Source organism: Talpa europaea (assembly GCF_964194135.1).
Source record: "Talpa europaea genome assembly, chromosome: 6".
In the NCBI taxonomy this organism is placed as follows: Eukaryota; Metazoa; Chordata; class Mammalia; order Eulipotyphla; family Talpidae; genus Talpa; species Talpa europaea.
In genome coordinates this window covers 69,151,430-69,295,608 of record NC_140072.1, presented here as the reverse complement: position 1 = coordinate 69,295,608, position 144,179 = coordinate 69,151,430, and positions in this window count along the sequence as shown.

The following is a 144,179-nucleotide window of genomic DNA, read 5'->3' as shown; positions in this document are numbered from 1 at the left end:
GTTTTCCCAAGCTCCTAAGAGTTAAAGTGTCTCAGTTACAAAGCCTGGAAGTGGTTAAATAGAAATGCAAATGTAGGCACTTTGTCTTACTTGATAGTACTTTAGTCAACACATCTGTACTGACACAATGACTTTGTTTTAGATACAAGAAGCCTGGAGCTCAGTGAATTATAGCCTTTGCAATTTGTTTTGATGTGCCACATGAGAACAAGATTTTAAAAAACTTGTTCCTTGGTTGTTCAGTACCCCAGGCTGTTGTCTTTCTTTTACAATCACCATCCTGTGATAACATATTTCTCTTCTTGGACACATCTGAACAGTACATTTACTTGGCACTTCCTAAAAATCAATGTCTTAACCTCCATGTGGTCCCTTCAGTGTGAGACCAGAGATCAAGCATTTGATGAGATTTTCAAAATACTTTAGAATCCTATATATTTCTTCTTCAGGGGCTATCCTTTTATGTCTGTAGTTAGTCTTTGTCATGGATTGCTAAAAGCCAGGATCCCCTTTGAGTAGTAATGAGTGTTGGCGTCTGAAGCTTTCCTCAAACACTCTGACCCCAGAAGTTTGGTCAGGTTCCTGGTAGAAGTTACACATTCTCATTTCTCCCTTTCCTCTCCACTGCTCTGATTGGGTTCTGTACCCTGAATGAGCCTAACTCATGGCTAATCTTCAACATTGTTCTGCAATGTGGGTTCCCAGATTCATCCATTGTGCTATCAAGGGGGAGCTACAGAATTTCATACAATCACAGGCTTGGAAGGGAGCCCACTGGTCATTGAATGCTTGAGTCACCCCCTACAAAATCACTGCCAAATAATTATCTAGCCTGACGGGAAACTCATTGCCTCCCAAGGCAGTTCATTCTAATTTGGACGGTTCTGACTGGTAGGAAACCTTTTTCATACCTTCAGTGTTGTTTCATCGAAGTATGTTTCCCATATTGAGCAAAACAGAATTCCTATTAATTAGACTCCCCCAGAGTCTTTCCAGAGTTGACTTTGGGAAGAAAATTTATTTGTATTTACAGAACTTGGTGGATACTTCCTTGTGAAATTCAGAATGCAGCCTTACATCATCAACAGACCTATCGTGGGCATTTAATATAAAACATTTGTTGAACTAAACTGAATTATTCTCTGAAAAAAAAAAAGCAGCAGTGGCTATAGTACTAATAACATGTGTCATTCTTTGGCAGCTACTGCCTTGGCTTCTTTGTTATTTTATATGCACAAATCTTGCCTATACAGATAGTTGTTAAACCCCTTGGGGTGTGGACCTGTGTAGTATATTAAGTCTATAATAAGCCTTACACATGACTTTGTATTTACAGGATCAGCTAGAGTTTTGCAAGACACAGAAACCTTGAATTGCTCCTCCTGTCACTGAATTGCTTTTCTTTTTTGCCCAGAGGATTAGTGGTAGTGTTGGTGTTGGTGTCAGTGGTATGATGGTGGAATGTGTGTGTGTGTGTGTGTATGTGTTGGCATAAGCCCAGGGCAAACTCTTCTTGATGATTTCAATTTTCAACAGAAACAAGTTTTCCCAGGTCGGCCTACAAAAATCTATTTCTTTCTGTCTACAGCAGTGCTGCAACACTGGCAGGACTACCTTAGGTGTTAAATTGATGCTTGGGTGTTGATCTGGCAGGCTGCCAAGCACTTACCAGAAACACCCTTCTCCATTCATCTGCCTAATGTACACTTCCTCATTCTTCAGACCTCAGCAGGAGTCTCTCTTTAAAACCTCCTGATCTGCCCAGGCAAAGGAATCACCACTGTTTCCTTACTCTACTGTGGATCATTATCTATCTTTACACAGCCTGTTTTATATATATTATATAAGTTGCTTTGCCACCATTTTCTTTGTTGTTTCATAACCACTGGAGGAAAGGAGCTGAATCTCAGTTCTTTGTTTCCCTTGGGCCAAGATTAGTGACTAGTACAAAGTAGGGAGATAACGCAATGAATACTTTTTTAAGGAATGAAAATGGATGAGTTGTTTGGGATGGCTCAGGAAATGCATTCTCAAGTGCTAGAAAACCTATTTACAAACAAACTTTTCAAACATAACATTTTTTTGAAGTTGAGTATTGCTTGCACTGTTTTGTATGCTAACAGAACTCATGACTAAACAGCATCTTTTCATTTAATTACAATAAGGATCCCATGGTCTGGGTTAAACCATGAGTTGGAACTGGAACAAAGTAAGCAAGGCCTTTAGGATACAAACCCACTTTAGATGTTCTGAGCAAGCAGAGTGGCAAGTGGAACATGGGATTCACTGGACATGGCAACTGAGAACAGATCAGGCAAGCAGTTGGTTTTACAAAGTCTAATAGAATAAGTGAGAAGCCCCAAAGATGGTTGAATATAGTGGTAGGAATTGAGAAAAAGTTGCTCCTCAGAGGCGTAGACTACTGATTGGTAAGCCAGCATCAGGGAATCTATCATAAGGTAAGAGGTGTCTGTGTAAAGGATAATACTGTCAAGGGCCTGGCAGAGCTCCAAACATAGGGGACACTGGCATAAAGACATTTATCATTTATTCATTCAGCAAATATTTACTGAATATTGTTATAGACAGAATACTTGTATCCCCCCAAATTCATATGTTGAAACTTAACTCACCCCTCTCCTTCTCCCCCTGGCCGAGGTAGTATTTGGAAGTGGAGTCTTCGGGGAAGTACTTAGGTCATGAATGGGATTATTATCCTTACACAAGAGACTATGTGAGGACACAATCACCTATAAACTAGGAAGTAGGTTCTCAACCAGATACTAAATCTGCCAGCAATTTGATTGTACTTTGCAGCTTTCAGAACTATGAGAAGTAAACTTCTGTTGCGTATTAGTCCCCCCCAATAAAAGTATTTTGTTATAGCATCCTGATGGACTGAGACAAATACCTCTGTGAGAATGCTTCCAGGAGGAAGTGAAAACAAGGAAGACACTTAGTTATCAGCTTTGGGACAGCTGATCATGGCTGAACTAACTGCTGGACATTATATGAACTTCAGTTATGGGGCAAGAACTCCTTTAAATGCCTTCTCTTTCCAATTGGGATTTGTCTTAGAGACAGGATGGGGCAGAGCTTCCAGGGTGAAATAAATTCAGCTGTGGTGGGAATACCATGGGGGGCCCAAAAAACTGATAGAACTGCATTGGACTCACACTGGTGGCATTACATAGCACAAAACAAGAAACACTGTCTTTAATGAAATTTGAAAAATACTCCATACTTATAAAAACACTCACCTTTTACTCTTTCTTGGAAGTCCAAAATCGTTTAATATAGACAAGGATGGTGTTATACCCACTCTTTTTATTTTTTTAAGTAAATTAAGACTTTCACAGTAAGTAGGTAATCTTACTCTTGATAAGCTAGTGGCAGTGGGAGAACTAGAACTGTAAGCTCCTTGCTCTCCTTGCTGCTAAGTCACTGCTTTTTCTTCTAGGTCACTGTTTTGCTCTTTGGATACTATGACAACTCTTGTTCACTAAGAATTCAGTCCAGGTTTGATTGATTCCTGGGAAATAGGAACCAGCTGGGTCTGAACAGTCAAAAGGAAGCTCTCAGCAATAATCATGAGTACAAGTATTATTTAAAATATTTGTTTTAGGAAATATTTACCTCTCTGATTGAGTGGCTTATTATCTATTTTAAGGAGGTCTCCTTGGATGTACTTAAGTAGCAATAGAGTAACAGAGATTTTAAAATATGAGTTCTAGTAAAAATGCTCCAGGGCCTCCCCTGGTGGCGCAGGGGTTGAGCGCTGGGCTGGTTCGTTCCCTGGCCGCCCGTGAGGGTCCCACCAAAAAAAAAAAAAAGCTCCAATTTTTGTGATTGGACCCTGTTGCTGAATTGAGTTCCTACAATTTGTTCAACACTATTTGGACTTTGAGAATGTGGCAAAAACCAAAACAAAGAAAATTTCCTTTGTCATAGGGCTTTTGCTCTAGTTGGGGGAGTATTTTGGAAGAGACTAACAGAAACCGAGTAAAATATAAAGTATGAGGTGATTGATAAGTGCTATTGAGAAAAATGCAGTGGGGGGTAGTGACAGGGTAAGTGGGGGTGAAGAGGAGTTGCAAGTTTAAAAGGATTATTGGGGGAAGACTTCGTGAAAAACTCAAAGAAAATATATTTCTATGCAATCTTCAAAAACTACAAAAAAATTAGTAAATATCCAAACTATCAATGGCAATAAGTTAGTACACACACACACCACACCTGATATTTACTTTTTAAATTAACTCCCAATTCTATTCACCTAGAAGAAAATGAAAGAAATTTTATGTTTTTATAGAACTGAGGATATGGAATTTAGGTATCATTAATCTTTGTTTTTCTGTTTGCAGACCTCCCACTATTTAACTCAGTGATAACATTCCATAATAAATTTTGACTTGAAAGATTTCAGGATATCACAAAAATGGGAATGACGAAGAAGGCTATGAGATGAGGCAAATATTTGGCAAATCCTATGAAGCACTTAGAACAAAGTTTATTAAATGTGGCGGAATCAGATGATCATTACTGTTTTTATTTTTATATGGGGTCAAACATAATTAAAACATTTTCTGTGGGTTTCCAAATTAGCTTAATGATTTATTGGTCTCCAAAGATATTTGTAGATGGTTATCTTGGCATAGAGTTCTAAAAGAGGCCTTTAGATCTGGAACAAAGTTGGAAAATAATTTGTTTGAAAACAAAACAAAAAATGTCCCAAGAAACACCAAGAAAGAATGTTTGTGACATATTGAGGATTCAGATGAAAGGTGTTATCAGTGATTCTGTGGCAGACTTAGTCCTGAAATGCCCAGCTTAACAGTTTAGAATTGCAAAGATCAAGGAGGAAATGTTGTAGCTGCCCTCTTGTGGCCAAACCAGAGTTTTGGCCTTTCTGTTGCAACACTAGCAGTAGACAGTAACACACAGACACACACACAACACCACCACCACTACCCCTCTCCCCCAACCCGGCTATTCATGAAATAATGTAAGAGTAATAAAACATTTCAAGTATTGAGATGGGCTCAAAAGATCATCACCCAAACAAGATCCTGCAGGTCATTCAACACAAACTTTTTAGTTAAGGAAAACCTCTGGTTATTGGTAGATTACCAATAAAATTAGATTTTTGGGAGGATTTTCAAGATGAAATCTTCAAGCCTACAAATACTTTATGAGGGGGTTGAAGCAGTGGGAGTTAAGTGTAGAGATAGGTAGAGGAAGTAACAGAAAGGGCTCTGGCACCACCACTCGGCTAGATAATCAAGGCCATGTCACTAAATCTGAGAGCTTCAACTTCAGTTTCCTCATATATGAAATGGCAGAGTTTATTTTATTTATTTATTTTTTTAAAGATTTATTTATTCATTTATACAAGAACCGGGGTTCAGGCCAGATGTGCAGGAGGGTGAGAAGGTTCACCAGAGACAGAGCTGGGAGCAGAACAGGCAGACTGACGAAATACACTGCTGAGGGGAGCAGCGGGCGAGGCAGGAGAGGTCTGCCGTGCCATGTGGGACCCTCGCTGGCGGCCGGGGATCCAACCAGTGCTGCAGAGGCCGTGGGCAGCTTTGCAGCCCAATGCTCAACTGCTGCGCCACCAGGGAGGCCCATAACTTAAATTTTTTTTTGATTCAATTTTATGTGACTTTCCCATCTAGTCCATATTTCCCATTTCCCATCTTGTCCATATTTAGGAATTTTAAAATTTTTTTACATAATTTTTCATTTTTGCAAAATGTTATAATAAAGGGAAAATCAAAATCAACAAGCAACTATAAGCCAGAAACACACTAGGTGGGGAGGAGAGGAGTGATTAGGGTCAAAATAAGGGGGGTGGGAATTTATGGGGAATATAACTAAGGTGATCCATTTTTTTTAGCATAAAAAATCCTAGTAGGTGCTATGTCTTTTGGAAAATGTCTTTTCTGTGTTATGTTTTCGCATTCATACCTTGCTATAAAATGGTTAATTCAAAAATACTGTTTTAAGTAACTTATACTTATTAATTTTTTTATTTTATTAGGCTAATATTTTCATTGTTTTGTTTTCTCCTTACGTACCTGTGCATGCTCTGATGTCTAAAATAGAAAAAAAAATCATAAATTTTGAAATACTAATTGTTCTGGTTGTAGAAATCTTAAGCTATCCATTACTATAATGAAAGTTGACTTATGTTATTAGTTATATGGTTATACACATCTGCACCATGTGGGACCCTCCTCTGGTGGCCGGGGAGCAGCCAGGAATCGAATCAGTGCTGCAGAGGCTGCGGGCAGCTTCACAACCCAGCACTCAACCGCTGCGCCATCTGGGAGGCCATATTCCTGTATTTCTTATAAATAAGTTAGATGAGGGTTTTGATTAAACTCTTATTTGATTACTTTTTTAAATGGATAGCTTAAATCTTAAGCTATCCATTACTATAATGAAAGTTGACTTATGTTATTAGTTATATGGTTATACACATGTGTGCTATGATCAGGTTCTAGGAATTTGATATAAATGATTATTCTTGATTTAAAAAGTTCTGGGAGGACTTCTTGATGACATAGTTTTTTCTGTTGCCTTGGTATTTTCGGAATATCTTACACATCATCTACTATATGTGTCGCTCTTGTAGATTAGAGTTTGGTTAAATAGAACATTTGAACTCTATTCAACTTGGCAGTATGAAGAGCCCGGAGTCCAATGATTTGTCGTTAGGGCAGTATTTGGGGAATAACAAAATATTTCAGAATCATTAAGGGTATTACAAGAGGGAATTTGGGAGTGGCTGAAATGCTTTTGTGTACTTCTAAGAAGGCAAAATGGGAGAGATTAGAGAAGGAAAATGATTTCAAATTTTCACATAGAGATTCATAAATACAACAAGCATTGCTGCAGGTTCATAATAAAAATAAAATAATAATAAACTGGTAAATAGATTATGCTCTTTCTGATCTCAGTTTAATAAAACTAAGTAAACAAAATGAGAAGGCAAAACAAACAAAAAAAGATTCACATGTTACAAATGCAGGGCCATTTATGAGTATATTAGTGCTCTTTCCTGGCCAAATATAACTATCTATCTCTCTATCTATCTATCTATCTATCAGCTCCCTACTTACCTACTATACAGGTGTGCATTATCATTTTGGTAAAAATGATAATACCGTAGATGACTTCTTTAAACTTGATTTTCTAGTAGATAAACAGATAAAGTTTGCGTGAAGTTGTGGATCTCTGTAATCTTGGATAACTTTTTAGCTTCAGTTTCTTTGCTTATAAATTGAGCTGACTCCTTTTCTTTCATTGGTTTATAAAAGAGGGGTGGATGCCTTTTCCTCCCCTACACTTTGCAGTTTCTAGGAGAATTCTGCTAATATATGAGTTTGTTCTTCAAGGTCATGCCAATCAGTGAGGCATAGAGAACTAAAAGATGAAAAAAAGATCATTTAGATGGTTTTGCACATGAAAATTTAAACTATGTTTTCTATTTCTGTCAAATAGAGAAGAATGTTTTTAATGTTGAAGGCAAATGGGTCTTAGCCTAATGGTCTATAAAGTAACCTGCATTTTTGGCTTTGTGTTTAGGTTGTGGGTTGTGTGGAGAGGAACAGCAGGGACTTACAATTCTGCACATGTGACTCGAAGGCTTAAACAAGCATGCAAGTGGTTGTGAGTTGAACCTGATCACTTATTTATTTTTATTTTTTTAATTTTATATTTTTTACAGCATTTTTCATTTTTGCACAATGTATGCATTTTCATCTTGGTTATAGTCCCCATACAATTCCCACCACCCCTTGCTTTGATACCAATCCCTCCTTCCCTTCCTACAGTGCTTTCCTGCATTTATATGCTCTTTTATGCCCTTCATTTCAAACACTGTGCACATTATTAAGCATAGGTTTTTTGTGTCTATGGATAAGACTATATTCAGAACATTGCCTATTTCTTTATCAATGTGTGTGCAAGTCAGACATGAAGCAGGCCCTTCTTAATGCAACTGTAAATACTGGCAACTCTGAGAGATAGGAGAACATGTGCTCAGTCCAGCGAGTAGCTGCCAGTCAGCAGTTTGTTGCCATACCAGGATATGGGCTGCATATTGCCAAATTAACAACATTTTTTGGAGATAAGTCAAAAATATAGGCTTTACTGTGAATTTTCTTGATTTTCAAATCATAGTACAAACACAACAGAACCCAACATCTGAGGACTTCCCATTTGGATACTTCAATTCCATCTGGCTTAGCTCTCCTCCCATGACCTGCACCTTTATAGTCTGGCATTAAGAACTAGATAACTCATATATTAGCAATGTACCTTGGTAAATTCCTTGCCATCTCTGTGCCTTAATTCCTTATCTATGAAATGGAGATGATAATAGTAGCTCTCATGTGATAGGGTTTTAGGATGACAGAGAAGGAAAATAAACCTTCCTATGCACCAGGAATTATACCAGGTGCTTTGTATGACATTTTCTCATTAAATTCTCAGGCCAAACTCTTGAAGTTTCATTTCCACTTTACACTAGTAAGAACTGATTCACTGAGATTCAGTAACTTGTCAAGGCAGAGTTGGGATTTTGATTTAAGTGAATCTGTTTTCAAGACCCCATCCTCTTACTAGAAAATTTATAACCCCTGACCAATGGAAATTTGTGAATTTGATGCCTGAAAAGACCCCTTCAAAAGCGATTTAAGAGGCACTGCCTTCTAAGTGAATCAATTTGGGTCTAGATTAATTAGGGAGAATTTTGTTATTCATAAACCTACTGCTCCCTCCCACTACCCACCCCCAGGCAAGCATGAGCTCCTTGAGGGCAGGGACTGTTTTTTTTGATCTATTTAAAGCTCCCAGAATATTCAGTGAACTCAAATGCTTACAAAGAAATGAAGGAAGGACACAAAATAACAGGCTCTCAATCTACACAGTTCTGAAGAGTCAAAACACAACATGTGATGACAAGTCTAGCCCGGCAGGGTTTAACAGGCCCTCACTACTGCAATAAAATCTTCCCATATGTTATAAAACCTTAGCTTCCTTTCCTAACAGTGTTCCTTAGGGGGGTCAATGAATAGAATCAGAGTGGATGAGAGAAGTGGAGGCAGGTGTGAGGGGAAGGAAGGAATAAGAGAGAAAAGAATGAAAGTGGGAAATCTGTCTGTGGAGATAAAGAGGGGGTGGAGGTAAAAGGCAAAAGCCATTGAGCAAACTTCCTGACAACTGCACAAAATGAACTTCCCAAATCAGGACAGAAAAATCACACACCACAATTTCTTTGAAAAGCTCTTTCACCTCAACATGCTGTACTGAAAACAGCTTTTGTTTTTGGTAGATGGAATGAAAGAGAATAAAAAGTTTACTTAAAAGGGTATCTGTCATTATAAATCACATGAAGTCTTTCCCAATTAGGACTTAAGTCACATCCATCTACAACTCTGAAGCAGAAAAATACAATACTCTTTCTGCTGACTGGTGATATATTTATAAAGGATTTTAATTCCTCTTCTATATGAGAAGCTTGACTACCCATAGATCTTGCTAATCCTTGCGTCACATGTGTTAGTGAAATGACCAAAACCACAAACTACATGATTAATAGGTCTGTTTTTAAGAATCAAGTGGAAAACAAATAGGCAAATAAAACTATAGCTCCCACTCTGTCCTTGTATCACTTCGATCTCTGCCTCCCACGAGGTGGAGGGCTCTGTCAGGTCTGCTGTGTCATCACTGCTGCTGTTCTGTCCCAGTAGAGCGCCAATGCTATGAGTCTGAGACTGTGCTGCCCCGCCCAGGGCTCAGGCTGGCTCGCAGATGGACCGTTGGGACTAATCCAGATGCCGAGCAACGCTGAGCCCATCCATTCAGAGCTAAGGTCTGAGTCCAGCCGAGTGAATGTTTATTGATTTTGAATAGGCTTAGCTTAGTGTCCAGAAGTAGTTCTGGCCAAGTTACTTCACATCAGTGAGTCTTAGTGTATTTCCTCTGTGAAATGGGAATAACCCTGGAACCTACACCATGTTTGTGATGATTGTGTTTTACTGCATGTAGAATATTTAGCGTAGTAACCAGCACCTGTTCATTAATATTGTTAATAACGATAAAATATTTTAGATGTGTGAGCAAGTGATCATATTTGCCTGGGAAATAACCTCTTTTCAAGTGTTTTGGCTTTGTTAAAAGGACTTTAGTTGGAAACTAAGTACCTTTATTTACCCCAGAAAATTAGCCATTTCTTTTATAGACAGACTTCTATTCTTCTCTGTGAATTATCTAAACTTCCAAAATGAAATGTGGTATACTATGTTTTTTTTTTTTCCTCAAAGGGGAACATGGTGTATCTTAAATGTAGATAAAAATAAATCAAAAGTGTGTATGTGTGTGTGTGTGTGAAATTGGAGTTGTTTAAAGAAGTAACTTTGTTCTATGCTTACAGTTTCCTTAGACTAGGTTATTTCTCATTTTCACTAAATAGGGTGCAAAATTGTCAAATGCAAATGAAAATTTCACAAAGCTTGAATTTCTTGGTTTTATCACAAGGTGTTTTTTGATAGGTGGAAAGTACCATTTTCAAGTCTCAGGGACTGTCCTTTGGACATTTCTCTGTAGCACATTATTGTAGGTAGGCGAACTGATCAGGATTACAGAGGAGAAGCAGAATTCAAAATTGTGCTCTCTCTTATCACACTTCCTTCAAAATAGATTCCACCCCCAGGGCTGCCCCTTGGTAAAGTTGGGTTGGGGCACGATAGTGCAGCGATAGTGACAGGGCCACAAGATTTGGAAGCAGTCTGTATTTGAATCATGGATATATCGCTTATTCAGGTTTGAATATATAAATGGCTTCAATAAATTTATAGAATAAATCATTCTTAAATTTAGCACAGATCATAATCACCTCCTAGACATGTTAAAACACGCCTGGGGGATACAACTTTAGAATTTCTGATTCAGTAAGTCTGCTGTTTGGCCCAAAAATCTACATTTCTTTGAACGTTAACAAGTTTCCAAATTTACATGGTGACAATGCTGTTTATACTTTAGAACAACTAGCATACATTATATGCAATAAAATAGGTTCAGATGGTAAGTTGTGAACAGCTACTGAATATGAGGCTAGAATTTTCACATCTACAAGTGGGGAAAATACTGACTTGAAAGATTTTCTGTGAATATTAGAAATATTGTGTAGATGAATCTGGCACATACCAGGCAGTCAATAAATGGGAGCTATTATTCTCTAGTATAAGACAACCCTGAAATCAGGTTTAAGTTCTAAGGTTTGCTGAATGAATGACACATTGTAAACTCTATAATCTCTTAAAACATTTATTTCTAAAGTAGATGCTTGTAGGGTAAAGAAAATGTCAGGCTTTTCTGCCCTCCCGCCATCAGGATAGATGATGGATCCTTGAGGTCCTGAATGCATGCCTGATGGTGGGCACCTGGAGTAGGGTGTGGGCATAGGTAGATGGGATTCACCTGGGCTAAGACTGTGCTTTTAAGGGCAGCGTCACGGGGATGACAGCAGAAGCCAAGAAGCCGAGAAGCAGCAGAACAAACAGAAGAACAGAGAAGTGGAGAGAAGGCCAGAGAGCCCAGATAGAGTGAGGATTTGCTGGGGGCTGGGAGGCCTGCAGCCTCCCGGCCCCCCAGCACCTCTGCCTGCCATATGCCTGGTAAACCCCAATAAAAAGCTTCAAAACCACTGAGGACTCTGACTCCTCCTTTACCTGGTCTGCATGGGATCAAAGAAAACCTTCACTGTGCCCATTCCTGTCCTTACAATGCTATAGATTGAATTGTGTCCCTCAAATTCCTATATTAAATACCTCCCCTTTTCCCACCCCGGTCTGTGATAGTATTTGGAGATGGAGCTTTTGGGAGGTAGTTAGGTTGAAGGGTGGTACAGGGTAAGCGAAAAAGTATCAGGCTTTTCTGCCCTCCCGCTATTAGATTAAATGCATGCCTGATGGCAGGCACCTGGAGTAGGGCGTGGGCATGCTTAGGTGTGTACACCTGGGTTTATAAGGGTGGCATCACAGGGATGCCAGCAGAGCAAAGGAGACCGGAAGAGAACCAGCAGAGAAGCAGAGGCCACGAGAGAACGCCATAGAGCCCAGGAAAAGTGAAGACTTGCCAGGCGCTGGGAGGCCTGCCAGCCTCCCCGCACCCCTCCCCCCATCCTGCCGTGTACCTGGTGTAGGGTAAGGAAAAAGTATCAGGCTTTTCTGCCCTCCCGTCATTAGGATAGATGAGGGAACCCTCCTGGCCCCCCAGCACCCCTGCTTGTTTTTGAGTAAGGGTGAGGATCTGAGACCAGACAGCCTACCGTCTCCCCCTCATGCCCCACCCCACTTTCTCCACCATGTGAGGACATGGCAAGAAGGTGGTCATTGGCAAGTTAAAACGAAAACCCTTATCAGCTGGCACCTTGATCTCATTCTTCTCCAGAAATATGACAAATAAATTTCTGTTGTTTAAGCCCCCAGCCTCTGTATTTTGTTATTGTAGGGTAAGGTAAAAGTATCAGCGAAAAGCCTGATACATTTTTGCTTACCCTGTACCACCCTTCAATCTCCCTCCCTCCCAAAAGCTCCATCTCTAACTCCTCCTTTACCTGGTCTGCTGGATCAGAAAACCTGCACTGTGTCCATTCCTGCGTCTACACTGGTAATCCCAATAAAAGCGTGCAAAAGTCACCCAGGACTGAGGCCTCCCTGGTGGTGCAAGGGATTAAGCACCGCATTGTAAAGCAATCCACAGCCTCTGCAGCATGAGTTCGAGCCCCGGCCGGCCAGGGAGAAACCCACATGGGGCAGCAGACCTCTCCTGTCTTGCCCGCTGCTCCCCTCAGCAGTGTATTTCAGTCTGCCTGTTCTGTTTCTCCACTCTGTCTCTGGTGGATCCTCTCACCCCCCACATCTCTGGCCTGTACTCCAGCTCTTGTGTGCATAAATAAATAAATCTTTAAAAAAAAAAAAGTCACCATGACTCCAGGACTCCTCTTTCACCTGTCTGCTCCAATCATAAAAGATCCTGCCCTGTGTTCTTCCTGCCTCTATAGGGGGGGACTAGTTTCACTATGGGACTAGTGTCCTTATTAGAGACCAGACAGCCTATCGTCTCCCCCTCATGCCCCACCCCACTTTCTCCACCATGTGAGGACATGGCAAGAAGGTGGTCATTGGCGAGTTAAAACGAAAACCCTTATCACCTGGCACCTTGATCTCATTCTTTTCCAGAAATATGAGAAATAAATTTCTGTTGTTTAAGCCACCCAGCCTACGTATTTTGTTATTGTAGGGTAAGGTAAAAGTATCAGGCTTTTCTGCCCTCCCGCCATTAGGATAGATGAGGGAACCCTGTGGTCCTGAATGCATGCCTGATGGCGGGCCCCTGAAGTGGGCCCCTGAAGCCCTCACCTGGGCTGAGAGACTGAGTTTATAAGGGCGGCATCACGGGGACGCCAGCAGAAGCCAAGAACGAATGGAAACCGAGAGAAGAAGAGAAGCAGAGAAAACGCCAGAGAGCCCAGAGAGAGTGAGGATTTGCTGGGGGCTGGGAGGACTGTTAGCCTCCGGCCCCCAAGTACCCCTGCCTGCGATATGCCTGGTAAAGCTAAATAAAAGACCTGCAAAAGCCACTGAGGACTCTGACTCCTCCTTTACCCGGTCTGCTGGATCAGAAAACCTGCTCTGTGGTCTTCCTGCCGTACAGTTATGCCAGTCTGAACTAATACACGGGAGAGAATCCCTACCCCTGAAATCAAGGCTCTAATAAGATACTGTGTGCATGGCACTCAGAACAGTGCTGGTTACCGATAGTAAGAGGCAGCTAATGAGAGTGTTATTATTTAAGAGACAGGCAACACTATGCCATTTCTTCCACATTTGCTGAAGCGTTTTCACTCATGTTAACAATGCTAAGAACTCACCAAGTCTGATTGTAAATTGATGGCAGGCATGTGGATGAGATGATAAGAATAAGATGATAAGTAATGGCTTTCAGTTTTGTTGCTACAGGTTAATTTCTGTTTCAGCATCTCATCGTTGGATCAGTACAATCACATACAAACTAAAGATCCCATCAGTCCATCAGTCCCCTTTCTGGGTTTATCCTGTGTAACAGTCACTATAGGGTAAATGGTTTTCAGGCTTTTCTGCCCTCCTGCCATTAGGCTTGCCAGTGCCTGAGAGGGTACCTGTATCTGTTACATTGCTATAAGTTATGTTGTTTACTTCTGTGGGCCGTGGCCATAGTAGTGAGATATTCCCCAAGAGAGAGGCAGAACAGGAGAGAGAGAAGGAGAGAAAGAAACCCAGAGTGAAGACTTCCTGGGGGCTTGGAGGCCTCTGGCCTCCTGGCCCCCTCCCTCTGCCCCCTGCACCCCTGCCTGCCATGTACCTGGTTGCTACACTATATGTAAAAGCTCAGTAGAAGCCTGAGAAAGCCACGGAGGGCTCCAGGACGCTCCTTTACCTGCCCGTTCCAATCATAGAAAACCTGCTCTGTGGCCATCCTGCCATTACAGTGACATCTCATGTGGCTCGTTTCCTGGTGATATCTATTTTGCTCAGAGCGCACTGGTGAGTTGTCTTCTGAGTGGTATCTTGCTCATGTGTTTCCCATTAAAGTAGCAACTGAAGAGTGGCAATTGTGAGTGTATTCTGGCTGGTGCTTATGTTCCATTTTCTTCTGTAATTAGTCTGGGTTGGACCTTTTCAGAGGGCAGGAGGGGTAGGTTTATTTATGAATTTAAAATTGAACTTGATGCACATGCCCCTGGGTTAAAATGCTCAAACTTCGCTATGATGAAAACTTTTGTGTGCTTCTGCCTCTCATTACAGCTTCCTTTTTTATAAATAGATCCCTCAGGCTTTATGTTTCTATATTATCAAGCATCTCATTTTGTTTTTAAAATCATGTTAAAATATTAAAGATTTCATTGAACTTTTGAAAGTAAAAAAAATTGAAAAGTTTCCAATTATTTTAGGGATTATTTTATTATGGGTGAATAGCATTATTGGAATTATTTTAATATGAGTGAACACACTGTTGGTGAACAGTTTTTATTTTTTTTATTTATGAGAAAGATATTATGTACAGCCACTCTGGAAAAAACTTTGGCAATTTCTGATAAAGTTAAACATACATGTACCATGTGACCCATTAATACCATTTCCAGGTATTTGCCCAAGAGAAATGAAGACTCAAACTCACAATAAAATGTGTGCGCAAATGTTTGCAGCAACTCTTCTCATAATTGATCCAAAATGGAAATAACTCAAGCATCCTTCAGTGGGTGAGAGCATAAACTATGATCTGTCCCGACAATGGAATACTACCCAGTTGAAAGGAACAAACTATTAAGACATGCAATGATTTAGATTAATCTCAAAGGAATTTTGCTGTGTGAAAAGTTACATGGCAAAGATTCTGTAACATTCTTGAAAAGATAAAACCACAGTAATAGAGCAGCCTAGAGGCTTGCTTGCCTGTGCTGAAAGGTAGGTGGGGGATTATAAAGAGCCAAAGAATTTTCAGGGCAATAGAATTATTTTGTATCCTGATTGCAGTGATGGTTGTATGTAGTGAAAGACATAAAACCATCGCAGAAGAAAGTCAATTTTACCATGTGTAGGGTAAATGGTTTTCCAGGCTTTTCTGCCCTCCCCCCATTAGGATTGCCTTGCTTGTTGGGGCACCCACAGCTATTATATTGTTGCAAACTGTCTTATTTACTTCTGTGGGCCATGGGAGGAGTTTTGAAATAGTCATGGAGAGAAGCAGAAGCAGGAGAGAGAAGGGGAAAAAGAATGAGAAGCCCAGAGTGAAGACTTGCTGGGGGCCGGGAGGCCTCCTGCCGCCCCCCCCCCCCCCCCCCCCCCCGGCAGCCCTGCCTGCCATGTACCTTTTTGTCACACTACATGTAAAGCTCAATAAAAGCCTGAGAAAGCCACCGAGGGCTCCAAGACTCTCCTTTACCCGGTCTGCCGGATCATAGACATCCTGCTCGGTCCCATCCTGCCCCTACAATTGGTGTAAGTCGGCAGGATGATCAGATGCAGATGGGTATGGAGTCCTCCAAAGATCTCCAGGAGGGACTGAGGAGTAGCAGACTGTGTTTGCCTGGGACAATGCTGGACAGGCCATGGCAGCACACGTGGTGACCAGAGTCCAGGAGCTGTGGAAAGAGCTGAAGATGCTACAGGAGCACAGGAGGTGGACAAGGTCCTGGAGCTGTGGGAGGAGACCTCAAGTGGAGGAGGAAATGGCCGGAGAGGTGGGAGGAGACCTCAAGTGGAGGAGGAAATGGCCGGAGAGGACTAGCCCATGATCCCTGAGGCAGCAGGGATCTCCCTGGGGGAAGAAAGGACTATAATTCGGTGCTCGCCCAGTGCTGATGCAGGAAAAGACTGATGGAATGTTATGTTTCGAGGACCCTGGGGGAGGATGGTATTGTTTGTACACCCCAGGAGATGGGAATCTGGAGGTGGCCAGTGGGCCTCGGTGTCAAAAAGCAGCCTGTGTACTGCCCAGCAGCTAGGCAGAGGAAAAAAAACCCACTTAGAAAGGCAAAGCTGGTGCTGAGATTGGGAAGCCCTGAACGGCTGTCAAGCAGCATAAGTATGCTAAAGAAGGCCAGTGAGTCTTTTAAAATCACCTGTGGGTGATCCCCTGCTTACGGTTGAGTAAGGGTGAAGAGCTGAGGATCCCGTCCTTGGGGGACGGGTGGGGAACATGGCTTGGGGTGGAGCCCACAGCCAAAGGGGACCCAAGAGAGGCCGCATGTGGAGCTTGTATCCATGGATCCCTGACTCGTGCTTGTGCAATGGGTTGGCCTAAGTGCAGGGGTCTGCGTGTCTCATTGGTGGCTATGAAGGCCGAGTGTTGGAGCGACCGCAGATAGAAACCCTGAGGATTGGGCCATTACCCCTAAAGAGTACAGAATCTCCAATCCAAGAGTAAGTGCATCCTGGGGGTGGATGCGGTGTGAGGCTTGTGGCCGAGACCATAGCCAGAGAAGGCCAGGAAGCCTGAATCCTCCTGGTGTGTGACAGCAGATGCCTGAGTGGTTCCCCCTTTGCATGAACAGTGCCTTTGGCAGCAGAAGTGGTGGTTCATCTGCTGGTGCCAATAATTGTCTTTTGCCACTAGGTTGGTGCCCTGCCTGGAATTTATGTTATATTGTATTGTTTCATGGTTATGTTTTCTATTTTCTTTTGTGGACTATGGCTCAGTGTTTATGTTTGTTAAGGGAAAATTGTACATAGGTGTATATAGATTGTATGGCAGAAAACCCTGAGGGGGTGGATTGTAGGATAAATGGTTTTTCAGCCTTTCCTGCCCTCTGACCATTAGGATTGCCCTGACTGATGGGGCACCTGCAGTTGTTACATTGTTGCAAACTGCCTTATTTACTTCTGTGGGCCATGGGAGGAGTGTTGAGATATTCACAGAGAGAAGCAGGAGAAAGGCAGGAGACAGAAGGGGAGAAAGAAGGCTGGGGAAGCCCAGAGTGAAGACTTGCTGGGGGCTTGGAAGCCTTCTGGCCTCCTGGCCCCCGAGCACCCTTGCCTGCTGTGTACCTGTTTGTCACACTACTTGTAAAGGTCAATAAAAGCCTGAGAAAGGCACCAAGGGCTCCAGGACTCCTTTACCCGTTCTGCTCAGATCCTAAAACCCGCCCTGTGACCATCCTGCCACTATACCATGTTAATTAATAAGAGTGGTGGTGAGGACTGGGAGACATTATATCACCTTCAGGAATATTAATGATTGTTCCAGTGTGGTATGCAGTGAGGATTTTAAATGTGTGTTGAGTTGAATCTATTATGGAATTTCAGTACAGGTAGGAAATATCAGGAAGTTTTTTTTATTGTTGTGCATAATAAAGGGGAGGAGGAAGATGGGTTCATATTTACTCTCAGTTTCACATAAAACCACCACCAAAAATCATAGAACAATATGAGTCAATAATATTCATAAGTTGCTTTTTGAAATCTCTAATTGTGTTTTCAAAAATGAATTGCATCTGGATTCTGTGTCTGAGATGCCAGAGATGGGAACTAGTTGGGTCAAGAGTGGGAGTTCACTTTCCTTTACACTGCACATCAGTTCATATTCTACCATCTGAAACTAATCTGTAATGTGTAATTTATTCCATAAAGCTGCTAGAATAAACAATGCATGCACAGTTCCTTAGATGTGTATTCAGCAGGAACTTGCTTGCCTGTGTGTGATTTTTCAGCTCTCAGAACTTTTAAAAGTACTGTCTAGTACTTGGGTTGTCACGTGAATTCTTGGAGGGCCTATTACTTATAAACTAGGGTGCTCGTGTGTGTGGTTTGTTATCTGTGAGTGATAAGATATGGGTCATGGTCCTATTCCCAAATTGTTTCTAGGTCCAGTTCAGTGAATAAATAACAGGGAGTAGATATGCCCACTCTGTGGCAAGATTTGGACTTTTGGGTCAAATGTATGAGAACTTACAGAATTTGTGATTTGTCATTGGAAACCTTGAAAATGAGAAGTACCTCCATATGGGAGCATTTTGATGGTGGTAGTTCGCTCTGGTTATCGCTTGATTTCACTTCTCAGATGTGTATGCTAAGGCATTTGAGAAAGTCCCCCAAGCCCTTCCATCTCCCATCCTTACTGTGAGGAGCTTTGCTGGGTCATGGCATGGCACACAGGTAGAGGACATAGTCCTTCTCAAGACTTAGCAACTTTTTTTTTTTTTAAAGATTTATTTATTTATTTATTTATTTATTTATACAAGCACTGGGTACAGTCAGAAGTACGGGAGGGTGAGAGAATTCGCCAGAGCCAGAGCAGGGAGCAGAGCAGGCAGAAGGACCGAAGTACACTGCTGAGGGGAGCAGCGGGCGGCAGGAGAGGTCTGCGCGCCATGTGGGACCCTCCTCCGGTGGCCGGGGAGGAGCCGGGGATCGAACCAGCAGCCTCACAACCCAGCGCTCAATCGCTGCGCCACCGGGGAGGCCCTAGACTTAGCAACTTTTTTTCAGAGTCCTTACAGTGCAAACCTTAATCAAACTACACATTCCAAACTGCATTTTGTCTCTTTAAAGAGGCACTATTTAGGGCCAGTACTGTCCACTTTTACTGCTCTTTCTCTCAAAAATCCATATTTTTATCTTGCCATCATAATTAAATCAAAGTACTAGGTTTAAAGATTTTCCTTCGAATTCATATATCATCATTATCACTTTAAGACAGAGAGTAAAAAATCATTACACAATATTTTAGGATGTTCTTGTTAGTTCTAGACATAAACTTTTGAGTTCCTTTATATAGTGGAAGGAATCTTTCTTTTTTTTTAAATAATAAATTTTATTTTTATATTCCCCATACAATGGCAACCCCCCATTCTGACCCCAATCCCTCCCCTCCCGCCCCCCACCCCCCAAAAAGTGTCTCTGGTTCATAGTTTTTGGTTGATGTTGATTTTCACTTTCTTGTAGTTATTCATTTTCCTGGTCCCTTATTTAAGTTTTCTAGATTCCTGCTATGAGTGAGACCATCCAGTATTTTTCTTTTCCTTTCTGGCTTATTTCGCTGAGCATGATCCCTTCCAGTGCCATCCATGTTGCTGCAAATTGCATGTGTTTATCTTTTTTGAATGCTGAGTAATATTCCATGGTATATATGTACCACATCTTCTTGATCCAGTCATCTATTTTTGGGCATTTGGGCTGTTTCCAAAGCTTAGCTATTGTAAATAGTGCTGCTATAAACATAGGGGTGCAGGTGCTCTTTGGAATTGATGTTTCTGTGTCCTTTGGGTAAATACCTAGGAGTGGAATTGCTGGATCATATGGAAGCTCTATGTTTAGTAGGTCCAGAAATCTCCACACAGCTCTCCATAGTGGTTGGACCAGTTTGCACTCCCACCAACAGTGCAGAAGAGTTCCTTTTTCTCCACACCCTCGCCAACATTTGTTGTTGCTAGTTTTTTTAATATGTGCCATTCTCACTGGTGTAAAATGGTATCTCATGGTAATTTTGATTTGCATTTCCCTGATTACAAGTGATGTTGAACATTTTTTCATATGCCTGTTGGCCATTTGCATTTCCTCTTCAGAGAAGTTTCTTTTTAGCTCTTCTGCCCATTTTTTGACTGGATTATTTTCTTTGTTGTTGTTGAGTCTCATCAGCTCTTTGCAGATTTTTGTGATCAGTCCTTTATCATTAGTGTTGTGTGCAAAAATGTTCTCCCAGTTGGTGGGGTTTCTCTTTGTTTTTGTTATTGTCTCTTTTGCTGTGCAGAAGCTCTTTAATTTGATGTAGTCCCAGCTGTTGATCTTTGCCTTCACTATCACTGCTTTGGGTGATGTGTCTGTAAAGATGTCTTTGATGTGAATATCACGTAGTGTTTCGCCTATATTTCCTTCTATGTATTTTATGGTTTCAGGTATTATGTCTAGTTCTTTAATCCATTTTGAGTTGATTTTTGTGTATGGTGTGAGGTAGTGGTCAAGCTTCATTTTTTTGCATGTAGCAACCCAGTTTTCCCAGCACCATTTATTGAACAAACTTTCTTTGCTCCAATGCATAGTCTTTGCTCCTTTGTCAAATTTAGTTGACCATAAATCTGTGGGTTTATTTCTGGATTTTCTATTCGATTCCATTGGTCTGTATGTCTGTTCTTGTTCCAATACCATGCAGTTTTGATGATTATGGCTTTGTAGTATAGTTTGAAGTCTGGGAGTGTGATGCCTCCATTCCCTTCTTTTTTTTTCAGGAGAGCTTTGGCTATTTGGGGTTTTTGGTGATTCCATATGACTTTCATCAATAATTGTTCTATTTCTTTGAAGAATGACATTGAAATTTTTATTGGAATGGCATTGAATCTGTATATTGCTTTTGGTAGGATGGCCATTGTAATAATGTTTATTCTTCCAATCCATGAGCAGGGGATGTCTTTCCATTTCTTTGTGTCTTCTTCTATTTCTTTCAACAGTGTTTTATAGTTTTCTTTGTATAGGTCCTTTACCTCTTTTGTTAGATTTATTCCCAAATATTTGATTTTTTTTTTGTTTTGATAATAAAAGGGATGGTTTTTTTTATTTCTTCTTCTTCAGATTTATTGTTTGTTTATAGGAAGGCTACTGACTTTTGCATGTTGATTTTGTATCTTAGTGGAAGGAGTCTTTCTCCAGGAATTTTTTGGCCCATTATTGAACTTTAACCCCTGGTTACCTGTGCTTTATGCCCTTGGAGTTCTTATGTTGTTCAATGGTATTTTGGGAAGTCTTACATTATTCAAAAGTATTTTGGGGGCACCTTCTAAACTGGGTATTGCTTTAGGTACTGAAGAAACATGACAAAGTTGCAGGCTTTATGGAGTGGGGAGAAAGTTGAATAAACAAGGAAATAAATAATTTCAGAGCATACAAAATGCTATGAAAAAAATAAAACATGCAATATAAATTGTGACTGTAGAGAGAATACATGACTTTAGGCAACTGGTGGTCACAGAAGACCTATATATAGGAAGTCACATTTGAACTGAAGCCAGAAAAAATTTCAGCCAGGTAAAGACTGAGGAAAGGACATTTAAGAACAGACTGTTCGTCCAACAGAAACTATGCACTTCTTGTTTGAGTTGAGGGCTAGAGGTAGGAATTGTCTCACTTTTTACATAGTAACTACTTCAGAAATTGCTTTTTGGGTTTGGAAGTCCTACTGTCCAAGAGAAAACAACTTCTACCAGGGATTTATGTTATATTTCTGTGAAATTAGATTGCTGCAGTTCTTGCTTTTGTAGCTGGTCACCAAATTGTCAGCTATCCAGTTGACAATCAATGACATCAGTCCTGTGTTTCACCTAATCCATATCCCTTACTCTCTGCCAGAACCTTGGCTGGTCAGTAATTTTTACCTATTGGTGTGAATCAAATATGTATATGTCATCGCATATATATTATGTATATATATCATATACACATATATACATATATTTCATATATATGATATATCATATATATCATATATTACAGGCTTTAGTGATCTTGTCTTTAGTGGATCATCACAATTTCCACTGACCAATGTTTCTGAACTTAGGAGTACTAGTCTGTGCGCCAGTGAATCCCCTGGGTTCTAGATATAGTCTTCCTTGCCCCTACTGTGTAGCAGCAACCCAATTTCCCCTTGATAATTGAGGTCAGTCATCGTGTCTAGTACAGGAAAGCGCCTTTGGCTTAGTATACTGAGTCCCAAGGAGTCTCAGTGCTTAATTTAATGGAACTATGTTTAGATGTTGTTTCCCCTCCCACCCCCTTTTTATTTTTTTGCTACCACATTTGAAGAGCACTGATGGTGACTAACTTTTGAAATTGGGGTGTGACTGAATTGACATCATACCCACTGTCAATACAATGATTATAGGAATTTCTGTTTTGGATATGTTGGGTATGGACATCCAGATAAAAACAGAGAGGATGTTGAGGAACAAAAACAATGAATTGCACTGGACATTTTTCATTTGCTCCTCCATTTCTAGTTTCCATGCTGTTCTATATACCAGTAGACTCACTTCTAAGGTTGTATGACCTGGGCTCTTTTGACTTTTGGCTTCCAGATGAGTTTGACTAATGTGATACATTGGATGAAATTCCAGGAGAAGAAGAGAAAAGATGTCAGAGTATTTTTTCAGCACCTCCCACCCTATGAGGTTATGATTTGACAATGATTCTCTCACCTCCTCTCAGTGACCCCTTTTTAGGGCTCCAGTTGTGATGACCATTCTTTATTTTTACTCTCTCGAGTCTGTGAGTGGCATTGGTTTTCTGTTACTCCTATAGTTAAAGGTCTGTCACTTCATCAGTCTCTTGTTTTTGATCCCTTAGCCCTGGTATACACCTAATTGAAGTCTCTTTAATCATACTTTAGAGTGTCTATCAGGTCCTTGCTGGAACATTGATTAATAGAGGGAGGAAACTGTATAGTATAAAATAGGAAGGGTAGATAGTCATTAAAACATGAAATGTCATATAGGCAGCAATAACCAACTTTTATGCATTGCAAATTTAATAGAAAGTTGCAGATTTCCAGTAGGGGGATGTCATGGCTCCTCCATCCCTTGTTTAAAGATTACTCTATTTGGGGAGAGAATGTGTTGAAAAAAATAATACAGTAACAATGTAATAAACCTACCCAGCATGACATGTACAACCAAAAATGCACTAATCCCTTCCCCAGAAGTAGATCCTTGAGTGATACTGTTTCCTCAATTTGATTTCCCCTTACTCAAACACTGTCATGTAAAATTAATGTGATATAGTTAATACATCTTATGTTACATATTTGATATATATACTTTTGACTTTGTCATATATCACAATTTCCACACATGATTCTAAATATATATGTATATGTATGTATATATTATATTTATATTCATAATAATTACAGTGCCCATTTCTGTCACTTGTCATGTGGTCATAACTGGCAATTGTAATTACCTTCTTCCACTACCTGTTCTGTGTTTTCTTTAACTTCAATAAGAACCTCAGCTGCTCATGGTTCTTTTATTTAAGTTGTATGTTTTATTGTGGTAACATTGGTACACAGCACCACTTACACTTCAGGGATAGAGGTTTATACTCCTTCAGATATACGTTACCACACCAAACAACAAACACCCACAGTCCTCTTCTCATATTTCCTTCGGTCCCCTCCATACTTTGCTCCCACATCCTATACACCCTTCTGGAAGCCTCAGTTCTGCAATCAAATTTTAGAGTTTGTTTTGGTTTGGTTTTGTCTGTTTCTTTGTTTCGTTTCCCTAAGTTCCAGATATTAGTGAAATTATCTGATATTTCTCTTTCCCCTTCTGCCTTATTTCACTTAACATAATCCCTCTAGTTTAATCCATGTTGTCATAAATGGCAAAATTTCATCTTTTTTCCCTCTTGAGTAGTATTCCATTGTGTATACCATATCTTCTCAATCTACTGATTTGTCATTGGGCTTTTAGGTTATTTCCATAACTTTGCTATTATAAATAGAGCTGCAGTGAACATAGGCGTACATATATCTCTTCAAATTAGTGTCTCTGCATTCTGCAGATAGATACCTAGGAGTGGGATTGCAGAATCATATGGTAGATATATTTTTTTATTTAATTTTATGTATTTTTTACATCATTTTTCATTTTTGCATAATGTATGCATTTTCATCTTGGTTATAGTCCCCATACAATTGCTCCCCCCTTATTTTGATCCTAATCCCTCCTTCTGCCGCACCCCCCCCCCCAGTGTGTCTCTGGTTTATAGTTGCTTGTTGATTTTGATTTTTACTTTACTATAATTAGTCTTTTTCCTGGCTCCTTATTTAGGTTTTCTAAATTCCTGCTATGAGTGAGACCATCCAGTATTTTTCTTTTTTTTTACTGGCTTATTTCACTGAGCATGATCCCTTCCAGCTCCATCCATGTTGCTGCAAATTGCATGATTTTCTCTTTTTTGATTGCTTTAATGTTCAAGCCCCTTCTAACTCCTGACTTTGCAACAATTAATGCCGAATCTCTAGTGTGTCCATATCAATAAATTTATTCTTTCATCCATTATCCCTCACTTTTACTATCAATTTCCACACACATTCCCGGGTCGTCTAGCTGTATAAGCTAGAAAATGCAAGTTTTTTTTTTTTTTTTTTTGCGTTTGTGTTCCTTCTCATGGATCATACTTCATTCTTTTCCTCTAAGGGTATGGTGGTATTTGTGTCTATAACTAGACACAAAGACAAAGCAGGTGGTGGGAGCAGGTCCTGAGGAGACTCAGCATTTTCTTGAATAGAAACTGCTTCAGTGGAGGTCATTACCATTTCCTCAGGCAATGCAGGTTAATTCCTGAGAAGGGGCACGGACCTGGAGAGTGGTGATGGGCATGGAGGTGGGGGCAGGGAGCCCACGTCCACTGGCAAAGAAGACTCCTCAGAATTTAGGGACTTAATGACTGTTTCCAGCTTCATTAGGGTTTTCCCATATGTTCCATTTTCAATTTTTAGGATTCTATTTCAATCAGTCCAATCTAGGAATAGGATATATTGGTCAGAAACTCAGGGAATAATGAAACTTAAAGGGATGAATTGTGATTCATTAACGTATATATAATATTTAGAGATAAGGGCCTCAATACCAAAGCCCCCCAACCCTTTCAGGAGAAACAGTAGAGGAAAAAAAGGCCTGAGGCCCTAATCAGGAAGGTTTGTAAACTTTCATATTCAGTTATACACTGCATATGTATATTGCTCTGGAAAGAATTAAAATGATACTTTCCAGGCCAAGCAAGTCATTTATTCAAACAATTACTAAGAGCCTGCCATGTGCCAGGAGATCTTCTAGGTGCTAGTGATATCCCAGTAACTACTACACAGTTTCAGTCTCAAGGTACTGCAGTCTGGTAGGAAGACAAACAGAAAAGCAAACAAAACCAAGTATAAAACCCAATGTCAAGGGTCTCCCCTGGTGGTGCAGCGGTTGAGCGCTGGGCTGCAAGGCGCCTGCAGCCTCTGCAGTGCCGGTTCATTCCAGGCCACCTGCGAGGGTCCCACAAATACAAAAACAAAAAACAGAAGTGTCAAATGCTGATAGGTACTATGGAGAAAAATAAAGTTGGGTGGGAGAGAAAGTAATGGGCTGGAACGACTTATTTTAAGTAAGGTAGGTATTTGGGAAGGTGAAAGGCTTTACTAAGGAGGATAGGCCTGAATGAGCTAACCGTGAATCTGGAGAACTAGTTATGTACTTGAGTGAAGGGGGAGCCAGGTGCTAGGTTCTGTAGGATTGGGGCAGGAAGCACAGCAGAGGAGGAGAAAGTGGAGAAATGAGGAAGAGGCAAAGAGGAGGGAAAAGGGAAAGGAGGGGGTATCCAGTCACCGCCAGGCCAGGCAGACCCCTGGTGCTGGGAAGCGGCCTTCTGACTCGCCATGCCATGTTAAAATAGGGATCTTTGCCTTTGCGTCCTGCACCACTGAGACTGCTTGGAACTGGGAAAGGGCTGCACCCACAGCCAGAGATGAGCTAAAAAGCCTCCACACGCCAGGCCCTGTGCCCAGAGGGGCATCCTGCCACCACTGGGGCAGACCGTGGGTGCAGGGAAGTGCCTTCTGACTCGCCATTTTAGAATAGGGATCTTTGCCTCCAAACCCACTGAGACTGTGAGGAATTGGGAAAAGGCTGCCTCCACAGCCAGAGGCAAGATGAAAGCCCTCACAAGCCAGGCCCAGCCTGGCAGGGAGTTGGAGCCCAGAGGGGGATCCAGCAGGCAATCCAGCCACCCCATCTCAAGGGCAGTCTGTGAGACCTCAAGACACGCCTTTGGAATTAAACAAATATAGAAGGAGGAGATATTCTATGACAGCGATCATTAACATATTCATAGTACCACTGCCCTACTGGACTTCTGGCATAACAGTATTTGACTCGATTGGACCATGAGTTTCCAACATCCCAGAAAGAGAACACCAAAAATATGCCGGCCAGTACCAGCGACACAGTGTCCCAACACATAAGACAAATTAGAAAACATCAGCAGGGACAAGAAAAACTACAAGCAACCAAGCAAGTCCTCAGGGAAAAGATACACCATAAAAAGAAAATCACCTACCAGAATGTAACAACAGTGACTTGGAAGAACTACTTTTTTTTTTAGGGTGTCATAAGGTGTTTTTGTTCTATTTTTTAATTTAAATTTTATTTTTATTTTCTCCATACAATTTCAACCCCCTTATTTTGACCCCAATCCCTCCTTTCCCTGCCCCCCACCCCCCATAGAGTGTCTCTGGTTCATAGTTGTTTGTTGATTTTGATATTTTCTTTCTTATACTTTTTCCTGGTCCCTTATTTAAATTTTCTAGATTCCTCCTATGAGTGACACCATTTGGTATTTTTCTTTCTCTTTCTGGCTTATTTCGCTGAGCATGATTCCTTTCCGCTCCATCCATGTTGCTGCAAATTGCATGTGTTTATCTTTTTTGAATGCTGAGTAATAGTCCATGGTGTATATGTACCACATTTTCTTGATCCAGTCATCTATTTTTGGGCATTTGGGCTGTTTCCAAAGCTTAGTTATTGTAAATAGTGCTGCTATAAACATAGGGGTGCAGGTGCCCTTTGGAATTGATGTTTCTGTGTCCTTTGGGATCATATGGAAGCTCTATGTTTAGTAGGACTTCTGAGCCTACCGGAAAGAGAATTTAAAATTGCCATATTTAAAACTGACAGAAGTCATAAAGGAAAACAATAGTAAGGGAAAAATAATCAATGATCAGAAGAATGAAATTGAGTCCCTAAAGAGGGAAGTGAAAGAAATGCAGAAGATCAAGGATTAATGGAGGAGCTAAAGAACTATGGGTAAAGCAATGAAAACAGCATAGGTAAAATGGAAGAACAAATAAGTACTCTCAAAGACACAGAAATAAAAAGAACCAAAACAGAAAAGGAAAGAGAAGTACGAAGGAAAAAGAATGAAGAAAGACTTCGGGAACTATCTGACTCCATGAGGAAAGGAAATATAAGAGTTATTGGAATCAAGGAGTCCTAAAGCCAGAACCAACAAAGGGACAAATAAAAATGAAACAAGACAAAAAAATTTAAAAATTAAATAAATAAAACCAGAGAAAAGACAAACAATGACAAACACAGATGCTAACATATCAATATTAACTCTAAACAGACTAAACTCTTCAATAAAAAGACACAGAGTCGCAGGCTGGATTAAGAAACAAAACCCAACCTTTTGCTGTCTCCAGGAAACTTGTTTAACTACAGATTGAAAGTAAAAGGATGGAAAACAGTCCTACAAGCAAATGGACCAAAAGTGAAGGGAGGAACATCTATACTTATATCAGATTAAATAGATTTCAAACTCAAAAAGGTAACAGGAGACCCAGACGGTCACTACATTATGATCAAGGGGACAATACTTCAAGAAGAAATAACACTCATTAACATATATTCACCAAACGAAGGAGCACCAAAATATATCAGACAACTATATCGTCTCTGAAAAAAGGCATCAAAGAAAACACATGTAGTAGGAGACTTCAGCACACCACTATCAACAATGGATAGCTCAACGAGACAAAATATAAGTAAGGACATTAAAGCTCTAAATAAGGATCTAGATCTCATGGACTTAACAGACATCTATAGAACACTAAACCCAAAAAAATCTGAGTACACATTTTTGTCAAGCGCACACAGATCATTCTCCAGGATTGATCACATACTGGGACACAGGACTAACATCAACAGATACACCAAGACTGAGATCATACCAACCATCTTCTCACCTTGAAGGCATCAAACTAGAAATAAATCATAAAAAGAAGGCAAGGAATGCTCTCACCTCATGGAGATTGAAACCCACGCTACTGGAAGACCACTGGATTGATGAGGAGCTCAAAGAAGAAATTAAAAAATACTTTGAATTGAATGACAAGGAGGACAGAAACTCAAAGAAACAACCTAATTTCGCATCTCAAAGAACTAGAAAAAGAACAACAAAAAACCCTAACACCCAAACCATTAGAAGGAAATAATAAAAATCAAAGCAGAAATAAATGAAATAGAAACTAAAAAAAAAAAAAAATCCGAAAGATCAACAAAACCAAAAGTTGGTTCTTTGAAAAAATAAATAGACAGACCCCTAGCCAGGCTCACAAAGGAAAAATGGAAGAAAGCACAAATAAATAGGATCACAAATGAAAGAGAAGAAATCACAACAGACACAGCAGAAATCAAAAGAATAATCAGAAATTACTATGAACAGTTATATGCAAACACGTTCAACAATCTAGAAGAGATGGACAAATTCCTACAACTTTACAATCACCCAAAGCTAGATGAAGAAGAAATAAAACACCTAAACAGACCAATTGCAAGCAGTAAAATTGATGTGGTAATCAAAACCCTCCTCAAAAAACAAAAGCCCAGAACCAGATGGATTTACAAATGAATTCTACCAAACATTCAGAAATAAACCAGTACCTATCCTTCATAAGCTCTTTCAAAAAATTGAGAAGGCAGGGATAATGCCAAACATGTTCCATGAAGCCAACATTATGCTAATAACAAAACCGAACAAGGACAAGTTAGGCACAAGTGTATTGTAGGCATAAAAGTGCAACTAGATTAGCTTCTCTGGTTTCCGTGATAAATTTTCCAGATTGGTAGACTAATGATAGGTGTTTTAGTATCTTGAGACCACCTCTCAAAAATATTTTTTTCAAAGTTTAATTAAATGTGTCTATTTTATTGTATAACTATAAACACATTACAAAGAGTCCCACTTGAGGCGTTCTCGGATGCTTGTTTAGATGCTGAAGGCAATGCATTAGGAACTGATGGTGGCTGACTCTTATCCAATCAGTTCCTGATGCAGTATCTGCGACATCAAAAACTCAGTAATAATTATATGCAACATAATTTATTTCTGAATGTTACTTTTTCCCTTCTCCCCCTACATATGAAATTTGCAATTAAGTAATTCTTTTTAAATATGTGACATGATAAATCAATCTGAAGTCATACTAATGAATAATTTCCCCACTTTACCAAGAAAGATACTATAAGTAAAATGTAAGACTAAATTATCTCATGGCAAGCTAGTGTGGATATGTAATTTTAAGAGAGGATATTTTAAAAGCAGTTTTCCTTAAGCCACTCATTTCTATTTTTTAATAATAATTTTAAACCTACTAAAATCCTAAGGTGAATATGAAAATGACGCAATCCAATGATCATTTAATTTCACAACCAATGATTAGGATAAACTACATTAATGTTCAAGATAAGTTTACCTTGAACACAAAATAAATTGGTTAGAACTGAACATAGTAGGCACATGACAGCAAGAAGCATACAATGGCCAAACATGTAATGCCTCATACCTTACTGATTTCTTACCTTATCGATCATTTTTCAGGTCAGCTTTTGATGATTTAATTAGAAAATCCTAATTAATCTTCTAGAATTCCCACAAATGTAGAAAAACAAAAGCTTCTAGTATTACATAGCAAAACTATCCTCTGTCCAATAGACTTCTGGCTCACATGGGCTATTTTGTACATAAAGTGTAGGAAAGAATTGCAATTGGGATTTGGAAGTAGACTACACATGGAGCCAAGAGGTGGGAGGGAATCACAAAATGGAGATCAAGAGTCCACTGGCTTTTGTCTCACTGTCGTTTATCTGGATCCCAAATAGGCCTGAGAATTAATATTTCACCATATTATCATTTTACAGTGGTGAATTTTGGGTTTTTTTTTTTTTTGCAGATGGTAAAAGTATTCCAGGGTTATAAATTCCAGCTCCTTGTTTCTCTTTCTAGAGTTTTTATTTTTGAGCAAATAGGGTATCTCAGTGGTTTAATAGAGACAGCCTCAAGGTTTGCAGACCTTTCTTAGAATATTTAGTATAGTCAAAGGACTTATAAGCAGAATTATATTAGAGGCCATAAACACCTCCCAGTTGGAAAAGGAACCTCAGGAGAAGGACTACAAAAATCAGTACCATCATGTACCCCTATAGTTCTCATGGTCTGTTAAGTGTAGTGTCTGGTTCTTGCCAATAGAGCTAACAGTTCTAGCAGTGACTGGGAAATTAGTTGATATGGTATCATTTTTGTGAGTTAGGAGGAATATAAGAAAAATGGACCGATTGAAGCACCTATAGAAGTCCAAGTCCTAGTAACTACTGGAATTGAGGAATGTTTCTTGTTAGACCTATTACAATGAACTTTTTAGGAGATTTGTAACATTCTATTCATTGCTTTCAGCCCCAGAAAAATCATAGGATAGACATTCTACAGTTTTATTAATTACTTAAGTTTGGAAATATAGCTGGTATGCTTGTAGACCACACAAAATGGTTGTAGAGGAAAACAACTCAGAGATAGGACACCATACATAACAGAAGAATCCTAAAATCCAGGTATTGGTTTTGAGCAATATTTGGAGCATTATATACCTGAGGGAATGTCCCAGTATTTGAGGTGTCTCTGATAAAATTAAAAAGCATAGAGTCACCTTTTCCAGAGTATCCCAAAGGTTTTATATTTTTGTTGCAGAGAGATCTTTCTGGTATGTGTATTCCAGGTGATAAGACTGTCAGCCAGCCAGCAGACAGCCTTATCTGATAGTAAAGTTGATCAAACCCTGCTCCCAAGATTTTCACCTTACTGTTCCTATAACTCCTATTCATTCTTCAAACCTTTGGTTTAGATGAGGTCTCCCCATCATTTGCTCAGAGCAGTTAACCATCTGTAATTACAATGGAGATAATTGACATGATTGGCTTAACAACAACTCCTCCACTGCATGGAGGGCAGGGATGACTTGTTCACTGCTATATTCCCATGAATAGAGTGTGGTACCTCTTTGGTATTAAATGCTTGTTGAATGGAAAAATGGAAAGCAGTTTTATTTTATAGGAAGCAGAACTTGAAGCTAAGATTTCTTCTTAGTCAAGCTTGTTGGTTGAGCTTGGTACCTTATCCATTCTTTATCTCTGCTAACCATCACATTCATTACAAGTAGAGTGTGGGGCATGAGTGCAGCAGGTTTTGAGAATATAAATTAAATAATGCCATAACCTCCAAAGGAGAGTGTTGTTATTTATAAGTTTGGGCTTCAAGGAAGAATAGGTTTAATAGACCCAAATTGGGTACCTGCCGGGGTTACTGATCTTGGCAGGCCCTAGCTGAGAGGGAACTGAGTCTGTTACTCGGAAAGGTTTCTTTAATCCTTTTCTGTGTTAATGGAAGACATCTCTGCCTACATAACATGGGTTGCTTTAGAGTTCAGGGAGATATTGTGGAGAGCACTGAAAACATAAGCCAATTTTGGTTTATAGCTGTTAGATTTTGAATTTTTTTTGAGGGGGGTGGTTGCCAAAAGAAGACAAAGATGCCACTTTATGGGCATTCAACAACTGTACATTCTGCAGTAGTACAGTATGGGGAGGGTAACTGAAAGTTCTACGCTGGATGTCTGCAGAAGTAGACACTGCAAGCCTGGAACAACTTTACAACTTTTATGGGGCTGCTGCTGCGATGTCTCTGACTGCCTTGACTCTGTTATGGACTTCATAGGCCTTCTCTATGATAGATGAAATTTTTGCTGGTGTCACTTAAGCCTACCCACATTCCTTACTACATTCATTCAACTGCAGAAGAAAAGAAAGTCTTTTGAAGGCAGGAGAGTGGCTAGCTAGATGGCCTTTCTCATTAGTGGAGTAATACCTGCTCTCAAGCTGGGACTCCTCATGGCACAGACTTCCCTCTCCAACCAGGTGGCTAGTTCAGCCTCCTAAGTTAGTTGAGCTACTTGTGCTAGCTGTCACACAGGTTTGTATTTATGACGAATATGGCAAACAGGGCTTGATTTTTAGGGCAGGACGGAAATGTTGATTTTTTAGCATTGAGAAGGCTTAGTCAAGAGTAAGTAAGCTCAGTAGGAGGCCTTTGCTCAGTTAGAAAACTGACAGGTAGTATGAAAAATCAGGAAATCAGTGGAGAAATTATCTGACCTCTGGACTTCTGTCACATTGGTAGGGAACTGGGCTAGATGGTGGCGGGACACCAGGGAGTTGGAAGTCTGTGCCTGAGGAAGAGACCAGGGAGGCTCTGAAAGGGTTGGGCACCAGTTTGATGTGCTGTGAATGGCAAGACACCTGGCTGGAACATAATCAGAGGTAATCTTGGGACGCTCTTTGCATTGGGACTTTAAATAGCTAAGGGATGTGGGAGGCACATGGTCACTGTGGATCCTAAGGGGAAAGTCAAAGACCTGACCTCTAGATCAGGTCTGACATGAGCAGAGCCCATGTGAGCTGGGATATGTGGTCAAACAGGCACTCACACTCTGCAGAATAGAGAATACAGTCATCTGTATTGAGCAGAGACAGAATGCAGCTTTGCAGTGATGCTTAGGACCACAGTTTCAGCACACATCTAAGGTGTGGGCCTGCAAACTGCCAATAAGCTCTACATGTTTGCTCTGGGGAGAGGCTGGATGCTCCAGCTTCTCCTTTGATTTACATAATCTTCATGGTATAAGCAGAGAGGTAGTAACAAGTGCCATAATATAGGTACTGGTGATTGAGGTGAGAGCTTATTTCCCAGGAGTCCTCGTAAGGTCTCAGAGAGTGAGCAAGAGTTTCACTGCAAGCAGGCTGGAAACCCTGTAATAGGCCATTTTCAGTTAGGACTGGTATAAACATATCCCAGCCAGCAACAATATTTTGAATGTCTTACTGACAGAGATGCCAAATCTCCCCTTTATATTTTTTGCTAACTATTGCAACTAATAGGATGCAATTCTAGAATTTTTAAGTTAACACAAGAGTCTATGTGGCTGAAAAGATAGGTGATTTTTCTCCTCTTAAAATAGCAAGACAGCTAATTAGCTGCTAACAGGAGTTGAGACTCCTGATTCCTGGGCTAGTTTCCTTTTTGTTTTTACATGCTAGTTTTGTTAGGAACCTGTCTATCCTGTGGTCTAATTTCTAAAGTTTAATCACAAGGAAGTTATTTAGAGCGCACAATAAGTACTTTTCTCTAGAGAGAGTTATAAATGATTAGGTTCTGAGACAGTCCTATCTGATCTATCTGTAAACAATTCATGCCACTTCTCTAATTAAAACTCTCCAATTGCTTCTCAAGTCATTCACATAAAAACCCCCAAATCCTTATCACGCCCATCCAGCTACGCCTAGTTCCTGCTGGTTCTCATTTCCCACCATTCCATCCACAGTCTTTTTTTTTGGGCTCAAACACCGTGCTTCTCACCACCGACATCAGAATATACTGGCTAGTTCTTACATGGTGATGCTCAGGGTCCACTGCCAGACATTCTGGTTTAATTCTTCTGTGGTAGAGCCCTTGGCACTGGCACTTCTAAAGCTCACCAGGTGCTGTATGTGTAGACAGTACTTCAAACATTTATAGACAGCAACAATATACTTACTGCATGTACAAGCATGGCGACACAGTTCCTGACACAGTATATGCTCAATTTTTAAAAATTATTCCTTACCCAGTTTAATTACATTTCTTTTTCTTTTGAGAAAATAATTTCTATCCTTTTTGAAAAACTGTCACCAATAATTAAAATTAGGAATTTTTTAATGCTTGAAGAAATGGTTATTTCAACTATCTAGAATATATAGATGGCATTTGGAGAGTTTCAGGAGCTTAGAAGGTCCCTAATGAGCTCTGAGGATTTATATGAAACCTCCTTACCTGAGGTGAGTTATTTTCTGGATTACAGTGCAGAATTTGTCCTGTGAGCCTGGGAGTAATTAGTCCTCACTCCAACATCCTACTACTCAACATCAATATCTGGCAAAAAAAAAAAAAAATCTAATAGGTCATACTACACTATGCCTCAGTGACAGAAATTAATTTAATCAGGCAGGCAACAAGGCTTATTCACTTCCAGAGGATATTCAAGGAGCTAAATGCCATTCAAGACCTTTGAAATAACATCTTTTTGTTGTGAAAGTTAATTTCACATCGAATTAAAAATTTGCTCTAATTTCATTTTGTGTTGCTCAGTGAAGGAGGAAGAGCTGGCCTTGACTTTTTACCCTGAGGAATTAATTTGTTCTTATTATTTCTGCAGTGGTTTTCTGCCTTGTTTCCAGAGGTCACCAAAGATTGGAATTAGGTACAGCTCAAAAGTCTTGCGGCAACCTTAGCCCAAGCCACAGTTGATTCTAAATATCAATACTGATCAGGAGAGTTGAATGCAAAAGATTCACAGGAGGAATGAGGAAGGGTCATTCAACGTGGTAATCTGGGCAGGTGAAGTTTGAAGAGGGCCTGGAGATGATCCTCTTTTGGACTGCTTGGAATTTAACAAAGTAGCACCCACCAAAAAAAAAGAGTGGGAGGACTTTTCAGAAGGAAAATGTTTTGGTTATGCTTCTAATGCCCCATCTCCCTTGGCTGGACTTTTTTAAAAACAAGTGGAAGGAGCAATATAAATAGCACATGAATTCAATAAAGGCAAATTATTCCCCAAGGCTGGTTGCCTTTCCAGTACAACAGGATTTGAGAAAAAGACTAGGAAGATTAACAGAGGTTGAGCACAAAACAGTAATCATAGCTTTTTTGTTTTCTTGGTCATGTAATAGAATTTGGTACTCTAATTGGTTGCCATCCAAGTCTTTTGATCCATAAGGGCAAAGAAATTGCTCTGTTTAGCATAATCCCAGAGACCACTGTGGGGAATTGTATGAACAGCTCACAGTTGCCAGCTGAGATTAAGCCAACTCATAGCTCAGACCTGCAAGAAGAATCCAGGTCAGACCTGCAAGAAGAATCATGTGAACAGAGGCACACAGTTGCCCTGGATAGAAGCATGGCTTTATTAAATGAGTACATCAGCTGAAGGCCTGCCATTGAAGTATCATCTTTCCCTGCTTTTTTCTTGATGAAACATTATTAAGCTACTCCTGCTGAATTGAAATCTTACTTCCTAAATTTCTTGCACTTGCAGCATTGCATGTAATATAACAAAAGTGTAATCTTTGCATTTACAAAAGATTTGTTCTATTTAATTACATGATAACAAACATAACCAAGTGTGTATATAGGTGTATATTAACCATATATATTCATCTTTTTTTTTTAAAGATTTATTTTTTACACAAGAGCTAGGGTACAGGTCAGAGTAAGGTGAGAGGATTCACGAGAGACAGAGCGGGAAGCAGAACAGGCAAACAGACTGAAAGCACTGCTGAGGGGAGCAGCGGGCGAGGCAGGAGAGGTCTGCGGCGCCATGTGGGACTCTCCCTGGCCAGCCGGGAATTGAACCCGTGCTGCAGAGGCTGCGGACAGCTTCACAGCACTGCGCTCAACCCGCTGCACCACTAGGGAGGCCCTATTAACCATATATTAACCAAAAACCACAAGTAAACAGATTTTACAAAGAATTTAGGAATACCAAAGTCCAATACTCCAAAATAATTTCTTGGGCAAGAAAAGCAATCACAAAAGTGAAAAAAGTAATGAGCATATACTCACCCAAGAGGCAGGTATGACAGTGAAGGGCCATATCTCTACCCGTTTTAGATGGTAGTTTCCATGTTCTTCCCTTTTGTCCATGTACCCTGGACTTGGGCCATGGTCCTCAGCCCGTTTAGCCCATTCAGTCCTAATCAGTGATAAGAATAGTAATCAAGAAAGGAGGGAGGAGAAGGAGATGGCCTGGAGAGGTTTTCCATCATTTGCTGTGAGGATTCTCAGCTTCAGTGAGCCTTTTTTTTTTTTTTTTTAAAGGTTTATTTATTTATACAAGCACTGGGTATAGTCAGAAGCACGGGAGGGTGAGAGAATTCACCAGAGCCAGAGCGGGGAACAGAACAGGCAGACTGATGAAGAAATACACTGTTGAGGGGAACAGTGGGCGTGGCAGAGAGGTCTGTCACACCTTGTGGGACCCTCTCATCTGATGACTCCTCCTCTGAATCCGGTTTGGAGAAATCAGATGCGGAAGAGACGCGGCCACCGCCCAAATTAGAGCCTGGGCAGCCGCCACCATCTTATGTTCCCCCTCCGCATCAGCCGCCATTTGCCAAACCTAGCGCACCCTATGAGGAGCGGCCCTTTGGAGAGATGGAGCATGAGGGGCGGGATGCCGTCGGCATCCCGGAGCTTTTGAAAGCCATTAAAGACTTATTCACACCCCCTTCTCATTATTACCCCGTACATGAGGTAGATGTCCAAGGCATTCGCACACGAGTGCCTCAGCCCACCGATTTTAAGGACACAAAAACCTTAAAGGAAAGTGTCTCTCAATATGGCTTGCAGAGTCCTTTCACTCAGTCCCTGCTAGACTCTTTCACTGATAAGAACCCGACACCTGATGATTGGAAAAACTTATGCCAAGCAGTCATGCCCCCTGGAGACTATCTTATTTGGAAGGGACTTTTTTTTGAGAACTGCGAGCACACCGCTCGTCAGAATGCAGCGGCGGGATTTCCCGTCCGCAACAAAGACATGCTAGCCGGGGAGGGGCAACATACAGGGAATGACCACCAGAAAGATTATGACCCCGCTGTTTTCACTCAGGTCGCGGTAGCGGCAAAGGTGGCTTGGGGAGCCATAGGGGATTGGGGAGGAGCAGATGTAAACTTGACGCATATAGTCCAGGGAGCCTCTGAGCTACCATAGCCAGGCAACCCGTTCAATATCGGGGCTGCCCTATAACAGAGCCATTTGCAGACTTCGTGGCTCGGCTAATGACGGCAGCAGGCCGTATTTTAGGTAACACAGAGGCATCCATTCCCTTAGTTAAACAGCTAGCATTTGAAAATGCAAATAAATGGTGCCAAGATGCAATTAGACCCTGGAAAAGTAGAGCCAACATTGAGGATTATATATGATTGTGCAAGGACATCAGCGGAGCGTCAATCACGGGCAGTGTGATTGCGCCAGCCCTGAGGCTCCTCCTTCCCCCAGACCAAAAATAACAAAAATCGTGCCTGCTTCACCGAGGGAAGGCAGGTCATTTTAAGGCACAATGCCCTGCCCTGGGGCGGGCTACGATCCCTCCACCCAGTGTCCAGGGATCACGGAAGCTACCGCCCGGTCCTTGCCCAAAATGCAGGAAGGGTTCCCATTAGGCAAATGAATGTTGCTCTAAGTTTGACAGCGAAGGCCGCCCCCTTCAAGAGGGAAACAAACGCTGGGGGCCGAAGCCCCAGACTCCCCAGCTGTACGGGGCAATACAGACCATGGCAGACATACAGAGCTCCCAGCCAGATTATTCTCTGACCTGCCTGGCGCCACAAAAGGCAGCGGAGGGTATGACCTCTCTGTAACCATGTACTCAGTACTGACACCTACCATGGGAGTACAGCTACTCCCAACAGGCGTGTATGGTCCCTTACCAGAGAACACCCTTGGTTTGATAATTGGTCGCTCCTCTAGTGCCTTGAAAGGCCTCTCAATTATTCCAGGCCTAATTGATCAGGATTACACAGGTGAAATCAGAGTCATGGCCCAAGCCCTCCGTGGCGTGGTTGCCATCCAAGAGGGGGACCGTATCGCACAAATCATCCCCCTACCATTGTTGCCTTCATCAGGGAAGTGCCTCCGACAGGTTAGGGGCTCCTCTAGCTTTGGGTCTTCGGGGGACAGTGTCATTAATCTGGCGTTGTCCCTAGAGGATCGACCATCCATGGCACTAAAAATTCAGGGACAAGACTTCATCGGCCTCATGGATAACGGGTGCAGATACCTCGATCATAGCATCTAAGCATTGGCCATCATCATGGCCTCTTTAGGAGGTCCACACCACCCCTCAGGGCCTGGGGTCCACAAAAAATCCTCAACGCAGCTCGGCAGTTCTGTCCTGGACACATGAAGAGGGCCACCCTGGACAGTTTCAACCTTATGTTCTCCCAAATATCCCCATGAACTTGTGGGGAAGGGATGTCCTCAGTGCTATGGGGGTGCTATTGGTGGCGGGGCCTCAGGTTACCCAGATGATGATTAATAGTGGATACACCCCAGGGAAAGGTTTGGGGAAGTCAGAACAGGGCCCTACCTCTTTCGACCTCTGTTAGGGCGAACGGGGACCGTCGAGGCCTAGGGATGGTCGCTCAGACACCTTTTTCTTAGTGGCCACTGAAACGCCGCCTATACGGACCCCTTTATCCATTAGAGGGAAAATGGACCGACCAGTCTGGGTCCCTCAGTGGTCACTTACAGATGAGAAATTGGAGGCGGCTCATTCACTGGTACATGAACAATTAGCAGCAGGGCATTTAATCCCCTCTACTTCCCCTTGGAACACCCCTATTTTTGTCATCAAAAAAAAAAAATCAAGGAAATGGCGCCTATTACAAGATCTTAGAGCAGTGAATGAGGCCATGGAATTGATGGGCCCAGTCCAACCGGGGGTCCCGGACTCCTCTGGTATCCCCAGGAAATATCACTTAGCTGTCTTGGATCTCAAAGACTTCTTTTTCACTATCCCTTTGCATTTATCAGACTCAGACAAATTTGCTTTCACGCTCCCAGGTAGGAATTTGGAGGCTCCCAGCCAACGATATCAATGGGTATGCCTCCCTCAAGGCATGGCAAACAGCCCTACTATCTGCCAGTTATATGTCAGTGATGCCTTACTTCCCATCAGGCAGTCTTTCCCGGAAGTGCGTATAGACCATTACACGGATGACATACTTCTCGCTGCACCCTCCAGTCACATGTTACATGAGGTCCTCGTCCTCAAAACCTACCTTGTTGCAGCAGGCCTGGAGATATCCCCGGAAAAACTGCAGATGTTCCCACCTTTCCAATATCTCAGACATCTTTTTGAGGGCGCTATGTACAGACCACAAAAACTCCGGCTGGTGTGTGATGGCCTGCGCACTCTTCATGATTTTCAAGCATTATGTGGTGGTCTCGCTTGGCTCCGACCTTCTTTAGGTGTCACCACGGGGGAACTGCAACCTCTATTTGACATACTCAAGGGGAATTCAAATCCGACCTCCCCGGGATCTTACGCCCGCAATCCGTGCCGCTCTGCAAACCGTAGACAAGGCTTTGTAAGCAGTCACCCTCCAGCGTATTGAGCTTACAAAGCCTTATGACCTACTTGTTTTTGCCGGTCACCTTACTCCCACAGGCCTGTTCTGGCAAGATGGGCCTTTGCGTTGGTTTCATCTTCCTGTTTTGCCCAAACGTGTTTTGACGCCGTATTTTACGCGATTCATCAGCTCATTATGGTAGCTTTAGATCTCAGCGCCTCAATCTATGGCACCCTGCCAGACAAGATTGTTATCCCTTACACCAAATGGCAATTAGAATGGCTCATCCGCCATGACACTGATTGGACTATCCTTCACTGCACATTCTCAGGATCCTTTGACAGTCATTACCCTCGTCATCCCCTTATTCCATTCTTTCAAGCTCATCTCGTCTGCTTCCCGAAGGGTATTTCCACCACTCCTATTGCGGAGGCATGCACAGTCTTTACAGATGGTTCGTCCACAGGGATGGCAGCCATGTTCTCAAGGACTTATCGCACCCAAATCCTGACACCACATAAATTTGCGCAGCTGGTAGAGGCCGTGGCCATTATCCACGCGCTGCGGCATTTTTCAGACACGCCTATGAACCTTTATACTGACAGTCAATATTTGGCTGTGTCAGTCCCGCTGTTAGAGACTGTGGTATGCATTTCCTCACAGAGCTCCATTCAATCTCTACTCCACGAAATTCAGCTTCTCATACAGGAGAGAGCTCACCCCCTTTTCATTGGGCACATTCGTAGCCATTTGACCATCCCTGGTCCGCTCACTGAAGGTAACCGTATTGCGGACTCTCTCACTCATTTCCACTGCCCTGCATTGCAGAGCGCGCTTGAAGAGCACAACCGCATGCATACCAATGCCCGCTTACTGGCCGTTCATTACGGTCTTACCAGGGCACAGGCACGGGATATCGTCCATGCCTGTGAGCAGTGTGCTCCTTATACTCCTGCCCCCCAGAGTCAACGAGGGGCAAACCCTTGTGGGCTCTTGCCAAACGATCTGTGGCAGGTGGATGTAACACACTTTTCTGCTTTCGGCCATTTGGCTTTCATCCATGTATCTGTTGACACCTTCTCCGGGTTCATTTTTGCCACACTCCATGCTGGCGAGGCGACCAAGGATGTTATATCTCGCTTGCTCGCTGCCTTTGCAGCCCTCGGCCACCCTGGGGCTCTGAAGACCGACAGTGGCCCTGGTTATACCAGCAAGGCTTTTGCTACCTTTTGCAGTCAGCATGCTATACAACATCGCACTGGCATTCCTTACAATCCCCAGGGTCAGGCTATCGTGGAGCACATGCACGCCACCCTAAAGTCCATGCTTGAAAAACAAAAGGGGGAGTACCGATCCCCCAAGGACACATTAACCTTCGTGTTATTTACCTTAAATTTTTTAATGCTGGACTCTTCTTCCCGCTCGGCGGCAGATCGTCATTGGACACCGGATGGCCGGCCTCCCTTACGTACCGCCAGGTAGAAAGACTCGTCCTCAGGGGATTGGCAACTGCCCGCACCAGTGTTAACCCAAACACCAGGCAGTGTTTGTCTTTTCCCTAGGTCGGCTGACCGTCCCATCTGGGTACCGTCGTGTTTGGTCCGGTTTCTCTCCACCCCCCTTTCCCCCCCGCCCGCCCACCGGTGAATCATGAAGATGCAGCCTGTGCACCCGCAGATCCTGATGTTGCTCTTGATGACCCTGACCGTGACGGTGTCGGGGGAGATCCGCTGGGCGGTGACACACCATCCGCCATTCCTGCTTCTTGTCCATCGATATAGTGGCGTGTTTCCCCAGATTTATGTCACAAACCTGTCCACCGGCCTTCCCTCTGTTCCTTTTGACTCCTCGGCTGCAAATGTCACCGGGGTTTGGAACTTCACGAATGTCCTCTGCTTCCAGATGATGCTGCCTCAGGTGAACTGGACTGCAGACATGCTGATACTAATTCATCACCCTCTGTGAAAGAAGAGCTGAATTGTTCCGATGTTCTGTGTCAGCTTCAATCATGCTGGAATGTGTCGTGAGGACAACTGGTGGTGATCATGAGGATCCCTGGCACATTGCTACTTCCAGTCAGCGTCAGCAACCCAGCCACAGTGGTCATCATCCGTAACAAAAGGGATGTTGGCGTTACAGCGGCAGCGGTCGCTGTTGCTGCCGTCGCTGCGGTGGCAGCAGCGGGAGCGGCTTTGGCCATCTCAAATTCTGTGGCCACTGCAAATGCCATCAATACCTTGTCATCAGAGGTCGCTGCTGCATTAACTACCCAAAACGCACTCAACAATCATATTCATGTAGGGATGCTAAACCTGAATCAGCAGATAGCCTTGCTTCAAGAAGAAATTGATATGTTTATGTTGACCTCTCATATTGCATGCATGCCTACCTACCAATACTCTTGTGTTACGCTGGTTGTTTTGCATAATCATTCAGCAGTTGTACAAAGCCTTAATGCTGCCCTGCGTGGCCCCTGGAGCCAGCAATTTCTTAACGATACCTTGCAATTGGCAAAACAGGTTGTCACGATCCACTCCACCAGGGCTGAAGTAATGCAGCCTGGAACCTTCACGTCTTGGCTCTCGAAAGCCCTGTCTTTTGCTAAGGTTTGGAGTGGTCTCGGCCTTTTGGCATCCGTGCTGTTTGGCAGCCTGGTCATAGCGCAATGCCTTCTTGTCAGCTATGTGCATCGCCACCGCATCCTGTGCCTTGCCTTAGGGCAGACGCAACGGGCCCCTGGACAGCAGGAGCCTATATGGATAAACATAGCTCTCCGCGCCCTGTGAGCCAATGACGGGTAAGAAGGCGTTGCGGGCATACCAGCCTAAGACAGCACCGCTGTGCAGACACAGCGGTTGTGATGACGGGTAAGGATGATACTGTGAAGGCCCAACCTAAGACAGGCCAGGTTCGCACATAAATAAAGAAGGGGGAGATGTCCGGGGCCGTGGCAGGCTATTGCGTAGCTTGAAATGCATATAGTTAACAGGCAGCCAGTAAAAGATGCACACAAGACACTAGGGCCAATCAGAGAAAGCCACACAGTCCAAGCATGAGGAACAGGCAAAGCGCAGGCGCAGCATAAGGTACTTAAGGGTAGGTGGAGAGGAAATAAAGTTCCTTTTTTGCAGCTTCTCATCAAGTGTGTCAGCGTCTCATCTCATCCCCAGCCCCTCTTCCGTGCCTCTCGAATCCCGCGGGTCGGGACATATGGGGAATATAACCAAAATGAAAATGCATACATTGTGCAAAAATGAAAAATGATGTAAGAATTATATAAAATAAAATATTAATTAAAAGAAAAGATATCCAAATTAACACTAATTTTTTTTATGTTTGTGTTTTCTGTGTTACTTTTCTCCTTTCTAGAAGTTTTTTAGATATACTTTAGATATACTTAGACATACTTACTTGAGTTACTGATTTATTATTGATGGACCAGAGTCTACTAGTAGATTGTCCCTATGTCTTCACTGAGGGGCTTCTAAGTTTACATGATGTTTATGGTTTCTCAGAACCCCATAGTATCTATAGTTGATATAAATTACATTTACAATTCACTTTTCTCTTTTTAATGGACATTAGCATTTTATCATTTGAGTCTTTTTTTTTTATAATAAATTTTATTGTTATATTCCCCATACAATTGCAGCCCCCCCATTCTGACCCCAATCCCTCCCCTCCCGCCGCCGCCCCCCTAAAAGTGTCTCTGGTTCATAGTTTTTTGTTGATTTTGATTTTCACTTTCTTATAGTTATTCATTTTCCTGGTCCCTTATTTAAGTTTTCTAGATTCCTGCTATGAGTGAGACCATCCGGTATTTTTCTTTTTCTTTTGTTTAGAAGTCTATTCCTTCCTTAGGCCTTAGGTCTAGGTGCTTACACAGCTCAGGTCTTTGAATACAAGCTTTGAATATTTAATGGTGATGGTGTAATACTAATTTTGTCACATTTGGGTACCTTTCATATCCCACCTTTTGGAAATTAACTCAAAAAAGGCAGAAAATCTGTAAAAACCAATGAAAAAGATGCTAGTGAGGAGAGGACCTATAGGAACCCATGCATGGGACACTTTCCTATTCCCCAGTATCCTAGCTGTTGTGGTGACTCCCTGAAGGATCCCCAAACAAAGGTTTTTTCTTTGATTTCCAGTGGGAGTCAGTGTCCAAGCAATACTTTTTTTTTTCAGATCGCTTCCTTTACTTGTTCTTTCTGGGATTGGGACTCTAAACCCTAAGGTTTTAAAGATAGTAATATTTATTACTTTTGTAATCTTGTAGGTATTTGTTATTTTTGTATCTTTGTAAGTATTTAGAAAATGTTTGGCTTCAAGTTAGTTTTAATAAAATAGATGACTGGAATTACAAATGAGCATTTGGGCTGGAATTTTGTTAAATACCAGTTTGAAGTTGAATTTTGGTAAAGCTGCCCTGAATACATCTATCTTTGTCAGTGCATTTATTTGTTTATTAAGTGCATACTTTCTAGATTTTTGTGGGAAGAGGTCGGACAAAGGATCATGAGGATTAGAAGTGATTAAGAATAGAGAAAAGGATTCATAGAGAATGGCATTTAGTGAGAAGGATTTAAGAGAATGAGTTTGTCACACTGTGCATACGTGTGTGCAGTCCAAGGCCAGAGCCAGAACTGCCACTGAGCTGTGAGTGTCCTGTTGGCATGTTTTCCATATTCTGAATGGTGGAGACACTGTGGAAAGTAGTCACTATTAATGACAAAACTGAAGTGTAATTGATATAAAGGATAGTTCCCATTAAAAAGGGGCGGGGGCTTGATCCTTCTCCAGTTCAGGTTTCTACAAAATCATTAAAAAAAGCCAGTTCTATACTTCAAGAGACACAGTGCATCCCTCACAACTGGAATCAAGCAGATAAATAAATAACCTCTTCAAGGAAAGTCATTAGCAAGTTGGATAATGATATTAACAAAAGTAACTGCAGAGAAGTACTGATTAGAACAGTTGGGGTTGCCTATGTGTATCTGTGAAACTGGAGACCCTGCTCAGGCCTCTGGTGCTTGGCCCCAGAGCACCGCTTAAGGGCAGTACAAGCAGCAGCAGGTGGTGAGCATTTTACTGCCACCACTTGTGGCCCCATTAGGGCTCAGGCTGCTGGCAGAGAGCAGCAGTGATGGCACAGCAATGCTTCTCCTAGCATGTGAGCCAAGGGCATATAGTCTTTGGGGTCCCACAGTGCTAGCATAACACCGTGGCTCTCTCCAGCTGCAGGCAGTGGAAAGGTCCATGGATTTGATTCCTGGATTGTGGAATGGGCTGATCAGTTGCAAGGCATGAGCTGACTGGTAAATGTTCTAATCAGCCATAGGATTAAATCTGTCCAATCAGACTGGTAGGTGGGGGACCTGGAAGGATGTGGTAGAGCAGGAAGAAGTCAGCTTAGGCCTTGCTTGGACAGCTGCACTCCTGCACTTTCAGAGGCTTGCCTTGGATGGGACTCACTTGGGCTTGCTCTGTCTTTCTCACAGGTGCTGGACTCGCTTGCTTGGACTGGACACTTGCTTTCTCAGACTGAATGCTCTCAGATATCCAGCAGCTGACCTCCGAAGGAAGAAAGCTAAAAAGATTTGCTGAGAAGCCAAAGAGCTTCGCAGAGGCTGGGCTGGCTGCACCTGCCTCTGGCCTGCCTCTGACATTGCCAGAAAGGAGCATAAGGCCTCGGGCCTGGTGCCTCAAAGAGCTGTTTGTGGTTGGTGTGAGCCAACAACTTACAAAGAGCTGTAATGCTAGTGACTGGCACTACTGGTCAGTGCTGCCCAACACTGTTGATGGGTGACTGGCACTCTGACCAGGTCACCTCTTGAGAGCTGTTGATCATTCGGCAGCATCTCCAAGTGTTTCAGCCTCTGTTGCTGCCTGGTCCAAAGCCTGGTGCCATCCATCCTGACCTTCAAACTGCGGCTGCTGTGGTGTCATCTAAGCGGCCCTGCCTGGCCTGTGAGTACCTCCAGCTGCGGTGAGTTGGACTCTGGCCCACTGCCTGCAGGATATCTAGAGCTCCTCGCCCTCATTACATGGCAGTGCCATCTTGGACGATTGGCCTTTTTTATTTTTAGGCCTTTTGGACACTGGACATTATCTAGGATGAGATAATCAGTCACTTGTGGCCTTGAGAACTCCTTGTTTCCCCTGTTAAATAAACCCCGTTGTTGCTGTCTCTTGTGCCTGAGTGGTCTGCAATTCTGCTGGCAGGTGAAGAGCCCACAGTGATCTACCCCCTACTGGGCACTGTCCGTTGGACAACTATAGTTGTTTCACCTGGATTTTGGCCCTCAGACTTGGTTTATATCAGCTTCCCTTTCTTAAAAAAGAATATTTTAATGGTCCTTTTTCTGGCAAGCAGAGACATAGCAATAGTTAGCTTCAGTGGTAGGAGGTACTGATCGTGACTCAATGGGATTGTACTTGTAGTGGCTGAATCAGTTTAAACCCCACTTTCTGTAGTGTACAACTGCAGGAAATTTTTAGGAGACTATTTGGTATCTAATATCTCTGAAGATTCTTGCAACAGAGAATAACCTTCAGTTTGTAAGTTTGTCATTGTTTTCTAAGAGGATGCTAAGTTTGGGATGATGGAGGAGATGCTAAAGGCAACAAACACAAAAGAGCAAATGATTAAGGACTGGAAGCCTTAAGGGCAAAGCTTTAAGTCTCAATGGCAAAATATTGGACAAAGTTGCGAGGACTGACTTACCTGCTGCCAGCAGCTTGGAGGCAGGGTCCATTTTGAGATTTATTCTGTAATTTCACAATTTCCAGTGGCTTCTTATTGGGGGGATTGAGTGCCATGTAAGACTTGCAGGATTCACATCCTGCAAGAAGGTGGTTATTTCAGAAGAAATTGCATCTCCATATGTTACTGGCAAAAGGTTTAAAATTGTCACCAGGTCAGAATCTCTCACCAGTTTATGGGTCTGGCCAACAGCCACCACAAATAAGAACAAAGTGGGCTTTGGTGCAACAAAAAACAAAGGAAATATTCTGACAGGGTAGGGGGGGGAGGGAGAACAAACAGAGGTGGGGAGAAAAGGTCCAGTTACTGACTGAGAGAGCAAGGTGAATGTAGGGTAAGTGAAAACTATGAGGATTTTCCGCCCCCTTCTCTAAGCATTGATAGACCCCTGCGGGTCCTACACATGTGCCTGATGGCGGACAGCTGGAGTAGAGTGTGAGCCTGCATAGTTGGGTGCACCTGGGCTGAGACTGGGCTTATAATGGCGCCATCACAGGGACGCCAGCAGAATGAGAAGCAGCAGCAGAGAAGAGCCCCTGAGGGAATGCCAGAGAGCCCAGAAAAAGTGAAGACTCACTGGGGGCTGGGAGGCCTGCCACCCTCCTGGCTCCCTGCCTGCCATGTACCTGGTAGCCACACTACAAATTGTGTAAAGGCTCAATGAAAGCCACTGAAGGCTCCAGGACTTTCCTTTACCCGTCTGCCCAGATCATAGAGATCCTGCTTTGTGCCTTCCTGCCTCTACAGTGGAGTTGTAGCCATAAGAGCTGGAAGGTTGCAGCAAGGTCTGCCATGTCTGAAGCAGGGACCTGCAACACCCTCGGGCAGTCTTACCAGTACCCGCCACTGTGAGGGTGGCATGGTGTAGCAGAGGTCTGTACCTTTCATACCATGCTGTGAACTGCGTATTTCCACATGGGGGAGAGGTAGTAGAAAGCAGTGCTAATTCCACCCAGTTTGGCTACCTTGAGCACCCCAGGGTACAGGGCTACTCCAACACACAGTTTAACTGATTAGAGGCCCAGTAACATGGCTTAAACCCTAAAAATAGCTCAGTTGTTTTCATTTTAAAGTGAAATCCCAATTTCTATTATATAAGACTTCTAGGGGTTTAAATAAAACTATGTAAAGTGCCTAACAATGTCCGATACAGAACACTCAATAAAGGTAGTTGGTATTTCATCACCTCAACATTACAATAATTTACATAAGAATTTGTTTACCTTATTGCCATGAAAAACACCTTGGCCACCGGGTGAGGGTCCCACATAGCGTCCAGACCTCTCCTGCCATCTGCTGCTCCCCTCAGCAGTGTACTTCGGTCCTTCTGCCTGCTCTGCTCTCTGCTCTGACTCTGGTGAATTCTCTCACCCTCCCGCGCTTCTGACTATACCCAATGCTTGTATAAATAAATAAGTCTTAAAAAGAAAAACCTTAAAAAAAAGAAAAACAACTAATTGACCTAATATTATCGACTAATAACAATAACAAAAACTGATTTAATGAGCGATTACCATATGCCTAGACTTTCTGTAGATTATTTCATTTGATTTTGACAACATGCCTGTGTAAGGGCAGGAATGGGCACAGAGCAGGATCTCTGACCCGAGCAGACGGGGTAAGGAGGAGAGCGTCCTGGAGCCCTTGGTGGCTTTTCAGGCTTTTATTGGGATTTACCAGGTACACAGCAGGCAGGGGTGCTGGCAGGGGTACACAGCAAGTCTTCAGTCTTTTTGGGCTCTCCGGCCTTCTCTCTGCTTCTTCTCTTTCTGCTCTTCTCATTGTTCTCTGCTCTCTCTCTTGTGGTTCTGCTTCTCCGCTTCTCTTGGTGTCCACATGACACCGCCCTTATAAGCACATATGAGCTCCGGTGAATCCCATCTACTCATGCCCACACCCTACTCCAGGTGCCCGCCATCAGGCATGCACTCGGGACCACAGTGCATCTATCCTAATGGCGGGAGGGCAGAAAAGCCTGATACTTTTTACCCTACAGCCTGTCAGGAAGGTTCTTCGAGAAATCAAGCTGAAAATGGGAGTATGTCCAGAAGTACTTTTCCATGGATCTGCAAAGCACTGAGGGTCCTATTTCTGGAAATACTAGTTCCAGAGGGGTAGTGGGAAGAGAGAGGTGGGCAGAGGCAGTCATTTTCTTATTAAACAAGGAGTCTTCTTAAAGAGGAGCCTGAGAAATCACCTAGTCACCACTTGTGAAAGGACACCTGGAGCTTTGTGGCCACATGTAGGGTAAGTGATTTTCAGGCTTTTCTGCCCTCTCGCCATTGATGATGGATCCCTTCGGTCCTGAATGCACGCCTGATGGCAGGCACCTGGAGTGGAGTGTGGGCATACATAGGTGGGTACGCCTGGGCTGAGAGACTGGGCTCATAAGAGCAACAGGAAGAGAACTAGAATGAAAAAGAAGCAGGAGAAAGAATGAGACCACGGGAGAATGCCGCAGAGTCCAGGAAGAGTGAAGACTTGCCGGGGGCCGGGATGCCTGCCAGCCTCCCCTGCCACCAACAGCACCCCTGCCTACTGTGTACCTGGTTGTAGGGTAAGGAAAAACGTCAGGTTTTTCTGCCCTCCCGCCATCAGGATAGATGATGGATCCTTGCGGTCCTGAATGCATGCCTGAAGGCGGGCACCTGGAGTAGGGTGTGGGCATAGGTAGATGGGATTCACCTGGGCTGAGACTGGGCTTTTAAGGGTGGCGTCACGGGGACACCGGTAGAAGCAGAGATGCAGAGAAGAGAAGCAGTAGCAGTAGAAACAGAAGCCGAGAGAAGGCCGGAGAGCCCAGAGTGAAGACCTGCTGGGGGCTGGGAGGCCTGCCATCCTCCCAGCCCCCCAACACCCCTGCCTGCCGTGTACCTGGTAATCTAAATAAAAAACCTGCAAAAGCCACTGAGGACTCCAATTCCCCCTTTACCCGGTCTGCTGGATATTAGAAAACCTGCACTGTGTCCATTCCTGCCCCTACACTGGTAAAATCCCAATAAAAGCCTGAAAAGCCACTGAGGGCTCCAGGACTCCTCCTTTACTCCGTCTGCTTGAGTCATAAAGATCCTGTTCTGGCTTGTCCTGCCGCTACAGCCAGTTACTATGTCATGCTAGTCTTCTCTCCTGTATACTGGAGGTGTACATGTTATTAGTAAACATATTTTTGGTTTTTTTCTCATCAGAAAAAGAAAGTCTAAAAGAGGTTTAGCTGATGAGAGGGAGCCCCAGAAATAATCTCTTGGGATGGAGGTTTAGAGTTAGAAGTTCCTAGGACAAAAAGTGAAGGATATAGGAAAGGGAAAATACTTCCTGTGAAATCAGCTATTCTGATTGTAATCTTAAGTATTTAGGGAAGGAAATTCAGGGCTATTCATAAATACTTTTAAATTATTTTAAAATACACAAAAAATGCACAAATCTTAAGTGTAGAACTTGATGAATTATCATAAAATGAACACACCCATGTAACCACCACCCAGGTCAAGAAAGAGAGTATTACCATCCTTATAAACATTTACTACTCAAAGCTTTCACATGCTTAGTTTCTTAAATGATTTTGTGTTCTCTCAACATAGATATTTAAAGTGAAACATGGTCATTTAGGATGTTTTATAATTAAGAGGGAAATGAGGACTTATTTAAAAACAAGTTAAGGAAAACATTTAAAATCCATAAAGTCCCAGAGAAGTGAGATACTAAAATCTGAATAAAGTATAATTAAATATTGACATACAAAATTTCATGTACCTCCCAAGTCCCACAAAGCATTGAACATTAAGGTTTAGAGGGAAATCTTCACTAAAAAAAGGAATATCTTCCTTGCCAAAAGCCTTCAAGTAGAGAATGCAGCCTTCAAGAACTATACATCTGGCACTATTTCAAGCACACGGTGTGTACAGCAAATATTTGTCAATAATAAAGGTGATATGTTACCTTTTCTATGTAATATGTAGTGATCTCTGGTCTTCCTAAAGCAAAAACCTATACAAAGAAAGATGACTTTTTAGTTTCTCTGAAGTTTCTGGTAAGAGCCTCAGGGGAGAGAATATTCTATGTGAATTAGTGATGATGTGTTTTATACACCAGCTGAAATGATTTCACCCTTCACCTCCTCCACCCTTCCCTGCAACCAAACACAGCTGTGAGTTTTGCAGATGTGAAGGAGAGGATAAAAAAGGGAAGGAAAATAAGAGGCAAGATGATGAGGAACAGAAGCATGGGAGGGGAAAACAAACGCTGAGTTACAACCATGCAAGAAAGATCCTTTGAACTTTCCTTTGCTTAAAGGAATTAATATTACAATTTAGCATAGCAATTACCCACACTTTTTATTAATCCAATTTTATTATGTGTAACTTTTATTTTGTAACTTTTATTTTGCATGCAAGGATGTTCTCCACAGCAGCCCCTTGGAGGGGGAGAGAAGGGTGATCATTAAAACAGAAAATAAGAAAGCCATTTGTCAAACAGAAAGTTCATCTATTTTTCACGTATAATATCCTTAATGTTGAAAATTTACAGAAGACAGAGTTGACAGATGATGTGTAAATTTGATATTAAGTAATGAATTTCATAAGTTACCTAGTGCTAATGCAACCCTGGTCTATGAAACCTTGAAATGACCCTGCTCTGCTACAAATACATTATGATTTGTTTTCTCTAGATTTCTAAGTTGTCAGCAGACTTTGGGAAAGGATGAAGCACCTGTTTCATAATGATGTGTGAATCTGACCCTTTTGTCACATCCTCAGCAATAAAAAAGCATGAGTTTAGCATTTACCGATTGCAGAATTCATATGAACTTTTCTACTTGATGCTCATTCATCAAACTTAGCAACTCTGATCTTGAGTTATTGACTTATATGATAAATTGAATAGTTCTTTAGAGCAAATTTACTAAAAGTATATAAATTGCTCAAATGAATTCTTTAGGAATAAATGTCATATGGTGCAAAGAAAACTGAGATCTAGTTTCAAATTACCCACTAACCATTTGTATGATCTGGGGCACTTGATCTCTGACCCTTAAATTTGGGTGGAGGTGAAGTTGATGGGTTTTGTCATCAAATAGATCTGGTTCAACGCCCTTATTAAACTTCTAGGAGCTTCAGTTTTTCTCATCTGCTTGATGATGCCACTAATAGTTACACATCATACATAGTTCACAGAAGATTGATATAAGGATTAAGTGGGGCACAACATGTAAAATGTCCAGCACACAGTTAGTGCTTGATAAGTAGAGTTGGGGTATGTAGCCATTATTTCCTTTCCAGCTCTGAAATCTTAAGATTCTGTGAGTGATGGAGCTTCTGAAGCATTTGGCAGTACTGTGTCCAGTTAGGAATTTCAGGTTCCTGAGGCATGGCACATAGTAACCAAGCTTGACTTCCACGCAGGCCTTTGGACATTGATGTAGTTCAGTTACAAGTTTATTGAAAACCCTGACATCCCTGAAAAGGAAGGGAAGGAAATTTGCTACCCAACAGGAAGGGAAGACCTGGCACCATCTTTCAAGAGTTGTTTGCTTGCCCTAAGATCAGTGACCTTGAGGTCATCAGAATGGGATAAATGAACATGGCTGGGCCCTGGAAGGAGGATGATCAAAGATAGAAAGCCAGTGTCCATGACGGCCGTCAATGATGGGGACAAATGAGCATACTTATAAGCATTCTCTCTCTTGCAGTTTCCACAGCATGGATGTGGTGTTTTTTTTTATTTTAAGATTTATTTATTTATTTATGTATACAAGAACTGGGGTGCAGGCCAGAGGTGCGGAGGGGTGAGAAGATTCACCAGAGACAAAGTGGGGAACAGAACAGGCAGATTGACTGAAGTACACTGCTGAGGGGAGCAGTGAGTGAGTCAGGAGAGGTCTGCTGCGCTATGTGGGTAGCTCCCTGGCTGGGGATCAAACCGGTATTGCAGAGGCTGTGGATTGCTTCATAGGTTGCATCTTAACCCCTTGTGTCCCCAAGGAAGCCCTTGATGTGGTTTATGATGAGGGCATATAGCAATAGGAGACCAAGCCATCCCCAAAGCTTACCCAATTCACCTGAGTCTAATAACATCCTACATCTTTCCATTCCTTTACCATTGGCAAGTATTTTCACCGTGAGAAGTAAATAGGATGGAGGATTTGAAGATGAGGATATTGAGACTCAGAGAGGCTTAAGTGGGATATCAAAAATTCAAACCGAGGCTTCTTGACCTGTGCTTGTTCCTATTGCGTCTCTGATGTGGAGCTGTACAGATTCAGATAGATTGTCTCCTTCCCATTTATGCCTTTTTTGATCTGTTTCTTTGCTCATAAAATGAGACTGTACAATAACTTTCTCACCAAGTTTGTGTGAGGACCGAATCACATAAGGTATAGAGTGCTTCTAGCAGCTATAGGTAGCTATAATTTTCTATAGCTATGTAATTACCTATAATTTGCTATAGGTAGCTATAATTTGTTGCTAGCGGGTAGTCATAGCTGCCCTACTTCCTGGAGGCTGCTAAATTCCTAGCATCAAATTTTATTGTTTCCTCCAATTAAACTCATGTTTTGAAAGATTTTGTATATCAAATTGAGTTTGCTGGTTAATAATTTTTTCTTTTGTTATTAATAAAGGCATTTTAGACTGCCAATTGGGGTGTCAGGTCAGGAATTACATCAATACTGAATTTATTTAATTGCAACAAAAGCAAAGAAAATTGATATTTAGAGAGCCGCCTTTTCCTCATCTAAATAAATACTTCCGTCATATCATTTGAAGGATTTAAAACATCTTGTTAATCTCCAGCTCTGTATTTGCAGATTCTGAACATAGCTGTGCTCTCACTTTTCAATGAATAAGCCAAACCTTATTATTATAATCTGAGTGAGTTGACATTTTGTGTGTGATCTAATTGAATTTTTGAATGTTACCATTTTTTCCATCACATCATGGGAAATTGGTGTGGTCCAGAAATAATAAAAATGAATTCATTAGGAATGAAAGAGGATGATATTTTTAACATGCTATCAGAAGTTATTAACAGGCATAGCAATGTTTCATATACTACATTCTGATACTACATATTTTGCTTATTGTCTTTAAAAGCCAAGTTCAATTATAATTTTTAATAATTGGGTTTTTTTTTAAATATCATTCAGCCTTGTAATTTTTAAAATATCAGTGAGGAAAGAAAAATTAATTTTTAGTATACAGAAACTAGATCTTTTTTAGACAAATTTAACTATTAAGAGGGAAAATTTTAAAGTATATCAAAAAAGACAAATTGATATAAACTCATCTCATAATTTGAAGCGCTATGTTACATAGAGAAAAAGTCTTGAGTCCTTCAAATATTATTGGGACGGGCAAAAATAATTTCATTGTGAGAACATTCTCCTTCTCTGTGTGCAGTCTAAGTGCATATTTTGTGCTCTTAGGAATAACTTTCCAAAGCTGTGTGAAAGAATGTAGCAATAAAATCTAATAAGAATTATGGCTCATGACTTGAATGATGTCAGTACCCTTTTAATCCTCCCAAACATGAAAACGTTTTCTCCTTCTAAATAAGATCTCTTAACTCTTTTTTTCTAAGGAAATAAGTGGAAGTCTGCAATTCCATTGGCAAAGTACCAATTAAAGGAAAACATTTCATTATTACTAATGCATATGCTTATTATTAAGATAATCACTTTAGAAAAGAATTATTTTCTAGACAATAATGTATTTACAAATACATTATTTTGTTTGCTTTTCCTCCATATACTATCACCAGAAGGTCTCTGAATTTAGTGTTCCAGCAATAATCTTTTATTTTCTTTAAGTGATTCTCAAACTTGAGTGTGAACCAGTCCCCCTGGAAGGTGTATTAAAACACAGATTACTGGAGCTCATTCTCAGAGTTTCTGATTCAGGAAATGTGAGTGGGCGTGAGAATTGTCATTTCTAATAGGTTCCCTGGTGACGCTGATGCTAGTCCGGGATCATTCTCATTCTCAGGTAATTAAACTATTTCAATCATCTTATCTTACAATTAAGTTTGTCAGGATTTAAATATTGTGAGGCATGTCTGTCCCCTTGGAAGAAGTCAAAGCTGAATAAGTGAACTGTTTGGTTATTTGATCAGTCTAGATTTATTTCAAGTCAAAGAACTACATATGGAAAGGCAAGGCTGATGACAGTTTGATGTGTGAGGATGTCAGACTGTAGAATCTCTACGGGTAAGTGTGTGATTTCTTTAGTGACATCACATTTGCCTGCAGAGATTTTCCAGTCTGCCACTTGAAAGTTGTATGGAAAAAAGTTGTCTTCTTAATACAGTGATCTTTCCAGGACAGTTAGATTTTAAAACTGTACAAATCCAAGGCTAAAATTGACTGGGGAAAAAGGAGATATAGTTGGGCTCAGATAGGAGAGTAAGTGAGAAAGAATTCAATCTAATTTTCTCACAAGCCTCCATGGAGAATGAAGGAAAATGGGGAAAGCAAAGTTTCCCCCAAACCACAACCAATTTCATGTGTAAGTATTGTAGCCTTATTGAAAGCCTTATGGTCATTCCAAGTAAAAATCCTAGATTTTCAAGCAGTTATTATTTTTTTGTTTTGTTTTGTTTTTTTAAAAGATTTATTTATTTATTTACACAAGCACTGGGTACAGTCAGAAGGGCGGGAAGGTGAGAAAATTCACCAGAGCCAGAGCGGGGAGCAGAGCAGGCAGAAGGACCCAAGTACACTGCTGAGGGGAGCAGCGGGCGGCAGGAGAGGTCTGCGCGCCATGTGGGACCCTCCTCCGGTGGCCCGGGAGCAGCCAGGGATCCAGCTGGGGATTGAACCGGCGCTGCAGAGGCTGCGGGGCAGCTTCGCACGCAACCCAGCGCTCAACTGCTACGCCACCGGGGAGGCCCTTTCAAGCAATTTTATCTAAAGATCAGACATTGCAATTAGGCTTCACAATGTCTTTCTTAATTTATATTTATGGCTAACTAATCAAAGAGAGATGAGTAGAATGAGGAGGTATACTTCTTACTTTTGCTTTTCCCATCTCCCTTCTGCCTAGAGGCTTCCTTATGATACCTAACATCATTGCTGCTAACTTTTGAAAGTGCTGAAACAATGTATAATAAGCAATATTTACTGAAGAAGCTCAAGAATAATTTGTGAATATTGTGATATCATCAATTCTACAATGTTGGTTTTTTTTTTTTATTTGCCAGACATTTTTTTCCCCATTGTAAACTATAAATTTATTTCAACATGTGATTACTGCAGAGACTTGGTGTATTTTGTTCCTACAGTATTCTAGCACAGAGAATAGATCCTAGCACATAATAGGTACCCAGTAAACATTTATTTACTGAATGGTCATTAGCCTCCTTAGGATTTTTTTTTTTTTTGTTCAAATGCTTGTTTACCCTTAGGAAGGCAACATACATATACCAAGTCACATATTTTATTGATATTAATGTGAGTATATTTAATTTCAGACAAGGTAAAAACAACATGTTTAAATGTGAAAAAAATCATAGCAATAAAGAATATTACTATAATAAAATACATTATAATGGAACTTTTAAGACTAATTTCATTCTAGTCCAACAATGTTATATTATGCCTTTTTGGCATGAAGTTTTATTTCAGATGATGAGGTTTTTAGTTGTGGATTATGTCCAAATTTATGTAATAATGAATCACAAAATTAATTTGATTGTGTTTACACTGCACAACAATGTCTTGATTATCTGTTAATCTGCCATATACACATTGTTTGACCTCAAGATGACTTTAAAAGCATCATCTCAATTGAATTCTGACTTTTCCAGATAAACCATAAATACAAACTTAACATTAAATCTCTCATTAGTGTGAAGAGAACATAACAGGTGGTCCCGATCTGATGTGAGTGGAGCTAAATCATGTGTTGAAATAATCAGAGCTAAGAAAGATAGAAAACATCTGGGTTTCAAAGGAGACAATTTCCATCCTTTTTACTGCATTTTAAATAGAGAGCTACATCACTCTGGATTATGTAGAATAGTAGGGGCTAGTGATAAGAACTCCATGATCCTCATTTTGTTCATTTAAGCTCGGAGGGTGGTACTGGTATTCTTTGGCTATGGAAAAAAGATAATGCTTCTTATACCATTTTTCATTTTTTTTCTTTTCTAACCTTGTTCTTTTGTTTTATATGTACTTCTTTGTGCCTGGTTAATAGTATTACTTGTTCTTTTTTTTTTTTTTAAAGATTTATTTATTTATACAAGAACCGGGGTACAGGCCAGATGCACGGGAGGCTGAAAGGATTCACCAGAGACAGAGCGGGAAACAGAACAGGCAGACTGAAGAAATACACTGCTGAGGGGAGCAGCAGGCTAGACAGGAGAGGTTTGCTTTGCCATGTGGGATTCTCGCCCGCTGGCCGGGATAGAAACCGCGCTGCAGAGGCTGTGGACAATTTCACAGTGTGGCGCTTAACCCACTGCGCCACCAGGGAGGTCCGTATTACTTGTTCTTTTGGAGAAAAGTTGAACTTGTGAATAATGGAGTTAGAGTTGCCATATCTCTAACTGTTGATATCTTCTTTGTTTCTTTGCTCCATGGGAAGGCATAGATGGAACAAAGATTTGAAACAACATCATCACTTTGGCTATCTATCTAGCCTCTTTAGAGACAACCAGCCTGTAATACAGGGTTCCTGTTGTTTAAGCACTTACAAAGAAAGAGTTCCTTTTATAAATACAGATATTGGATGTATAAACATTAATTTACAGAAACATAGTAGTACAGATGAATTTATAGACTATGCCTAGCAGAGATTAAAAGTCTGAAAAAAATGAATAGAATAGTACAATTATATTCTGAAAGATCAAGAGGTCCAGATCTACGCAATGGTTGTCAATCCTGATTACATCCAGAATCATCTTGAAATTTATGGAACAGTCAATTTCCCAAGTCTCAATCTGGACCTCCTGAACTTCCAAGATGTGTATTTGAAAAGTCTCTGTTTTTTTAAATTAATAAACTTTATTCTTTAGAAAACTTTAGATTCACAGCAAAATTGAGTTCCCATATACTCCCTATTCCCTCATATCCACATCTTTCCCCGCCATGGATATCATGCACCACACTGATGTATTTATTATATTTGTTATAATCAATGAAACTACATTGATACATCATTATTATTGAAAGCCCATAGTTTCTTTTTTGTTTTTAAGGATTTTATTTATTTTTGCATAGAAGAACTGAGGTGCAGGCAAGAGGTATGGGGTTGTGGGGGTCAGAGGATTCACCAGAGACAGAGTGGGGAGCAGAACAGGTGGATATACTGAAAAACACTGCTAAGGGGAGCAGCAGGTGAGACAGGAGAGGTCTGCTGTGCCATGTGGGTTAGCTCCCTGGCCAGGGATGTAACTCAGGCTATAGCAGTGACAGTGCTGAGACTTAACCCGTAGGCTACCAGGAAGGCCCTCAAAGTTCATAGTTTAAATTAGGGCCGTTCTCGGTGTTCTGTGAGTTTTGACAAATTATAATGACATATATCCACCATTGTAGTTTATACAGAATAGTCTGTCCTAAAATTTTTCTGTGCTCCACTTATTCATCTCTCTTTCTCCCCCACCCCTCATCTTTTTACTGTCTGTATAGCTTTGTCATTTCCACACAATCATAAGGTTGTAATCACACGGTGTGTAGCCCCTTCAAATTGACTTCTTTCACTTACTAATATGCTTTTACATTTCTTCCATGTCTTTTCATGGTTTGGTAGTTCATTTCCTTTTTGGTGTTGAATACCCCCCCACTGGATGTACCACACACAGTCTATTTACTCACTGAAGGTCATTATGGTTACTTCCGATTTTGGTATTTTAGAATAAAGTTATTATAAACATCCATGTTTAGGATTTAGGTAAAGGAAATTTTCAAGTCATTTGGGTAAGTAAGGAGTACAATTCTGGTCATATATTTAGTTTTTTAAGAAGAAACCTTGAAATAGTCTTCTTATCAAGAGTTGATTGTCAAGTGTTTTGGATTCTGACCATTTTAATAGGTATGTAGTGGTCTCTAGTGATTTTAATCTGCATGTTCCTAATGACATCTGCTGCTAAACATCTTTTCATGTGCTACTTGTGATCTGTAGATCTTCTTTCATGGATTGTGCCTTTTGGATTTGGATTTTAATAGGTCTATGACCCATGTTAAGTTCATTTTTGTGAGGGTTATTAGGTCTGTTTCTTGTTGCATTTGCATGTCCAGTTCCATCATCATTTATGGAAAAGACTATTTTTGCTCCATTGTGTTATCTTTGTTCCTTTGTCAAAGATCAGTTGATAATGTTTATATAAGTCTGTTTATGCACTCTCTATTATATTTTTCTATTTTTCTCACCAATACCATACACTCTTGACTATTATATATTTTTTTTTTTTATCTTTTTTTTTTTTTTTTTTAATAGAGGCATGCTTTATTTATTTGTTTGCTGGTTTGTTTGTTTGTTTTGTTTACACATGCACTGGGTACAGTCAGAAGCGCAGGAGGGTGAGAGAATTCACCAGAGCCAGAGCGGGGAGCAGAGCAGGCAGAAGGACCGAAGGACACTGCTGAGGGGAGCAGCGGGCGGCAGGAGAGGTCTGCGCACCATGTGGGACCCTCCTCTGGTGGCCGGGGAGCAGCCGGGGATCGAACCGGCGCTGCAGAGGCCGCGGGCAGCTTCGCAACCCAGCGCTCAACCGCTGCGCCACCGGGGAGGCCCATTGACTATTATATTTTTATGGTAAATCTTGAATTGGGTAGTGTCAGTTTTCTGTCTTTGTTCTCCTTCAATATTGAATTGACTATTTTGGGTCTTTTATTCTACATATAAACTTTAGACTCTATTTATTAATATCCACAAAATAACATTCTGGGATTTTTATTGGGGTTATATTAAATCTATAGGTAACGTTGAGAAAAACTGACATCTTGACAATGTTGAGTATTTCTACCCATGAACATGGAATCTCTCTCCATTTAATTGTCTTTGAAAATTTTCTCTAGAATTTTGTCATTTTCCTTATAGTTCTGGTACATCTTTGGGTAAATTTATACCTAAATATTTCACATTTTGAGGGATGTGTTTTTAATTTCAAAATCCACTTTTTTATGACTGATATTTAGGAAAGTGATTAACTTTTGCATATTAGCTTTGTAACCTTCAAATTTGCTTTAATTATTTGCTAGTTCCAGGTGTTATTTTTATCAGTTCTTTCAGGTTTTATATAGAGTGATAATCATATGTTTAAATAAAGACAGTTTTATTTCTTCCATCCCAACTGTATAACTTTACTTCCTCTTCTTGTTTTATTTCTTTAGCTAGACCTTTCAGTGAAATGTTAAAAAGAGTGCTGAGAGGATACCTCCTTTCCTTTTTTATGGTCTTAATAAGAAACTTTTCTCTCTCACCATTAAGTATCATACTAGTGCTAGATATTTTGTAGATTTTTTAGTAGAGTTGAGGAAGTTTGTTCTACTAGTGGGCTGTGAGATTTTATAATGAATAGGTACAGATTTTGTCAAATGCTTTTCTGCTTCAATTGATTATGATCATATGATATTTTCTTTAGTCTGTTGATATTATAGATTACTATTTGATTTTCCAACTGTTGAACTAGCCATGCATTCCAGGGATAAATGTCACTTAGTCATCATATATGATTCTTTTTATGCATTATCATTTGGTTTATTAACATTTTGATGAGGATTTTTGCATGTATTTTCTTAAGAGATATTGCTTTATTTCCTTCTAAGTCTGTGTCTGTATTAGGGAAATGTTGGTTTCATCAATGAGTTAGGAAGTATTTCTTTTCCTTCTATTTCTGGAAGTAGTAGAGAATCGGTAAAATTTTATACTTAAATGGTTCATAGAATTTACTATGAAACTTATCCAGGCCTTGTGCTTTCTGTTTGGAAGGTTATTAATTGCTGATTTAGTTTCTTAACTAGATATAGTCCATTCAGATTGTAAATGTCATCTTGTGTGAGTTTTGGAATATTGTATCTTTTAAGAATTGGTTCATTTTATCTAGATTATCGAATTTGTGGGCATAAATCTGTTCATAAAATTCCTTTATTATCCTTTCCATGTTCATGGTGTCTGAGATGATATCCCCTCTTCAATCTCTGATATTAGTAGTAATTATGTCTTTTTTTCTTATCCTTGCTACTTTCAAATAACACTATACCATTTTACAGGTAGTGTTAAGTACTTTATATTAACAAAATATTCTGAATTCTTCCATACTATTCCTTGTATTATTGTTTTAATTCATTTCACTTACACAGAAGAATATATTTATTAGATTTTTTAGAACAGGGATCTCTGTGATCAGAACCCACCTAGGCTGTGTGGAACTGGGAAAGGGCTATCCCCATAGCCAGAGGTAAGCTGAAAAGCCCCCACAAGCCAAGCCCCATATGGCCGCCAGTTGGAGCCCAGAGGGGGGATTCAGCCACCACTGGGGCAGACTGGGGGTACAGGGAAGTGCCCTCCTGACTTGCCATTTTAGAACAGGGATCTTTGCATCCAGAACCCATCAAGACTGTGTAGAATTGGGAAAGGGCTGTCACCACAGCCAGAGATGAGCTGAAAGCCCCAACAAGCCAGGCCCCATCGTGCCACCATTTAGAGCCCAGAGGGGGATCCAGCCACTGCCAGGGCAGATTGCCCATGGGTGCAGGGAGCCCCTGCAAGCCAGGCAGGAGCCCAGCAGGGGATCCAGTGATTTGGAGTCCAGTAGGCAAGCCAGCCACCCCACCTCCAGGGCAGTCTGTGGGACCTCAAGACCCACCTCTGGAATTAAATAAATACAGAAGGAGGAGATTTTCTGGGGCAGCAACCATAAACATATCCATAGTACCACTGCCCTACTGGACTTCTGGCATAACAGTATTGGACCACCAGTTTCCAACATCCTGGAAAGAGCACACCAAAGAGATGCCAGCCGTACCAGTGACACACTGTCCAATGCATAGAACAAATTAGAAGACAAGCAGCAGGGACAAGAAAAATTACAAGCAACCAAACTTGTCCCCAGGAAACAGACACCACAAAAAGACAGTCAAACACAAGACTACAACAACAGTGACTTAGAGGAAATTATGATCTTCCCAACAGAGAACTTTAAGTCACCATGATTAAAAAACTGAAAGACATTGAAAATGATATGGGAAAAAATAATCAACAATAGGGGAAAAATAATCAAAGACCAGAAGAATGAAATTGTGTCCCTAAAGAGGGAAGTGAAAGAAATGCAGGAGATCAAAGAATTCATGGAAGAGCTAAAGAACTCTAGAAAAAGCAAGCAAAGCAGAATAGATGAAATGGAAGAACGAATAAGTACTCTCGAAGACACAGAAATGAAAAGAACCAAAACAGAAAAGGAAAGAGAAATACGAAGGAAAAAGAACAAAGAAAGACTTCGGAACTATCTGACTCCATGAGGAAAGGTTATATAAGAGTTATAGGAAACCCAGAAAGAGAGGAGAGAGACATAGGAACAGAGAAAATATTCAAGGAAATAATTGAAGAGAACTTCCCAAACATAGAGAAGGAGCTGAAAATAGACATATAAGAAGCATGATAAAAGGAAAAATACAGCAAGACACATAATAGTAAAGATCCCAAGAATCCAAGACAAGGGAAAAATAATGAAGCTGACAAGAGGGAAGAAACAGATAACATACAAAGGAAAACCAATCAGGCTGTCATCAGACTTCTCCGAAGAAATACTACAGGCAAGGAGAGAGTGGAGGGATATAGTCAACAGACTCCAAGACAACAAATGCCAACCAAGAATAAGAGTATCCCATAAAGCTTTCCTTCCTCTATGAAGAAAGAATAAGGACCTTCCCAGGCAAACAGAAACTCCGGAATTTCCTTACGACTAAACCCTACTCCAAAAAATACTACAAGGAGTCCTAAAGACAGAACCAACAGAGAGATGAATAAGAGTGAAACAAGACCAAAAAAAATTATTAAAAAATAAATAAAATGAGAGAAAAGACAAACAAAATGGCAAATACAGATGCTAACATATCAATATTAACTCTAGTGGCCCAGGATGTGATGATTCTGGAGAATGGTCCATGTGTGCTTGAGAAAAATGTGTACTTGGATTTTTTTGGGTGCAGTATCCTATAGATGTCTGTCAAGTCCATGAGTTCTATGTCTTTGTTTAGGGCTCTAGTGTCTTTATTTATTTTTTGTATCGTTGATCTGTCCATTGGTGAGAGTGGAGTTTTGAAGTCTCCCACTATATATGTATTTTCTTTAATGTTGATTTTCAGAGCTGATAATAACTGTTTAATATTATTTTGGTGCTCCTTCATTTGGTGAGTATATGTTGATGAGAATTATATCTTCCTGATGTATTGTCCCCTTGATCATAATGTAGTGTCCATCTATGTCTCTATTTACTTTTTTTAATTTGAGGTCTATTTCATCTTATATAAGTATAGCTGTTCCTGCCTTCTTTTTTGGTCTGTTTGCTTGTAGGATTGTTTTCCAACCTTTTACTTTCAGTCTGTGTTTATTTTTTGTGGTTAAATGTATTTCCTGGCGACAGCAGAAGGAGGGATTTGTTTTCTAATCCAGCGTGCTACTCTGTGTCTTCATCAATATTAACTCTAAATGTAAATGGACTAAACTCTTCAATAAAAAACAACCATTTGCTGTCTCCAAGAAACATTTAACTACAAAAGATAAAAATAGACTGAAAGTAAAAGGATGGAAAACAATCCAACAAACAAATGGAACAAAAGAAAAGGCAAGAATAACTATACTTATATCAGATAAAACAGATTTCAAACTAAAAAGGTAACAGGAGACCCAGACAGTCACTACATTTTGATCAAGGGGACAATACTTCAAGAAGAAATAACACTCATTAACATATACTCACCAAATGAAGGAGCACCAAAATATATTAGACAACTATTATCATCTCTGAAAACAGACATCAGAGAAAATACATATGTAGTAGGAGACTTCAACACACCACTACCAACAATGGACAGATCAATGAGACAAAAAATAAGTAAGGACACTAAAGCTCTAAATAAGGATCTAGACCTCTTGGGCTTAACAAACATCTATAGAACCCTATACCCCATATCTGAGTACGCATTTTTGTCAAGCGCACACGGATCATTCTCCAGGATAGATCAAATACGGGGACACAAGACAAATATGAAAAGATACACCAAGATTGAAATCATACCAACCATCTTCTCTGACCATGAAGGTATCAAACTAGAAATAAATCATATAAAAAGAAGGCAAGGAACCCTCCTACCTCATGGAGATTGAAACCCACACTACTGGAAGACCACTGGACTATTGAGGAGATAAAAAAAAATTTAAAAATACTTTGAATTGAATGACAAGGAGGACAGCAATTTCCTGAGTGTATAGGATGCAGCAAAAGCAATAATAAGAGGAAAATATATAGCAATACAGGCTCACATCAAGAAACAAGAAAGAACTCAAAGAAATAACCTAATCACACATCTCAAAGAACTAGAAAAAGAACAACAAAAAAACCCTAAAACCAGTAGAAGAAAGAAAATAATAAAAATCAAGCAGAAATAAATGAAATAGAAACTTAAAAAAAAAAATCCAAAATATCAATGAAACCAATGTTGGTTCCTCAAAAAAATAAATAAAATAGACAAACCCCTAGCCAGACTCACAAAGGAAAAATGGGAGAAAGCACAAATAAATAGGATCACAAATTAAAGAGGAGAAATCAAAACAGACACAGCAGAAATCAAAAGAATAATCAAAATTACTATGAACAGTTATATGCAAACAAGTTCAACAATCTAGAAGAGATGGACAAATTCCTACAACTTTACAATCACCCAAAGCTAGATAAAAAAGAAATAGAACACCTAAACAGACCAATTACAAGCAGTGAAATTGAAATGGAAATCAAAGCAGTCCCCAAAAACAAAAGCCCAGGACCAGAAGGATTTACAAATGAATTCTACCAAACATTCAGAAATGAACTACTGCCTATCCTTCATAAACTCTTTTAAAAAATTGAGAAGGAAAGCATAATACCAAACACATTCTATGAATCCAACTTTACACTAATACCAAAACTGAACAAGGACAACACAAAAAAAGAAACTACAGGCCAATCTCTCCAATGAATACTGATGCAAAAATCCTCAATAAAATTTTAGCTAACAGAATCGAACAATGTATCCATAAGATAATTCATCATGACCAAGTAGGATTTATTCCAGGAACACAAGGATGGTTCAACATCCGAAAATCAATCAAATTAATCCAACACATCAAAAAAAGAAATATAAAAACCATATGATAATATCAATAGATGCTGAGAAAGCTTTTGACAAAGTACAACACCCATTTATGATAGAGGCCCTTGAAATTCTTGGGATACAAGAAACATACCTCAATATCATAAAGGCCATATATGACAAGCCCATAGAAATATCATTCTCAATGGTGAAAAATTAAAAGCATTGCCATTAAGATCTGGAACAAGAAAAGGATGTCCACTCTCACTACTGCTTTTCAATATAATACTGGAACTCCTAGCCAGAGTAATAAGACAAGAGAAAGACATACAAGGAATCCAAACAGGGAAGGAAGAAGTTAAACTATCACTATTCACAGATGATATGATAATATATATAGAGAACCCCAAAAACTCCTCAGAAAAACTAATCAAACTAATCAATCAGTTTAGTAAAATAGCAGGATACAAAATCAACACACAAAAGTTAGTAGCCTTCCTATATACAAACAATAAATCCAAAGAAGAAGAAATCAAGAAAACCATCCCTTTTATTATTGAAAAAAGAAATCATATACTTGGGAATAAACCTAACGAAAGGGGTAAAGGACCTATACAAAGAAAACTATAAGACACTGTTAAAAAAAATAGAAGTAGTCACAAAGAAATGGAAAGACATCCCCTGCTCATGGATTGGAAGAATTAACATTATGAAAATGGCCATCCTACCAAAAGCAATTTACAGATTCAATGCTATTCCAATAAAAATTTCAATGACATTCTTCAAAGAAATAGAACAAATTTTGATGAAATTCATATGGAGCCACCAAAAACCCCTACTAGCCAAAGCTCTCCTGAAAAAAAAAAGTAGGGAATGGAGGCATCACATTCCCAGTTTTCAAACTATAATACAAAGCCATAATAATCAAAACTGCATGGTATTGGAATGAGAAAAGACACATGGACCAATGGAACCTAATAGAAAATCCAGAGATAAACCCACAGATTTACAGTCAAGTAAGCTTTGATAAAGGAGCAAAGAATATGCAATGGAGCAAAAAACGTTTGTTCAATAAATGGTGCTGGGAAAACTGGGTCGCTACATGCAAAAGAATGAAGGTTGACTACTACTTCACACCATGAACAAAACCAACCCAAAATGGATTAAAGAACTAGACACAAGATCTGAAACCATAAAATATATAGAAGGAAATATAGGTGAAACACTACATGACATACACCTCAGTAACATCTTTTAAGGACACGTCACCCAAAGTAGTGAAAGTGAAGGCAAAGATAAAAAGCTGGGACTACATGAAATTAAAGAGCTCCTGTACAGCAAAAGAGACAGTAACCAAAACAAAGGGACAGCCCAAGAATTGGGAGAAAATTTTTGCAGGCAACACTAATGATAAAGCACTGGTCACAAAAATCAACGAAGAGGTGAACAGTCTCAACAAAAACAAAGTAAATAATCCAGTCAAAAAAAAGCAGAAGAGCTAAAAAGAAATTTCTCCAAAGTGGAAATGCAAATGGCCAATAGGCATATGAAAAAATGTTCAACATCACTTGTAATCAGAGCATGCAAATCAAAACCACAATGAGATACCATCTTACACCAGTGAGAATGGCACATATTAAAAAAAACTAGCAACAACAAATATTGGCGAGGTTGTGGAGAAAAAGGAACTCTCCTGCACTGCTGGTGGGAGTTCAAACTGGTCCAACCACCATGGAAAGCTGTGTGGAGATTCCTCACCCTGCTCAAGATAGAGCTTCCATATGATCCAGCAATTCCACTCCTAGTATTTACCCAAAGGACACAGAAACATTAATTGAAAAGGGCACCTTCACCTCTATGTTTATAGCAGCACTGTTCACAATAGCTAAGATATGGAAACTACCCAGATGCCCCCCCAATAGATGACTAGATCAAGAAGATGTGATGTATATACACAATGGAATATTACTCAGCAATCAAAAAAGATAAACTCATGCAATTAACAGCAACATGGATGGAGCTGGAAGGGATCATGCTCAGCAAAATAAGCCAGAAAGAAAAAGAAAAATACCAGATGGTCTCACTCATAACAGGAATTTAGAAAACCTAAATAAAGGACCAGGAAAAAAGATAGTTATAATAAAGTAAAAATCAAAATCAACAAGCAACTATAAATCAGAGACACACTATGGGGGGTGAGGAGGAGCGAGTAGGATCAAAACAAGGAGAATGGGAATTGTATGGGACTATAACCAAGATGAAAATGCATACATTGTGCAAAAATGAAAAATGATGTAAAAATATATATAAAAAGAAAAAATATTTATTATAATACGTAATAGATACATACACATGTATGAATACATGTGATATATTGATATGTATATTAATAAAGTTCTTGAAAATTGCAATAATAAAACAGCAAAATATACACAATTTAATACATTTTTGTAATTATTTTGAATAACTTATCTGTTAGATCAATTAAGAATGAGAAAAATAATAAAGTTTTTTTTTTTGCCTACACTTAACCAGTTTTTGATGCTCCTCTTTATTTAGAGTCTATTTCTGGCATTCTTTTCTTTTTTTTTTCTGGACAAATTTCAATATTTCTGCAATAGGTTACTGCTAATGTTTTTCTTGATTGTTGTTTGCCTAAGAATTTCTCATTTCTTTTATACTTCTGAAGGTTAATTTCCCAGGGTACAGAATTCCAGGTAGGTGGGTATTTTTTTCTTTCAATGCTTTATATATTTCACTTTTCTCTATTCTTGCTTACATGATTTCTAAGGAGAAACCTAACGTAATTATTATCCTTGTCCCTTATGTAGGTAAAGTTTTTTTTCCTACTGACTTTTTTTTATCATTGATTTTGTGAACTTTGCCTATGCCTATGATATGCATAGATGTGGCTTTTTTTTTTTTTTTTTTTTAATCCTCTTTGGTATTCTCTGAGCTTCCTGGAACTGTGATTGATATTAATTGGGGGGACATTCTCAGTTATTATTGGCTCAAATTGTGCTTCAGTTCCTTTCTTCTACAACTACAATTACTATTACACATGTTATACATTTTGTAGTTATCTCACAGTTTTTGGCCTTTGTTTTTTCTTTTCCGTCTTTTCCCATTTGTTTTTCTATTATCAAAGTGGCTATTGCCCTCAAGCTCAGAGATTCTTTCTTCTACTCTCTCCAGTCTACTTCTGAACTTACCAAGGCATAATTCATTTCTTTTACATTGTTTTTAATTTCTAACATTTCTTCTTAATCTTCAAAATTTCATCTACTTGGTAATATTAACCATCTGCTCTTACATGTTGTACTATTCCCAGTAAGCCCGTTTCAGAGTTGTTTTTTTTTTTCAATCCCTATGATAATTCTAACATTTCTGGAGTGTCTGACTGAATCTCAAACTGCATTTTCTTGACTTTATTATGTTGATATGTTTTGTTGAAAGGTGAACATGATGTATTGGGTAAAAGGAACTGTGGTAAATAGTAAGGTGGAGGGGAGAGGAAGTGTTCTGTAATCTTATGGTTTGGTCTCAGCCTTTTGATAAGCCTGAGTCCTTGGATGAAGAACGTCACCATTGCTTCTCAGTTTCCCTATTTCCCCATTTAGGTGGGCACAGTGACTAGAGGATCTAGAGTTGGGTATTTCCCTTTCCCTAGAACCCCACTGGGTTCTGATAAAACCTAAATATGTTAGTCACTGGAAAAGAGCTTCACCAAAGGGCAGGCTTTGTTAAGAAGAATAGAATGCCTTGGCATATTTCAAAATGGGTATTTTCCTCGGCTGGAAGCATAAAGAGATTTCTCTTCCATATATTCTTGGAGATATTTTTTAACTCTCAGACTTCTCATGCTGAGGTTCTAACAATTCATCAGTTGTAATTTAAGTTTTCTTACCCTGGCATTGGTTCCCATGGAGTTTTTTGTTCATGGATGTCTTCTCTAGGAAGTTGTGATTCTCTGCATTAACTGTCTCTCCAGTTTTAAGGACAGTGATTTGCCCTGGCAATTCACTTCTCTGCTGACTCTAAGAAGAATTTTTGATTTTTCAGTTTATTCAGCTTTTACTTGTTGTAGGAAGGAATAGTGACTTTCAAATTCTTACATGCTCAATAACAAACTAAGTCTAGAGGTCTCTTGATTTTCTAAGTGAGTCTGATGACTGGATGTGTTTAGAACTCAATGGCTTTTAGCCTTTAAAAAGCAATGCCATGTTGAGTGAGTGAAATTTATTAATTTATAGAAATACAAAATATAAAATTGGTAAAGGTGGAACTGTTGTGGTTGAAGTGTGTTTGTTGGTAAGGTAGGGACCCAGAGTTTGATTCTCTCAGATTCTCCCCTGATGGCACCCCAAACTGCCTCTGCAGATTCTCTCATCTGCCTGTCATACTGGTTTTCCAGCAATGGTAAGTCAATAATCACTAAAAGTTCTAAAAGTCACTGTATGTGCATGTATCTGAGTGGCCAAAGAAGGCAAAGAGGCTCCAGAACCCAAAGAAGCAATGACTTCAAATATTTGCCCTGTAATTGCCATAGGAAAGTGAAGGGCTCAGGAAGGTTATGTATTTGGAATCAAAATTATAAATCTGACGCAAAAGACCATTTTGCAACTTGCCTCCTTTAACACTTCGGAGTAGGGTGTTATTTAGTTAACCCAGCCTAAGGGGTTGTTTGAAAGGTGGAGGATTGCCCTGGTGATAAACAAATATAAGAAATAAACTTTCAGTGGGGCTGGGCTGCCTGCTTACTGTGATTTCCTGATGATCTATAACAATGGTTATTCACTAACAGCTGGCGCATGTCTCCTTCAGACAAAGCCACTGGGGAAGCAGAGGCACTGGGACTGGTGAACCAGAACCGTTTCCTTGGTAACAGTTAACTAGCACGTGTTTTATTGTTTCCAACTGCTTTTCCTGGGGTATTTGCAGGTGGTGGAAGATGCTTTCTTAAAGAGGGGTCGTAACCTCATGAACTTTCAGATGTTGCAACAAATTGGGGAACAAAACATTTTTTTTCTTTCAAATATATTAAGTAAATCTTATTACATAGCATTTTCAAGACAGATGCAGTCCAAAGTTTTTCTCTTTTGCCATTATTTCCAGATGTTATCAATTTTAAACTCAGAGTTACCTTTTATGATCGGGATCTATAGAAACTAATATTAGTATAGCAGCAGAATACATTTTTGTTTTTTGTGGGGTGTATTTTGGTTTTATTTTGGGCTATGAAATATTAGATCAAACCATAAAATTTGAATATATTTTTAATTGACCTTTTAATGGTTTTGAATATTTTGCTTCTTAATTTCACTCAATGCCTGTTTTTAAGCTTTGCTGGTAGTTTTCTTTTTAGTTTTTAATGCATGAAAAATTTTATAGTGTTGCTATAAAATACAAAGCTAAAAAAGATATTTTTGATCATATTAGATTTTCCTTCTGTATTTACTTGACATATTTTTGAAAGACCTAGCTAATTTCCAGGTGGATAGCTCCCTCTTCTGTCTAGTTTGCAGAATTCACATCTTCTGAAACCACAGATGGAAGAAGTATGAATCGTAGAATTTTCTAGCTTGGCTGAAAGACAAATATATTTATTCTCTGTGGAGTAGTTAAGTTCATGAACTGGAATATAGAGGATGCTTCCATTTAATAATTTGGTTTAAAAAATAATTTGGTTTAAAATAAAATCAACCCTGTTTTAATTGCTGACTAAAAGTAAATGAAAACATTTTTTAAGTTAATATTTTTTATCTCCAGACATCATTGAAAAAAATGCAGACCTGTTCAATCTTGTCTGGGATTGCTTTCAAATAGTTGGACATTGGTTAAATAAGCATTTGCCACTTGATTCACACAGAATTCAAATAGTACTGCAACCCAAGTCTTTTTTTAAGCTTGATTTGCAAGAACTTTTTTGGTGATTTTCATGAGCTTCCAAGCATGTGCCTACTTAGAAATTAGACCAGTGCATTCAAATGTGCTTCTCCAGCCCTTAGAATTTTGTAAAGACTTTAAAACACTTATTTTGAAAATATCATTCTTTTGTTTTCTTAGGTTTTGTTCAATTACTGCAACAAAAATTATGATATGCTCTAAAAATGAACACAGAAAAATCTGTAAGCTAAACTTGCAACCCTAAAACCAAAAGAACAAGTTAAACTATTTATGATGATTAGGTACTTATATATAAGGTCTGTGTTTCTAATGAAGTGATAAAGTTCTGTGAAGAGATAAATGTGATTGATTCATATTCACCTCTTATTCCCCTCAGTGGCAGGGTGTTAGGAATTGTATGACCATAATTATGTAAATGTACATTAAGTGAACAATTTTCAGAATTCTTCATTTTGCTTTCATTGGGGTAGGCATATGTAAGTTCCGTGTGAAAGAGAAATTGTATTTTACATCACATTGGCACCATGTTTTTGTACCTGTTGGTACCATGCCATTGTAGTTTCATTAGAGGAATTTAAAGAGCAATTTGAATGAAGTGAAATGAGAACCAGGAAATTATTCCCTATCAAAATTTGGAGACCTAAGCATACCCTTGAAAGTTTAAAAATTCTTTATCTTCAAGTTGGTGGAGATTTATTACTAATAGTAAATCTTATCTAAAATACGGGATTGTTGAAAACACAGACCTTAGTAAACCCAGTTCAACCTCTCCTTTCATAGACAAAAGCACTGAGCCCAGAGAGGGAAGTTGTCTTGTTCCGTGGTGACAGAAATATTTTTTCTGGCTCCTATTTGATTATTCTTTCATTCAGACCACAAGGCCACAATCCTTTGCAATGGTCAAGGAGTTCTTCACTGCTTGGTTTGGCTCCATAAATATGGATTCTGTTAATGTTTTCTCTTCTAAATATGCAGAATCTAAACACCCATTTACCAGATTTTGATTACAATGACTTACTGTCTCAGTGACTTTGGACTAGTTAACCAACTTCCCTGTGATTCAGTTTTTCCTTCTATAAGTGGGGATAATAGTCTGTTTCACGTAAAGTTAACAATGATGTGCACTGCATAGTGCCTGAAACCTGGAAAGCACTTGGTAACACTGTCTATTATTTTTGTTATTCTAATTTTCTCTCATTCTTTCCCCATGCCTGTGGTGACTATCTTCTTTGCCCTGTGGCATACAAGAATCACATTCTAAAACAACTGATATTTGTACCCCCATGTTCATAATAGCATTTAGATACAATAGCCAAAATGTGGGAGCAACTCATGAATCCACCCATGGATGATGGATAAATAAAATGTGATATATACATGTAATGGAAAACTATTCAGCCTTAAAAGAGAAGGGAATTCTGACACATGATACAGTACAGATGAAACTTGACTTTATGTTAAGTGAATTAAGCCAGTCACAAAAAGGCAAATACCATATGATTCCACATATATGAGGTAGCTAGAGTTGTCAAATACATAGAGACAAAGTAGAATGGTGGTTGGCAAGAGCCTGAGGGAGGGGAGAATTGGGAGTTGTTTAATGAGTATAGAATTTCAGTTTTGCAAGATGAAAGACTTCTGGAGATTGGTTGAACATCAATGTGAATGTACTTAATATTACTGAACTGTATACTTAAAAACGGATAAGGTGGTAAATTGTGTACTTTACCAAAGCTAAAACTTTTTTTTTTTTAAAGATTTATTTTTATTTATTTATACAAGCACTGGGTACAGTCAGAAGCGCGGGAGGGTGAGAGAATCCACCAGAGCCAGAGCGGGGAGCAGAGCAGGCAGAAGGACCGAAGCACACTGCTGAGGGGAGCAGCGGGCAGCAGGAGAGGTCTGTGCGCCATGCGGGACCCTCCTCCGGTGGCCGGGGAGCAGCCGGGGATCGAACTGGCGCTGCAGAGGCTGCGGGCAGCCTCGCAACCCAGCGCTCAACCGCTGCGCCACCGGGGAGGCCCATGCTAAAACTTTTTTAAAAGTGAAGAGAATCACAACTGCTGGGGCCACTGCAATTATAGCATATTAACTATATTAGGTAACCTTAGGCATTTTGACTTCTTGGTCACAGAGATCCAGGCCAATGCTGCGAGTTAGAACCAAAATAATTTTGGTGGATGGTTAAGTCTGTGACAGTAGTTCTCAAAAAGCATATTCATTCTACTTCTGTTCCTTTCTCTAGAATTGTTGACTTCCTGCCAAAGGTAGACTTGATTTCCAGGGACTTACAGTTTATAGACTCAGATGAAATTATCTAAGTGTACTTTCCCTATAGACACATAAAGAAATCCCACAGAAATTCTTCAAAAAATGCAAAATCATGAAAAGCAAATTTGATTTTGCAAGTTTACCATTAAAAAACATTCTTTGGGTTAACGCTATAGACTTTTAGAAAGAAGCTTAGAAGCTATTGCATGAAACAAATTAGAAAAAAAATAAGTTCATCTGGTTTAGGATTTTTTTTTTCAGATTATTGCTGTTTAGTTATTATTATTCTCTACAAAGATCATTAAAACACACATTATTCAGGATAAAAAAATAACAATTGAAAAGGGTTTATGAAAAATTGGCATTTGATAGTTTCTGATAATAATCAAATACAAATATTGTATCCCTCTTATTTCTATTCAAGACTTCCTTTCTTCAATATTTAAACATTTTATTTTAATTCAACAAGATTTACTATCTGCAGTAAATGTATAGTGAACGCCCTGTGTCACAAAGGAGAGACTGCTGAGTTAGAGATTTTTAATAATGTGCTTTAAAAGAAGGTAAATCAAAAAATGTTTAATGTTAAAAGCAACTAAATATACTGAAATAATAAATAGTTATCCTTCCAAAGGACATTTTCATATGACTATGGAACTTAGATAAAAAAATATTTGCAGAGGAAAATTCTTCACCTATATTTCAGACATGCTGATAGGGAACAATCCCCACACTGGTGGACATGTCTGCTCAAACTAGTGTCAAATAAAAAGACAAGAGATACACTTCTTTTATCAGTTTGTCAAAAATGGTGAAGAAAATGCTTAGTAACAGGACAGGAGTAAAGTGTGTATAATTCTGTAACTTTGAAAATGCCACATTTTAATTTTACTTGGTCCTTTTGAAGTAAGAATAAGATGATTTGCTTTAAATGTTCTATAAATCAAAAGCTGAAATACAGTTATTAGTTACCACAATTATAATTTCAGCATCATCTTAATAAAATGCCTGGGTTAATGAACTTACCTATAGGCCTTTTAAAAAAGAATCCCAAGAGGTAAAGCACAATTTTGAAATCACAAAATAAGTATAAAGGAAAACATCAGACTTACCAAGAAAAACAGCTGTAACAGCACAAGACAAAAGGTTAATTTTGGTGACATAATTCAGTTCTCTATCTTTTAGCTTCAGATACTTTCTCTGACCATCTGAAGGCTCTAGACAGATGTGGAAAAAAAGGGAGGTTGGTTTTTATCTTAAGGTCACATCTAAACACATCAATGTAGTTCATAATAGAAACATTTTCTTTTTCACTTTAAATATTTCAAGCTGAATAAGTTCCCATCACCCCTTAAAGAGTCTTAGTACAAACATTTCACCCTTGTGTGAGGGAGAGACATCATTAGTTCATTTTGAAAGGTTCACATTAGCTTTTAGCCAAAAGTTGAAACTTTTGGTGCCTTTTGAATCCTTTTCAAGTTGCAAAACCTTAGAGTGAAACTAAAGAGAAAGAGATCAGATCTTGGCCTACCTCTTTCAGCCCTTGAGAATTCCCTTTCCAAGTAGTTTCTTAAACAGTGAGGCTGCATCAGAACCCTCAGTTCTTCTCCTTGGAAGTTATTAAATCAGCAGAAAGACCAACAATAATGGCACATGAAATCTAAGTTTTGTACAGGAAACAGAAAGGCAATCTACACTTTGTTATTCACTTGATAGACAGAGCCATTTTGACAGCCATAACCTTGGAAACCACAGGTCCTGCTGGGCTCAGCAGGAGTCAAACGCTGAGTACCATCTGTCAAAGCTTTTCCCCCTCCTTCTTATCCATGTCTTTACTATAAGATGCTAAGGAGAGGGCTGAACTACAGTTAACTTTTGTGCATTGTAACACTAATGTTGGGGTAAGAAATTCACTCTGCAATCTACCAAATTTGAGTGAACTGAATTAGATATTCTACATCCTTTCCTAATGTTATCAATAGAAAAAAGTGTAGGTTGAGGAATTCCATAATTACATTTCAAACAACTGGTGTTACAAAATAAGGAAATTGCCCATATTTCCTTAGTTAGCTATGTTTTTGCTAACTCTGTAGTTAAAAAATAATAGGAGGTTTGAAAGTTCTCAACTCTGAGGATTCTTTTGTTTCTTAATATAAAACAATAAAATTTTTTATTTTCCAAAACCAGAAACTTAATGGCTTAAAGTCTTGCTTTCTAAAAAGAATTCTCCTTCAGAGCACACAGATTCTCTTGTTCCCTATCTCTCCCATTATTCAGTTTTAAAAAATTAACAAGCCTAATTATAATTAAATCAATTATATAGTTACTAAAAAGGAATTAGAAATGGCATCTTTAAGTGCTATCTAAATGCTACATATTTTTGAAGTACAAATTTATTTTGCATTACAATTTTAGGGTTTTGTATACTTATTGGATAATTTTAGGTATCTACTTAAAATCTTTATTTTTAGTATACAATTTCTAACACATATAATTTGCTCAGAAATTTAGGGAAAGCTTCCATAAACACAGAATCATGAAAGAAGTTTAAAATTTAAAAATGGAAGAAAATGAGGTCATTTTTGACAGAATTACTCTAAGATTTTTAGCTATTACTTAAAATTTGACCTTTTTCCCAACTTATTCTTTATTTACTCTTCCTTCCAATTTTCCCAAAAGCTGAAAAATTAAGATACTATATGTCATGACAGTGATATTATATATACTAGATATATGGTAACTCGTTTAATGGATAATTACATTGTCAAGAAGACATGTGAGGAAGTATTTTAATTAGTTATAATATTTTACAGAAATGTGTATTTTGCTGAGTGTGTCATATATATAAATTCTGCATATATGAGAGACCTTATGTATAAATGATTTATGTAAAATATGTTTAATAAATTACATACCCAGAAGGTGATTTTGCTGTTTAAAGTGATCAAGTAATGATTTGTTTTGCATGCCAAAGCTAAATAATAACAAATAATTTCTAAAGTGACAAGATTGGATTTCTGTGCATAAGTTTTGTAAAACACTTAAGTCACATAGTGTATTTTTGTGAACGTATGCATGAATGCATTTGAAGGAAGTCTGAGTGGGTTATATTTAAGTTGGGACTTTGCCCTTTGGCTGGCTTCCCTCACCTGCCCTTTTTCCTAAGAGGAGCTGATCTCATTTAGAGGCTGAGGGAGGAAGTTGCCTTTGCTGGCAGAGTTCTGGCTTGGTAAACACCTCTTCCACCAATGCGTTAATGCTTGAAATCCTTTCTCCAGGGGGCAGGAAACAACTTTCACCACATTGAGAGAGAAAATTCAAAGTCACATGCCCCAAGGGAAAGGGAGCACGTGGACTTAAATTAATCTTGCTGACAGTTATTCTGAGAGCAAAGAAAAGCGGAAGGAGATCAGGGGGAAGCCCCTCCAGATGGAGGAGGGTGAGTTCAGGGGGCAGGCTCAGGCTGCATCAGGGTTTCACCCAAAGAGGGCAGGTTAAGTTCACAGAGTAGCCTAGTTTTGCACTGCATGTGTAGACTTTTTTGATTCTTCTCATTTGACTGTTAATTGTTGGAATTTTACAATTTCGGACGTGGGGCAATATTAAGAGCATTTCCTTGAAAGGGGTTAAATACCGCATTGTGAAGCAATCCACGGCCTCTGCAACAGGAGTTCGATCCCCAGCCAGCCAGGGAGCAACCCACATGGCGCAGCAGATCTCTCCTGTCTCGCCTGCTGCTCCCCTCAGCAGTGTACTTCAGTAGATCTGCCTGTTCTGTTCCCCATTCTGTCTCTGTTGAATCCTCTCCCCCCTTCCCCCCCAATCTCTGACCTGTACGCATAAATAAATAAATCTTAAAAAAAAAAAAGATAATTTCCTGCCACCCTTCACTTAGAGATGCAGAAAATGAGATCCAAGCAAGTCTATTCTGTGTTTTGTTTATATAAACAAAAAGGGGCCATGTTCCAATGGAAATTGACCATGTTTAAATTCTTCCAGAGAATTTCACTTAATAATTTGTTCTATAGTTTGTCAGTAACAATTATGCCACATGTTTTGTATTTTATGTATATATTTGCAAAATATTTTCAAATAGGAAAAAGGCAGGTGTTTATGTTTATACTCTAATTTAGAGTTTACAAAATACTTTTTTTTGCATTGATGTTGTCTCTTATTAATTGTTTTATCTGCAGTCAGTTCTCATCTACTGTGTTTATTGAGCATCTGCTGGCTACACAGCTCTGTAGTAATCTGGGAGGGGGGGGAAGATAATATTCAGTCAGTCATTTAACAAAGATTTATCAAGACCCTACTTTATGTTAGAATTGGAGAGACTAAAAAACAAAACCTACATTCAAGAAAGGGTACATTTTAGCAAGTAGGGTGATAATGACAGGAGACAATGATGACAGAATTGCTCCAATATTGTAAAGTTATAAATGTTGTAAGTAGCTTGATGGGGAGAACATGAATTGGCGAGTAGATCCCATGGGGGTAGGCACCTGTCCTGTGAGACAGGTCTGCCTGACTCCTGGAGGAAGTTGTAACTAAGATGAGGCATGCTGGGAAAGGGCAGAGAGGAGAGGGATACCAAGGCAGAGAGAACATGTGCAAAGGCAGAGGACACACAAGAAAGCTGGTGTGAGGGAAGCTTGGAAGGAGAGGGGAAGCGTGTCAGGGAGGGCCTGACCACACAGGGCTGTGAGAGTTGTGCTAAGTGTGATTGAGCTTTATTCTAAAAACAACCGGAAGCAAATGGATTATTTGAAGCTCCATAGAAGTGTGTGGTCATAATTAGGTCTGGTTTTGAGGCAATCACTTTGGCAGCAACGTGGGGAAATGATTGGCTGGGTGAGAGAGGACCCTTGGCTGGGAGGATCTGATAGGCATATTGGGCGAGCAATAACCAACACTTGTTCCCATTGTACAGATGGGGCAGCTGAGGCCCAAGAAATGACATAATCAGCGACAAATACCGTATCTCCTATGCCTAGGCTGTATTACTAGCAGAACTGGCCCACCTAGGGACAGTTTCTGTTGCTTACTATGTGTGCACTGAAAATAATACTTCAGTGTGACTGAAGATGCCACCTGTGTCTGTGCCCTTCTGCAGGGCAGACTCTCAGGTCCACCATACTCAGGGGGCTGTCTGTCCCCATCTTGACAGGAAAGTGAAGAGTTTCCCCAATTTAGTTTCTAGTTCTCTTTGTAACATTTATATAGAATCTTACAGGTTAGCATGCCAGGGTTTTGTTTAATCCTCATAAGAAACTTGAAAGGAAGATACTATTTTTGTCTCTATTTCACAAATGAAGCAGCTGAGGGCCAAAGGGGCTGAGTGCTGTGTTCTGATTTTTTCATCTGTAGAACAGGAATGATTACTGTTTCTGATCTCAGAGGAGTTAATGATCAATGCTGTTGAGACCTTTAGCACAGAGTACTCAGTAATCGTTCATTTTTGTAATTATTATTCATGGAATTCAGAGCCAGATAAAGATACTTTATAGTAACTATATTTATATTAACTATATAATTACTATATTTATTTTCATTTCCTTTTCATTTCGAGAAATAATGAAAGTAATTTAATAACTACCAAAAGTTTGAAAAATAATCACTGATACCCTATCTTGATAGATTATGAGAGGTTTCACAATTTTTTTAGAAGTGTACTTATCTCTACATAGCAGGATTATAATGTACCACAATTTTATAACCTACTTTTTCCTCTAGACATTAGACCAGGTTTTTTTCATGTTGTAGCCAAATCATGATGAATATCACTTTAAATAAGAATGTGCCACATTTTAATTTAATGTGCCATTTTTAATTTTATTTGCTCAGATGTTTTGGTTGCTTTTAGTTTTTCTCCATTATAATAATACTCTAACAACCATTTTAGTATCTGTAACTTTTCTTCTTTGGGAGTATTTCTTAGGATATATTTTCAGAAAGTAGATTACAATTAGACTAGAACTTGAATATTTTTGCAGTTTTTGCTACTTATTGATAAATCATAGCTCCCTTTAAAATTTTTTTTATAAACCTTATTTTATAAATAAGGTTTTACATATTTTTTAGGATCATGCAAGGAAGGGCAAGATGAAGATTTGAAGTCTTCTTTCTATTTTACCAATGATGCCCATGGGGAAAACTCATGATGCCCATGGGGAAAACTCACACTCACGAGAGTGACAGGTTTCCGATCCTGTCACTCTCTAGGGACCAGCTGACGCAGCAGAAAGGACAGAAGAGTAGGAGTTGGGAGTTCTGAGTTTGTGTGTAGCTGCCACTGATCATCTATTGTTTGACCTTAGTCTTCTCAACGATAACTTAGATTCATTGTTTCTTGCCCATATCTTCTGGGGAGCTTGAGAATCATGCATCCAGGTGCTCTTTTAGCAGTGTAAATCACTGCACTGGTTTAGGGTAATATCTTGTTCCCTGGGTCTTGAGCACTGAGCTGCTCTGGAAGCTACACTGCGCTACTTTGACTTGAATCTGCCAATGGGGATCTTGAATTCTGTTTCAGTATGTCTGGAATAGATCTGTGATTTTATGTTTCTTTTTTTTTTTTTTAATAGAGGCATGTTTTATTTATTTGTTTGTTTCTTTGTTTTGTTTATACAAGCACTGGGTACAGTCAGAAGCGTTGGAGGGTGAGAGAATTCACCAGAGCCAGAGCGGGGAGCAGAGCAGGCAGAAGGACCCAAGTACACTGCTGAGGGGAGCAGCGGGCTGCAGGAGAGGTCTGCGCGCCATGTGGGACCCTCCTCAGGTGGCCGGGGAGCAGCCGGGGATCGAACCGGCGCCGCAGAGGCCGCAGGCAGCTTTGCAACCCAGCGCTCAACCGCTGCGCCACCGGGGAGGCCCTGTGATTTTATGTTTTTAACAAGCTCCCAGGTGATGTCTAGTAAGGCTACTGCTGGTCCAGGGACCACACTTTGAGAAACAAACCAGTCATTCTGACTGGTCACTTATTCACACAGGTAACTGTTCCCACAGTGCAGAGTATCTTGCCCATGGAGCAATTTTCATAAGAGGGATAGGATAAGAATTAATAGAAGTTGGTCAGATGCTACTGAAGTAAGTCCTAATACATTATTAGAATGTGAATATTCACAAGTTGTTTGTGGAGGACGTGTTGTCTGATCTGTTTCCTCTTGAATGATAGAGATCACCTGAACCTAGGAATGTCCCCTTTCCTGAGTTGCGGTAGGATGTGGAACACAGTAACCTGGAATAATGGTATAATATGGAAAGGTCCCAGCCTTCTATTGTTGATTTCCTTTATCTGAACACAAACCCAAGAAAAACCTTTTTCATCCTTATTTTATATTGTCAGAGATTCCACCAAAGTCCCTTTAAAAACTGACCAAGAAAAATTTCCAGCAACAACTTAGAAGTCTTAATGCATTGTTACAAATCTTTCCAAACATCTGCTGCATGAAAAGAAGCAAAACACTGCAATGACTGAGGGCAAGAGGGCATCGCCAAAGTGGGTGTCCCAGCGCTGCTCTGCGGAGGCCCTTTCTCTGCGCGCAGGCTGCCCTGGGAGGCTCCCGCACCTGTTCTTACACATTCCTGCTGGCTTCTGTTGTTTGCAGTTGCTGTCAAAAGCATCCCAGGAGAGGGCTGGGACAAGTCTTGTCAGGGAACAAGAAAAGCCTAGAAAGTGGCAGTTGGCTTCACAAATGTAAGGATGTTCACAGCTCCAGTAGGGATTCTCCTTTCTCTTTTCACATAACCCAAAGCCTCATGTCAAGAGGAAATCCTTTGAATTTACATACTGTGGTAAAGAATGGTCTTTGAAACTCAGGTGACATCAATAAGCCTAGTTTCATATTTCTAAAACTAAAATGCTCTGAGCAGGACTTGGAGGGACACAGCCATCTGACCTCCTGTAGTTACTGTCTAGAGGTGGGCTGAATGGCACACATTCGAGAGGCAAGAACAAATTTTGAGTTGGGAGTAGAGGAAAAGTCGTCTGTCTGTGCATTAGGGCTGGATTTTAAGAGATTAGTATGGCTTTTAAGGAAACATTTAAGGGAAAATATGATGTGTTTTAATTTTTAATTTTCCTCTTAATTATCAAATTGAGATCCTACCAAGAACTCCCTGGTGGAATTACTCAGTTACTTCATTCAACTTGATAGTGCAGTTGGCTCTGGCCTTAATAGCCTTATAAGCATTTTAAAATATCTAAAGTTTTTGATATAATAAAGACATCGCTTTCAGCATTTTTATTGTGTACTTATATGCAGTGGGGAGTAGTATGCTTTTGTCTCAAATTTAAAGTTTTTCTTTTTGTTCACTAATCATCAAAGTCTCCACTTAAAATTTAAAGTACAGAAAACAGTTTCTGAAATACAGAGAACAATTTTTCCAGGGAATGCTTAGCCTGAAGATCTTAATGTGATTAAAAATTAAGATTAAAAAATACATAATCACTATGGTTTCCTGAATTTTCTTCACTCAAAATATTAATATGATTGACTTAAGTTTTGATTTTAGGTTTCTGGATTTTGTTAAAATCTAAGTAACAGGAAAGCAATAATATGTTGGTTAATAATTTCCATTTAGGAACTATATTCATAGTAAATCTGCTTTAAGCAGGCAGCAAAAGGTCTGTCTTTGAAATGTTCTTTCCTTTTAGACTCAGCATAATGATTGGTTTTTAGTTGAACTGATATTTAATTCCTTTGGTCCACTTGAAATTTTATGTCCATTTTAAAACAGAATAATCTTTTTTATACATAATTATTTTATTAGGGAACTATAACATATGTCTTTAACATTCAAGTTCGGTCATTTGGCTACCTAATAAGTCACCATTATTTTCCTTTGGTGTTTTAAATTCGTGTTATTAGAATTATTGTCTCAATAAAAATCACAAAAAGATGATTTTATACAAGTTATCTATTGATAATGCATTTGATATGAGGGTAAAGGTGTTTTTAAACTAGTATGCGTCATGAGTGAAAAATCTGATTTTTTAAGACTGACTTTATCTGTTGTACTGTCTTAGATGAATCAGTGTAAAAGATCTATTACTATTAATGCAAAATTCAGTAAAGGAAAATCTGATTGCTTTATTGAAAGGAACAATTTAAATACTTAAGATTAAAGCTGTCAGCCTAAAATAGGTACCTAAGATGGGTATTTTCACTCTTTGACACCTAGAGGAATGTCTTCTGCCAAGGAAATTCTAGTAAGGTTTTAAAAGGTCTCTCACAGAGAACATTGTCTGCTTTTGCTCCCTAAACCCTCTGCTCCTTGAAACACATCTCTGAAAGCTGGGTCCTTATGCTCTTCAGCAGATTTGAATGGGGAGCACTTCAAGCTTAGGATAATCTGAGCCCTTTTCAAAGGACAGGGAGAATACTTCCAACTCTTCAGTTCTCAAAAAGAGGGTGTAAACTGTAAGTCTGTCTATCAATCCCTTAAAAAGTCAGCCATGTGATACTGAATCTGAAGAGGTACGTATCCCTTCAGGGAAGGAACTGGGGCTGTGGAATTGTGAACTGTCTCCTACTACCCAGTTGGCCCAGATATGGGAGTAGCAGAAAGACAGCTAGATAGAAGCCCAACTGGGGGAGATGTGCCTTGGGATGTGAAAGCATCAGTAAAGGGAAATCTCCATTTCCTGACTGCCACACAACCTTCAACTTTTAAAATTCTGTTTTGGAGGAGCTCTGAAAGGAAATTAATCTTCCATTATAGAAAAATCTGCCTAAACCAAATTTAGTTTTTAAGTAAAAGTAAAAATAATTGTGACACTGAACTTCCTAAACCTGGATATTTTTGAAACATTCTGAAAGCACACATTCATATTCCTTTATAAGCTCATATCAGAACTGGCTTACGGAAATCTTTGAATATATTCTGTCAGAGGAAAATGCTGTTTCATGATATTTATTCAGTCTATAGAATAGATTTGTCCCATACAATAGCCTTCCTGGCAATATATATATTGTCACTTATTTGTATATGCTTTATGGGTTAGCTCTTCTGGGATAGCTTTTATATTAGACAATCTACGGAAGCTAACCGAGGTATGGCATGATTAAGTTTATAGGTCATGAGATAAATTTACATGGAGAGCCAAGTTTCTAGCTTCAAGCAAATGACTTATCTGTAATTTGATGCAAGTAAAATGACTGACCTTTCAAATGTTTGTTGGGCTTCAAGTGTCTGGAACAATCAATATGTACATTATTGTTTATATTTTATGCTCCTGATCCCATTAATGTATGCCTTCAGAGTGCCGGGACACCATTAGTTTCTGATACTTCTGAAGTTATTGGGTGGCATTTATCAAATAGAAAGGCAGCACATATTGACTTGTGACAGTGTTTGCATTTCTTGAGCTCAATGTTTCATGAGCTGCTTATCTAGTTTTGGTAAGCAAGGCTTTTATTGCTCCAAAAGCCTCCTCAATGAAATAATAATGAACCAATTTGTTTAAAATGAATCTTAATCTTTAACTTGCACACTCGTTAGTTTCTCCATTGTGAGCGTTAGAAAATGTGATAGTGGGCAGAGGAGACCAGAGAGGTGGTGGAGGGCATTGAGTGCTGGGTGTGGGAGTCGGGAGAAAAACTGAAACAGTCTCTGATTGTGTGTGTGACCTTAGACAGGTGTTGTAATGTCCCTGAGCCTCTGCTTCCCCATTTGTAAAGGGGTGAGGTCAACTAGATAATCAATAAGGGCTCTTCCAGCATGAACATTCAATGCACACACTGGAATATATGTGAAGACACGAACCGCGGCACAGCTCTGCCAGTAAGTGAAACACTGAGATGCAGAGAATCCTTTAACCCCTCTAATCCTTTAACCTGCATACCTTCCCATTTGTCCCCAATACATTAAACTCGTTGTGGGTTTTCCTCTCACTAGAGGTATTTGGGACGTATACACACAAATTTATATGTAAATTTGTTTCAGATGTGATCTATTTATAGAATTACAAATAGAGTTATATATAGGCCTCTCTATTTTTTCCACTCCATAACCTGTCCTCACCCCACACAAAATGTGCACAAAGTAAAAATAGGTTCCACCTGTTTTTAAGACAGAACAGGAACTCCCAGTTGTTCATTGAAGAGATAAGGAATAGCCACCCACTTCTGTATTAATTAACTCTCCCTTTCTAGGATTTTATTATTGGAGAGTCTAATGACTTAGAATTAACCATCCATGGTTCAATTAAAAAATCATGAATTGATGAATTGGTTTCTAAATTCTCTGTGTTATCGACAAGTTGCTGCATCACTGAAGCTTTAAGACATGTCATCCATTATTAACTTTGATGGCATTAAAAAAGATAAATTAGATCTTTTAGGCAGAAATGAGTTCTCACAAAGGCTGCCTTTCTAAAGTGGACACGGTCTCAATTTACCCTGAATTTCAACTCACTTATTTATTTTGAGCTTTATTCTCATTTCAGTTAGATTTTATTGATTGTTTAGTAAACATTAACTGATGATAGATGCTTCTTAATATAAACAGATAATAGATAATCAATGTGTAATGCAGTTTAAGCAATAAAATACTTTTGCCAGGAACATAAAATCTGCCATAAGGACTAGAAATGCCTTCATTAAAATAATTAACATTTATAATGACAATTTTCAAAAGGAAGCCTCTCTTCATATAAAAAAATCAAATTTACTTTCAAGAAAACATCAAAACAGCAATAACTAGGAATAAAACATGTTATTTCTGAGGCAAGTTTAAAGCATATACATTTAGGAGTAAATTTCTGTCTTTTAAGCTACTGTAGTTTGTGGGACTATCATAAAAGGCATTAATAATACAATTCAAAATAGCATTTAAAATTTGAGCTTAATATTTGATTTATGCAGATGGAAATTCATCTTACCTTGCTTTTGCAAAAGTCCTTATTCTTACTATTTACTTCTCCAACCTAAAATAATCTTTTGTTTCATAGAATCTTATTTTTCTAACATTGTAAGTATAATTTTCCATTAATGGCAACTGTATCAACTGCAAGAGAAGACGTGTTGGGGGGAAAATGACTTAGGCAAGTTTTTAATACCTCAACTTAGACCCGCCCTTTATCCCACAATTCCTTTTGTGTGTCTCATTATTGATCGGACTTATGTTGTATTTTGAAGCATGGGAATTAACCAGGGCAGTGTTTTATTTGACTATTTATCTCTTTAGCAAAATTGTTGCCATCTTTGACCTTTCAAAATGTTTATGACAAGGTGTTTGCTATTAATTCCACACAGGAAGGAGTGAAAAGCCTCTCCAGTTGGAGCTCATACTTACCGGAAAACAAGACTTTCGGGCAGTATGAGTCTTAGATGAGACAAATTGTGGTTATTTTTACACTTTTACAAAGCAGTATGGCTTGAGTAGATTATTGTTTTCTAATTAACGGACCCATCGTAAATAAAGAATGGATGTGTTTTGACATCAAGTATGCTGTAGCTCTACTGGTCTAGATCTGTTTTTGTATCTAGTGGATTACAAGAATAGAAATATAAAATTGCAGGCTGGAAAGGAACTTAAAGATTATCAAACTTGATCTATTTTTATTATGTAGGCTGTAAACCAAAAGTAGAGAAGTCAATCATTTGTCATCAGTCACTTAACAAGTAAAGACCACATAAAAGTCCCCTGACAACCTATCTAGTGTTTTATGATGGTCAGTAAGACACAACACTTCTCACTAATGCTGGTGATTATGCTATGGCTTGGGTTGCCTTTGTGGGGACAACAGCTTGCTTAAAGTCCCATGTGGTGGGCCGCTTCTCAATTACAGAATGGAGAGGCATGCCATGCCCTCATCATCAATTTGACTTCATTTTTTACCACTCTCCCATCATCCACCAAGCTCCTAAATATTGCCCTCCCTCTCTAACTCTTTCCTACCATAGCTTTTCTTTAAGATCTTTCCCTCAACCAGCTTGTTTCTACTCATTTAGGTTTCAGCTCAAATACCTTCTTCTCAGACAGGCCTTTCTTCACCACCCAAAATAAGAAATAATGAGAATAGTAATAGAAGTAGCAGGCCAGCTGCTAACACTTATTGAGCTCTTAATGAATGCCAGGCACTGTTCTATGTGCTTATAGAAAAGCACTTATTAATTCATTTAATCCTCAAATCATCCTCAGAGCCATGTAGTAGCATCAGTTTCATTTTATAGGGCATGCAATTGAGGCATAAGGAGTTGACACTCCCATAGTGTCGGAACAGCTAATTAGTGGCAGAGCCCAGGTAGGAATGCAGGTGGTCTGGCCCCAGTATCCAGAACTCTTTTTGTCTTTCATAACCCACTATCTGATCACCATCTAGCCTGATAACCTACTTCATTTTCTTTGTAGCATTTTTTTTTATGATGATCCTGTGCTCCCTCCCCCACTTATTATCTCTCTATCTCCCCTCCACTTTATTAAACTCTAAGTTCCACAAGAAGCAGACTTTGCCTTTCTTGTTCACTGTGGTCTGTCTCCAAGCATTTTACCAAGGGTGCACTCCTGGGCAGTCATTTCCCAGGAACATCCTTGGGGAAGATTTTCCCTTATCACTTTTATGTAGTCAGGAAGGCTGCAAAATCCTGACAACTTGCCTTTTGAATCCCAGGAAATACATCATCCGTCCTTTTCTACACACTATTTGAAGCTGCCAGGAATATTGCAATTATAATTTTGTTTCCTGGACTCTACACCAGGAGAGTGACCATGGAAATAGTGACTATCAACACCAGTGGTTCAGAATCATCCCCGTGTGGTCTGTGTCCTCCACAGCCAAAGGGAAATGTTTTCCATTACACCGTTCTGGTTCCTGGTGTTAGGATAAGCTCGTCATCCTCAGTGCAGCATTTACTACCATCAAAAGAAGGGCAGTGACAGAACTTTCACATAGAAATGCCAAATTCATCAAAAGTGGTTTTGGACAGGCCTCTCTATGGCTTCTCTAATGAGGCACTGGTATGAAATTACATTGGTGAAAAAACTTCTTGTTTTTACAAAGACTCTATTTTGAAGCCAGATATCGCTACTATTTCAGGGAAGAAAATATCACCCTTATTTGAAAAATGGCAAAATGTGTTCTTTCTTTCTCAATATCACTTACAAATAAAGATTCTCTGAGGAATTCTTTTCTTTTTGTGTGGATTCTCTTGTTGTTAGTTATTTAGAAAGGTTAGTAATTTGAGTAGACTTGGTATTATTATATATCAGACAATAAATTTTAGGTTAAGGAGCAAATGTTGAAGCATGACTTTATCGGCCCAGACTTTCTCCAATGCTGTGGGCATTTGGGGATGGGCAAGCCCTCTTTGTAAGCAGCTTCCCTGGGTGTTGCAGGATGTTGGGTGATCCTGGTCCTGTATCACAAGCTCCATAGTACAGTAGTCCTTCCTTATCCCGGGGATGCATCCCAAGGCTGCCAGTGGATGTCTGAAACTGGGATAGTATTGAACGCCATATATATATATCCCTCTTCCTACATATCTATAACAAAGGTGAATTTATAATATAGAGAAGAGATTAAAAACAATGACTCAATAAAATGGAAAAATTACAATAATGCACTCTAATAAAAGCTATGTGCATGTGGTCTGTCTCTAAATATCTTCTTGTACTGCTGGTAACTGAAATCTCAGAAAGCAAAGACATGGATAAGGGGGGACTACTGTATCTGCTAGTTATTGTGACAACCCAAAACACCCTCACACTTTTACAGCTGACTTGTGTAGAGAAGTGATTTTACCGTGGTACTGGAGCATAGTCAGGTAACAAAAATGCTAATCTGCTCTAGTAAAAGGCAATAGGGAGTGATGTATCATATGCTTGCTTGAGAAATATGCATGATTTGGTTAGAGGTGTCCAAAACTGAAGTTTTAATAAACTGTTGGTCAATAAAAAGTGCTGGTTGCACCAAACATGACCCACTAGCTATTATGGACTGCAGCTAGTGTCACCCCAAAATTCACGTTGAAAACCTAATCCCCTCTGTGATGGCATTGGAGGTGGGACCTTTGGAGGGGGAGGGTAATTTGGTCCTGAGGGAGGAGCCCTTATGAATTGGATTAGAAAGAAGAGACATAAAAGCTGATATCCTCTCTCTTTCCTTCCATGTGAGGATACAATGAATGGCCATCTGAAAACCAGGAAGAGGGCTCTCCCCAGACAGCAGATCTCCCTAGCATAGTGCTTGTCTACCAATCCAGCCTCTCTCTTCATTTCCCACCTTGTACCATGCGATTTTGTCTCACTATCTTGGTTGAATGAATAAATGAGAATTATTCCAGGCTTTAACCAATTGCATAAACATGTCTCATGAACTCATCAATGTGCTTGCCCGGGATTACATGCTACTTTTCTCAGGATCAATTTCTTCTAGTTCATGATAGAAGACAGAGATGCCTCTGCTCCAGGCAGATGTGGCCTCTTTGGTGTCAGGGAATGATTTTAGTGGTGCTAAAATCTCCTTCCATTCTGAAGTCTAGACTTCCTGACTGTGCCCTAGATTCCTCTTCCTGCCTCCTGCCTTCTGGTGTTTTTCTTTTCTTCTCCGCACCCCTCCACCTTCCTTCCCCTCTCCCTCCCTTTTTTCTGTTCTCTTCTTTAACCTGATTTTTTTTCCTCCCCCCACCCCCAATTTTTTTCTCTAATTTTAACTTGTAACCTCTTCCTCTGGGTTGTAACTATCTATGAAGAGTCAGAGTTTTGCTGACTTCTACCATCTTCCTGCCATCTTATTTCACTATAAAGCCTCTTAACAGAGTAGGAAATAAGGCATTCACAGGTAACAAAGTAAATTTTTTTTTTTTTTGGAGTTGAATTTTTTATTTGTTAACTATGCAATGGACAGACACCACATGCTATGCTTAATAACCATAGCTAGAAACCATTGTGCTTCACACTCACAGTTTTCATTCATTTAGATCAGGTTCTTATTGTTAGATTTCTTTTCTGTACCCAGGTGTTTAAGCAACTGAGCCCCAGGATCTTGTGCAAAAAAAAAAAAAAAAAAAAAAAAACCCAACTTTTTTTTTTTTAATTAGTAGGTTAAAGATTCACAGATGCTTACAATATACCTCCTCTTGTTTCCATTCATATTATTATTTCCTGAGAATGTTTTTTAGCAGGAAGAGATGTTAATTCACACACTCCTTTTCACTTTCCTCTCTCATGGTCAGTATATTTTGTTTTGGTTGGTTTCTAAAGACAACACACACTTGACCAGCTGTTTAGTTTCTCACAGCTAACACACACATGCTCAGGCTGTTCCCCTGTGATATTCAAGGCCTGGCTCTCTTCTGATAAGGTCAGCAGCACACACAGTTTAGCCACATCTGCTGTGTTCCTTGAGGTCAATCAAAGTATTCTTCATTCTGGGACTAATGGGAATCTCCCAGAGAGAAACAATTATTGCACTTGAAAAATCTATTGATCTACATTGTATGGTTCACATGGTAGTGGGGGTTCAGGAATACTTTTTGAAACTAGGAGATCAATCAGGAGATTCAGAGTAAGAAGACATTAGTGAATACATTCTATCCATTTCTGAGAAATTGCTTTTACTACCATAAGAATAACAGAATGCCCAATTCAGCTGCCACAAAACATCAACAATATAGGTCAGCTAGCATTATTGACTTCATTGATTGATTTATAAGTTCATGATAATACTATTGGGCACAGATTAAAGAATTATCAATAGAATTGTGAATGTTCCTCTTGGTGTGATATTCCACTTCCCCATTTTCTCTTGTTAATTTTGAGTCACTATTTTTGTGTCACTTAATGTTAATCTGGTTATAAATATGAGTAACAGATGACTGCACCACAGAAAACGAGAGTACTGGGCTGCCACCTTTTAGAATACACTTTTCACGTGGTCAATGTTGAAATTTTCAAACAACTTGGGACCAGGGCAATAGTCCATGTGTTGCCGTCCAGATACAGGAATTGAATAAATAATTAAAATCCTTTAATAGACTGTGCACCGTTTGGCTTGTTTCAATGTATTTTTGTCACAAAAATATTTTCACAAACCAATTAACTGGAATTCTATTCTTTTATCCTGCATTAGGAATTCAAAGACTTACATGTGAATGTTGTCACAATCCTTACCAGTTTGGTCAATTCTGGGTTTATACTGTAGAATATGAAAGATGCTATCATAATTATATTATGAAAATTAAAATAGTTCACAAAGTATCTGATGCAATATTTAGCACACAGTAGACACTTAAAATATTAGTCAAATTTGTAGCTTCACATTTAGAAAATCTAATGAGGAATAAAATGACCTAAATACTGAAAAAAATACTGAATAAGTCTCAGAGTGATAGAATTGAAGTTTTGTACAAAAATACTCAGATATGAACTTTTGTTCTTAAAGAGATGTTTTCTCCTTTTCTTCCTCCCTCCCTCCCTTCCTTCCTTTTCTTTTTTTCTTATTGAGTTAATATAGGGATACCTGCATCAGATATTACAACCATAGTGAGTTCACTACAGTGGAATATTTTCTGTGGGTTTAAGAAGTGAAAATTTGAAAATGGTGACAATCTTGTAGGAATTGGTAAGGATTGAATAAAATAAATTCTATAAAGAGCATGGCATATTTCCTGGCACATAGTAAGTATTCAGTAAATACTTGATTATATTATTTTGTGTAGATATTATATATGTGTGTGTATATATATATATATATATATATATATATATCCTACTATAGAAGTTGCTATATTTCATTAGAAAGGTTTAAAAGGATGGAACAGATAAGTTTAATGTCATTCTAGCTGAAAAAATACACTTTTGTACTTTTGATAAATCTAAAATAGTATACCCAAACAGTGTTGTAAGTTCCATTATATGAACTTAGAAAACTCTCATTCACATTTAAAAATCTACATTTTTAAATCTCAAAATGTTGATCAGTCCCAAGACAAACACAGAATAAAAGCTAGCTATTTCTCCCTTTCAAATGGTTATGATTTAATGACAACTCATTCTTTTCACTAATACCTGTTTTAGAAGTTATTAGGGATTTTTCCCTAGAAATATAATAGAAACAAATGAAAATAAACCAATCTGTATGATTTTCTCTTCTGATTAGATAACGTGATTGTTTTAGTTGTTCGCAAGGCAAAAGTGCTGATGCAGGAAGGGCAATTGATTAGAACAATATATGGGCTAGCTTAATGCTTTAGGTCAACTTCTTGGGAAATTTACATTGCTTATGCAAAATTTAATGTGTTGCAAGCATCTTTTCTGTCAAATGCCTTTTTTATCCTTTTATTCATTTGGCTCCAAGTTTGATTTGTGGGATGAATCATGGGTAGTGTTACATAGATTCAGATACTGTTTGTAGACAGCTACTATTCTCTTTGCTATTTTTGTATTTTGTTAATGTCTCCTTTTGCCATTAGACAGCATAGCACTTGTTCTTCTATTTTAGTACTCTGCAGGTTGTGGCTTAGTCCAATAACAGGATAGGGTTTTTGTTTTTTTTTTTTAATTCCTCAGAGTAATTCACACTTTCATTGTGTGTTTGGCTCCTTGGTAAATGGGGTGTAGGGTAGCAACCAACTTTCTCTCACAGTATCAGAGCCCTCAAAAAGGCTAGAGATACTTTTACTTAAGTGACAGGCTTCTCAGCCACACTGCTGTGCCCTGTAGCTGTGTGTCCTTAGGGCTGACACAGGAAGTTGGGCTGTTTTGATATGAGTGGGTGACCAGCAGGCCCCATGTTCCTTCCTAAAGTTCTGCAGCTCTCAGAGTTTATGTCAGTTTGTTGTTGATGGACTCTTTCTGGTCTAGAATTGACTGGACATGTCAAGTAGGTAAATGTGAGGATAAATGAGAAGGGGAAATTGAAAACAACTTAGATGTATAGACTGGGCTACTGAAAGGACAGGCTTTGCAATATTGAGAAAAGCAATAAGGAAGTAGCTTTGGTTGGAAAGACTGTAAAGTTCACTTTTGGACATAAATTTTGCTTTGCCTTCAGATCATCCTTTGGTAAAGATGCGTGCACAGATCACTGGGGAGAGCTATAGCGCAGCATGGGTCAGGTATGGGGGATGCCCACTCAGAGGAAGGTCTGTGCCTTAAAGTCACTGAGCTGTAGGTGAAGTGGAGTGTGCGGGCATCCTGTCTTTTAAAGAGTTCTTGACTCCCAATTGCCCTCTTCTGACAGAAACTGACATTTGAAGTGGTTTTCTATTTGTTTCCTTTTTATTGTGAAAAATTTAAGCACATCAGTGAGAAAGAAAAGTATAAAGAAACTTCACCTACCATCACCTCTGTTTACCAGTTACCAAGTCAAGCCCAACCTTATACCTATTTCTCCTCTTTCCTAGCCTTATTTTGAAGCAAATCTCAGATATTATATTACTGAATACATAAATATTTTAGCATATATCTCTAAAAGAAAAATTTTTTTTTTAAAATCTAAGCACAGTATTATTATCCCATCTAAAAATGAATAAAATTAACAATAATTATACCATTCACTAATATCATTAAATCAGTTAGTATCATTATCATCAATATTAATTGAATTAATATTATTAAATAATCCATTAATTAAAATCATTAAATCAACCATTAATATCATTAAATTAATTTAATATCATTAAATATCCAGGCAGTGTTTAAATTTTCTTGTCTCAAACTTTTTATAATTATAATTTATTGATGTTATGTAAATAAAGTTCATAACTAAAATCTGTTAAGTCCCTCAAAGTGTCTTTTAATACACAGATTTCCCTTCCCCTCTCTCCTTTTTTTTTAAATTCCAACATATTTGTTGAAAACAGCAGCATAAATCAGTTTCTAAATTTCACACTTAACACATTTAAAAACTGCTGGTGGTGTTAAATAAACCAGTGTCTCAGAATTCTGAATAGTTATGGGTGTCAAGGAAATACATTCCTAAATGCAGTAGCACAATTTTGTGTTACTGTCACGTGGTAGAGGAAGGTGCCTGCAGTCTGGGAGGTTACCTAAATGCAAGGAGGGCAGGAGGGCAGGAGTGAGTTCATATACAGGACTACATGGGTCACCTCATACCCCTCTGTGTAATTTCCCTTAAAACCTTTCACTAAATCAAGATTACATACAATATATTAACAGTAATTAAGTATACTTCAGAGTTAGTCATCCTAATTACCATCAAAATACATATGTTAAACTTTGACTTTTGGATACTTAAGGACGTTACTATAATAGATTACCATGGAGGTAAATTGCGGAGGTTTAAGAGTGATTTTCTCTGAAAATTTCATTTCCTTCTCTCAAGAAAAGGTAATGTCCTCAAGAAAGTGGATATTTTGGTGTGGGTTTATATGTTAGCAAAAATAATCTTTGTGTGTGTGTATGTGTGTTGAAGAATTGGAGTATAGACCAGAGGTGGGGGGGTGAGAGGATTCACCTGAGACAGAGCGGGGAGCAGAACAGGTGGATTTACTGAAATATACTGTTGAGGGGAGCAGCAGACAAAACAGGAGAGGTCTGCTGCGTCATTTGTGGGTTAGCTCCCTGGCAGGAGGGATCAAACTCAGGCTATAGCAGTAATAGTGCTGAGAACCTCTTGGCCACCAGGGAGGCCACAACAAAAATAATCTTTTTTTTTTTTAAAGATTTATTCATTCATTCATTCATTCATTCATTCATTCATTTATTTATACTGGGTACAGTCAGAAGCGCTGGAGGGTGAGAGAATTCACCAGAGCCAGAGCGGGAAGCAGAACAGGCAGACTGATGAAATACACTGCTGAGGGGAGCAGCGGGCACAGCAGGAGAGGTCTGCACACCATGTGGGACCCTCGCCAGTGGCCGGGGATCGAACCGGCACTGCAGAGGCTGTGGGAAGCTTCGCTACCCAGCGCTTAACTGCTGCGCCACCGGGGAGGCCCCAAAAATAATCTTTTAAAGAACTTTTAAAAGTGGGTTTACCATGTTTCAAACACATCTTGATCACTTGCGTTTATCTTTTGGTCAGGGATCATGAACCTTGGAATTTTATAGTCACTATAAAACTTCCTACCATTCCTCTCTTTAAAAAGTAGACAAGGACAAACCCTACAGGTACAGACTGGGTTATAAAGACTTGTGAATAACCAGGATCCACAGGGAGCAAAGAATCATTGGCACCCTACAGTGAAATTTCTGGGATTAAAGAAAACAGAAGGATGCTGAGAGAATTTGGCAATGCTGGTATTGTATGGAAAGCCTATTTTGAAAATGCACTGGGGTAATCTTTGAGAATCTTTTGTGGGCCTTCTTTCTTGGGCAGCTACGGCAGTATTGCTCTTATTGTAGAGAGGAGAAACTGAATCGTAGGAAACTTTAAAGCACTCCTGTGACCTGGCCAGCATCACAGGGTGCAGAAATGACAGCAGATGGCACATGGCTGCAGTGTATTGGGGCACTGCTGTCACCACCACCTCACTCCATCACTCACAAAAGACCGTTGTCAGGAAAAGGAGAAAATAGGTTTCCTTAACTCTCTCTAGATTTTTAAGCTTCTCAAAAGTTGAGCACCTGCAAAATTTCAGAAGGCCCTTTATTCTTCATTTTTTGGCCCCATTTCAAGCCTACTAAGAGAGACAACAGTGGCCACTGATTAAGAACTCAGCCATTAGACAGGCATGGGTTTAACCATGCATTAGACAAGCATGGGTTCCATGACTGCTCTGCACCTACCAGTTTTATAACCTTGGGCAATATACTTAATGTTTCCAGACTTCAGCTGTCTCATCTTTAAAGCAGGGAGAATAATATCTGCTTGATTTTTTTTTAAATCAAAGTGAACATGTGATAATCCCTGGAAAGCACACAGCACAGCGCTGGACACAGTGATATCCAGAAATGTTGGCTGCTGTGATTGTCATCAGCTTACCACTCGAGTGATGACATTGAAGTGATTCATCTCACTTTTCTTGCTTGTGCTTCACATTATCAAACCTGTGCACAGATTTTCAACTTTTTCATCCATTTTTTATTTCTATAACTCCAGCAGTGCTAACAATACACAGTGTGAAGGCGAAGCTTCTTCCTTTTGTCTTTTCATCTCTATATGTTCTCTGACCTCTAGGAATGCTCTTGTATGGCGTTTGACTCATGCTGACACCTTGGTCTCTGGCACGGCCCTATCTATCTAGCACACACTCTCCAATCCCTTTTCTTCCTTCCAGTCAATCAAAAATTATCCTTAAGTGCCCTTTATCTCAAAGATGTGAATTACTAGTCTGCTGGCTAGATAACTTCTGAAGTATTTTCTTTGGTCAGCTCAGTATTTGATTTTTCAGAAAAAAAAAATAGTTACTAAGTTTTAGCATCCAGAAAATATCAAGTGAAAGCTAGGAAATGGTGTCCTCTTTTCCTAATGTCAGTCAACTGTTAGGTTGGCAGCAGACTCATAAGAGGAGACCTGCTCTCTCCTCTTCAGACAGGTTGGTGCTGCCTAATTTACCACAATCTCCACCTATCTCTAATGCCTTATGTGTGGTCTGCCTTATTATTTGCTCTCCTGTTTGGGTCCTAAAGTCATTTGCCTTTGTAACCTAACAAATTTAAATCCCAAGAAGTAGTAAGCAGTAGAGTGAAATAGTGAGACACACATCTTTCCTATGTTCTCTGTATATAAAACATCAGCATATATGAACTGATTTTTCAAGCTAATTTAAGATAATGAACAAACATTTCAAGCTGGTGCACTGCCAGTTTAGACTTAGGAGCATTACTGTCTTCCTATATTAGTACCTAGAAATCTTTATCTAATTTTTACTTTTTCTATTTAAAATGTTATAAACATGAATGGAGACCCAAAGAAGTTTGAAATCATTCAGAGCAGTATTTGTTAGGATCATTCAGCCATTCGTTGGGATTTAAGCTGGAAAATTAAAGCACATTTCCAATGTAAAAAAGATATCATAGACTAGATCTACAAAAATGGGTACATATTCTAATATTTTAGGTTTCTGAGAATGGGACTGCTCTTAGAGCATATAAGTCTATTTGTGCCACTTTTCCTTTTTCAAAAAGGGTGGAAGTTTTCAGGAGCATTGTATATGTCCTGCCTATATTTGATTCTTTCAGAGTAATGCTACAGACACAAAGCCTTACCAAAAAGGAACAGACTTCATTGGTAGCTTTCTTGAGGCCATTGGGGGAGATTTAGGGAGAATATTTATTGATCCCCTGGTAGCTATAAGACCTTCTTGAATTCTCTCAGGAGTTCCTGTTCAATAAGGCAGCACAGAGTTGCAATCTGCTTAGGTCTATTTCTTGCTTCTTCACTGACTTGCTCTGGGACCTTGGGCAAACAAAATAACTTTTCTAAGCATCTGGTTTCATCATTTGTTTGTGTATGACATGAGGTAGTATGTCTTAGCACACTTAGCGCAAGCCCTTGCATTAAAATAAGCACTTAAGAAATGTTGGCTTGTTGTTATTTAGAGTAAGGTCTTAAATCCTTCTGATTTGGACATCGACCTAAGCTTCTCCTTCCAGGTGGGTTTGGGGTTAGCATTCTAAAGGTACAGGCCAATACTTCCTGTGTCTGTGGCCCCCTGCTCCCTTCACAACCTGAGGAAAATGCCTGGAACCAGAGATCTACTTTTTGACTACTTTGGTTTCATCTTTGATTTCTTGCTTTTCACCCTGACCTTCTGCACAGCTTGACTTCCAGTCCACTGCCTCTTCTTTGCGTTAAGTGAAATTAATTTCCCTCTGTGACACCTTCCTCCTCGGCCACCTATCTGTTATTTCCCCATAAAGTTCCAACAATTTAATTGTTTCAGCGAACTTTTTAATGTGAAAAAATGTGGAAATAATAGTCCTCAGCATGAGCAACAGTTTTAATTAAAGTGACTGCAAGTGTGCCATTAATTGAATAAGGAGTTATTTTTAGATGTGTGTGTTCATTATTTCTCCTCAGAACGTCTTCATCAGGTTTATAAAAGCAGGTTAATTTATGATATGTGTAGAATTCATTAACTCTTTATCTTCACCTTGCTCAGCAAATGTATTTGTTGCTGGAGAGTTTGAATGAAGGCAAGATAGACAATTGGGAAAAAAAGCTGTCTTTTTGCCTGTTGTGTATTCTCTCCAATGATGGTACCCAAGATAATAATTCAGGGTGTGGAGATTTGCTCACGAAACTCTAATATTGGGTGCTACTGAGCTTCATCACACAATCTAACTCTCAGAACTATTGAGCCTTTTTAAGTGCAAGAGCTCTGTTGCCCATCGGGGACGGATTGGCCCTCAGTCAACAGCAATTTTACCATCAGGCTGTCTCTAATGTTTAATGAAGTAGATTTATTTGCTATTGCTGGACAGGCAAATTAACATAATCATTTAATCAAGTCATATTTACATTCAGTGTTAGTTAAAATAGGTTCACTGTAGTCTTCTGCTTTATTATAGTTTTTGGTTCCTATTAATGAATGCTAATGCATTTGAATTCCCCACAGTGTGTTATGACTTTGGTATCTTGCATTTTGCTTCAGGCTTAGTCAATGATTTCATGTAGCTCTGCCTATGATCAAGGTGTTAAAAACCTTCAGTTAACAAAGGGTTACTTTCTGCATCAGAACAGAACAGAGCTTTAATACATGAGTTTATAAATGCTCATTCCTGTTGTGGACATTAGCCTCTGTGTGGCCAGTCATCAATAACACAAATTTATGGGAAATATCTTGTTTTTTTTCTCTTTCCCTTTATCACCATTATCCCACTTCAATATAACTATTGACTATGATTGATTTTTAGGAGTGTGAGGGTAACTGAGAAGACCACCGTTCTATTTCTGGCTCTTGATTTTCTTAGTAACATTAACTCCTTCTACACACCCAGTCTTGATACATTATGAGGGGTTTAAGCTATATGTGGGATTTCCTTCCACTCTTTGTCTACATTGTCTTCCTTTTAATGATCCTTCATGAAAAATTCCCAGTGTGGGGTTAGATCCTTTTTCTCAGAGTGAAAAGTAATATGATAAAAACATGCTAAATCATCTACAGGTGATTCATCTTAAGGGATATTATAAGAAAAAATAAAAGTAATGTATTGCAGTAATATAAATAATTCTTACATTTAAAATGCCAGCAATTAAATATGCCTGAGAAAATCTAAATAATAGCCTATTGGTATTAGAAGGAAATTAAGGCTATAAATTTCTAAAATATTATTGAATTTCAGTCATCATGGGAAGGAAAGAATTTTTTTAGGAATGCCTGATTTTTTTTCATCTTGCTCCAGTTATAATAATCAAGCAGTTGCCTGAATCAAGCATAAAGCTTTTCTTTTATCTCCTTATGTTCAACATGTTGAATTTGAAAATGTATGTAAAATAGAAATTTAGGGAATCTGCTTGCAAGTGTGAGCATCTCTAGTAGATTTTAAGTTTTCTGAAATGAGTATATTCTTATAGCTTGGTATTTTAGTACTATTTAGCTAGATATTAATATATTTATATTAAGATAATATTGTTAATAGCAAATATTTAATAAAGATTAATGAAGTCAATGACTTTATTGATATCTTCAACAAATTTAGTTGCAAACATACTATTGTACGTGTGAGAGCAGTCATTGATTGCTTTATTCATGTTTTCAGATCTCTGATTCTCCTTAACACTCAGCAACTATAAAGCTTTAATTGCGTTATGCATTTTTGCTTTGATATTCTTTAAGAAATCATTTGAGATGTTAATGTTAAAGACTTACATGTTTTAAAAGTTATATATATGCATTTCTCAACATGTTTCCTTGATTAAAAAGAGAACATTTGTGCTTCAGAAAATGCCAGTCTGCTCTACAAAGGGCATCTATGGTGTTGTTCAAAGAGAAAACTTAATATTCTTTTCAACAAAAAGAACAGATGATCTATATATAAAACCCATATCAATAGCAATGATGCCTTTACTACATTTCTGGGTTTATATTTTCAAATTTCATTCCCAGGAGTAGAAAAACAACCACATCTCTAAAAGTAATCCTAAACTCTGAATTCTAAAACTAGAAGAAAAAGATTTTAATTTGTTTTCCATTTTTCCTTTTTAAAAATCGATGTCCCAAAACAATGTTTAGCAACCTTTTCTGCAAAGGACAGGACAGTAATTATTTTTGGCTTTGTAAGCCAAATGTTTTTGTTTCAACTACTCAGCACTGCCATTATAAGGATAGCAACCATAGAAAATATGGAAATAAATGGGCAGTACTAGATTTAGCCCATAGGTCATAAACACTGTCAAAGGCAAATCAACCCTCCCACCCACATTTTTTTACTTTATTTTGTGGACAAAATGTGTCCAAATACAGGTCATGGCTCCTTTTGCTTCTCAAAATGTTAGCAGCAAAATTATTTAGGAGGAGATTAATAATAAACCCATGAAATAGATAGTGACTGGCACACAGAGTTGGCACTACTTTCAAACAAAACAAAACCAAAAACTGGCCCTCTGGTGACCAGGTGAAAGGAAAGTAATTTGTTCCTAATCCAATTTTAGTGATATCAGTGATAAATGTCCATTGGCCCTCTCCCAAGGTGATGGGGCAGAGCAGATGGTTAAGTACTAACACAAAGCTAAAGGCTGAGTTTATTTTTGTTTGGTTACTTGTTGCCACTTCTTTGACACCAAAATGGGTATCAAGTGAGTTCAAAATGGGTACCATTTAAAGGAAAAAAAAATAACAATCCATTGTTCTTCCACTTAGACCAATCTAAATTGATTATCCTCTTTATCTCCCATTTACCGTGCCTCATGTCTGTCTTAAACCATAATTTGAGGAGTAAAATTATTTATAAATTTTTGCTGAGTTCAAGGATTTAACTTGCTGAGCAACATATCTATCATTCAAGAAGCTGACCTGCAATTTTCTGATTGATAATGGAAATGTTAATGTATTGTTAGCACTCTCATTTTTGGCCTAAAGTGAGCAAATAACTAGAATTGTCAGGTTGTGCCTATAAACTGTGCAGGCTAAAGGGAAGTTACAGGAATTAAGGTCTATTTTTCAAGTAAATTATAACATTGTAAAACTGAATTAGATGGAGGAAAAATCCAATTTCATACTCATTTTCTGAAATCTGTAATGCTATTCTTTGGATAAGTTTATTGCAGAAAGATTTACCTGAAAATCCTTGTCTTATAATTATTAGTGCAGCACCTGTTACTGTGGACCCTAAAATTCATTTAATGAAATACACCATATCTCTGGACTTCTTGTCAATCTCGCTGACCTAATGCCTTCACATTGCCTTGGAGTTCAATGGAACAGACACCTAGCCACCTTGGGCCTTTTTAGTTTTGTGCCTTGCAAGATTCATACTTAGTTTGAAACAAAGATTAAAAAAGGAACCCCAGGGGGCCTCCCCTGGTGGCGCAGGTGGTTGAGCTCAGTGCTGTGAAGCTGTCCACAGGCTCTGCAGCGCCAGTTTGATCCTGGCCCGCCGGCGAGGGTCCCACATGGTGAGCAGACCTCTCCTGTCTCGCCTGCTGCTCCCCTCAGCAGTGTATTTCAGTCAATTTGTCTGTTCTATTCCCTGCTTTGTCTCTGGTGAATCCTCTCACCCTCCCACACATCTGGCCTGTACCCCGGTTCTTGTATAAAATAAATAAATAAATCTTTAAAAAAAATAAGGAACCCCAGGGGTGGTGTCCAAGAATTGTCCCATTTCTACTCAACCCTCTGGTCATATCTGTAACAGACATACATTATTATTATTTTTTTGGATTTATTTATTTATACAAGAGCTGGGATATAGGCCAGAGATGCAGGAGGATGAGAGAATTCACCAGAGACAGAGCAGGGAGCAGAACAGGCAGAAGGATGGAAAACATTGCTGAGGGGAGCAGTGGGCAAGATAGCAGAGATCTGCCGCACCATGCAGGAATCTCCCTGGCTGGCCGGGAATTGAACCCACGCTGCAGAGGCTGCGGACAGCAGACAGCTTCACAGTGTTGCACTCAACCTGCGCTCAACCACAGTGCTGCGCCACCAGGGAGGCCCTGTGACATACATTCTTAAAGGAGGCTTATCATCTTTGCGGGGAGAAAGGATCAGTGTGTGAGGGGCAAAAACATGTGAGGCCTTCCAACAGTACACACAGGTATGCAGTACATCTGTAGCATTTAAGTGTGAAGAAGGAGAGATGAGGGGGAAAAATCTACAAAGACTCCTTAGAGGGGTTATAATGAAAAAAAAAAATTGAGAAAAAGTGCTCCGGGAGGGAGAAGGAGGGTTCCTTTCCCATTTTTCTCAACTTTCATGAAACACCTGACTTCATCAAGAGAACAATACACACTTTCTTGCTGTTAGATTAAGTGTAAGTCCCAGAGGTGCCCTAAATTTGTCTTGATGTGGACAGGATGGAGGCCTAGATGTCTCTTCTCCACCAAACCTCATCTCCAAAGCTCTGGTTTGTACATAGTATTTTCTGGCTCTGATTCTCCAGATCCATGTGCTGTTAGGTAGAAAAAACAGCCAGAAGCTAGTTGCAGTATTTGAGCTGTGATACAGAATGGAATGCATGGAGTTACCTGTAAGGAGAGACTCAAAGATGTGCACATCTTGAGGGCATTTTAATGCTGGCCAGTTTTGCTGTCTAAAAGAAAGGATTGAGCTTTCTTTTCCACCAGGATAATTTGGACTTCAACTCTTTGTAAATGTCAAAATTACAAATAATAGTCCTCTTTCTCTTAAATGTTTTAATTGGATGGGGGAAAAGAACACATCAGCTAATCTTTGCAGTCCCACATTTTTGCTCTGCAAGCATTATGAGTTTAAGTGAAAACTGAATGCCCTGGAAAAGGGAGGTGATTTTCCTGACCCTATCTCCCTTGCTTTCATCATCCTCAGCTCTGCATTTCTGGGGTAAAACAGCAGCTGTGTTGTGTGGCCCTTGACCATTTAAAGGTACAATTAACACAATCTTGGGCTGATAAATATTCACACTTAGAAATGTTTTTGGAGTTATGTTACTTGGAAGTTACAGAAAGAATGTTTTCACCTCTTGAGCTGAGTGCTGTCAGTTGGGGATTGATGTCAAAATACAGGGAATGGTGAAATTTGGGAAATATACTAGAATCTAATGATCTCTTTTCTTTTCCATATATTTTCTGAGACTAAGTCCTTCTATGAAGTGGGAGAAGATTAATTTAAGGTCAATAAGATATTTATCAATTCCAGGCACTTCTCCAGAAATTGCTAAGAAATAAAAAGCAGCCCGGGTGTGAAGGAGATAAGGAAGTATAAGACATTTGCAATGAAAAAGCAGAACTTGAGTGTCCTAAGGAAGGCACAAGAAAAGAACTGTGGAAAATCAAAGAAAAATAGATCATATTTGATTAAAAGGACTAGGAGAGGCTTCCCGGAATAGGTGACATGAGACAGGCCTGTAAACAAGGGTAGAATTTGAAGGCGAAATGGTAGTAAGTGCATCCCAGGGGGAGGGGAAGGTGTGAGCAGAAGCTTGTCGCTGGGAAAGTACCAGGTGTGTTAAGGGAACAAGCAGGTGCTTTTTGGACAGGAGAGTTACAGATGATGTTTGAGAGCAATTTCCGCTGATGGAGGACAGGAGTTACCTTGTAAGTTTAGAGACACAGAGCTAGTAGCGGCTATGAAACTGGATTACTTTTACAAAGTTCTGAAATGGAGTTCAGGGCCAGAGCAGCTCATTCTGCAGTCACCCCTGTATGATTCTGAATTTTGAAGGGTTGTGCAAGCTGATTGCAAGGTCAGACATCTTGGTGTCTCTCTGAGAGGCCCAGCATTAGAGGAGCACAGCAGAGAGCCAGGGTCTTAGGAGAACGCATGGCTCTCTCTGTCCCAACTCAGAATTTGGTGGATATCTCTGAATCTAAGAGGAAGTCTTAGAGGAAATGTGTGATTCAGAGTGGCTGTGTCCCAGGACACCAGTGTGGAGGCCGCTGGTCTTGCTAGAGAAGTAAGAATCATAAGTTTGTTTGGACGCTGATATAATCAACTCCAGGTCTCCCTGGTCTTCGTTTTTTTTGGTCTGGTAGATGATACTATTACCTTTCCCATGTATACAAAATTCAATTAAGATTTAAAGTGATCATATCTGTGAAAGCACTGAAATTTTTCATTTTTAATGCTGGCATGAGTTGGTAATTTTGATTCTTAAATTATTTTTCATAAGCTGTTGGTTTCATTGGTCTAAAATATAGACTCTAAGCCTTTAGGGGTGATATGAATTCATAGATCAGTAGACTAGAACGTAAACATGAAAAAGGATTTTAGTACCACCTCGTTCTCCTCAGCTGTAGTGGTTGAGAGTGTAGATGATGGGACCAGATGTGTGTGTCATTTTCTAACTCTACTACTTACTAGTTACAGAAATTTGAGTAAATTATGTCTCAGCCTCCTCATCTGAAAAGTGGGGAATGAACAATGAGAAGAGCATGAACACTGCTCTCTAGCTCATAGACTTGTGAGGATTTAGTGAATTAATATATGAACAGCCATGAGAACCTGCACATAGTAAGTGCTCTGTGCACAGCTATGGCTAGTTGATTCATGTTTCAGGTGGGAAACTGAGGTCTGGAGAGGTGAAGTGACTTGTGCAAGACTTTTATTTGCTGGTGGCAGAGTCAGGACTAGAATGTGTTTATATGACTTCTAGGTCAGTAGCTTTCTGCTTCCTCCCTCTGTCCTCTATTCACCTAGTAGGATTTGCTTTTGATGTTTAAAATGTTGAAAGTTAAAAAAATAAAATGAAGAAGAATCTGCCAAAATCAGATATCTTCAAGGAGGGAAAAATCATATTACTTTCCAGGAAGAGTTCTCAGAAGGAACCATGTAAATTGTCCTTACATGTAGATCAGCACTACTGAGTTCCCTGAGAGCCCTTCCTGCTGAGTCTGCTCCCCATGGTTGCTTTTTCTTGCTAGCCTGAAGCACTTACATTACACCTGCTGGTTTGGGTCTGGGGCATATGGCATGAAAATCAGACGAGGCTCTCCCTAGGTTGTAGGAAGCAATAAACTGTAGACTGTTGCCTTGAGAGAAGAGTCTACATTTATTCATCCTTGTAATATGGGCATCTAGCATAGAATCTGATAGGGTCTAATAAATGTCCACAACATCAACATGGAGAAAAATAAGGTTCAGCTTGTAACATTGCAGAAAAGTTCTGCTCCTATAGCCTTATTGTTGCCTGGTAGTGACAGTCATTCCATGTTGTTTCTACTCTGTCCTAGGACTCCAACAGGATATAGTGCAGAATCATTCCTGGGCTCCTGGGGGTGGCCTCTTAACTTCTCAGGACCTTGGTGTGTAAATCCAGTGAAAGGGTAATAGTAATAATAGGCATGACATTCTGCAGGTAAATGAGCATCTATCTGCAAGATGCATAACCAGCTGAGGTGAGAATGCTGAGAGGTATGGGAGAGGCTGTGAATAGCAAAACTGCAGGGGGAACACCCCCCAGCAGCCTGCAGCTGGAAGCCTGGTGGCATGAGGAAGTCAGGTAGGCTGTGAGAACACTGTGCATGTGCAGAGCTAGAAAGGCTTTGACCCTTCCATTCCTCAGACAGGTCCTGGAAGAAGTATATCTCTGTCTTGCTTATCTGTGCCAATGAACTTTCAGCTCTCTGGAATGCAGGTAAGGCCAGCTTTAAGATAATGATGTTCCCATTCACATTTTTGGACCACTTAGATTTCTGTGGTAACATTTTCCACATTAATAGTAAAATGAGAAGCTCTTCATATGTATTATGTGATTCAAATATTATAATAACCCTATGAGGTATGTATGTAGTATAACTTCCACTTAGAAGAAAAGTGATTGGAGGATAAGAAAGGCTAAATTGTTTATCTGGCCTCACAGTTAATAAAAGACATAGTTTGACCTAAGCGCAACCTGTAAGTCACTGGGCCCAACCACTTCACCATTATCTAAGTTGCCGCCTGTCAGGATCTGGAAAGGCATTATGCTCTGGCAATCTTTTAGTTCAACTAAGACTCGAGAAAAGAAAAGATCTAAGAGTTTGTAGAAAGATGAGGGTTCAGAATTTGCAGAAAGTTCTCTGGATATGGAAATTTGGTGAAAGGCAAGGATATTGTCCCACCTTTGCAGGAAACTAGAGATATCTTGGAGTTGAAGAAAAAGTAGGAAAAGTACTATTCTCAAGGGCCCATATAATCCATACAAACTAAAGGGAGATGTCAAAAGAAAGTGGAAACCAGAACAGAGGCAGGGAAGTGAAGGACTGGTATCAGAAATCATAAGAACTTCTGAATAGGGGAGATACCCTTTGGCTGATGGAAAGCGGGTGTGGTGCATGCCAGAAGTATGATGAGTAAAATGCAGAGAGGAGAAATCTACCACAGGACTACTTTAAGTGTCATCACCTGACAGCTTGTTGGAAATACAGATCTGGGAGTATGGGGAATTGGCATCTTAAGGTGTGAGATCTGGAAATCTGTTATTGATGCATGCAAAAATTTAAGGAGTACTGTGTACAGTCTTCTTCCAGGTGCCACTTTGAATCAGCCCTGGACATGACGTGTTTCAAGTTTTAGGATGTGACAGCACCCAGAGATGCCAGGGAATAAATTCTGTGAAAATTCCTCTGTGTGGAAGCTTTAATGACACTTTTCTGCAAAATGTGAAAGAAGGAAGCCTACTATGGTACATGGAACCTAATGACTGTATTTCAAGAGACAATAAATGAGCTTTAAGAAATAATATGAAACTCAAGGCAAGTGCTTGAATTTCTTGCCTAAAGAGGAAAAAGTTCATAACCACTTTGGAATGAATAAAAGTGGATGGCCTGTTGTATTGTTGGAAGCTTTGACCTAATATATCCTGGTACCGTGCTTTCAATTGGTTGCTGAACCAGAGAGCACTCAAAGGGTGATTTGGCAGGATCTAGGAAGATGATATCTCGCAGCAAAATCCAAAATGCCTAAAATGCCAGTATTAGTGATGATTGCTTATGGCGATTTTGTTCAAGCATCTTTCTTAGCCTATCTGGAGGAAATGCGGCATTGATGTTAAAACCTCAATGTGAGAGAGGACTCTGGGGAACTGGAACATCTGGAAATGATGGAGAGAGAATTAAAAGGAGGGAAATTATGCATGAAAGAAAAGAATAATGTTCCTGTTTATCTTTTGTGAACCCACTCCACTTCCTAACACTTCTTTAAGTCCCTGCTCACCAGCCTAGAACAAGTTTTAGGAGTATACAACCTTGCCATCATTAATTGCCCTTGTCAGGGAGCTCTTACCAGAGAACACAATTGGTCCCTTTGGTTTTGGTCTATAATTGAAGGAAGGGCAATTTCTTTTACCCATAGCTGTGAATTGGTTATGGGCAGCACTAGGTCCTCTCTGTTCCTCCCTCACCTGGTTATATGCAACCAGGTCACAGGCCAGACCCTGACCCCTGTATGCTTAGCTTTCTTATCTCTTTTTAGAATATTGTCCTACCACTGGCCTTTCACATCCAGAGCAGTGGGTTTAGAAGACATCAGGAATCCTTTCTAAAATAAAATGACCCTGAGTATGGTGGTCCTTTGTTTAATTTTCTGTCTCTTAGTTATCAATAATAGATCTTAGTTGAGGTCATTGAGAGCAAGAGAATTATTTTGGGAGATTGTGATATGATGATGTCAAAATGTTTCACTCTCAAGAATGAAAACTATGAAGACTTTATGGAGATATGGAACAATAATAAAAAATAAAGAAAAATGAAAAAAGTAGAGCTCTCCAAGATAAATACTAATGGCAACTATTGTAATAAACTGATAAAGAATTTCAAGAATTTTTGAATGGTGGTAGTTTTGCCCTTAAAAATTTTGCTATTTAATAAGATTATATATTTAGATGTGTTTGCTATAGCTTCATTGTATAACTACACATACATGTTATAGATATATAATACATATTTTTAATCAATGTATTCATGTAGTTACAGCAGAGGATAAAATATATAAGAATTACTGAAGGTGCTAAATTTTATTTATTTTTTATTTTTAAAAATTTTTTTTAAAGTTTAATTTTTTTTTAAAAGATTTTATTTATTTATTTATACAAGCACTGGGTACAGTCATAAACGCGGGTGGGTGAGAGAATTCACCAGAGCCAGAATGGAAAACAGAACAGGCAGACTGACGAAGTACACTGCTGAGGGGAGCAGCGGGCGGCAAAAGGCGGCTGGGGATAGAACTGGCGCTGCAGCTTTGCAACCCAGTGCTCAACCGCTGTGCCACTGGGGAGGCCCTTATTTATTTTTCATTTATTTTTTTAGAGTATTTATTTTTTATTTTTTATTTTATTTTTTAAATATTTTATTTTATATAATTCTTACATCATTTTTCATTTTTGCACGATGTATGCATTTTCATTTTGATTATATTCCCCATACAATTGCACCTCTCCTTATTTTGACCCTAGTCCGTTCTCTCCCCAGCCCCCCCACACCCAGTGTGTCTCTGGTTTATAGTTGCTTGTTGATTTTGATTTTTAATTTGTATTAATTAGTCTTTTTCCTGGTCCCTTATTTAGGTTTTCTAAATTCCTGCTATGAGTGAGACCATCCAGTATTTTTCTTTTTCTTTCTGAGTTATTTTGCTGAACATGATTGAAGGGACTAAATTTTAAAACAACCTTTCAAAGAATCAGGAATCAGAAGATAGGGTTGGCATTTAGAATGGATGGCATAAGCCCAGGGAGGGTGAAGTCACACACAGGAGGCTCCAGGTTGTTTGACTGAGGCAGAGCGGCCAATCAGGGGAGGTCAGAACATGAAGCGCAAACCAATGGAAGGACCAGCTGATTAAACAACCAGGAATGGTAGCCGTGGGAGGTGGGTCAGCTCATGATCAGAGGATTATTTAATCCTAAGGTCATGAAGGAAGGGCTGGAAAGGCAGCTAGTTCAGTGCTGAGGAGGAGACAAAGGACTAAAGTATCCAGTTGCTCTCAGATCATACTTAAGTAGGTGAATCTGAAAAAATGTGCAAACAAACGTCTCCCCTCTCAGAGTGGGAGTGAGGTTGTGCTCTCAGTTCCCTTGATGCTCCTCTCATCAAAGCAACTTCTGGAGAAAGATGATGTGACTGAAGGGAAAAGACCTACTCTGGCTTAGGCTGTAGAATGAACAGGTGATTCTTTCCGATGACCTAAGTCCCTCTCTTGTCGGGGGGTTCAGACTTGCTTCCCTGCATCTCAATTAAGACGAACCACCAGTAAAGCCATCATATCCGGTGAGCTAAAAGTCTCTTCTTGGTAGATCAACAGCAAATTCATCCATAAGGCTGTAGCTGGCTCCATTTTTGGAAACTATACAATTATTTCTTTAAAATTCCAGATTGAAACAAAGAGCTGAAATCCCAAGTTGGCTTTTCAAATGAGTGAGAAAAATGTTTTAAGTATTCGGTTTCAAAAGATCCTTCCAACCCCTCTAAAAATTATTTCAGAGACCATGTTTCTTTGAGAATAGAGAAGTAATGTGAGGAAACTCACTTTAACTTGATTTACTCTTAGTCAGCTTAGCAGGACAAGCCTATAGTTGGTGTTTGAAGGAGATGAAATAGAGCCCCAAATGCTTCATGGAGCCAGGGATATTTTCATTTCTACTTAGCCTTAAAAAACAAAACAAACAAACACCCTCAGGAGAATGATTGAAGCCTGGGAAATTATGAATATCAGATTAAATAATCAGTGAACAATTGCAATTTTCTGTCATGAGTGGTTGTGTTTTTTGTGGTGTTTTTTTTTTTTTCCCCTATTTAAGGGATAGGAAACCTTTTATATATTGGGTTTTCCAAATCATGTCAAGAATATATTATGCTAATAGAGTGCAGCTTTACAAAATAAAAAGGCATTTGGCTTTCTATTCTGAATTTCAGGATGCATCACCACTGTTATATCATACTTACTCACCCAGATGAAAGAAAAGAAGATTAAACATTAAAAGCTGAAGGTCATCCATACTGTTGTCCCAATAGCAATCTGTGTACCTTTAACCCTGTGGAGGAAAAGTAATTACCCTTTGGCTTCTGGTGACCTCAAATAACCTTTGTTGAAGGGCCAGAGAAAATAAAGGCTGACCATCAGCCTGCCCTGGCTGCCCTGGGCTTAACCTGCTGTGTGAATGAAGAACAACCCAACAATAGGGTGAGAGGATGTTGCCATGGAAATAACCCTGAACGAAGGAGAAAAAACCAGAAATTTATCACAATTAATTGTTTTATTAAGAATCTCCCATCTTTTGGATTATTCCTTTGGGCTGGGGGAAGAAGTGCACTCATTTAGATTTTGTGAGAGAAAAATTCTGCTCAAATGAACGAAAGAATTTATACAGTTAAATAATTCTAAATTAGAATTAGACAGCTTTTTGAGAGATGAAAGGACCTGTACCTCCTCATAATCTATAAAGATGCAAAAGCAAATAGCCAGGAAGAGGGCCAAGGAACTTCATGCCATCAGGTGAATTGGTTGAGTTGTGGATTTGGGCTTCAGTCTTTTAAATATTTTAAGTAGACTGTTGCCTCTTCTTCAATGCCCTAGCAAGGTCTGAAATTACAGGTAACCATATTTAACAGTGCATTCTTGTGTTTTGTTGTCCTTATTTAACCTTTCTGTTAAACAGAATCCAAGTTTTATGAGCTTTTAGGATGAACTCATTTAGATTAGAAAATGGAAACTTGCCATCCAATTAGGTTCAGAATAAACTAGCCCAAGATGCTGGAACTGCTATAGACTAATTGCAGGAAAAATAAATAGAGCAAGTGAAAAAGAGTCTTTTATAGATAGCCTATAAATTAACTCTTAAGTATCAGAGGACTTAATTAGAAGTAATAATATTTATTTGTAACATTAGAATGTTTCAGTTGTCTTCATTTTTCATTTTTATTTTATTTTAATGCAAGGATGAAATTAGTTTTTAAAAATTAAAACTGGGTTTTCGATTTTATTTCTTTTTTAAGTGGATTAATGTATTGTTAAGTATATGACTGGATATTTGGGTTTTTTCCTTTTTTTTTGGAGGATACTAGAAGAGCAATGTGAACCATTCATTTGTTGTATTTCATGAATCATGAGTTATTTATATTAATCAGCTTTTAAAATAATTTGAGATACTAAAATAAAGCAGACACTTAAGCTCACATATTGATTTTCTCTTTAATGGGTATTTCATCAGTGAAATTGTAACCACTGATGAAGGGGCATAAACCATAGCAGGTATGCACTGAAGGCCCTGTTCACAATAAGAAAAGTTTCTGTTTTTGTAACAGCACTAAATGCCAATATGAGTTTCATTTATGCATTTTAACTCCTAGTTGTCTAAAGGACATTAAACTCAAATTGGGAAGAGGATGATTTGGCTTCCATTAGAACTTGGAAAGTTTATGTTTAATAGACAAACTTTTTAAACAAAAGGGCTCTGTTGGCACTCTGTTAACTAACAATGAAATCCAATTCTTGGACTTCTTGTTTACTCATCTTCTGCTTGCAGTTAATGAATCACTCATTTTGTGCACTTCCCTTATCGTTACAGCTGGGATTCTCCATTTACTAATATGCCAGGTGCCTGTAGTTGTAAAGCCCATTTCAAAAGTATAATAGATGTGGCTAGATTCATTAAACACTCTCTGTGGCCTTTGGCAGGCTTACAATCATTTTCTCTGCTACAGATAACAGTTTTTCTTAAGTGGCAGAAACACATTTCTAAAAATAACCCTGAAACAAGGTCCTGGTTCTGCTTACCTTAGAGTTCTGCAGTACCTTGCTTGTGCTCATGCTTCTTCATTTCCATGTGCTTTAGTTTTCTAGCAAGCTTGTGCTGCTTGTAGGGTGCTAAGAACGTCCTTCCTGACTGAGGAACCTGCAGCGTTGAGCTTGGTCCTCACTATATTTGGACCATTTCCAGGTTTTCTGTGCTTATTAACCCTCAGCTGGACAGCTTGGCTGAGAGAGTGGAATCAAAAGTGAAGATCACCGGTAAGGGTTTCTGTTGTTTTACCTGTTTGGGCCAATAGAAAAGGGAAAGGGAGAAAGATGATTAAGATTGAGATGTAAAACAAACAAACAAATAATATTCCTCTGTCCTTAGGTGGAGACAGATATCTGCTTGGTTTCCCCCATTCAGAATGATTATGTACTTTCTCCTGGTTTGGGTAATCAGTTTTGTATTAAATTTATTGAAAGGCATTTTACTATATATAGTTTGCTTGTCCAGTACATTTTAATTGTTCTAATTTTGTTTAGAGGAAAGGCATCATATATATTTATTTAGTTTACATAGAAATCTTCCCCAAATAATTTTGTAAGGAACAGGAGAGATCAAATCTCTTAATGACTATTTAAATGAAGACATGAGAGTATCTACAGACTTATAACTAATAGTGCTTCAACTTAACTGCTTTCCAATAATATCCATAAAATTTGTACTGAAGTGTGAAGAGTCACTTAAAAGCTGAAGATTACTGAGAATAGTCATATATATATATATATATATATATATACACACACACACACAGACACATAACACACCATTTACATCTAATCCTTAATCCTATATGTACAAACTTAACCACTAAATAAATACACTAATTCTGCAATATGAATGATGGGCATTATGCCATAAATTAAAAAAAATGTGTAATAAATGAAAAAAAAAGGTAATAGATGTATATGTGGAAAAATGTTAAATTTGCTATCCAGTACACTTTAAATATACATTTTAAAAATAAACATAGAATTTTTAAAGAAAGTTTAAGATAATTTTGTAAGGTTAACATACACATTTAAATAAACAAATGGCATTTTGTCAACAAAGTTTAACATAATAGATAAAAGACAAACTTAACATATTTTTAAGATGTTTTGTCACAAGAGTTTATGAAATATTGAGCCTGAATGAATACTTACAACTGGACGGGGAAAGAAGCTATTTTAATAGTGTATGGATGTTAACACTACCAGCTAAAAATTAAGAGAACATTAACAACATGGCATTATTCTGTCACACTCAGTATTTAAAATGTGTTTTCATGTAGTACATGTAGTTTAATGAACCTTACATAGAATACAGAATATTTTAGGGGATATCTACTGACATTAACACTGGATCTGGGTTAAAGGTGCAGAAACATTGTGAAAAATTAAATGGTATCAGTGTTCCTCATTAGAGGATATTATTCAGTCTTCTTTAACAGACTAGTAGAGATTTAATGCTCTCACACTTCCTATAGTTTCTAGCACAATGTAAAAAGAAGGTAACATACAAAAATAAATTTAGCTCTATTTAAATACATCTCAAGAAACAAAGATATTCCAAAGAAATTGTTTAATTTGCCTTTCACAAAATCTTTACCTGAGTTTGAAGCAAGGAATTATAATTTCATGAGACATATTTCAATAGATATGTATATAAATTATACGTGTATGTATATATGCATACATACATATAGTGTCATTCTAAAACAAACGATTAACCCATTTTAAAGTCACAACCACCAGCATTCACTATGCAACAGTACCTTGTATCTAGCTATGAAGTAACTGGGTTTGGTGCTGTCCAGTTGCACCTTCACCTCCCAAACACACAACTATAGTTAATATCTAAGCTTTGAACAAGAGCATCAGCTACCCTAAAAGTTACCTTTAGGATTAAATACCTTTAAATGCTGCAGCACCCTGGATTTCCAGTTAACCAAACTCTATTTCCAGCAGAAACTCCTGAGATACAGAGTAGTTCTCTTCTGTAAGCCCTTCCCGCTGGTCTTCCTCCGGTGCTGGGTGTTTTAATTTTTTAATCCTGCTGATAATTTCACTCTGTCAACTAGTGCCTTTTGACCCATCACTAAGCTTTCTTAGGATGGAGATGACTGGAAGGTTGAAAGACTGCAGGTCATACATCATTCTCTCCTCTCGTGTACCTTAATATGAACATGGCATCATGACTGAGGAAAGGAGGGAGAGCTGAGCCATCACATATTCCACGAATTGCAGGCTTCCCCTATGTCCTGCAGTGCTGGAGAAGGGGATTATTGCTGCAGAAAAAAATCTGACCACACTGTAGAAATAATCACAGCAGTTCAGCATGCCCCCCACCTCCTCTCTGTTCTCTCTCTTCCTCTCTTTCTCTGTCTCTCCCTCTCTCTCTTTCTCACTCTGTGCGAGGCCCCAGCTGATTCAGGCTGCATCCATCCATACATAAATCATTCCCCCTATTCTATTGGTTACATGGTACATGGCAAGTATTGATTTTTTCTGTTGCCTCATTGCTGGAGAACACTTGGTTTTTGTGAGACAGGAAAAGAAAAAGGAAAGGAAAAAAACCTAAACCAAACAAACAAAAACGCTCACCAGAGTTTTGTCTAGATAAAAAATAATCAAGCCGATTTGTACTTGGCTCATGAGAAGTGTGCTTTGAAAGAACTACTCAAGGAGGCCCTTAACTGTCTATTTGCATGTTATCCCAGTATGCCCTGTCTCAGAATGAAAAGGAATTGTTCCCAGTTGTGATGAGCTCTGGGTTCAGAAGCCCGAACCATAGGCAGAGGAGGGGGCACTCTGTAATTGCACAGGGCAAGGCGGAATCTAATTGATCACTGCTAACTCCAAGAAAAAGAGAAAGTTTAGTTAAACACAACTCATTGGAAAAGAATAAGGAGGAAAAACAATGCCTCATGGCCAAAGGACATGTACAGAACAAGAAGAGATGTTTATCTAGGTTTATTTTGTGTGGTGATGAAATGAGCCAGTGGGCCTTGTTTGTATGACATGTAAATATAGAATGTGCCTCAGCTGTCAACATGGTGTGTCTTTCAGTCCTTGAGGCAGGACATAGCCAAAAAAATGGATACATCTTAGTTTAGGATACTGATGTTTGAGTATTGAAGAGAGAATTCTCTTTAAAACCCCAGTTATAACACACAATGGTCTTAATATATGACTTGTCACAGAGACCAATTTGTTCTAAGTAGCAGAGGTTCTTGGACTCTCTCAAAAGAGAGATGAATTCTTTATAAGGATTGTCCTCATATACAACAAAAGATTGTGGTAATGAGAGAATCATTGTAAGGTTGAAGTGAAAATACTTAAAAAAGCCCATTAAAAAATCCCCAAAAAGCCATTTTTAATTTTATAAACTAGTGTGATGATTGATTATCAATCTAACAAAAGGTGGTGCTTAGGAACAAAAACCATTTAGCATGTTATACAGGTGACAGGGTATTTTCTTTTGGATTCTACTTACAGTCATAACTCACAAATTTACCATGCACAATTAGCAAATGAGAAGTGAATGGCCTCTTTAACCTACCTACTTTATAGTTTAAAGAGTTACTTTTACCAGAAAAATTTACTCTTTACATCAACAGAGTCTATTAAGTTAAACACTTAACCCCAGAAATCAGACCAGGGTCTCTCTTCTTTTGCCTCAGAAAAACTGTGCTGGGGAATTTTGTCCTTTTTGTTTGTCAGTTTGCCTTGTAGCCCTTGGTCCTTGTTATGACAGGTTCTGCCCAGTGGAAAAATTCTGCGGAATGAATTGCAAGGGCCATGTCCATCTTGTGCCTTTGGCCATTCTGTCTGGGTCTTTGTCCCATCAGTGCACAGAATAGCACGTCTCTCTTGTCTCTCTTTTCACTATTGACTTCCTTTTCTTGAAGGACTGAGTATCTCTTTTTGCATTAAAAAAACTACTTATTTAAATTGCCATTTTAAGGGAAAACATGTGAATTAAGACATGGGAGGAGGCCTGCATGGAGTTTTATCCACATCAAAGTTTCGTTTAGTTTGTGTACTTGTTTTGGTTTTGGACTCCGGCGCACTTGCATTTTCTCTCAATAATTTTTCACTCATGTTTGGGTAAGGTTGCTTTTCTACTTAGAACATGGTGCAGGAGTCCATAAGGGAATTTGAGCATTTTATATTTAAAAGGCAAACAGATTAGAGCACAACAAAAAAGCTATCGGAAACCCTTTGAACCTGACCTCTTCCTTTTCTCTTCCTCATCCTTTTCTGATTCAACAGCTTGAGCAAATGTTTATTGGCTATTTACTCTGGGTTGGTGATTTACTGGGGCCAAGGAAAGTTAAAAAGCTAAATGCCAGTGCCCTCTCCCAGCACAGTGAACTCGAACTAGCTAAGCAAACACAGAGTGTCAATCACGTGAGGAAGCTTCTAGAGTATTGCTCCTTTGGGTACCCACAAACCTGTTTTTCTAGTAGTCATAGCATTACATTATAACTCTAGCAAGATTTTAAGTGATAACCAATAGTCTTGCCCATAGTAGATGCTCAACAGGCTTTTGTTGGTGTTAGTTTGAGCCAACATGGGCCACAAAGGAGAGGCGGTATAATAGTTACCCATTACAATGCGATAAAGTGGTTACATGCATCATCACTTCATGTAATTCTCACAATATTCTGTTTTGAAATAACCTTATTTTCATACCCACTTTAAGATAAGGAAATTGAGGCAGAGAGGTCAAAGTACTTGCCCACGACTGCCTGACTAATTAACTGGGAGCTGGCTTTCCCCCCTGCCAGCCTTGGCCTTACCAGGAGTAGAGAAGCAGTGGCAGCTCACAGAGGCGCTAAGTCCCAGCTGGAATCTGAGAGAGGACATCACCGAGAAAACGGCTTCTTTATGGCTCTGAAGTGTGCTGTAGCCCATAAATTTAGTATCCTGTGGGTGTTATTTTGGTTCACCATGGGGAAATAAAAAGAAACATTTTTAGTCTACTAGTGGAGATTGCTATTGGAATTTTTTTTTTTTTTTGTGAACACTTTAGAACATGATTTTAACTTTTGGGAAAGAAAATGTTTATTTACAAAATTATGTGTTAGGGGGCCTCCCCGGTGGCACAGTGGTTGAGCGCCACGCTGTGAAGCTGTCCACAGCCTCTGCAGCGCAGGTTCCATCCTGGCTGGGCAGGGAGGGTCCCACATAGTGCGCAGACCTCTCCTGCCGCCCGCTGCTCCCCTCAGTAGTATATTTCGTCAGTCTATTCTGCTCCCTGCTCTGACTCTGGTGAATTCTCTCACCCTCCTGCACATCTGATTGTATCCAGTGCATGTGTAAAATAAATAAATTTAAAAAAAATATGTTAGGACAGGTCTGTGTATTTGTGAAAGGGGTTTGTTGAAAGGGAGGTTCAGCCATGGAAGTGACAGTGGCAGGCCCAGCAAATGGGAATTGTAGGTGGAATCCGGAACACTGCCTCTGAGTGAATCATGAGGAGCAATGACTTTCCAAGCTAAGTGGCAAATTCACTCAGTTGGATGCATAGGTATTTTTTTCATTGTTTTAAAAAATATTTATTTTTCGTAGAAGAACCGGGGTATAGGCCAGAGGTACAGGGGATGAGAGGCTTCACCAGAGACAGAGCAGGGAGCAGAACAGGCAAAACTACTGAAATATACTGCTGAGGGGAGCAGAGAGTGAGACAAGAGAGGTCTGCTGCGCCATGTGGGTTAGCTCCCTGACCGGGGATTGAACTCAGGTCATTGAAGTGATAGTGCTGAGACTTAACCCCTAGGCCCCAGGGAGGCTGCTGGATGCATAGGCTTTTAAGGGAATCAAAACACCATTCTTTCTTTCTTCTACTCAAATACTTCCAGGTGAGACAATAAAAATAGCAAGAGGAAATTACCTCAGATAGTCACCTGGAACATTTCTTCACGATATTTTCAAAAATTGTGAGATAGAAAAAGCAGAGTTATGCAGGATGTTGATTTGCTACCAACCCCTTAGAGCAAGAAGTTGGTTCTGACCTGTCCTAATGGGACTGCGGTGAAAATTTCCCCAAGTTGCTTCTTAGTGCTGGTCTCCGTATCACAGAGTGACTTGCTCAAAAAGCATTTATTCAAGTATTGAGGGCAAGAGGCATTTTAAGATGTAGCAAATTACAACATCACCACTAATGATGTAGGTGATACTAATGTAGACAGAACATCACCAGGCACACATTTCCCTTCTTATCCATTAAATCTCTGGCGTTGCTTTTGGTCTTGTTTGTGCCTGTCTGACTGATATATCGACCAATCACCAAACTGAGATCTAGAAAGTACATTACAACAGTGGCAGCCTGAGCACACCCCTAATAAACCCTGCTTCCCAGCCAATTGCTCCCCAGCCTGCATTTGCACTAGACAGATTCCAGCAAACAAGGGTTATCCAAGTTATCAGTGTTCCTTTCATTGCCTGGGTAAAAAAAAAAAAAGAGCATGGGCAGCCTGTGGGAGAGTCAACCCAACCTGTACCCTGTTTTTTTAAAACTGGACTGATAAGAGCCTAGGAAAGGTTATTTTACCTGAATTTATTGCTTAGCAACAAAGACTCTACTTCCACAGAATGCTATTCTGTGGGTTACCAAGTAACCGACTGTGACAATTACCAAACAGCTGGCCAACTCATCTACATACCCTTTAACCCTGGCCAGCTGAACAAGGGGCCCTGGACAGCTCAGAAACAATAGACACACAGCTAATATTTTATTTAAGAGCTGACAGAAGCCACAGCTGTATGGATCCTGTAGCCCATGGACTGAACTATTTTAATTTAGATGTCCAGCTCGTCAGGAGCTGCTGCCCTATAAGGGTGGTAGCAGGAGAGAGACCAAAAATAGTTTCGACCAAAAGTCTGCGCAATGTAGATTTGGAGGAAAATATTTCTCATATCTGGAACAAAGTGTTTAGGTTATTTTGAGAATGAAGAGCCTGATGCAGATGGTTCTTTACAGAAAGGCAAAAACAAAATCAGGTGCTTCACCATTTCTTATAGATAAATGCTGAGTTGGCCTGGTATAGACAGTAGCACATGTGAACAGATTAGACTATTCTGGCCCTATTAGATGTAGATGAGTATTTAGCTCCAGTACCATTGATATCAGGAGGATTGGAATTAGATATCCTTTTAAAGGACCCAATTTGAAGCCAGGATTACTTACCAAGCAATAAATTTCTGTTTTGACTTTGAGGGAGAAAATAACCCAAGATAGATTTGTTTGCATAAATTATTTGCATGTCTTTACTATTTTTACTTACATCTAAAGTACCTTTCCCTGTATTCCAAAATGCCTGTGCTTCAATTTGTAGGTCACATGTTTTCTACACACAAACAGCTGGGGACGGGTGATCTTATTGCACTGGGATAATTTAAAGGGGAACTCCCACAATTCTGACCCTTCCTGTCTCTACAAGATCCATTTCTAGGAAATGGATCATAAAAGGGTGAAGTTCATCTTTTATAAATAAAACACTACAACCTTCACATCAAAGTCAGGTACAGTCATTTTTTAAAGTTTTGCCTCCATTTTAATTGCACTGCTATTGTGAGACATCATTTAAACCCATCATATAACAAAGCTCATCATTCCACTTGGTGGTTGTTTTGTTTTGAACCAACTGGATAATCTAGCACCTAGAATAATGTCTGACACACAGTCGCCCTCAATACATTCATATTTGTTGAATGAATGAGTAAATGCATTCAGTTTCATCTTAGTAACCAGAGACCTCTAAATGAACTTGGTTGATTCAAAAATTCAAATTCACCTCCACTAGATGAAGATATGCCACTTTTGAGAAGCTTCAAAGGCATCTAGTGCTTCTAAGAAAGCATTTTACTCTATTATTGAGTGAGCAAATGTTTATAAGTTGCATTGATGAGCATATTATATTCTAGGTCTTGTGTTACCTAGAAGTGTGCTTGACTTTCAGCAAAGGGAGAGAGAAAATAATCTAATATATAATAAAATGTTGAATAATAACATATACAACCTGAGAAAAAAATAGAAAGGAGAAGAAAGAGTAAAGGGATGTGAGGACAAGTGTCCCTGTGGAGGTAGCATTTGAGCAGAGACCTTAACAGAACATGTGAATACCAGGAGGGGAAATTTTGAAGAGGATGGAATAACAAGTATAAAGACCCCAAGTTGGGGTGTTAATGCCACTCTTATAATTTTAAAGATTATTAATCTAATATAGACAATAACTTTTTTGGAGTTATTGCATAATTTCTATATGTATCTACTTTGTAGGAGGAAAAAATGTGGCATGTATAAGTTTTCGGAGGCATTTGCTGTAAAAATGTTATCAATCCAATCATAGCACTGCTATGTTTATTACTGAATATGTTCCAGCAAGCATTTTGAGCCCTCAGAAACATGCATTTGGAGGATTTCATTTGTTCCCAAACCAGAGTTTCTAATGTTGTCTCTGGTTGGCATCTCATACTCCAGGCTGGAATATCAACTTGTTTGCATTCTAAGTCTGTTGTCATCCTTCCTTTTAGATCTCCTTTATCAATAAATAGTCCACTTTGTTTTGCATTGGTCACAGCTAAAGAAAGGAGAAAAATCTGATAGATATACCAAATGATGCAGTTGTAGAATTAGACAATCTGAAATTTCTATAAAATAATGTGTTTCAGTGGAATAATGGTCTTTTTGCTAAAAAAAAAATCAGCTAAACTAGTGTGTTGAGTGTTAGAATTTGATTAGACAATTCCTGTAATCTGAATGTCTCTTGGATTTCATATATTTTTGCAGGCTTGTACATCCTAGAGTTTACAGGCTTTTCTGTGTATTTATAAATAAACTGCTTATTTTTTGAGATAAAATACCTTTTAATAAGTTTTTAGAAATAATTCAAAATGTAAGTATTTTCTATGAGGTCTTGATTCTCTTGGTATTTTCTACCTATTTCATCAATCAAGTTAATAACCTCAATAATAGCTGTCATTTATTAAACCTTTACTATGTGCCAGCCACTTTATATACTTCACCTTTAATCCTTAAACCAACTACATGAAAGATGTTGTCATTCCTGTTATAAAGATGAGGAAACAAAAGCTTAGGAAAAAGTTTAATAATTTACCCAACTAGTGAGTAACAGCTGAGATTCAAAACTTGTCTGCCATGCTCCAAAGTTCAATATTTTTTCCAGGACAGGGTATCGCAAACAATTCATTCTTTTTCTTAGCATTAAAAAAAAGAAAAAGAAAAAAAATTCTTTTTTTTTTGAGAACAATTTGAAACTTACAAAAATATTTCCTTGAACTTTCAACATTTGTTCATCAAGACATTAAGAACCTACTCTTGCGCTGGTCCTGTGCTAACTGCTAATGGAATAGCATTAAGAAGACAGAATATCTCCATAAAAGGAGTTGCAATTGTAGCTGGGAGAACAAAGTGAAGCACAGTGAAAACTGAAATGAGGGTATAGTAGAGCTACAAACTCAGGGCTCTGATTGATACAAGTGAGAAGGAATTTTGTTGAGATGATGGTAATTGAGAAAGGAGCACTGTTTCAGCCTGAATTTGGGATGAGCCACATTCACTGGGCAGAGAAAGCCTGGAAGGATATTCCAATCAATAAGACCCCAAGAGAAGTAAAGTGGATACATGTGGGTGGGGTATCCAGGGAGGTGTCTGTCACTTTTTGAGGCTAAAGTGTAGCAGTGAGTGTGGAAGATAGATGGGTATCGTGGGGTTGAAAGCTGAAACAAGTCACAAAAATTGACCTCAGGACTCAGCCTAAATTGAATACGTGTCACCTCATTCCCAACATTTTTGGCTCCTTTTTTTTTTCATGTTATTTCTTTCCCTATTGTTAGAATTATGTATGTTTGTGCTAGAAACTTTGAAAAGTACAGACTCATGTAATAAATCAGAAAAAATAGTCTCCTTTGTTTAGTACTGATAGCATGGCCATGCTTTTGAAGTCTTTACATATTAAAGATCATTTTGACTATAACTAGTCTCTGAACAGCAATGATCCCTAGAGAAATTGTCTGGACTCAGAGAAGGATGGTGTTAAGTGAGAGAACTGATGTTACCAAGTCATTTGATTTCTACAACTTTATCCTCTGAATGACAGACTCTGAGTGACAAGCTGATATTTATATTGGAATAACTCCATTTTCCCTTTGGAGCAGTTTGGATAACCTTGACAATTTGGTTAATTCTGAAAACAGTATAGATTTTATATTACAAAATTTCAACTTATGAAATTGTGTTTCATTTTAGAAAATAAATGAAAAAACTACACAGATTTTAAAAATGTGCTGGAGTTGAACACCTGGCAGAAATAACAAAGACATACTCTCATTTTCTTTTTTCTTTAATAATATTTTATTTAAGTAGGGTCTTTCTCACCATTGAACATGACTACAAAATCAGAATATGAAAACTTAGCCTAGTGATCCTAACAATGACTCCATTTTGTTTTTCTCCCAGCATTATATTGTATTAAACCAAATAAAATGAAGAAATGCTACAGCATGTCAAACCATGCAAAACGAAATGATGGGAGGGGTGTTAAACCAAGCAAGGTCAAGTGAAGCTCAGACTACACTTAGATGCTGGGTGAAGATGGGGGTTGGGGTTGGAGGGGAATATGGCAAACTCCCATCTCTCAAAGCTTACCACACAGCATTATATTTACCCTCTGGTTCTTTAGCAGTTAGTTTTAGCATTTTAAATAGATAGAGGGAGTATTTCTAGAACCTTAATAACCATTTTTATCATCTTTGTAATTAGGATCCAGAGGTGTTTAAGATTGTGAGTGCACCTGAAGTCTAACCACTGCCCTTTGCTCGAGCTCAATGTTGGAATGTCTTATGGAAGGATTTCAGTTCTTGCGGCCTTTTCTGGTAATTCAAAGGTGAGGGATTCTGGGACTTAAGCATACCTTATTAAAAAGAGATTTTTGATGCTTTGTTGTAAGATAAGATGACAGCCATAGAAAACTGGTGTTTCTTGCAGGCTCAACAAACAGATATTTGGAGATAGTTCTGAAGTCTCTGCCTCTGCAGCCCAGGTCACATGTGCTGGACTTGGAGAGGTCGAGTGAGGTGGCTACTCACCTTAGAGCTGCGGACCATAGAAATTTAACCTGCTGTCAAGTTTTTATGGAGTCATTGCCTCACTGATTAAGAATTAGAACATTGAAACTTGGGGTGATATAATTCAGTATACTAATGAAACTGTTAAAAAATACATGCTCACAAATAAATCTTCAGTAAGTCTCTCTTTTTTTCATTATCCACAGCCCTACCCCTAAGAGGCTACCACCCATGATATTTTATGTCTTCAGCTCTCCCAATTGTAACAATATAGTTCTAAATATCTACTATATAGAATGTTATATAATTATCTAATTCCTTTTTTTTAAAATGGGTTAAAAGCCTGAACTTTTATTTATTTTATTTTTTTAAATAAATTTTATTTTTATATTCCCCATACAATTGCAATCCCCTTATTTTGACCCCAACCCCACGCCTCCCCGCCCCCCACTCCCCATAGAGGGTCTCTGGTTCATAGTTTTTTGTTAATTTTGATTTTCACTTTCTTTAAATAGTTTTTTTTTTTTATAGAGGCATGTTTTATTTATTTATTTGTCTGTTTGTTTTGTTTATGCATGCACTGGGTACAGTCAGAAGTGCGGGAGGGTGAGAGAATTCACCAGAGCCAGAGCGAGGAGCAGAGCAGGCAGAAGGACTGAAGTACACTGCTGAGGGGAGCAGCAGGCAGCAGGAGAGGTCTGCGCGCCATGTGGGACCCTCCTCTGGTGGCCGGGGAGCAGCTGGGGATCAAACCGGCACCACAGAGGCCGCTGGCAGCTTCGCAACCCAGCGCTCAACCGCTGCGCCACCGGGGAGGCCCGATTTTCACTTTCTTATAGTTATTCATTTTCCTGGTCTCTTAGATTCCGGTATGAGTGAGACCATCCGGTATTTTGCTTTTACTTTCTGGCTTATTTCGCTGTGCATGATCCCTTCCAGTGCCATCCATGTTGCTGCAAATTGCATGTGTTTATCATTTTTGAATGCTGAGTAATATTCCATGGTGTATATGTACCACATCTTCTTGATCCAGTCATCTATTTTTGGGCATTTGGGTTGTTTCCAAAGCTTAGCTATAGTAAACAGTGCTTCTATAAACACAGGGGTGCAGTTGCTCTTTGGAATTGATGTTTCTGTGTCCTTTGGGTAAATACCTAGGAGTGGAATTGCTGGATCATATGGAAGCTCTATGTTTAGTAGGTCAAGAAATCTCCACACAGCTCTCCATAGTGGTTGGACCAGTTTGCACTCCCATCAACAGTGCAGGAGAGTTCCTTTTTCTCCAAAACCTCGCCAACATTTGTTGTTGCTAGTTTTTTTAATATGTGCCATTCTCACTGGTGTAAGATGGTATCTCATTGTAGTTTTGATTTGCATTTCCCTGATTACAAGCGATGCTGAACATTTTTTCATATGCCTGTTGGCCATTTGCATTTCCTCTTCAGAGAAGTTTCTTTTTAGCTCTTCTGCCCATTTTTTGACTGGATTATTTTCTTTTCTTTTTTTTTTTTTTAAATAGAGGCATGTTTATTTATTTTATTTATTTGTTTGTTTGTTTGTTCTGTTTACACATGCATTGGGTACAGTCAGAAGCGCTGGATGGTGAGAGAATTCACCAGAGCCAGAGCGGGGAGCAGAGCAGGCAGAAGGACCGAAGTACACTGCTGAGGGGAGCAGCGGGCAGCAGGAGAGGTATGCGCGCCATGTGGGACCCTCCTCCGGTGACCGGGGAGCGGCTGGGGATCGAACCGGCGCCGCAGAGGCCGCGGGCAGCTTCGCAACCCAGCGCTCAACCGCTGCGCCACCGGGGAGGCCCTGGATTATTTTCTTTGTTGTTGTTGAGTCTCATCAGCTCTTTATAGATTTTTGTGATCAGTCCTTTATCATTAGTGTTGTGTGCAAACATGTTCTCCCAGTTGGTGGGGTTTCTCTTTGTTTTTGTTATTGTCTCTTTTGCTGTGCAGAAGCTCTTTAATTTGATGTAGTCCCAGCTGTTTATCTTTGCCTTCACTATCAGTGCTTTGGGTGATGTGTCTGTAAAGATGTCTTTGATGTGCATATCACGTAGTGTTTTGCCTATATTTCCTTCTATGTATTTTATGGTTTCAGGTCTTATGTCTAGTTCTTTCATCCATTTTGAGTTGATTTTTGTGTATGGTGTGAGGTAGTGGTCAAGCTTCATTCTTTTGTATGTAGCGACCCAGTTTTCCCAGCAACATTTATTGAACAAACTTTCTTTGCTCCAATGCCTAGTCTTTGCGCCTTTGTCAAAGATTAGTTGACCATAAATCTGTGAGTTTATTTCTGGATTTTCTATTTGATTCCATTGGTCTGTGTGTCTATTCTTGTTCCAATACCATGCAGTTTTGATGATTATGGCTTTGTAGAATAGTTTGAAGTCTAGGAGTGTGATGCCTCCATTCCCTTCTTTTTTTTTTTCTGGAGAGCTTTGGCTATTAGGAGTTTTTGGTGATTCCATATGAATTTCATCAATAATTGTTCTATTTCTTTGAAGAATGACAATGAAATTTTTATTGGAATGTCATTGAATCTGTATATTGCTTTTGGTAGGATGGCCATTTTAATAATGTTTATTCTTCCAATCCATGAGCAGGGGATGTCTTTCCATTTCTTTGTGTCTTCTTCTATTTCTTTTAACAGTGTTTTATAGTTTTCTTTGTATAGGTCCTTTACCTCTTTTGTTAGATTTATTCCCAAATATTTGATTTTTTTTGTTTTGATAATAAAAGGGATGGTTTTTATGATTTCTTCTTCTTCAGATTTATTGTTTGTGTATAGGAAGGCTACTGACTTTTGCGTGTTGATTTTGTATCCTGCCACTTTACTGAACTGATTGATGAGTTGAATTAGTTTTTCTGTGGAGTTTTTGGAGTTCTCTATGTATATTATCATATCATCTGCAAATAGTGATAGTTTGACTTCTTCTTTTCCTATTTGGATTCCTTGTATGTCTTTCTCTTGTCTTATTGCTCTGGCTAGGACTTCCAGTATTATATTGAAAAGCAGTGGTGAGAGTGGACATCCTGTCTTGTTACAGATCTTAATGGAAATGCTTTCAGCTTTTCACCATTGAGAATGATACTGGCTGTTGGCTTGTCATATATGGCCTTCATGATGTTGAGGTATGTTCCTTGTATCCCAAGAATTTCAAGGGCTTTTATCATGAATAGGTGTTGCACTTTGTCAAAAGCTTTCTCAGCATCTAATGATATTATCATATGGTTTTTATATTTCTTTTTGTTGATGTGTTGGACAACGTTTATTGATTTTCAGATGTTGAACCATCCTTGTGTCCCTGGCATGAATCCTACTTGGTCGTGGTGAATTATCTTATGGATACATTGTTGGATTCTGATAGCTAAAATTTTATTGAGGATTTTTGCTTCAGTGTTCATTAGGGAGATTGGCCTGGAGTTTTCCTTTTTTGTGTTGTCCTTGTTAGGTTTTGGTATTAGTGTAATGTTGGCTTCATAGAATGTGTTTGGTATTGTCCCTTCCTTCTCAACTTTTTGGAAGAGTTTGTGAAGGATAGGCACTAATTTGTCTCTGAATGTTTGGTTGAATTCATTTGTAAATCCATCAGGTCGTGGGCTTTTGTTTTTGGGGAGGTTTTTGATTACCATTTCAATTACGCTGCTTGCAATTGGTTTGTTTAGGTGTTCTATTTCTTCTTTATCTAGCTTTGGGTAATTGTAGAGTTGTAGGAATTTGTCCATCTCCTCTAGATTGTTGAACTTGTTTCCATATAACTGTTCATAGTAGTTACTGATTATTCTTTTGATTTCTGCTGTGTCCATTGTGATTTCTCCTCTTTCATTTGTGATCCTGTTTATTTGTGCTTTCTCCCTTTTTTGCTTTGTGAGCCTGTCTAGGGGTTGTCTATTTTATTGATTTTTTTGAAGAACCAGCTCGTGGTTTCATTGATCTTTTGGATTGTTTTTTTAGTTTCAATTTCATTTATTTCTGTTTTGGTTTTTATTATTTCTTTTCTTCTACTGGTTTTGGGTTTTTTTTGTTGTTCTTTTTCTAGATCTTTGAGCTTCGAGATTAGGTTGTTTCTTTGAGTTCTTTCTTGTTTCTTGATGCGAGCCTCTATTGCTATATATTTTCCTCTTATTACTCCTTTTGCAGCATCCCATACATTTAGGAAATTGGTGTCCTCCTTGTCATTCAATTCAAAGAATTTTTTAATTTCTTCTTTGATCTCCTCATTAGTCCAGTAGTCTTCCAGTAGTGTGGTTTTCAATCTCCATGAGGTAGGAGAGTTCCTTGCCTTCTTTTTATGGTTTAATTCTACTTTGATGCCTTCATGGTCAGAAAAGATGGTTGGTATGATTTCAATCTTGGTGTATCTGTTGATGTTTGTCTTGTGTCTCAGTATGTGATCGATCCTGGAGAATGATACCTATGTGCTTGAGAAAAGTGTATACTCTGATTTTTTTGGGTTTAGTGTTCTATAGATGTCTATTAATCCCAAGCGCTCTAGGTCCTTATTTAGAGCTTTAGTGTCTTTACTTATTTTTTGTCTTGTTGATTGATCCATTGTTGATAGTGGTGTGTTGAAGTCTCCCACTATGTATGTGTTTTCTCTGATGTCTGTTTTCAGAGATGACAATAGTTGTCTGATATATTTTGGTGCTCCTTTGTTTGGCGAATATATGTTAATGAGTGTTATTTCTTCTTGAAGTATTTTCCCCTTGATCATAATGTAGTGACCATTGGGGGTCTCTTTTTATCTCTTTGAGTTTGAAATCTGTTTTATCTGATATGAGTATAGCTCTTTCTGCTTTCTTTTTTGGTCCATTTGCTTGTAGGATTGTTTTCCATCCTTTAACTTTGAGTCTATTTTTATCTTTTGTAGCTAAATGTGTTTTGGAGACAGCAAAAGGTTGGGTTTTGTTTCTTAATCCAGCCTGTGACTCTGTGTCTTTTTATTGAAGAGTTTAGTCCATTTACATTTAGAGTTAATATTGATATGCTAGCATCTATATTTGCCTTTGTGTTTGTCTTTCCTTTGATTTTATTTATTTATTCTTTTAATAACTTTTTTTTTTGGCCGTCTTTTGTTGTTATTCCTCCCTCTGAGGTTCTGGCTTTAGGACTCCTTGTAGTATTTTTTCGAGTGGGGATTTAGTCATAATGAAATTCCAGAGTTTCTGTTTGTCTGGGAATGTCATTATCCTTTCTTCATAGAGGAGGGAGAGCTTTGCAAGGTAGAGTTTTCTTGGTTGGCATCTGTTTTCTTGGAGTCTGTTGACTATGTCTCTCCACTTTCTCCTTGCCCGTAGTGTTTCTTTGGAGATGTCTGATGTCAGCCTGATTGATGTTTCTTTGAATGTTATCTGTTTCTTCCCTCTTGTCAGCTTCATTATTTTTTCCTTGTCCTGGATTCTTGGGAGCTTTACTATTATGTGTCTTGCTGTATTTTTCCTTTTGTCGTGGAAGTTTGGTATTCTTGCTTCTTGTATCTCAATATTCAGCTCCTTCTTCATGTTTGGGAAGTTCTCTTCAATTATCTCCTTGAATATTTTCTCTGTTCCTACATCTCTTTCCTCTCCTTCTCGTATCCTGTAACTCTTATATTTCCTTTCCTCATGGAGTCAGATAGTTCCCAAAGTCTTTCTTTGGTCTTTTTCCTTCTTACTTCTCTTTCCTTTTCTGTTTTGTTTCTTTTTATTTCTGTGTCTTCAAGAGTAGTTATTCATTCTTCCATTTCATCTATTCTGCTTTCATTGCTTTCCCCAGAGTTTCTTTAGTGCCTCCATTAATTCTTTGATCTCCAGCATTTCTTTTACTTCCCTCTTTAGGGACTCAATTTCATTCTTCTGATTGTTGATTATTTTTCCCTTATCAGCTTATCATTGTTTTCCTTTATGACTTCTGTCATTTTTTTAATCATGGCAATTTTAAATTCTCTTTCTGGAAGGCTCAGAAGTTCTTCCAAGTTAATGTCGTTGCAATCTGTGGGGTGGTTTTTTTTTTTTTTTTGTGGTGTGCTTTTTTCTGAGGAGTTGCTAGTTTGCGTGTGGTTCTTCTACTCCCTACTGTCTGTTTTCTAATTTGCTGTATGCATTGGGACACTGTGTTGCTGGGACTGGCCTGTATCTTGGGTGAACTTCTCTGCTCCCCTCTGGCTCCTCTGGGAGCCATCTGTCAGTTTCAAGCAGTCTTTACTGAAGAAAGTTTCCTGTTCTAAAATGCTGATGTGGGGACACACTCCCCTGCGTGCCTGGTCTGCCCTGGCGGTGGGTTCCTGCTCCCTCCCTGGGCTTGGACTGCAGGTCAGAAGGGGCCTGGCGTGGGCAAACTTCTCAGCTCACCTCTGGCTCCTCCGGGAGCTTTCTGATGGTTTCAGGCAGTCTTTACTGAAGAAATGTCCCTGTTCTAAAATGGCGATGGGTGACGCACTCCCTGCACACCTGGTCTCAGGTACACTCTTCTGTGCGCCCAGTCTGCCCCGGCCGTGGGTGCCCGCTACCCCTCTGGGCTCAGACTGCAGGCCAGAATGGGCCTGGTGTAGGCGAACTTCCCAGCTCACCTCTGGCTCCTCACAGAGCCTTCTGCTGGTTTCAGGCAGTCTTTACTGAAGAAATATCCCTGGTCTAAAATGGCAATGCGGGACGCACTCCCTTCGCGCCCGGTCTACCACTGCGGTGGGTTCCCACTCCCCCTCTGGGCTGGGACTGCAGGCCAGAAGTGGTCTTGCATTGACAAACTTCCCAGCTCACCTCTGGCTCCTGAGGGAGCCTTCTGCTAGTATCAGGCAGTCTTTACTGAAGAAATGTCCCTGTTCTAAAATGGCGATGCAGGACGGATGTACTCTCTGCGCACCTGGTCTCAAGCACACTCTTCTGTGCACCTGGTCTGCCCCGGCTGTGGGTGCCCGCTCCCCCTCTGGGCTCGGACTGCTGGTCGGAAGGGGCCTGGCATGGGCGAACTTCCCAGCTCACCACTGGCTCCTCCAGGAGCCTTCTGCTGGTTTAAAGCAGTGTTTACTGAAGAAAGGTCCCTGTTCTATGGGGTGTTCGTGATATTTTTTTCTGGTTGCTAGGTGGCGCCAGAGATCTCTCCTAGTGTCCTTGGGGAGCTGTTTTTTTTCTACCCTGTGGGACAGGGAACTGAGTGAGAGTGGTGGGGAAAGCCTCAACAGCTTTGGTGGGGTGCTGTGTCTGCACTGTGCCCCTCTGTCATGGGGAACCCACACCCCGAATTTCGTGCCCCCAGTCAGCTCCAAAGCACTCAGGTCCAGGATGCGGGCTGTAGCCCAGTTCAGTGTCTGCAAAAATGGTGCCTTTTGCACCCAGCTCCCATGTCCGGGCGCCTGGTTTCCGACTACTCAGCGAGGGACATTCACCCAGTGAGTGCCCCCTTGCACCTCCCAGAAAGCCTAGGTCGCAGGCGTGGGGACCTGGGCAGCTGCGATCTGTATTTGCTTTTCAAGTGTGCTGCTTTTCCGCACAAGCTTACCGGCTGGCCTGGGGCTGTTTGTAGGTCTCTGGGAATCTTTGTTTTTATCTAATGGCGCCTGGAGCAGTTTGCTCACCTCCACAGTGAATCCTGCAGGGGTTCTCCACAGCTCCAGTTCATGGGGTGTGGTGGCTGAAATAGTTCCTTTCCATTCACAGACCTGCTTGATGCGTAGTTTGTTCTTGTTGGTTGTTTTAGTTTTTTTTTTTTGTTTTGTTTTTTTCCTCCTTTCTGTTGGTTGGAGAGTGCCAACTATGTGGGTGGGGGAGGGTAGCAGGGTTCTGAGCTTTCCTTCCTTTTAGTCCTCTTTTATGGCAACTTTCTTCTTCGGGTAGTTTGCTGGAAGAAACTACCATTTATCTTCCGTGTCCCAGTTCTCACTGGGACCTGCCGTTTTTCTTCCCTATTAACTTTTTTTAATGGGAGATCTTACTCGCAGCGTTTCCTCGCCACCATGTTGATCTGCCCCCCAATTATCTAATTCTTGACTTATAAATTCAAATTTGTCTTTTAACTCCTTGCTGTTAAAAAATTACTATTTTGTGTCACATCCAATCCCCATTTTCCTTTTATCCCTACTCTATCACATTTAATTTATCCATTTATCTATGTATGCATATTTATTTATTTATTTGCTTTTGGCCCTTCTTTTGGTTTGTTAAATAATATGTTTGCTTTTCTTTCTTGTTCCATCGACTACAGAAATGTTAGGTAACCATTTACCGTATAACACGTAATGGAGTAGATCATGTCTATGCTTTCTCCCATCTCTCCCCCTCACCTCTAACACCTATTATTGGTAAGTTCTACCATTATTTTTACATTGCGAAGTTTGAAAGCATTTATACTCTGAATGATAACTTTAATTCTTCCTTGCTTTGTCTATATATTGATTTGAGAATCAAAAAAGGAATAAACATCACTGACAGTATTATAATATTGCTCAGTATTAGTCACTGCAGGACCAGAATGTCTATAAAAGAGATATAATTTATATCCTATTTTTTAAAGATTTATTTTTATTTATTTATTCATACAAGAACTGGGGTGTAGGCCTGAGGTATGGGGTGGGGAGATGAGAGGATTCACCAGAGACAGAGTGGGGAGCAGAACAGGCGTACTTACTGAAATGCAAAAACTGCTGAGGGGAGTAGCAGGCAAGACAGGAGAGGTCTGTTGTGCCATGTGGGTAGCTCCCTGGCCTGCATTGAACTCATGTTGAAGTGGCTGGCAATACCTTAATAGCACTGAGACTTTAACCTCTGCACTACCAGGAAGGCCCATAATTTATATTCTCAAATCAAGTCTGCTTAATTAGAATATTTCAAGTTCTAGGTCAAAGGTTCTCTTTCCTTAGATTCCATGAATTTCTTATAATATTTCTTCACATTTTGCCATAAATTTTTGTAATATATTTTATTTTTCCTGCAATTTCTAATTTCTATTTTTTGTTGTTAACATCAGAAATGTAAACTTTTTTCATCTTGAGCTACCCAGAATTAGTCCATATTCTTTGGTTAACTGCATTACTGTCCACTCTTCTGCTCTTAATTCCAGAGGTCTTTTTGTGGAATAATAGCTCCTACCTTCATTTTAGCTTTTCTTATGCCTTCTCTTATTCTCTGAGTAGTTCCTCTTCCTCTTTTTGGTTTTATTCATTACTATAGACTCATATCACATTCCTTTTAACATAAACTCCCTAAATCTTTGGTCCACTCATGTCCTGTCCTTCAATTCTTAGAGCTTGTATGATTTATATTCATTTCTGTACCTTTAATTTCAATGGGTTTGAAAAAATGGCCTATATTATATTAAAACATGGTCCTTCTTTACCCAAGGTAAAAATACCTTCTAGATCCAATATATTGAGTAGGAACTCCCAAGCTGTAATTTACTGGTAGATAATATCAAAGGGAAAAATATCCATCTAAAATTTGAAGACTTCCTCCTGTCTTAATTTAGAGAGGAAACTCTTAGGTGCATAGAAGTTCTGTTTTAAATTTGGAGTCTGCTGTATATGTATTTGATCCCATAAGTAGCTTAGAATTAAGACACTACTCAAAATTAATGGAGCTATAAAAATTGCTGGTATTGATGGTCCCTGTGCAGGTGTAGTTATCCTAAGTTGTGGAAAGGGAGCTCATTTTATTATCAAAAGGAATTCAGTGTCTACTAGTATAGGGTTGTCTGTGGATAGACAGACTTAAACTCTTAAATGAATTTTAAATGCAACATCTGAGTCTACTGAATTCTGGAAAAAAACAAAGGGGATCAAGGAGTTTGGCTTTTGTCAAATAAGGGTGTTTCCTGGAAAAGGAGTAGCTATTGCTGCTAGCAGTTCCTAGAAGGAATTTCAAAATTGTTAAGGAGGTTTTTCCCTCTACATTCAATTATAAAATTTGTCTCCTAAAAGGGACAATGTGGGAATCATTTTGTAAAGTTAAACTCTATAAGGAGGGTGATGTAACTCCAGACTTGTTATATGGCCTATATTATATTTAAACATGGTCCTTCTTTACCCAAGTTGTGGAGCATTTTTATCCAGAAAGGATGTTGAATTTTGTTAAATGCTTTTTATGCATCTGTTTAGCTGGTCTCACAACTCTTTTTATTCATTTGTTAATGTGATATATCATATTTATTGATTTGCCTGTGTTGAATAATCCTTGCATATCTATAATAAATTCCATTAGATCATGGTGTATAATTCTTTTAGTATACTGTTGAATTTGGTTTACTAATATTTTGTTGATGATTCATTCATTTATGTTTGTCAGGGATGTTGGCCTGTAATTTTCATTTTTTGTTGTGTCCTTGTCTGTCTTTGATATCAGGGTTACTCTGGTATCATAAGATATATTTGAGAATATTCTCTCCTTTTCTATTTTTTGGAAGAATTTGAGATCAGGAATATGACAAGGTATAAGCCAAGTGTAAAAATTAAAATAATTTATCATATATGTTTTAAAAGGTACAATTATTCTAAACCAAGATTTATTAATGTTAAGAGGTGATATACAAGTTTTAATTAGTAACTGTAACAATTCTTAAAGCTGACATTTAAATTTTATTTTTAAATCTAACTATTTCTATAAATATAAAACTATCCACAACATTGAAAATTCATCTGGTTGGCACATAAAAAAAATTATTCTCCACATCCACACATACTATTCTAGATGTATAAAAAGGTAAAACTAAGTGTGCCATGAGATGCTTAACATTGTGAAATATTATTTACAATACTTCATAGTATTCTCTGTCTGCAAATATTGCAAAAAGTATTAGTTGTGAGTACTTCTTGAACCCCAAATTGATACCTAAAGAGAATCTCTTAGTTATGTGAGTCTCTATTGTATTCATTCCATGTGAGCAGGAAGGTTTGATAAGGGAATTATTACTTTGTTCTTTCTCTTGCCTAAGTGCATTTTCTGTTCAAATGCATCTCTATGCTGAACAGTGTCCATCTTAACCTCTGCAATCGTACAATTCCACAAACTTTCATAGTTTTCAGGCTGTGGTTTGGTTTAAGGAGACAGGACAAGTGATATGGAGAAGCCCAAGTAGTATTAGTCATGAGATTGAGAGATTAGGGTTCAAGGTAGTATTTTGCCACCCTTTAAATTGTGATAGAGATGCTCATGTATTCCTAATACATTTAAGGTGTGAGTGTATGTATGTGTGAATGTGTTTGATATGCTAAAGAGTTCTTGGTGGGAAATAACACAGGCCATGGGCAGCTGAGAACAGGGAGGATTTAGTTTCATTCATCTCATAGCCATAATACTGGTCATTTGGCAAGTTACTGAATGATGTGTTGCCTGATAAAAGCTTAGGAAATATTTCCAGTTTCTTCTTTTTTCTAATGTCATTTTATTCACATTTTAGGTGCATCTCAGGAACTCACGTTCAGATCCATGGCAGACCCAAAGATCCCAAGCCTGGAGCTCAGTTATGGCAGAAGATCTAACCTGGATGTAGCCCTCCTTAATCATAAATTATAAAACTGAAACTATATCAATTGGCCTCTTTATAACTCATTAGCTGCATATTATTTATATTTCTATAATTTCTTCTCTTATTCCTTATACTTAGGCAATTTTTGCCTAGTTTACACATCTGGGGAGGCAAAAGCAGATGGGGGACATTGTATCCCTCTTTCTGGAACTAGTTCAACTGCCAATCCTTTTCATGATCTTCCTCAGAAATGAAAGTATAACAAACTGAAATCTGATAGTGGACTGGTAAACCAAGCACCAAGAGGGGAGCAGGGAGACTTGAATTCTATCTTTGCCATTCATTAGCTGTATGATCTTGACTTAACTTGGGAATTTCAGATCCTCATCTGTGAAAAAAAGTTTTTAAATATTTATTTTATTTATTTATGCATATAAGAGCTGAGGTATAGGTTAGAGGTGTGGGGTAGGGGTGGAGGGGTGAGAAGATTCACCAGAGACAGTGTGGGAAGCAGAACAGGCAGATCTACTGAAATACACTGCTGAGGGGAGCAGCAGGCGAGACAGGAGAGGTTTGCTGCACCATGTGGGTTAGCTCCCTGGCCTGGGATAGAACTCGTGCTGCAGTCAAAGTGGCTGCCAATAACTTCATAGTGATGAGACTTAATCCCTTGAGCCACCAGAAAGACCCCCTTATCTGTGAAATTAAGGGAATGAAATTAGATCTCTAAGGCCATAAAAATTATGTGAATTTATTCTAATAGGATGATTGGGCAAAATATTTTCTCAGTCTTGTATGTAATGATGAACTATGGGAAGAACCTTGTAAGATAGGCTGACAAATTTCACACTGAATAAGTACTTCCAGTGCTATAGTATGAACTCATTAAGAATAATGAAAATCTATCTGAAAACCATTTATTCACCACCACCCATGCTTCAAAGATGAAGGAGCCAGAATGTCTGCTCTCAGTCAAGAAGCATGCAAACAAATAATTTCAATAGAATGTGATTATTGGTATTACTGAGAGTTTTTCAAAGTGCAGGGGTTGACACAAAGACCAAAGGGGTTCTTGCTAAGGAAAGGGGTAAGGGTACGAGACAGGCTCCTAGGTAGGAAACTCTTGAAAGGAGTATTAGAATTCTTTTCTTTTCTTTTTCTTTTTTTTTAAAGATTTATTTATTTATTTATACAAGCAGTGGGTACAGTCAGAAGCACGGGAGGGTGAGAGAATTCACCAGAGCCAGAGCAGGAAACAGAACAGGCAGACTAATGAAATACACTGCTGAGGGGAGCAGCGGGCATGGCAGGAGAGGTCTGCAGCGCCATGTGGTATGCTCGCTGGCGGCCAGGGATCGAACCGGTGCTGCAGAGGCTGTGGGCAGCTTTGCAGCCCAGCGCTCAACTGTTGCGCCACCAGGGGAGGCCCAGAGTTATTTTCATCTCTAAGTTTTCAAGTAGTACAAGAGCTACTTGGGCAGAAGATTTTGATGTGTTTATTCTTTTAACAAACCAGCATGACAGCAGTGATTGGAGTTACTACAGAGAATGAGCCAGTGAGCTGACTTCACTGTGGGCCAGCTGCATTGATTCATGTGCTTTTCTATAGCAGCAAATGGTTCAGGTTTCAAATGGTGCATATTTTCCTGCAATAGACCCAGGGGGACATACTGTTGTGCAGAGCCTTAGAAATGGATTTCCCGGCACATAGCTCAAACTCTTAGATTACTTCTCTCATTAGCAGTGGCGGGAATGGTTAGGGGTAAGGAAGGAAGGGCCAGAGATAGTTGGTAAACAAATGATTTCATATACATAGATTCAAAGTCCTCAGAGGAGAAAATTCCTAACCCTGATTATGAATCATTTCACCCAAGGAATTAGTAAGTTCTCAAGAAATATTTTATGCATCAATAAAATTACTAAATTCTTTCCATGTAAAAGGTACTTAGTAAATGTTTATGAAATAAATGAATTCCATTTAACTAATAAAATACCAAAGAGCAACCAAATAGCTAACACGAGCCTTTGGTTGAAGTGAAATAATTGATTATCCTCTCACCACACATTATACAAATGCATCCCTCCCTGAAAATGTTGCTTGCAGTGCCATCCAAGGGAATAATAATATTTGTCTTTGTAAAATGTTTATGTATTAAGTAAAATAGGAAATGAAGAGATTTGTTTGGTGGTGTATTTCTGCTGGGTACTTTCCTAGCAGTCTTTCTCTACTGTTTTTCTCTTATGTACAAAACATATGTTTGGAATCACCTATGCACTCCTGCTGCACTGGAGACCAGAAATGAACATTCTAAATAGATTAAAACTAGCAGAACCTCCTCTCAATATTTATGTGATATAGGGTGGTGGAGTATGAAGTAAAAAGACATTGGAATCACTTCAGAACTGTAATGAGGCCAAAAACAAACATGAAAATACTTTCATTTATTTATTTGTTTGTTTGTTTATTTATACAAGCATTGGGTACAGTCAGAAGCGCCGAAGGGTTAGAGAATTCACCAGAGCCAGAGCAGGGAGCAGAACAGACAGAGTGACGAAATACACTGCTGAGGGGAGCAGCGGGCGAGACAGGAGAGGTCTGCGTGCCATGTGGGACCCTTGTCAGCCGGCTGGGGATCTAACCAGCGCTGCAGAGGCTGCAGGCAACTTCGCAGCCCAGCGCTCAATCGCTGTGCCACTGGGGAGGCCCGAAAATACTTTTATTTTATTTGCAAGATTGGGAGAGGAAGAAGAAATGAAGAACTCTGATGCATTGTTCGTTTATTAAGATTTTATTATAAGGACACACTATTTTAAGTAACTGACATTCGCAAGCTTTAGTTTTGGAGTTCTCTGCCTTTTTTGTTGTCATAGGGGAATAGAGAGTTCATCATCCCTTATGCACAATCAGGCATTTGAAATCATACCCAGTGAAGATAGTAAAATTTGTCCAGACTGAAATGTCACCATTGTGCATCCTTGGTCTCCAGAGCAGTCTAAACTCAACCTTGTGGACCAACTCTTTCTTTTCAAGTGCTCACAGAAAATTTGGACTGGGTCCTGTGGAAAAACATTCCCTATTTGAAAATGACCAAAGCAATTCTCAGAAATTTATTGGGAAAAGATGGGAGTTACATAGAAAATAAGAAGTAGAAGGAAAGAAACCTATTTATCTCAACAATCGCAACCATCTCCTGCTGATGTGGACAAGGGGAAAAACCGCATTAGAATGAACAGTTAGGCTCCTCAGCTCAGTTTACTGGTGATGCTAATTCAGAACACTGAGCTTAAGGGATATTATCTGGACCCAAATTTCGTTGTTGAGGGCTTACACTTTCTTTAAACTTTGTCTTATCCTGCTTCACATTCCTAAGTTTGCACTTCACCCATGCTTTATGAGTTTTGTTTTCATTATTCTTTCCAGCTGGACTTCCCTCTTGCATTGGACACCAGAAAAGACTCTCAATGTTCGCAGGTACTTCAGTTAGTTTGGACATATGCCAGTTTGCTAACTGAGAGATGAGCCCACAAGTTAAAAACTAGATGGGGTCAAGTAAAGAGAGGGAAATGATAGTAAGTCAAACCCTAGCCATAACTGATCAGATTCTTCCACACTTGGATAAAATTTAGAGTGAGCTTCTAAATGGGTGCAGTTTCAACTATTCTGCTTGTGTTGTGGTAGCCGACACATGCAGCAGCAAGTGCTAAAATCAAGGCCAGGAATCATTTGTTCACATTGGATGTAACTAGAAGGGAAACAGTGGGTATTTAATTCCTTAAAAGAACATGTTTGTAATAGTATAAGCTAATCTAAATTTTTTTTTATTTCCCAAACCATGATATGAGAGAGGCTTGGTATTGTAATTTTATGTGGCCTATTCTTTTATATATAAAAAATTCTCTTAAGGGGGGAAATAAAGACCTGCTCCCAGTGCCTGGTCTCCTGAGTATAAACCTGCATGATGTTTCTCACGTGTGGGTCCTAGGGTCCCTCATGACAAAACAGTACTTTATGTGGGATGGGGAAGATGACTTTTTTTTTTTTGGTTTTGTGAAAATAATATATATATTTTTTAAATTTGTGCACATCTATGTACTTTGAATACATATGTAAGAAAATAAATAAAAGTATTAATGATAGTTATTTTACATGGTGGGAATTCAGATGATTTAATTTTTTTTTCATTTTTTAAAATATATTTTATTTTATATAATTCTTACACCATTTTTCATTTTTGCACAATATATGCATTTTCATTTTGGTTATATTCCCCATACAATTCCCACCCCCCTTATTTTGACTCTAATCCCTCCTTTCCTCTCCCCACCTCCCCCTGTAGTCCTGCTATGAGTGAGACCATCCAGTATTTTTCTTTTTCTTTCTGGCTTATTTCACTGAATATGATCGCCTGGGGCCATTTTTACTGGGCTAAGTTATTTGGAGGTGGTGGGTGCCTCTTTGACTTACATTTTTTTCTTCTTTGTGCATTTTCTTTCTTTCTTTCTTTCTTTCTTTTTTTTACATGGATGGCACTGGAAGGGATCATGCTCAGTGAAATAAGCCAGAAAGAAAAAGAAAAATACCGGATGGTCTCACTCATAGCAGGAATCTAGAAAACTTAAATAAGGGACCAGGAAAAAGAATAAGTATAAGAAAGAAAATATCAAAATCAACAAATAACTATGAACAAGAGATACTCTATGGGGGGTGGGGGCAAGGAAAGGAGGGCTTGGGGTAAAAATAAGGGGGTTGTAATTGTATGGGGAATATAAAAATAAAATTTAAATAAAAAAAAAGAAGATGACTTTTTAACTGGGTTATCAACTATAGCTTGATGACTAAATGGGCGCTGATTAGAGGATGCCCTAAAACAGTACCTCTCCAACCTTAGTGAGCATCAGAAGCCTCCTTCAAAACATATATCCCCAAAACTTCTGATTCAGCAGGTCTGAAATGAAACCCAGGAATTTGCATTTCTTTTTTTTAAATAAATTTTATTTTTATATTCCCCATACAACTGCAACCCCCTTATTTTGACCCCAATCCCTCCCCTCCCCGCCCCCCACTCCCCCTAAAGTGTCTCTGGTTCATAGTTTTTTGTTGATTTTGATTTTCACTTTCTTATAGTTATTCATTTTCCTGGTCCCTTATTTAAGTTTTCTAGATTCCTGCTATGAGTGAGACCATCCGGTATTTTTCTTTTTCTTTCTGGCTTATTTCGCTGAGCAGGAATTTGCATTTCTAACAGGTTTCCAGGAGACATGGATTCTCTTGGTCCTAGAAAACACTGAGAAGCGTTACATTAAAGTCTAGGGGGATTTGAGAAGGAGGAAGAGCGGAGGAGTGGGACTTTCTGTAAGAACACAATGAGCAAGCTTCATTCATTTTCTTTCCAACACTTGAGTACCAATAAAATTTCCCCAATTTTCTATTTTTCATTACTTTGTCTTAAGGTGCAGATGATTTTCTTTCAGGAAATCAAATTTCTTTTCCTTTTCAGTATCAGCTACATTGTGCCTCTGTGATGTTCCTCTTCCAGGGAAAGTTGATTTGCTTTCAGTCTACTTGTAGTCTTACCTCCCCAAGATATCATCAGTGGAGGTTACTATTAACTCTGCAACAATATGGACACATGGGCTCATCCAGAATCAGGAATATGAACATTTCATCTTTTTAGTGTCCCTATGCCCTTAATAAAACAGGTATACTTTGTTTAAAAATTTTTGTCTAATTGTGGACCTATCTTTTAGAACTAAGAATGAGTTGGTATCCCCCACAAACAATGTGGGGGATAACTTGTGAAAAGTACTGGTAATAACAGGAGAGAAAAAAAGAACTTAACATTGTGAAAAAACTTAGGAAAGATAATGTATGTGTGATCTGCTTAAAAGATGATGTGGAAGCATTCTGTCTGGAGGGGTTTGACTACGGGTGTTAATGACATCAGAAAAATGTTGGGTCTGGGCAACAGAAAAAGGCTACTTGAGGAAATAATATCAAATCTGAAATTGTCCTTTGCTGAAATTGGAGTGTCTTTTGGAGTATGTGTGTGTGTGTGTGTGTGTGTGTGTGTAAACTGGAGCAGTACTCCCTGGCATTCCAGAGTTGGAATATCAGTACTAACACTGAGTTCCCCAACTCTGGGTCATGATTGTCAGTGATTCTATGGGTTACCTAGAAGCCAAGAGAGATCCAGGTCAACTGGGCAGTGGTCTCTTTCCAAGGTGCGTCATTGCTGGTTAGTTACCTACACCCCTGAAATGTTTGAATCCCTCCGGCTATGGTGAGTGGCTTAAATTCAAGTACAGTGTGCAGACCGTGAGAACCCCCCACTACTCCCCTCCAGGTGGTTGGACTCCCTGGACCTCAGCTCCAGTCCCTGGGCCTCAGGTTCTATCCCTGTTCCTGAAGTGGTACAATCATCCACACTTCCATAGCTGAACTGAGCTACTTGGAATATTAAAAAGAGGGAGTTATGTTCCTAGAGGATTCAGGACTAGAAGAGTCACTGTGGTCTAAATTGGCAGGGAACTTTGCCATGTTCAGCAACCCACATCCAACCATTGGGGTCACTTGAGTGGACAAGTGTGTCTTTGGAATATAAATGCACGTTGGGATATTTGGGGATACTGGCCAGTCATCCTGTCATGTTTTGCTTAATCAGATCATCACTCAGGTATTAATGGCATTGAAGTTTTATATTGGATTGGGAGAAAGATAGAGAAAAAAGAGATAAATGCACAGACTTTTAAAATTAGGTCTTTAATTGCAAACTTCCCCTAAAAAAGCAAAATAGCTAGCAAAAACAGATAGATTCCATTGCCTTTTTGCATTGGGAGGAATGGCTGAATTTGGTTCAGGTTTGGATATTAATCTTCAAATACTTTCACTTTTTTTTAAAGATTTATTTATTTATTTATTTATTTATTTATTTATACAAGCCCTGAGTACAGTCAGAAGCACGGGAAGGTGAGAGAATTCACCAGAGCCAGAGCAGGGAGCAGAACAGGCAGATGGATGAAATACACTGCTGAGGGGAGCAGTGGGCGGCAGGAGAGGTCTGCCTGCCATGTGGGACCCTCACCCGGTGGCCGGGATCGAACCGACGCTGCAGAGTCTGCCGGCAGCTTCGTAACCCAGCACTCAACCGCTGTACCACCGGGGAGGCCCAAATACTATCACTTTTTGAAATATGTTTATTTCCTACCTGTCTTTGTAAAGTACAAAAATTACATTTTATACATAATTTCAGTATGTTAAAATCTGCAAAATCTGAGATATAAAAAATTGACCTTAAAATTCAAGTTACTTTGGTTTTTCGGGAAAATAAAACTGTAATGATTAGTCAAAATAATGGAAATGAATCCAATGCACTTAAAACACAAAAGGACACTTTAAAGACATACTGGTTATTAGAAACAAACAAAATCTCATTAATAAATTCTAGGAAAAATACAGAAGGTAAAGTGTTTCTTTTAGTTACTATTTATTACAATCTACAACTTTTATTGAGAAAAAGACTCATTTTCTTACCTGCTTGCATTTGTACCAGACCTATAAATAAACATTTCCCTCCCCCAAAGAGACTATTATTGGGAGGGACACATCTGTCCTCTCCTCAGTCCGTGTCTGACTGGTGGGATTTGGGGAGAACAGAAGCTCTGAGACCTTCCTGATGCGAATGGCCTCTTTCTCTTCAGTGTGCAGTCATCTGTGCTGAATGGGCTTGGCAGGAGCTGGAGGTTTGGGGACAGGCTGTAGTAGAACAGTTTTGACCCTAATTAGAACAATAGATTAATTACAGAATTTGGCCAAGATCTAATCCCATTTTCAGCCAGCCTGTTTAGTTTATGAGATGATTTTGTTTTTGAATATTTAGTTTTTGTGCCTCATGTCTGTTAACGGATTCCCAATAGAGAGGAAGCAATCGGCACCCTAAGACTTCTAAGAGACAGTGATGCTTAAGATTGTCCCAAAGAAAGTTGTATAAAAATGTCTCTTTAGAGTAGGGTTTTTATTTTTCCTGCCTTTTAGCTGGTCTGTGAGTAAAGAATAGAATGCACGTGAGAATGTTGTTGTTTACTTACACCTGTTTCACCATATCCTCATACATGCCACCCGACAGTGCTATAAACTGTCTTTCAACCTCTCTCTTCCCTTCCCTGACTCTGCACCACCATGCACTGTTTTTCTTTTTCACACTTTGCACTTTTCTTAAATCCTTTCTTTTACTCTTAACCTATATAAACTTTCTGATTCATCAGATCTTACTATGGGCTAAAGCTAAGAGTGCCATTATTTGTACCTTATTTTTTTTATACAAGAACTGGGGTATAGGCCAGAGGTGTGGGAGGATGAGAGGATTCACCAGAGACAGAGTGGGGAACAGAACAGGCAGACTGACAGAAAACACTGCTGAGGGGAGTAGCAGGCAAGACAGGAGAGGTCTGCCACGCCATGTGGGTATCTCCCTGGCAGGCCGGGAATTGAACCCGCACTGCAGAGGCTGTGGACAGCTTCACAGTGCTGCGCTTAAGTCTCTGCACCACCAGGGAGGCCCTATTTATTCCTCTTATGGGGATAGAAATATTGCTTTGCGAGTATCAAATACCGCTTTGCAAGATGGCCTGTATTAGATAGTCTTTTGTGGTGTTATTACTTAATATTTTAAGGTTACATCACAAAGCCTGAAAACTCTTTGAGGGCAGTTTCTTAGATTTATAATTGTCTCTCAAAATGTTTTACAAATATTAGGTGCTTTATAAGTATTACTTATAAATTTACCTATCTTTGTAGTGTCACTTTAGGGTAGATATTAAAATGTGTTACTAGAAAGATGGGATTTCTGATAGGAGGTTAGTTCATTTCAACCAGTAGTTTTATTTGCAAACTTATTAGTTGTACTCTCCACAAGTTGCTAATGGAGTTGACAGAAAAGGGTAGTTATTTCTACTTTGGCTTAATGTGAATACTAGTCATTTTTCTGAGTCTCTGCAACACAACAGTCATCAAGATAAGTGTATTTTAGTTATGATCTCATTTAATCATTACAGCAACTCCTTGTTTTGCCAGAGCAGCTGAGACTCTAGGGCACTGCCAGATTGTAGATGGGATTTGAAATTGGGCCTTCTTAACTCCAAAGGCCAGACTTTTAGTCACACTTGCTGCTGTAAAGCATTCCTGTGCTTATTATCAACAGGTTAGTCAGGTATTCAGCAGATACTTTTGTTTTTATCCTACTCTTTATTATTTTTTAAAGATTTATTCATATATGCATAGAAAAGCTGGGAGCAGGCCAGAACTTGGGGTGGGGTGAGAGGATTCACCAGAGACAGAGTGGGGAGCAGAACAGGCAGATGTTTTATTTATTTGTTTGTTTGTTTGTTTATTTATTTATTTATCTATCTATCTATTTATTTATTTATTTATGCAAGCACTGGGTACAGTCAGAAGCGCAGGAGGGTGAGAGAATTCACCAGAGCCAGAGAGGGGAGCAGAGCAGGCAGAAGGACCGAAGTACACTGCTGAGGGGAGCAGCGGGCTGCAGGAGAGGTCTGCGTGCCATGCGGGACCCTCCTCCAGTGGCCGGGGAGCAGCTGGGGATCGAACTGGTGCTGCAGAGGCTGCAGGCAGCTTCTCAACCCAGCGCTCAACCACTGCGCCACCGGGGAGACCCAGGCAGATGTATTCAAATACACTGCTGAGGGGAGCAGTGGGTGAGACAAGAGAGGTCTGCTGTGCCATGTAGGTCACCTCCCTGGCCAGGCATCAAACTCATGCTGCAGCAGCTGTGAATTGCTTCATAGTGCTGATACTTAACCCCTTGTGCCACCACCAGGGAGGCCACTCAGCAGGTACTTTGTACTCTTCAGCTGCAATGTTGAATAGGGGGAATGTGTCGGATGGTGGTCTAGTGACTCAGAGTATCGATCTGTAATATGTTGCATTAGGGCTTGCATCATATCCTTGTTAGAGCAAATCTAATCAGGAGCGAGTTCCTTAACCTTCTTGACCCTCAATTCCATCATCTAAAATATCAAGATAGTAATTCTGTTCAATAAAATAATAGCACAGTGCTTACAAGTGCTCAAGAAATGTTATTATTACATTATGATCCTGCTTCATACTCCCAAAGCTTACATTAATGATGGTAAATGAGGAAACCAGCCATAGGAGTCCAATGTAAAAGTCCTATGGAAAGACTGACAGAACTGCACTCTCCTTGGGGGGCTTCAAAATATAGCATATCAGGGCCTCCCTGGTGGCGCAGGTGGTTGAGTGCTGCACTGTGAAGCTGTCTGCAGCCTCTGCAGCGCTGGTTTGATCCCTGCCAGCCGGTGAGAATCCCACATGGCGAAGTAGACCTCTCCTGTCTCGCCCGCTGTTCCCCTCAGCAGTGTATTTCATCAGTTTGCCTGTTCTGTTCCCTGCTGTCTCTGGTGAATCCTCTCACCCTCCCATGCATCTGGCCTGAACCCTGGTTCTTGTATAAAAATAAATAAATCTTTTAAAAAAATAGCATATCAATGTTTTCCATTCTTTAGATAGAAGAGTAATTGCATGACACCTACCAGCTATTCCTATAAAGCTGCAAGCAGACCAATATAGTTGTGTACAAAAAACGACTTAGGGGGCCTCCCCTGGTGGTGCAGCAGTTGAGCGTTGGGCTACGAAGATGCCCAGAACTTCTGCAGCGCCGGTTCGATCCCCGGCCAGCCAGCGAGGGTCCCACATGGCGCGCAGACCTCTCCGGCCGCGCCTGCTGCTCCCCTCAGCAGTGTATTTCATCAGTCTGCCTGTTCTGTTCCCCGCTCTGGCTCTGGTGAATTCTCTCACCCTCCCATGCTTCTGACTGTACCCAAAGCTTGTGTAAATAAATAATTAAATCTTTAAAAAAAAAAAAGAAAGGACTTAGGGAATGGAGCACTCATGGCAAGTGTTACGTGTGCCAACCATACCTGCCCCACACACTGTTTCACTTCCTGTAGCTGATTCTCTGCACCTCGTATAAGAACTTGGGCATTAGGAAGTGATGCTGTTCACGGAGAACAAGATAAGGGCAAGTCTGGGGTAAGAGGTTTCACTACAGGGAC